The sequence below is a fragment of the Geotrypetes seraphini genome, chromosome 8, assembly GCF_902459505.1.
Source record: "Geotrypetes seraphini chromosome 8, aGeoSer1.1, whole genome shotgun sequence".
Taxonomy (NCBI): domain Eukaryota; kingdom Metazoa; phylum Chordata; class Amphibia; order Gymnophiona; family Dermophiidae; genus Geotrypetes; species Geotrypetes seraphini.
In genome coordinates this window covers 121,966,527-122,110,705 of record NC_047091.1, presented here as the reverse complement: position 1 = coordinate 122,110,705, position 144,179 = coordinate 121,966,527, and the positions used below count along the sequence as shown (strand labels likewise).

Genomic DNA, 144,179 nt, shown 5'->3' with positions numbered 1-144,179 from the left:
AAACAGGAAGTTTTCACTGAGGGCAGGCCACAGTGGAGAGAAGACACAAGGAGTGGTGGCAGGAGTGGATCGCTAAATAACTACCGCCACCGGCAACACGTCGTAACGTCAAAATAAAGGTAGATGGCGGGAGATGGAGATGGACTTGGGGGAGTTGGTGGACTGGAGGAGAGATGGGGAGAAGATGAACTTAGGTGAGATCATGAAGAGAGATGTGGAGGGATAGAAGAAATAATGGATCTAAAAACAGGAGAGGGAGAGAGATGGTGGACAATGGGATTTAGGGGGGGAAGGAACAGAAAGTGAGAGAAGTTGGACACAAGGGATGGTGTGTGTGGGGGGATAGAGATACTGGATAGGAGAGTAGTTAGAAAGAGAAAGGGAGAGCTGGTGGGGAAGGAGGGAGAGATGCTGCATGAAAGGGTAGTTGAGAAAAGGAGAGATGGTGGATCTGGGTATGGTGGGGTCCATTGTTGCAGCTACAGGAATAGAGGCGGAAAAAAGGAAAGATGCCAGACCTCCAAGGGAGGGGAGGGAAATGCAAGGGGAGGACAGAAATGGAAGAATGATGGTTACCACAGAGAAAGAAGAAAACAACAAATGGACAAGAGACCCTGGCAGGCAAGTTATCAGAAGACATTTGTTGTAGAGCCTGGGACTAACATGATTTGAAAAATGATCAGACAAGAAAAGGTAAAAAAAATAACTTCATTTTCTGTTTTGTGATTATAACGTGAAATTTGTATTCTGCCAGAGCTGGCATTAGACCGCGAACGTGAGTTAGGATTTAACAGAGAGGAAGTCTTTTTTGTTTTTTACACCATAGCACCAGTGTGAGTAGGAGAGGGCAAAAGGGGGGGGGGGGGTGAAGAGGCTATAGAATAAACTCACCAGGATGTTTAGCAAAAAACCCAATTGGGCAGGAAAATTGAATCGAAAAATCGATTCAATAGTCTGAATCGAATCAAAATATTTTTTCCTGAATCGGGCAACACTAGTGCGGAGTGGACTACCTTACCTCTGGGACTCCACCTCTCAGGTGTCAGTTATGTCACTAACTTATAAAAATACAAGAGGGGCTGGCAATTATGGCTGCATTCCCCTGCTGTCTACAGAGAACATCTGTTACAGGTAAGCAACTTTGCTCTCCTGGAGACAAACAAGGGTAATGTAAGCATACTTGCTGGTGAATCCCTAGCTTAAAACTGAGATGGGAAAGACCTCAAAATTCAAATAAATTTTGGAGGACTGACTGTCCAAACTGGGTATCTTGTGCTGAACTGTGATCCAGACAGTAGTGCTTTGTGAAAGCATGAACAGATGACCAAGTTGCTGCTCTGCAGATATCTGGAATTGATCTTAAGTTTGCAACAGAGAAAGCTATAGCTCATACTCGATGTGCTCCAATTTGAGCTGGAGGTGATAAGTGAACCCTAGCATAGCAAAAGGAGATGCAATGAGCAATCCTTGAAGATATAGTCCGTTTAGATACTGCATGTCCTTGAGTAGCTGAATTGCAAGAGACAAAAAGCTGATTAGTACTGTAGTCCAAATAGTTGGACAAGTAACACAGCAGTGCCCTCCTGCAATCCATTGTGTGAAGAGTTTGTTCCACAGATAGTGAGGAGGGGAAAAAAAACCGATGGTAATACTATAGACTGATTGCAACTTTTGGAAGAAGCTGGGATGAGTGCTCATAAGCACTTTACTAGGAAAAAACTGAAGCATGGAGTATAGATGACCAACGCTTGCAACTTGTCTTGCTGAAGTAAGCTGTTTTCCATGTAAGGAAGGTAGGCAGGCTCTGGTCAAAACCGTGTCTAGTCAAGCCAAGCCTCAATATATGTGAGACAGTGCGTTGGTTGGATTTGTTGAAATTATATCCAGCACTTGTAGAGTGTGCACTATGGCTTGAATGGTAAGAAGCAACTGCTCCCTGGTGTGTGCTACAAAGAGCTAATCGTCCAGGTAAGAAAATACCATGTGATGGTGCTTACTGAGATCAGCTGCTACCACCGCCACTTTCTGAACACATGCAGTGCAGAGGACAAACCGAAGGGTAGAACTTTGTATTGGTAATGTCTGTCGAGGAATTGAAATCTGAGAAATCTTCAATGGTAAGGATGAATAGGGATGCGAGTGTAAGCATCTTTGAGATCTAAGGCGGCTAACCAGTCATGTTGTCTGATAAGAGGAAGAATTACTGGAAGTGAAATCATGCAAAATTTTTCCCTCGAGGTAAGCATTTAAAGGAAGAAGGTCCAGAATAGGACGGAGATTGTGAGTTTTCTTGGGAATGAGGAAAAATCTTGAATAGAATCCCTGGAAGCGTTGCTGCTCGGGAACCTCCTCTATGGCATTGTTTTGTAGCAACAGGAAAATTTCCTTTGTTAATTGAGGGATATGATGATTTTGAATGTTGGATGGAGGCGGAAGATAAGATTAAGCTTAGGTTGGAAGAAAATTGAGGGAGTAGCTCTGAGAAATTATCCTGAGAACCCAAGAATCTGTTGTGATGCTTTTCCATGCTGGGAAAAAACTGGTTAGCTGCCCCCCCCATCCCCCACAGTAGTGGATCAAAATGTAGGAGTTTGAGCGGAGGAAGTTGGGTAGCTGCTGGCTGCTCATGCTCCCTTGGATGTTGTTTTAGAGCAAAGGTAGATCCCTGGGTCCTCATAGGAACTAACCTGAGATAAGGAGTGAAGCGTCTGCGAGGATAGCACTGTTGAAAAAATTGTTGATGATATGATCTGCGATGACGTATTAACTGATCTACGATAAGGTTGGGATTGGTCTACCAGATGTGTAGAGAGCTCTCGCATGGCTGTAAAGTCTTCAGTGAGCTGTAACACCGTAGTCTTCACTTTTTCTCCAAACAGGCTATCTTCCAGACAGGGGGCATCAGCTAACCTGTCATGAAGATCTACCCTAAGGTGTAAGGCTTTGAGCCAAGCTGTGCGATGTGCTGCAATAGCCACTGCAGAAATTCAAGAGGTCATATCATAAGCATCATAATTAGTTTTTATGAGATGAAACGTAGACTCTTGCAATGTCTCTTAGAAATGTCCTCTGGAGAAGCCGACTCCAATTGTAAGAAGGAATGCTGGAAATGTAAAATTTGCAGTTGATGAGCCATGATTTTTGATGTCAGCATGGATCTCTGGTACACCTTCCATCCAATGGAATCTAGGAAGTGACCATCTTTTCCAGGAGGTGAGTTGTATTGAGCCTTTGATGATTTTGATTTATGAATGGCAGACTCTGAAACCATCGAATGATGCGGTAGCTGCTGCACATCATGCCCTGCGCTTTCTCAACCTGATATTTTACTTCTAGTCTTCTGGAAGCTGTGGAAACTGATTGTGGTTTTTGCCAGTTAGCTAACTGCAAATCCTGTAGCACTTGATGGCAGAAGGCAGTCTATTTGAGAAAGCAGGGGTAGAACAAAGAGCACAGCAAACGAATATATGGAGCAAAAAGAAATTTGATCTAACATGTGCCTGACATAGCCACCTTTTTCCAGAGGGCTCTGTCAATGCTCCTTCAACCACTTCCTGCAAATCCTGCTGCTGAATTTTTGTACCAATGAGAAGTGTATTCTTTGTGTTTAAATACTCTGGATTGTTTGGCAAGTTGTTAAACCAAAGAAAACCTTCCTGTCCGTTTTTCCTCTCTAGTTTTTCCTCTGATGCAGTCCTCTGGTGAAACATGTTCACGTCAGGCCCATATTACATTAAATTTCTTTTTTCTCCATATACTCGTTTGGTCTGCTCTTTGTTCTATCCCTGAATCATCTGCCTCTCTTACAGATATCTGTGCTGCATTCATAAAACACAAACACAAGAGATTTATATATAGGACAGCATTAACCTTTTCCTATCGTGTGTCCTGGATGACGGGACATTCCAAAAATGACATAGACAGTGGATAAACAGTCTGTATGGACTAATAAAGAGCCAGAAACACAAAATATTTGAATTTACAGACTTATGACTTATTTACATTATGTTTACAAAAGCTGTAAATGATAACGGTGAATAATACAAAACTTTGCTAAAATAATTACAATTGGAATCAGCGTAACGTAAAATTTATTACGATAGGAAAAGGTTAATATAGAACGCAAAGACCAACTGTCACCAAAAGCTTCACTATTTTATATGAAAAGAAGGGACCTGCAGAGTAAGCCCACAGCATCCAGCACTTTATCAATTTTGCTTGATAGATGTAGATTTTCATACGTTCGATTGATTAAGCATTTAACATATATACATTTGAATATCTGCTGAAACAACACCTGGTGCAGGCAAATTGCCAAACACAATCCATGTAGGGTATTTCAATAAATTTGCTCCTCCATGAGGCCCATTATGCTTTCTTTTGCTGTGCTTTGTTCAATTTGATTTTTGTTCCCTCTCTTCTGTCGAGATATGAAAAGAAGCAACCATTTAATATTAGAAGCTATATTCCGACAGCAGTCAGTAAAGCTCAGAGGCTTCTGTGTGCACTTTATAGAATCTTCAAAAGTTGATGACTGTACCATTTAGCCTCTGTGGTACCAAAACATGAATTTTACCAACTACTTTCTATACAGTTTATCCATTTCATATAAAATAGTTCAGTTTTTTTGGTGACAGTTGGTTTTTGCCTTAAAACAGGTACATTTTTTGAGCTTACCACATGGACATCCTATGGCCTTTCGTGCCTGCTGTAAGGTTAGAACCTAGGTGTGGAAGGTTGAACCTAAGCTTGATGACATGAAATACCACACTTTTCTGAAACTATATGGGAGAATGACAATACATTTTTATCTTTGAATGGATGGATTATGCCACAGAGTCAGCTAACGACCCCTGGCAACACACACAGTGAGGAATCCACCCTGTGATGTTTCACGGCTGAGTACAGGAGTGGTTTGACATTGCCTTCTCCCGCAGTGTGTGGCTCCACTATGCCACTGCTGCCCAGCATAGGGCCCCTCAGCCTACGGGTGGTCTCCCATCCAGGTACTGGCAAGGTCTGACCCTTCTTATCTTCTGATAGTAAAAGCGGGCCTACCCAGGACAGCCAGAGTGTAGGCTATTTTTATCTTTATTTATATCCTAATTTTGCATTATTACTCTTTTGGATGTTGCATAAACCTTTTATATGTTCATGGTACTAGTTATTTCGTACTTGTACAAGAAAGAAGTTGGGGTTGAGGCAGATCAGAAAGCCTGAAACCCTCTCTTACAGTTATGAAAGTGAACCGATAAACACACACAATTGCACTTATCTTGAAAGTTATGTGTCTGGGAATGGGTGGAATTGCTTCTTGGTGCAGGGAGGAGGTGACAGGAAAAAGCCACTTTAAAGCCAAAAAGCACCAGTTCTCCAGAATCAGAAAAGTGATGAATGATGCGCACTCTACATTTCAACAGCACAAACAAGGTCATTTCTTGGAGAAAAACATCACCTATCATTGTTGTAAACTATTTACTAATGTCACAAGTTCAATCTTTAGTCAGCAGGAAATCTGGAAATAGCTATGGTATCTGCATGTGCACATTAATCAATGCTGACTGCACTCTGAAGCTGGGACTGACTCCTAATCCCTCATGCTTGCCTCACTTAAAGAGCTCTGGTCTTGATATAATATAGTGCTATAGTTTCTAAATTCTTCCTGGAAACAGCTACTGAAAGCAGGAAGAAAAGAACAAGTTTGAACCTTTCCTGAAAAACAAAGGCAAAGATTTTGGTTGAAGGAGAGTTGCTGTTTAATAATAAATAAAGGTCCCATCTGCAGGAAAGCTTTCCCATTTCTAGTACAATCCAAACTCAATGGCGCTTATTTATTCTGAGTCAGAGTACATGTAATTAAATTAAGAGGACAAGGACTGGGCTTTCTCACCTCATCTTTGTGGCATTTTTCCAAGATGCTGCACTTTCATAACAGTACCAATGGAAACTGTCCAAGAAGAGAGGATGGAATAGAGAGAAAAGGGGAGTGGAAATATAGATGTAAACAGACTGACATAGCTGCTGGTGTGTGACTTCAGCTTTAGTCCAGATTGCACTGTAGGGATGGAATAAAGGGAGTACAGCCCAACATCTGTCCTAACCCACATACATTTTCTTAATGGATCATGCCTGTGACCACAAGAACAAAGTAGTGGCAAGGGAGAAGTGTGGCTGTAGCCATGCAGAACTGGGTAGGTGAGGGGGCAACCTACTCAACTACCATGACCAGGCCACATGAGGGTGGGAGGAATGCTTGTGGCATTGGCAGATGGGTGCATTTCTGTCACTATATGATCCTACATCTATTCTGCTCAAATGTGGCTACAATAGGCTCTTACATGATAATATCTTTTCCAGTACCAAGGAATGGTATGCTGAACCGTAGGGTTGTCAATGCCCGCTCACAAGCATTCTGTAAAAGATGTTAATAATAACTTTCCAGCTTCTCCTTCTCCCCAGTCTCTGCTGTCCTCTTCAGTTTGTACCAAAGCCAGCGAAAGCTCTATAGAAGAGATAGGAGAAGGAGGGGTACGGGGAACTCCCCGAAACCAAGCATTTGATCTGCTCAGATAAATGTAAAACAATCGCTGAACAAACAGTAATGCAAGTAAAACATTAACAAGCCTCTGAGAGGAAACATGTTAAACAAGTTCAAACATAGATCTTCCCCCTTTTAAGTATATACAAAGATACTTCATAATCCCATAGTCTGACTAACAGGAAAATCTTAACTTCAAAGCTGACCACAGAGCTTAAGACAGAAAGCAGGTGCATCAGATAATTGCTGGGTTGGGGGGGGGTAAAACTGGAGCTGTGTAAAACCCATAAGCAACTGAAAGGACAGCAAAAAAAAACCCACCACCAAAATAAAGAAATAAAAGGAGAACAGAACTTCCTGCTTACTTACAGAAGGAAGAACTGAAGAGGGCAGTGGAGATCGGGAAGAAGGAGTAGGAGCTAAAGAGCTGCGATTGCCATCTTCTGCAGAATGCTTGCAAGTAGGCATGGACAACCCTATGGTTCAGCGTACTATTCCTACTGCACTGGAAATGAGGCTTATGCAGTAGGATTCTCCATTCTATTTGCATCCCACATGTACTGATTTTGTTATTTATATATATCCATTCATAAGATATGCACATAGTTACCATGGTAGAAGTGCACAAACATTTAACATGACCAAACTGCAAACATGAAGGTAGAAACAGACAGTTATTTTCCATGGCTCCAATGTCTCTAACATTTGACCTTCCACTGTCTGTGCACCCCTCCTGACTCAAAACTGCTCTTCCCCCATGCTGCACTCTCATCTTAGATCCTTTGGCGCATGTTAGGGAAGTCATAGTGGGAATCGGGGGGGGGGGGGGCACTTTATTTTCTTTAAGAGCTGTAAAAGACACCTTGTGATTTATTTAGGAATTGCAGGTATTTAAAAGAATGTAAAGAGGTCTGCATTTCCTTATAACAAAAAGATTTGGTGTTTTATACCATGAAGTTCACAGTACAGAGGAAATTTTCTGATTAAACCTAACCCCCACCCCCTTCATACAACAGCATTTCATCCCTCCCCTCAGTTCTCTAGATGATGCTATCCACACTCCTTTTCCTTCTCTGCATGATACCATCTAAGCCCCTCTTCAGGCCTATATGATCCAACTCTGCTTTAAGAAAATGGCTCAGTCAGGAGCAGGTTGTACCCCTCCAATTTATGAATGGCTTGGAGTTAAAAGGTGCCCATCACACCGTACTATCCTCCAGAAGGGGCTCCTTGCCATCCGAGTTCCTGACCTGTGAGCAATGGGCATGGCTCTGGGCTCCATTGCTGTGCTTCTTGTGACTGCCTGACCGTGTGGCCAGGTTACCATGTTCTGGAATGAACAAGGCTACAAGAAGAGACAGCAGCACTGAGCATGCCCCGAAAAGGAAGGGAGGTCCAGGGATGATGCTGCTCTAGAAAACAAAAGAGAACAATGTCTTAGAAACTGTCTAAGACAGAAAAGAGCAGAGATAAATCATGAAGAAAGGAGCAAAAAAAGGAGGAAAAATGGTCTGAATCAAAATTACCTCATCGGAGGGATTAGCCATGTTGAGTTTTGAGGTTTTGTCCAGTGTTTCTACCTCACTCAGTTCTACGTGAAACAGATAGAAGATGAATCCATAGAATGCTGGCCCCAGACCATTACAGAGGCCACGAATGCCAGTAATCATACCCTGAACGACTCCTGTGATGAGAAGAGAATATTTTACATATGGTAGTAATGACCTGCTCTCCGCTACAGACTTGTTCCTGTTTTGCCTGCACATACCTTGTTGGTCTGGATCTGCATTTCTGGATACCATGGCACTGATGGCTGGAAAGGTGATACTGGACATAGCAGCTACAGCTCCTGCTGCCCACATCATCCTGACAGAGGGTAGGGGGGGGGGAAAGAGAAAGAGAGAATGAATACAGGAAGGGTGCTTATTATATACAGTACTGAGCTGTGCTATGGATACAATGTGGGGAGGAAAGAGGGATGTCAGACACAGAGCAGAGGAAAGAAGGCATATAATCAGCATTTAACATCTGTAAACAATGGTGGTTTCTGCACTCTAAGGACATTACTAAGCCGTGTTCATTTGACAAATTACTGGCAGGAAATTATATAGCCCAACATTGGAGATAAAGACTGCCCTCTTGTGGTTGTATGACAACACTGCACCTAAAGCAAAGACAGGGACTAAAAGTAGGAAAAAACCCCCAAAAGCTCCCAAGCACTCACCAAGGCTGGGAGCCAAAGCCATACCAGGCCAGCTGCAGGATCTGGAAGCCCAGGCCTAGCAGAATGGTGTTCTTATTCCCAATAGAGCGCATCAGAATCCCGAGTACTACTGTCTGTAAGGAGGAAGCATAACAGTAATCAGACAGAGGAGAGAAGGAATGTGACCCATGCAAGGAGAAAGCAAACACCTGCAGCAGATCCTGGGCTGAGAGTCTTACCTGAGCTAAAATGGAAAGGATCCCTACCACTCCAATAAAAGCAGCAACCGTCTCAGAAGAAAAGCCGATTACCTGCAGAGAAATCACAAAGACAGAGGTTCAAATGGGTGTCCCCCTCTTCCTTCCTGCATCATAGAAGGTACAGAGGCTTTCGCTCCCTCCTTATACAATATGAAGGAAAGCTCTGGAAAAGGGTGTCTCCTTCACTAGAGGGCCGATGCAGAAAGCCACCTGGCTTCTACCACTAAATTAACAAGCTATTCAGAATGCAATGAGCAAACAGATTACTGCCACCTTTTTAAACACAGCAGTAATCTGCAGCTTATTGCAGAATATCATCCTGCCTCAGGCACTGACACAAAGAGTGACATTGTAAGAATAAAACAAAAGTTGATGGTGGACTGCATCAGCCCCTATCTGCCCCCTCCTCCCGCTCCAATATTAATAAAACAACAAACATAGTAACATAGTAGATGACGGCAGATAAAGACCCGAATGGTCCATCCAGTCTGCCCAACCTGATTCAATTTAAATTTTTTTTAAATTTTTTCTTCTTAGCTATTTCTGGGCAAGAATCCAAAGCTTTACTCATTACTGTGCTTGGGTTCCAACTGCCGAAATCTCTGTTAAGACTTACTCCAGCCCATCTACACCCTCCCAGCCATTGAAGCCCTCCCCTGCCCATCCTCCACCAAAAGGCCATACACAGACACAGACCGTGCAAGTCTGCCCAGTAACTGGCCTAGTTCAATATTTAATATTATTTTCTGATTCTAAATCTTCTGTGTTCATCCCACGCTTCTTTGAACTCAGTCACAGTTTTACTCTCCACCACCTCTCTCGGGAGCGCATTCCAGGCATCCACTACCCTCTCCGTAAAGTAGAATTTCCTAACATTGCCCTTGAATCTACCACCCCTCAACCTCAAATTATTAAAAGAAATATAATTTCCCTAATGTTTAACAGCACCACCCCCACCACTGGAATGGAAACGAAGATCAGCATCTACTACCGACCCCCAGGGCAGTCCGAAGAAATTGATGGAGAAATGACGGACGAGATTAAACGCAACAGCAAGGGAGGCAACACAGTTATCATGGGTGACTTCAATTATCCGGGGATAGACTGGAACCTAGGCACCTCTGGCTGCAGTAGGGAGACCAAGTTCCTGGATGCTGTAGGCGATTGCTTCCTGGAACAACTAGTCAAGGAAAATACGAGAGGAAATGCAATTCTTGATTTAATTCTAAATGGACTACGAGGACCGGCGCAATGTGTAGAAGTAGAAGGGATGCTGGGAAGCAGTGATCACAATATGATCCGCTTCAACATGGAAACGGGGGCAAAACATCGATCCAGAACGATGGCCACGGCACTGAACTTCCGAAAAGGGAATTACAAAGGGATGAGACTCATGGTGGGGAAGAAGATTAAGAAACAGAGAGTGGGGGTAAATGGACAATACTTGGACAAGAAGAGCGTCACCAGTGGGGTGCCGCAGGGCTCGTTGCTTGGACCTGTGCTCTTCAACATCTTTATAAACGATCTGGAAATTGGTATGACGAGTGAGGTGTTTAAATTTGCAGACGATATAAAGTTATTCAGAGTAGTGAAGACGCAGGAGGATTGCGAAGACCTGCAATGGGACATAAACACGCTCGAAAAAATGGGCTGCGACATGGCAAATGAGGTTTAACGTGGTAAGTGAAAGGTGATGCATGTCAGTAACAAAAATCTTATACACGAATACAGAATGTCCGGTGCAGTACTTGGAGAAACCCCCAGGAAAGAGACTTGGGAGTACTAGGTGACGAGTCAATGAAGCCGTCCGCGCAATGCTTGGCGGTGGAGAAAAGGGCGAACAGAATGCTATGAATGATTAAGAAGGGGATCCCGAACAGATTAGAGAAGGTTATCATGTTGCTGTACTGGGCCATGGTATGCCCTCACCTGGAATACTGCGTCCAGCACTGGTCGCCGTACATGAAGAAGGACATGGCACTACTCGAAAGGGTCCAGAGAAGAGTGACTAAAATGGTTAAGGGGCTGGAGGAGTTGCCGTACAGTGAGAGATTAGAGAAACTGGGCCTCTTCTCCCTTGAAAAGAGGAGACTGAGAGGGGACATGATCGAAACATTCAAGACACTGAAGGGAATAGACTTAGTAGATAAAGACAGGTTGTTCACCCTCTCCAAGGTAGGGAGAATGAGAGGGCACTCTCTAAAGTTAAAAGGGGATAGATTCCGTAGAAACGTAAGGAAGTTCTTCTTCACCCAGAGTGACAGAAAACTGGAATGCTCTTCTGGAGGCTATTAAAGGGAAAACACCCTCCAGGGATTCAAGACAAAGTTAGACTTCCTGCTGAACCAGAACGTACGCAGGTAAGGCTAGTCTCAGTTAGGGCACTGGTCTTTGACCTAAGGGCCACAGTGGGAGCGGACTGCTGGACACGATGAACCACTGGTCTGACCCAGCAGCGGCAATTCTTATGTTTTTATGTAAAAATGCCTTGATGTCTAATGGCAGTCTCCCGAACCCTCCTCCAGATCCCTCCATGTGTATCTTAACAAGAAGTAGATGTGATGCCCACTAGACACTAGGGATTTGAATTTTTTTATGGCAGGGAAGATGGTGTTGGGTGAAAAGGAAGGAAGGGGGGGGGGGCCCACTAGATCAGCAGATATTTTCATTTTAATTTCGAGATCAGGGGTTTGAGTCAGGAGTACTAGACACCAAGGAACATGCAGAAAACTATCAGGGAAGGTGGGCTGGGGAGGGAGGGGGTGCTTCTGCTAGACACCCCCAATCAACCCTTCTATTTTACCTCAGATTTTACAGAAAATATCCCGCATCGTCCATGTGTCAAAACTCACTGTTACCTTCCGTGCACTGCAGTGGAGTATTTAATGGCTTCATTAGCATTGATTTAATAGTCTTCATCGCTCAACTCCTCTCTACATTGCATTGAAGGTAATGTGGGCATATAACCCATGGCAACCTCACAATTATGCTTGCAGTAAGTTTTTGCATCAGCCCCTATGTGACATAGGTAACTGGATAGACTTGATCTGAGGCAGGATAACTTAACACCCATAAACTCCTCCAGCACACTGTTCACCTGTCTCAGGTACAAGAAGAAGCTGGAATACTGGCCCGCTTCAGGAAGATACGAGAGGAACACAGTGATACAGATGAGCAGCACTGTTGGATCCTGGCCTACTTTCCGCAGAGACTGGAAAAGAAAACAAGCCAAAATAAGTCAAGTTTCAGAGAGCAAGACTCCTTTGCCTGGAGTCTCCTTCCTCCCCGAAAGGGGAGAGAAAGAAAGCCTTACTGTAGCAGACATTGATGTCATCTCTCAACCTACATACAGTGGCACCAATTAGCTAAATACTACCACTAACTGGTTCTTTAATACACCTCCTTAGATCTTGAATTCTCAAACTCTGAGTGATGACTTCTTATTTATATATTTCACCGAAGCTCCTCAGAGAGCCACACTCTCAACAGGAGAGTCTGTGTGGTGACTATCCTCATCAGAGCTTGAAAAACGGTGTTTTATCTGTATTTAATTTATTTTTATAAAGTTTATTTTATGCAATCTTTTAATTACTTAAAGTGCCTATTCTTAAAATCAGTTTTATAAATATATTCATAAATTTAAACTTAGCCTAAGAATCATTGCTGTTTCATTCCCCACATAGGGGCTGACATGTCTGATTTAAAAGTACAGGGGGTGTGTGTGTGGTTATATTCGCTCCATAAGATGCACCCTCATTCCCACCCACTTTTTTGGGGGAAAATGTCTTATAGAGCAAAAAATACAGTATATATATATATCCTGGATGTATCTCTTCCACCCCCTCTACTGTCACATCCAACATTTCTAACAACTGACTTTCTACCAATTCTTGCATCATACCAATTGTCTTCCTACCAATATAACCATGGCTGCCACATTTTGGATTACCTGTAGTGGGTCAATGAACTTCTTTGGTAAACCTCCCAGAAGAGTAAAGCCTGCAACTCTGATAATGCACTAATCCATGCCAGAAGAAACAGCAATCACTCTTTCTGAAGCAAGAAGCAGCATCCCCAGCCTTCCTAGACAATTGCAGACAAGTGTTCCGCTTGTACTGTGCAACTGCTTCTCTAAAGTGATGGGACAGTGTGGCAAGGATCTAGGAGTGCTGGGATAGCCATTTGAAAGGCTACCAGTAAAAGACAGAGCATCACATGCACATGCAAGGGGAAGCCCACAGCTTCTTACCGCAAAGGGATCTGCCTGCTCCCAGGAGATGGGGGCTCCCCAGGACACAGGTCGCATTTCCTCGGGCAATGACTCAGGCACAACCAATAGAATGAAACCAATATCTAGCAGTGCCACCCCTGATGCCAGCACTACAACTAGGGTATCACTGTAGGCCCATGCCAGGTACGCACCGATGGCTGGACTTGTGACCAAGCTGGCAGCAAATGTGGCAGACACCTGTGAGAAACAGAAAACCAGATGTTAAGTAGGTGCTATCAATTATTGGCATTAAAGTTGATTGGCACTTAATTGACAGTAATAAGGAGCTATGTGTGCATCTGCCCTTTACACTATTCTATAATGTGCATGCCTAAGTTTCATATCACACAACTAAGGAATTAGGCATGATTTTACAGAATACTTGGGTTTATATGCCCAACTTCTACCATTTGGCATTAGGATTTACACCGTGTTTTAGCAGGCATAAATCCTTAGTGCCTAGCGCTATTCTAAAAAAGATTCCTCAGTGCTAAGTGATCTTTACAGAATCTTAACGGTGCCTAATTTTAGGTGCCATTTTCTGAATCTGGCCCCAAATCCTTCTGTAATGGTTATGTCCTGAACTGTCCCCAAATCCTTTGGATAACATCATGCAGTTTGTTTGGGGTTTTTTTGGGTTTTTTTAACGTTCTTTATTCATTTTCAAATTGAACAGCAAGTGCACAAAAGAATATTCTATACAAGTTATTTCACAATCGCACATTAATCTCTTCCACATAATATTCTAGTGATATAATAACCCTCCCAACCACCCACCCTTTATCACATTTTCAGTAAGAATAAACACACATATTATATAGCATATTTTAACATATTATGTATAAATTATTCCCAACTCCCTCCCCCCTTTAGTGTGCTAACAAGAAAAAGAAAAGGAAAAGAGAAGAATCGATGACTATTCACCACAATATGTTGCCAATGGCCCCCATATTTTTATAAAGTTAGTATATGTCCCTCTTTGTACTGCTATTGCTCGTTCCATTTTAAATATATGGCATAATGAATTCCACCAAAATATATAACTAAGGTTTCTGTGATTTTTCCAATTATTGGTTATATGTTGGATGGCAACCCCTGTCGTAACTAATAAAAGCTTGTTGTTATATGATGATATTTGACTCTTTTTCCTCATCATCATGCCAAATAACACTGTATTGTAAGAAAGTGCAACATGATTTTCCAATACTAAGTTCACTTGAGACCAGATTGAATTCCAAAATATCTTAATATAGGGACAATAATAAAGTAGATGATCTAATGTCCCAGGTTCCAGATTACAGTTGCCAGCATTTATTGGATTTAGAACTATCTATTTTTTGTAAACGAACAGGGGTCCAAAACGCTCATGCAGTTTGAATGGAAACCAGCACCCCTGATCTCCCTCAGCTTCTCACCAGGCCATATGCTGTACTGCGCTCATGCTCCTGCGTGATGTCTGCAACATATGCGAAAATAACAGAGAATGTGACCGCAAACACTCCAGACATGGATATGACAGCAAAATACCACCTGCAGGGGCAAGAAGTGGGCGGTTAGAACCAGCTATAAGGCACTGACTCCACTCCCTACCACCCATCCCAACCTCTTCCTTACCCTCCTCTCCCCTGACTCCCAAACACCTCAACCTCCATTCTACTAGCAAGTCCTGCTCACCCCCACTTCACCCGCCTCTTCTTTACCTTCCTCTATATTTTCCTTTCTGAAGATTCCTTTGTGCCTCTTCCAATTTTATCCATCTGTCCTCTTAAACGCCCTTATATCCTTGCATAGATGAGCTCCAATAGAACACTTACCAGGGGCTGAGTATCATAAGTGGGATGGGTGCACAGGTGAAAAACACTGTAAGAAGCAGAAAAGACTTCCTGCCCCAGACATCAGAAAGTGCACCAATAAGAGGAGCACTGAGGAATGACAGCAGACCCTAAAGAGACAGAAAATGTGCTGTCCAGGATTTATTAATATCAATAAACTCAAATCCTGAAGCAGGCATCAGTTGCCTACTACAAGACAGCTATAGACATTCTGCAAAGACATATGCAACACTACATATGCAGGTACAGGCAGTCCCTGGGTTAAGAATGAGTTACATTTTTAAAGCTGTTCGTAAGTCAGATTTGTATGAAACTTGGAACTTGTAGATTTTAAGAATCTTGCTGCTTACCTCTGCTTCCAGCTGACAAAAGGGCCAACTGTCCCTTTCAGTGTTCCCTCTAAGGTGCAGTATGCACAACCGCTCCCCATTCTTAAATGTGGCCATGCATCATTCCTTAATCTACTTCAGGAGAAATGTAGGAGTCTATGCCACTGGAAATACTGCTCAGTGAAATCAAATGAAGCTGCATCCATGTTCTTAAATACAAGTTGTACTTAAATTGGGCGTCTGTAACTTGGGGACTGCCTGTACTATAGCGCGTGTTAGCAGTAAATTTGAGACACTGAGAACAGTAGCACAATGTGTCCTAATACCATACCTGGACTATTGCAACTCATTATTTTGTGGTATTACAGAAAAAGAATGCAAGAGGCTACAATTGCTACAAAACACAGCCACTAGGCAACTTCTCAAAAGGAACCGATACAAGGGGGCAAGTCCACTATAAGAGAAACTATACTGGCTGCTGATGAAAAAAAGAATCCACTTTAAGATAGCCTGCATGGCTCAAAAAGAAATCTATGGAGAGAACTTGGAGGGACTAACTTCTGATATTAAAGTCCCACATTCCTTCTTCAATTCATGAACTATGCAATGCTACAAATTATTCTTCCTATCACCTCAACAAGTATGGCAAAAGAAAATATTTGTAACTACATTTGACTATCAGGGACCTCTCATTTGGAACAAACTGCCAATACAACCCATCAACTACCTTGATTTCTGGAAGAAATTAAAGATGCACCTTCTCACTATAGTCACTTTCCTACGCATCAGCCCTTTCTTCTAAACCAACACACCTAACAATGTAACTCAAGAGCTTGATCTAAATTTTATTGCAAACCACATACATTCCTTGTAGAAAACTGTGGTATTGTATCGTACTCCACGTCAGTGGCGTACCAAGGGGGGAGAGGGGGCAGTCCGCCCCGGGTGCATGGCTTGGGAGGGTGCACAGCCGGCCAGGTCCGGGTCCTCCTGCCCTTCCTTTCCCCCGGCCCGTGCCGCTGCAATCTTACCTCCCCCCTGCCGACAAGAAGTCTTTCTGACGTCAATTCTGACGTCGGAGAGGACATTCCGGGCCAGCCAGGCAGTGATTGGCAGGCCTGGAACGTCCTCTCCGACGTCAGAATTGATGTCGGAAAGACTTCTTTTCGGAGGGGGGAGGTAAGATTGCAGGCGCAGACCGGGGGAAAGAAAGGGGAGAGGCGCTTTTTTTTTTCCCCGTGGCAGGGAGGGCAGGATGTAGGTAGGCAAGCTGGCTGGCTTTAGCGCAGCAGGGAGGGAGGGAGATAGGTAGGCAGACAGGCAGGCTGGCTTTGGAGGTGGACAAAATCTGAAAGGCAGTGGGGGGGACATAAGGAGGCACTGGGGGCACCATGAATACAGGAAGGAGGCAGTGGGGGCACCATGGACACGGGAAGGAGGCACTGGGGGCACCATGGACACGGGAAGGAGGCACTGGGGCTATGGACACAGGAAGGAGGTACTGGAGACACTATGGATACGGGAAGGAAGCACTGGGGGCACCATGGACACGGGAAGGAGGCACTGGAGGTACCATGGACACGGGAAGGAGGCACTGGGGGCACCTTGGACACGGGAAGGAGGCACTGGGGGCACCATAGACACGGGAAGGAGGCACTGGGGGCACCATGGACACGGGAAGGAGGCACTGGGGGCACCATGGACACGGGAAGGAGGCACTGGGGGCACCATGGACACGGGAAGGAGGCACTGGGGGCACCATGGACACGGGAAGGAGACACTGGGGGCACCAAGGACACGGGAAGGAGACACTGGGGGCACCAAGGACACGGGAAGGAGGCACTGGGGGCACCAAGGACACGGGAAGGAGGCACTGGGGGCACCAAGGACACGGGAAGGAGGCACTGGGGGCACCATGGACACGGGAAGGAGGCACTGGGGGCACCATGGACAAAGGAAGGAGGCACTGGGGGCACCAAGGACACGGGAAGGAGGCACTGGGGCACCAAGGACACGGGAAGGAGGCACTGGGGGCACCATGGACACGGAAAGGAGGCACTGGGGGCACCAAGGACATGGGAGGGAATAGAAAGGGACAATTGTTGGGCCTGAGTGCAGAAAGAAAGAAATGAAAGAAAGGATACACAGTCAATTAATAGATGTCCCCTTTTGATGAAAAAAATAAATGGTCACGTTACCTCTGACTTACTTTCTCTGCAGCAGAGTCGGCAGCCTGCGCTGAGGTGCAGGAAGGTCCCGCGATGACTCGTCTGCCGGCTCTGCTCCGGAAGAAGTAAGTTACATCGGAGGAGGTGGACTCGGCAGACGCAGTCATTGCGAGACTTTGCCATAACTCCCTGCGTCTGCCGGAGCAGAGCCAGCAGACGAGTCATCGCGGGACTTTCCAGCATGCGGCTGCTGAGTCCGCGCCAGAAAAAGTATGTCAGAGTGGGTGGACTGGCAGCCGGCAGCTACAATCATCATGGGACCTTGCTGCATGAAGGGAGAGAAAGGAGCAGGACTGCTGGAATGGAAGAGTGGTGGAGGGAAAGAAAGGGGGCAGGGTGATATGGAAGGGTGGTGCTGATGGAACTGATGTACAGAGAAAGGGGAGAGACATAGGGGGGAAGGATATTGGAGGGAAAGAAAGGGGGCAGATGCTGATTGAAGAGGGGTGGATGGCAAGAGAAAGGGCAGACATTGGATGGTAGTGGGGAGCCTATGCTGGATGGAAGTGCAGATGGGAGAGATAAGGGAGCAAATGCAGGAAGGAAATGGGAGGAGAGAAAGAGGGGAGCAGACGCTGGATGGAAGTGGACAGAGAGAGGCGAAGGTACTAGATGGAAGGAGGGGATAAATAAAAGGAGGGCACATGATGGGGAGAAAAGGATTGAGTAGGGAAACACTGGAGAGGTAAGGGAAAGGTGGCAAGCTTTAGGTAGACAGTAAAAAAGGACATTGATGAGAGAGTAGTAAGAACGTAATCTAGACAGATGCAGAAAATAAATTGAAAAGGAAAATGAGGGAAAAAAGGGAAAGGGATTGCAGAAGAGAGGTGTGGGAGAGGGAAGGAGAGGAGAGAGATGCCAGACCAATGGGGGTGAAAGAAGAGATGGAAGGGGGAGGCATACAGTTTCTGGAAGGGGCATAGAAGGAGAGAAGATGCCATATAGGGGAAGAGAGACGGCAGACAGTAGATGGAAGGAAGAGAGTTACAAGAAGATGAGGAAAGCAGAAACCACAGAAGACAAAGGTAGAAAACATTTTCTATTTATTTATTGCTTTAGGAGACATGTGTCACTGTTTCTGTGGTGCACTGTATGCAGAGTCCAGCTTCTTACTGGTTCAATTTAACCTCTGTCTATGTATTTCTATTTATCCCCCCTTTTACAAAACTGTGGAGCGTTTTTTAGCGCCAGCCGTGGTGGTAGCAGCTCTGATGCTCAGAATTCTATAAGGGTCAGAGCTGTTACCACTGTGGCTAAAATCCACACTACAGTTTTGTAAAAGAGGGAGGGGTTAGTTTGTGATTACATATTCCATACTAGGCAAAGGTGTTTTCTGTGTGTTTGAAATACATGTTTTTTGATAGAATTGACTGCAGGATTGATCTGTACTAGTTTGACTTGTTTAGTTTTACAATGGGTGTATTGATGTTGTACTGCTCACTACAGTATGTAAGATGCTGCCTTTTCCTAGGTACTGTGTGACGTGTGGCTTGTTACTAAAAATCATGTTGTTCATTCAGATGGGGGGAGGGTGTCAAAAAATGATGGGCCCCGGGTGTCACATATGCTAGGTACGCCACTGCTCCATGTACCCTATCTTAGGAGGGAGGTTCATTCCTGTCATAGTATGTGCAAAACTAACCCATTTAGAGAAATTGCCTGAGAGAAGCCACATACTGTATCCTCACCACATCTAATCCACTAGGATACAAAGGAGGAGAGAATGTGATGGCATTTTAGGGACCAAGTTTCCAAACAGATTTCCTGGTGCAAGGCCAGAACCCCATTGATCTCTGACTTTCCCCTCACTTCTTCAAACTAAATAATCCCTGAGGCTTAATCTAAGCTTCCTGCAATTCTCTTGCTACTTTTGTCTCCAATGGAGGGCCATTGCGTGCAAAGAAACAACCAATACATGAGCAGAAGCTGTGATCTCAGACAAACCCCCATATAGCACAGTTACTTACCGTAACAGGTGTTATCCAGGGACAGCAGGCAGATATTCTCTACATGTGGGTGACATCATCCACGGAGCCCCGACGCGGACAGCTTTTCAAGCAAACTTGATTGAAGATTTCAAGTTTGCTGGTGCTGCACCACGCACCAGTGTGCCTTCCTGCTCCACTAGAGGGCGCGTCCCCTCCTCATGGTCTTCAGTTCAGATAGCTAGCAAAGAAGCCAACTCCAGGGAGGTGGGAGGGTTGCGAGAATATCTGCCTGCTGTCCCTGGATAACACCTGTTACGGTAAGTAACTGTGCTTTATCCCAGGACAAGCAGGCAGCATATTCTCTACATGTGGGTGACCTCCAAGCTAACCAAAAAAGGGACGGAGGGAAGTTGGCAATTTAGGAAAACAGATTACGCAAAACCGACTGGCCAAACCGGCCGTCACTCCTGGACAAAGTATCCAGACAGTAGTGTGAGGTGAAGGTATGAACCGAAGACCAAGTGGCAGCCTTGCAAATCTTCTGAATTGGCATGGACCTGAGGAAAGCGACAGAAGACGCCATCGCTCGGACTTTATGTCTCTTGATCCGACCATGCAGCGAGAGACCAACCTGAGCGTAGCAGAAGGAAATACAAGCAGCCAACCAGTTGGACAAGGTGCGCTTGGAAACAGGACGCCCCAACCAATTAGGATCAAAAGACAAAAATAATTGAGGAACCTTCCGATGAGACTGGGTGCGTTGGAGAAAGAAAGCCAACGCCCTCTTACAGTCAAGAGTATGAAGCACCACTTCACCAGGATGAGAATGGGCCTTAGGAAAAAACACCAGAAGAACGATAGACTGATTAAGGTGACAATCTGACACCACCTTAGGCAAGAACTTGGGATGAGTGCGGAGAATCACCTTGTCATGATGGAAAACAGTAAAAGGAGGGTCCGCAACCAAAGCCTGCAGCTCATTAACCCTGCGAGCAGAGGTGAGGGCAAGCAGGAAGATCACCTTCCAAGTAAGGAACTTCAGAGGAAAAACAGGCCGCAGCCGATCAAGGCCCAGCGGCCACGGCAACCCGGGAGCCCTCGGATGCCGGATCCGAACGGATGTTAATTTTTTTTTATGAACGAAGGCAAAAAGGCGCACAGCGACTCCCAGTACAAAACAAAGAAGATGCGGTGCTAGAAAGGCACAGAACACACGGAGAGAAAAATGACAGGGCTTTCTGGCTCCACAGAAAACTAAAAACTGAAGACCACGAGGAGGGGATGCGCCCTCTAGTGGAGCAGGAAGGCACACACATGCGTGGTGCAGCACTAGCAAACTTGAAATCTTCAATCAAGTTTATTTGAAAAGCTGTCCGCGCGGGGCTCCGTGGATGACGTCACCCACATGTAGAGAATATGCTGCCTGCTTGTCCTGGGATAAATTAAACTAACAAATGTTTAAGATGAATATTACATTTCAGAACACAGTGCATCAAAACATTGCACAAGACATTTATCTGCTGACTGTATATTATGTATGTTTAACCTGTAACCCATTCTGAGCTCTTTGGGCAAAACAGGATAGAAAATAAAATAAATAAATAACTGTTCATTTCTCTTTGGTTTAGAAGCTTCACTATTCTTGAATGTTTCTCTTATTTGAGGTTGTAAGAATTTGATATTTAATTATATTTGCTTACTCAATAAATGCTTTTTTACCCTACACATCTGGAAGTGACTCCCTATTAAGTCTATTTATTTAGTTTGGGTGACGCTGAGGTGGCATCTTACCTTGACTCCATGGATCAGGCCATTCATCAGGAAGGTATGTTGAGAAAATGTCTGATGTAGCACCTGAAGAAAGACACTTTATTAGTCATGTGGAAAGAGCCCTATGTGGCAGGAGCCTTCAGTGGTATGCTGAGCCACATGGGAAGAGAAACACTGGTTCTTACCTACAGAGCTGAGAACCTTAAAGCCTTATTTACTTGTTCAACTTTCCTTAAAGACATTCTTATTTAACAGTTTTTTTAAATTGATTTTAATGCCTTATAGATAAAAACAATTCATTTTACAAAGCTGTGCTAGGCTTTTTTTTTTTTTTTTAAATCGCCGGCCGTGGCAATATTAACTCAGACACTCATAGAATTCCTGAGCGTTGGAGCTAATTCTGCCGCAGTTGGCAATAAAAAAGTTTAACACAGCTTTATAAAATGGGTATGTGTATTTTTAAAATTATTATTGAAACCTGCTTTGGACCTATGGAGAGTCATCAGAATAAATTACATTAGATTCTTGTGAGTTCGGGTCTCCACAGTAATATTTATCGGCATACAGTCAATATGAGTCCAATCCATTTATGTTTTGGTTATCAAACACCTGAGTTCTGTGTGGATCTCAGGGATTTCCAGCTTTCTAACTCTGCGTTCCTTTGTATTCTTCAGTTCCTGAACTTACCGTTAACATTGGAGTTGTTAGTAAACCCCAGGCAAAAAATTCCAGGAAAATAACCACAACTGCATGGTACACGCTGGGGTCTCCAATCCCTTGGCGCTGAAAAAGGAGAAGCAATGTTCTGTTACTGCTAAGCCAAACTAGGAAAGAGTGCAGAGGCAAGAGCTACAGCCTTTAATGCCAGAGCATTAGTCAGGGAATAGAATCTGTGACACCAGATTTAGGAATTCCAACTCCACAACCAGCCATTAACTCCACTGCTTTTTGCTGTGTACATGTGAGAAATAGGGGTCCTGTAATACAGTTTGGAGCTATTGTGCTCAAGACTTACCCATGCTAACATTCAGCACAAAACATCAAGCAGCAAGCAAGAGCCCACTTAAACTTTTGACTTTCAGACTTAAATTTTCATAAGTATAACCAATGAAAGTTTTCCAAGGGAAAGCTTACAAGAGATGCTGTGACAAGATCAAGTCACATGTGCTAAATGCTGAAATAGTCTCACACTTTTAAAGTTACAAAGCTGTTTTTAAATGTAGAAACAAGGTCAAGGGAAAAGCTGTAGCTGATACTTTTTACTGAAATAAGTAATCCATCTGTGACTGGCTTTTGAAAATTAACTTCTCTTCACTGGATTGGCGAATGGGTTCCAAGAGATATCACTGATCCAGTGAAGAGAAGTTAATTTTCAAAAGCTAATCACAGCTATATCACTTATTTCAGTAAAAAGTATCAGCTACAGGCTTGTATTTGACCTTACTGTATTGCTACATTTTTGGGGAATCTGATCGTCCCATAGTTTCAGTTTTGCCACATCTTTGACAGACATTTTGGAAGCACGGTAAAGGGAAAATTCTCAACAGGCCACCTAAAGTTAGGTGTTAGGTTGATGCATACTAATAGTGAATTCTATATCGGCAATTATGCAGGTAACTGCTTTTATAGACCACTAGTGTATGTGCACTTACGCTAGCTCAATGGCTGGAGTAAATATTTGAAGAACAGTGTGTAGTAGCTGGATGAGTAAAAGGAAAGGCAAAAAACCCAAACCTCTTTAATAAAAATATCTGACGCAAAAGCAATGTAATCAGGAAGACCCAACATGCTGTCTCCTTTAATTAATTCTTGTTAAATTTTATATTTTAGATTCTAATTTGTTTACATACATTATTGTGTGCAATCTTTGGTTTCTTTTCTCTGTTTGTCTAGATTATTTATCAATATGTTGTCTTAGCTGACTCATAAGTATATTTGAGTATATTTATTTTGCTGATTCAACAATCCACAGGATTTCAGCTATTAATATTCATAGCCATTACTATTATTCTGTTCATATGTAGTCTATAAACATTATGGGGCCTATAATCAAAAAACATAGGCATCCAAAAAACAATCGCCAGGACGTCCAAGTGCAGATAATCAAAACCGTCTTTCTGTACGTCTAGCGAGGTGTTCCAGCCTCTTTACATTCAGAGCATGAGATGGGCGTGGTGGAGACGTGTTATGGGCGAGCTTTGGGCAGTCTCAAGGACGGGTTAGATATGGACGTTTTGCAGCAATAATCAAACATTTTGCAAGACATCCTGGACAGAACTTATATGTTTGGAACTAGACCTATTTTAGAAGGGTCTAAGTGCCACAAAGGTGCCCAAACCGACCAGATGACCACTGAATGAATCAAGGTAAGACACCCCCACACTCTGCCAGTGCTCACAGTCTCCCTCACACCCACAAAGATCAGAATACAAAATACATACCTGTCTCCAGAACATCAGCTAAGAAACAAAAATATTGTGGGGTGGTCTATGCCCTGGGGGTGGTCCTACTGCCCCCACCAAAGGACCTTGGTTCTACGGGAGTCAATATATGAAGAAAGAAAAAAATGGAACCAGGTTCTGGACTTTCAGGAGTTTAAAACGTCAAAATTTACTGGTGTTGCAAAACAGATTAATAACCCATTGTCATAAAAATCAGGCAGATGCCAACAGTTACAGAACATAAAAATTGTGCTATGTGTAAAAAGTGAACATCAGCACCTGGTACAGGAAAGCCTAGTAGAGCTGTACACAGGTGTCTTAAGTAGCTTGGTGGGTGGGATAGTGAACCAAAGAGAGCCATACAGAGGAGTAGCAAATCCCATAAGCCACTCTAACCACTACATTTTTAGAATTAGGGAGAAAGCCAATACAGAGGCAGACTTACAACTTTGGCATTATGTGATTACTGTATTTGGTTCTGAGGTTCTTTGGATATTTCTAGCATCCTTTACTGCAACACCAAGATTTTCTTTCCTTACCTTTACAGTACCAGACAACAATCTCTTCCCCAAAATACAATAGGGAAAGGTCTTTGGGACCAAATCCTGATACCTTTTTTTTTTTTTTTTGCCTGCCTCAACACCAAGGAGAGCTAACTTAGGAACAAATACTACAAAATATAAGATGAGATAATTTCCAAGAAGTATACCAGTGACAAAGTAAATTGTACCTTATGTACATATTTACTGCTATCACATGAGAAGACAAGTGTTTACTTTCTGGGATTCTAGCATGGAAGTCTCCATTCCAGGCCCTATCTGGAAGGTTTTGGAGTGGGTTCCAACAAAATCTGCTCAACACAGCAAACACCCCTGGCCAGAGAGGTAGCTGCTCTACACATCCTACATCCAGGGTCCCCAAAAAGTGTGGGTGTATCCTAAGGACAATAGGCATTAGCCCCTACACTAGGGGTGCCCAAATGGTCAATCGCTATCGACCAGAAGATCGCAAAGGCAACGCAAGTCGCTGCCTGGCTGGCCTGGAACTTCCTCTCCAACGTCAGAATTGACGTAGGGAGGGGGGGGAAGGCTTGTGGGCCCGGTGCTTGAACAAGCCAGGCCTGGCTTGGGGGAGCAGGGAGAAATCAGCGTGGTGGCTTGGGGGTGCGGGGGGGGGGGCAGGGAGAGAGAAAGAATCGGGGAAGTGGAGAAATCGGCACGATGGCTTGGGGGAGCAGGGGGGAGAGAGAAAGAAAGACAGGCAGACAGAGGGAGAGAGAAAGAGGGGGCAGGGGAAAGAGAAAAAAAGAGGGGGGCAGGGGGGAGAGAGAAAGAAAGAGAGACAGAAAGAAAAGTGGAGGGGGCAGAAAGAAATATTGGATTTCCAGAAGAAGGAAGTGCAACCAGAGGCTCATGAAATCACCAGACAAAAAGGTAGGAAAAATGATTTTATTTTCAATTTAGTGATGAAAATGTGTCCGTTTTGAGAATTTATATCTGCTGTCTATATTTTGTACTATGGCCCCCTTTCACTAAACCATGATAGTGATTTTTAGCGCAGGGAGCCTATGAGCATTGGGAGCTGCGAGGGGCATTCAGGGGGTATATTATATATTTTTGTACAGTTGTTACTGAGGTGACATTACGTATTTTAAAGTCATCTGCTTTGACCTCTGAAACCCCCCCCCCCCCGAATACAAATGATAATTAACATTTTCTTTGCATACAGTGTGCTTTATGGTTTTTTTTATTTTTTATTTTATTGTTGGTAGACCATTTTGACTTGGTCATTTTAAAAGTAGCTCGCAAGCCAGAAAAGTGTGGGCACCCCTGCCCTACACCTACAAGCTCACAGTCTTCGCTAGAAGCTGCTCCCCAGCAAAAGGGGATCCTGATTAGAGTGCTTCACAAGCCAGCTCTTGATAACATTTTAGGCAAACTGGTTTCAGGATATTTATAATGAGTATGCATGCAATTGATTTGCTAACACTGAAACTCTAGTGAATACAATCTCTCATACATATTTACTTTGCATATACTGTACTAAAAACCAGGCTGCCTAAATTCAGGACTGTGCCAGAAACCCCTGGGGGGTTGACCCAAAGCAAAGCCAAGCCCAGCCAAGCCAGTGGGCTACTGGGTGTCCTCCCCCAACCCTTGGCCCCGCGCCTCTCCTCGCTTCTCCCCTCCCCCACTCTAGGCCCCCTCCCCGCAAATCCCTCCAGCCCGTACTCACGCTGCCTCCATCCTTGATGATAATTTTCTTGACTAGCAGGATGCTGCGGTTCAGCCTCTTCTTTTTCTTCTTCTTCTCCCTGGTCATGGTTAGCGGACAGCCATCCTCGGCGGCCGCACCAGCCGCTCACACAGATGAGACCCGATTCGGGGCTCCAGCAGCCGGCGGCCCCCGTGCCGCTTCCGGTCGTAGCCCGCCTCCTGTCATTTAGCCCCGCCCCCGCACTCTACCTCTTCCGGTTGCAACCCCGCCTCCCCGCTCTCGTTGGCTCTTTGGTTCTCTGCCGATTCTGAGAACGGAATGCAGAGACTGAAAAAGAGCGGCCCGGCACCTTCTGCACTATTCCCGCCCCGGGAAAACCCGTTCCTGTCTGAGGCTCCGTCTATTGGTTGGATTAGGGACAGTTTTCTGCGTCGCATTTTCTGATTGATCAGTTTAACTGTCAGTTACAGCCCAGGTGTTTGCATTGGAGGGGGGTGGGGTGCTGTAGTGCTGACACCTGTTAATGCGGCCATCTGAATTAGTGGTGTGTGCGTGTAGCTATGGAAACTACATTTATGGCTGCAGTTCGTCCAGGTTGAAGCCCACCTGATTCCTCCCCATAACACATCTCCCAACACGCCCCTTTGATCTCTGGATGCACAGCAGCTTAGAAGTGCTGCTGCACGTCCAGAAAGTTGTTTTTGATTATCGGCACTTGGACGTCCAAGTACTGACTTAAGCTGGTTTTTGGACGTTTTAAAGTTTTGATTATGAGCTCCATAGTGTTCAGAAGGGGGTGACTCACAAGAAATAGACAACAGATAAGCATGCATCAGGACACTCTGAGGAGAGTGGCCCCTTGGGGGATCATTTTGCAGATTTCCCCAAAGATGAGGACTTCCCCATCAAGGAAGGCTTCAGCGAGGCCGAGGCTGCAAATCCCGCAGAAGACTTTGGTATATTCGAGCATGCATCAGGGATCCCAAAAACCGTTCATAGTCAAATGCGCGAAAGACAACAGCGCACGGACAAGTGAGCGCAAGGCATCTGAGCACCAGCAAGTGAGCGCGAGACATCTGAGCATGAGACAACTGAGCGAGAGACATCTGAGCGCCGGCAAGTGAGCGCAAGACATCTGAGCGCGAGACATCTGAGTGCCAGCAAGTGAGTGCAAGACATTTGAGTGTGAGACAACTGAGCGAGAGACATCTGAGCACCGGCAAATGAGCGCAAGACATCTGAGCGCGAGACAACTGAGCGCCGGCAAGTGAGCGCAAGATATCTGAGCGCATTTGACCTGTCACCCCCAAAACAGTGACTTGCCACTCTTTCTTATGGGTTTCAGAAGTAATGCCTTTCTTGTGACCTTGTTACAAAGAAAGGGGTATATATCAATTTACACTGGCAGGGTAAATGCAATAAACACTCTTGTATTAGTACCCAACTCCTGTAGAAATGATAAATTTCTCAAACAACAAATATTACCAACAATAATAATTTTTTAAAAACCCTATAAAAAAGCGTGTTAGCATTTTTAGTGCCAGCTGCAGCGGTAACAGCGCCAACGCTCATAGAATTCCTATGAGCGTTGGAGCTGTTACTGTTGCGGCCGCTGCCAAAAATGCACACTTTTGTAAAAGTGGGGGAAAGTGTGATGGTTTGTTTAAATATGCTCAGAGACTCTATGAGATATTTATCTCAAACTGCAGTCTCACTGACCAATTATTGCAGGGTTTTTTTGTGAAAAATCACGCAGTTGCAAAATTGAAAGTTTAAAATAAGTTTGTTTTGCACCTTTTGAGTTTTGTGACTGCATGATTTTTCACAAAAAACCTGCAATGATTGGTCAGTGAGACTGCAGTTTGAGATAAATATCTCATAGAGTCTCCGGGTCTCTGAGCATATATTGAAACAAACCATCACACTCCCCCTCCCCCCCCCATTTACAAAACCGTGAAAACGTTTTTTAGCACCGTCAGGTGCACTGAATGCTCTGTGCTACTCCTGACACTCATAAAGTTCCTACGAGCGTTGGGAGCAATGCAGAGCATGCTGGCCTGCGCTAAAAACCACTTTCGCAGTTTTGTAAAGTGTGTGTGGGGGGCTTATTATTGTTGGTAATATTTGCTGTTTGAGCAATTTATCATTTTACAGGAGTTGGGTAGTAATACAAGAGTGTTGCTTGTGACCTCTACAGCTTACTGTTTTTTCAAGATACCCCCATTGAATATACATGAAGTACCTTGAAGATCTGGTATATGCAAATTTATTCATGCATATTTGGTTTAGCAGGATATTCAAAGCATATAGGTATGATTTCCCACAGATGGGGAGGGCAACTTTCATTGCCCGTTGTTCTGCAGATAAACAGCTGCTTACCTGTGGGAAAAGCTTTCATAATTTCCCTCCCTGTCTTTATATGTGTTTTTGCTTATAACGATTTATTATTACATTGTGCGTTTATTGATGTTCTGTTGTATTGTTTTCCCCCATGCTCTGGACTAGTGTAGGGAAGGGTTAAGCTGATCTTAGTTTTACTCAGAACTAGTGTTAAGGGGCTGCAACAGGACAATTGCCCTAGGCCTTCATTCTATAGCATGTTTAATACCGGCCCTGGTTTCTTTGAATGCAATTTGGCAAATCAGTTTTATTTCAGTACCTTAAGAAATAATACCTATAAGTCAGTGTATGCATCAAGTGAAAAACCTGGTATGGCTCAGCCTGTCCCTACATTTGTGGAGCTGTGTGGTCACCCCAGAGCTGAATATGTGTCTACAGTAGGAAGGATCTAAGAGCACATAAGAAGATAAGAATTTGCCGCTGCTGGGTCAGACCAGTGGTCCATCGTGCCCAGCAGTCCGCTCTCGTGGTGGCCCACAGGTCAAGACCAGTGCCCTGGCTGAGACCAGCCCTACATGCTTACGTTTTGGTTCAACAGGAACCCGTCCAACTTTGTCTTAAATCCCTGGAGGTATACAAGCTGCAGCTTGGAGTGCAGAGCTGCCAAGTTACTCATTACAGGACCGGTCCTGGATTTCTGATAACCTTATCCTGGTGCATTGGGGGACCTGCAGCCAATGGGTAGAATTATGGATTATAATGGGGAGAATTATGGATTACAAAAATGACACTGCTTTGGGATGTAAGTTTAAAACCAGAACTGTCAGAAAACCATCCATCCTGGAATGGGTTACTTGGCAGCCCTGGGAGTGTGAGGATACAGCACACATGGACAGAGATCTTCCTGTAGAACAGAATGATTTTGTTTCTAGCTCTTTGTTACTCTGTCTGTGTTCAGCCTTTCTGTGCTGCTGGTAGAAAAGTAGTGGAAATAACTCTCTGTCCTAAATAAAAACATACTTCTGCCACTATATGCCCTGATTCTAATTAAATATAGATATATCGTAATTATCATTAGTATTTGCAGAGCAGAGAGAGCCATACAAGGAAATTCAATTTACAAAACCCCTGCCCCAGAGAGCTTAGAATCAAAGTTTGAGAGTATGCATAATATATGGCAGCAACAGCAAGGTTCTATTCCAGGCCAATCCTTCTTCATTTCCTGCATGTTCCTTACCTTAATGTCTCCTTCCTTCTTATCTAGGGTTACCATATGGCTCCAGATAAAGGTGGACAGATTGCTGTCAATAGAAGTAAAACCCAGATGTTTCAATCTGTCCTTTTTCTGAAGCCAAAGAAGGAGACAAACACCTCTGCACGACTAACCACAAGTCCAAAAGAAGAGAGCAGAATGTGCCTGGTCTTCAAACCTACTTTATTAGCAACCAATCATAAAATCCATGTGGACACATGTAGTAGATTATAAACACGGACACACGTAGTGGATCATGGACTCATAAAACATAAAATCAATTTCTAGACCACATAACCTTGCAGTTCTATGCAGTTTACAAAAGACTAATAAAGTGTGACAATTAGGAAATGAAGATGAAATTAATTGCCTAAGATCCTAGAAAACAAGTAGGTTTTCCAGTGTCTCCTAAATAGGAAAATGAAATAGTAAACAGCTGCTTAAAATCTTTGTCCCAAATGGCAGCCTGATATGAGAGCATATGTTCGTGATATCTTTTAAACCTGCAACCCTTCACTGATGGATAAACAAATAAAGCATAAGTTTTATGAGAGTACTTTTGAGTGGAAGCTGAAAATAAATCTCGATTCCTTTTTCTGGAGCCATATGGTAACCCTATTCTTATCCCTTCTCAAGAGTGTATATCAGAATTCTTCCCTCCCTCCCTCCCTTCTGAATGGGCCCAGAACAAAGGCATCTCCTACATGAGTATAGTGGATGCCCTTGACCGTAACCTTGCATGTTGCTAGGTGGACAGCCTTTGTGTTTCTCTTAGAGGAGATAGCATATCGGGTAAGTTGACACTGCTTTTATTGTCTCAGCATTACTATAGATAAGTCAGTGCCTGTTACAGAGTAAGCTAAAGATGTTCTTCAGCAGGACCAAAGAACCTGTGCTCCCTTGAGTCCGGCCGGTGCAGACTGGGGGTATTCTTTGGTAAAGTGCAGTCTTCATCCATCTGCCAGGCGCTGAGCAGATAGCTGCAACTTATATCTCAGCTGAGGGTGACTTTATCTAGGATGGGGGAGACAGGAGAGAAGAAGCATCCCATGATTTCTGCCCGTGATACAGGTAGGTAGCCGCATTTTCTGTACAGTGGCAGAGAAGGTCCCATTGAAGACTGCACATGGCCTCAAAGCCCCAGGCAAATAATTATTTAGACTAGCTTCAGAGTTCTCTTGCAAGCATGACAGCAGATAAGAACTTTACAGTCCATCTAATTTGCCCAATTTCTTGTTCTGGTGCAGCATCTTAGATGTTAGTTGAGTTTTGGCTTTCCCTTCATTTCAACAGTTAGGAGCTCTCTAAACCCATCTCTCGCCCCCTGTACTCCAACAATTGCACTTATTTTCTTACAGATCATCATAGGGTAATAGTTCAGCTTTCTATTTTATCAATGTTAGACTATGGAAACATTCTGTATCTAGGAATAGCTTCTAAATTAATAGACAAGATTCAACTGCTTCAAAATATATCCACCAGACTGATATTTGTAAATCTTGCTTTGATTCAGTCACTCCTTTATTGGCTAGTTATTGGCTTCCAGTATGGTTTCATATAAAATTTAAAACAGCCTGTCTGATTTTCAAAAGTCACTATTCAGAGAGACACATCACTGAATACTCAAGGTCCCAGTGTGCTCAGCTAGTGGCATAGTATGGGAGGCGGCAGAGAGGGGGGGTGGGCCACCCCTGGCGCCATCATGATGGGGGTGCCAGCACATCTCTATCATGCCCCGCTCATGACATACCTCCCCCCATCCCATACCTCTGTAGATCTTTGCCAGTGTGAGCAACTTCTCCTGCCTGTTGCTCGCGCCGACCTGATTCCCCTCTGAATCACTTCCAGGTCACGGGGCCAGTAAGTGATATCAGAGGGAAACCCAGTGCTGGCATGAATGGCATGCTGGAGAAGCTACTCACACTGGTGAAAATTTACAGAGGTACATGGGGGGGGGGAAGGGAGAACGTGAGTAGAGGTAGGGGGAAGGAGTGGGGGAGAGAAGAGGGCACAGAAGGGGGAGAGGATGGTGCGGGGAGGGGGGGTGTTTGCCACCATCCCAGGCTTCTCCTACCCTCGCTACGTCACTATGCTCAGCCCCCTCTTTTAAACTCTTCTTGTAGGTGCTTGCAGCCACAGTGAAGTTTATGGAGTTCTGTGCTGATCTGAGCTTCACTCACAGTTCAAGAAAGTGTGGGACAAGCACATGGGATCTCTTAGGGAGAGGAGGAGATAGTGGATGCTACAGATGGGCAGACTGAATGGGCAACTTGGCCTTTACCTGCCGTCATGTTTTTATGTTTCTATAAATAAACTGCAGTATTGGGCATAGATTAAACAACTAAGAGTTGAACTGGATACTAGGTCCAGTGTGAAGTTTTGGTCGATTCTTTTCAGAAGAAGGTGACTATTATTATACAGCAGTTAGGAGATGAAGAAGAATCAGGTATTTATGAGTGCTTAGGATTCTCAGAGAATACATTTGTTATGCCTTCAATACATTTCTAAGATAATTTGGTTAGTTTAAGGTCAAAGGTGAAGAGGACCTCCACATCCTGCTAGATTACGTGAAGAAGGATATTCAGTGGTTTTGTAGCATATTGGAAGACTGACAGCCTCTTGTATGGCAGGGGTGTTTCCAGAGACACTCAAGAGGACAGTTGTTAGACCTAGATTAAAGGAGGATTTAGATAGACAATCCTGGCCAGTTTTTGACCACAATCTTTCTAGGAAAAATTTTGGAGAAGGTGGTATGGTGGTAATTGACAATGTTTCTAGATGAGAATATGATTTTAGATATAAATCAATCGCAGTTTGGGAGGGCTCATGGAACTAAATCAGTTCTGATAAACAGTCCCTGATAAACTGTTGTGGAGTAAGGATGAGGGAGATTATACAATTTTGGTCATGCTAGACCTTACTGCTGCTTTTGATATTATGAGTCAGCTCTTATTACGTCAATTAGCAGCAATGGGAGTTAGAGGAATGGCATGGAAGTGGTTGGAAAATAAACTACAAAAAGTAGTGATGGGATCAAGTAACTCAAAATCTTGATGTGTGGATAGCAGGATACCTCAAGGGTCAGTTTCATCCTCGTGTCACTTTTCACATCTATGTGTGCTTTCTGTGTGGTATGCTAAATCTTGAAGGAATTTCATACCATATTTATGCTTATGACATACAAATCTTGTGTCCAGTACTGAGAAATGTAGAGGATGACCTTTCAGTACCCAATCATGTTTTAGCATGAGTAGCATGGTAGCTTAAGATCCATAACTTTCAGCTGAATGTGTCAAAGTCAAATGTGGTATTTGGTGGGCAAGGAAAATGTAAGACCAGTTGGTAAAGTGATGTTACAGGGAATATTTGTATTATTGCCACGGGTTTAAGAAGTACATGATTAAGGGATGGAGACTGACAATTGATAAATGGCATCAGATTTCTTCTCTGACTCAGTCCTTTTTGCAACTTAAAATGATTCAACTATGTTCTATCTGGCACTGGGAGATTTGCAAATGGCAATGCTGACTTTAGTATTGTCATGCTGAGATTACTGTACTGTAGTGTTGTCTATTTTGGGTTATCTATACAGAGTATGCATTGCATGCAGTTAATACAGAACACAGCAACATGGTTAATTGGGAGTTTAAGGAAGTATAATCATAGAAACATAGAGTATGACGGCAGAAAAGGGCTGGTAGCCCAACAAGTCTGCCCACTCAAGAACCCTCCCTCCTTTGAGAATCCATCTTTTAAGTATAACTCTGCAGCAACCCCACCTGTTTGTCCCATTGTCTCTTGAAGTCGAGCAGGTTACTGGCCTCGACTACCTGGCGTGGAAGACCATTCCATCGATCAATCATTCTTTCGGTGAAGAAGTATTTCCTGGTGTCACAATGAAATCTTCCCCCCTTAAGTTTTAGCGGTTGCCCTCTTGTTGCTGTGGGACCCGTAAGAAAAAAGATTTCTTCCTCCACCTCAATGCGGCCCATGATATATTTGAATGTTCTATCATGTCCCCCCTTTCTCTGCGCTCTTCGAGAGAGTACAAGCGCAGTCTGCTCAGACGTTCTTCATATGGGAGATCTTTAAGTCCCGAGACCATCCTAGTGACTCCTTGGGTTACAGACCTTATGTTGGTTTTCGGTCACATTTCAACTACAGTTTAGAACGTCAACATTGGTGTATAAAGAACTCTAGCAGCAGCCAACATTTAATATCTGGGTCTAACTTAGCCTGCAAAGGTCAGCATTTAAAAACACACTGACCACTGCCAACTGAATATTGACTAGATAGGTTTTGGCTATTTGGGGTTTTCATCTTATTAATGAGGGCTGGTAAGTTTACTTAGGTGGGCAGATTATGAGTTGTTAAGTATATGGACTGAACTACCTTATGTTAGAAGGTGGGGGCGATCTTAATTTTGTATTGAGGTGTGATCCTTAATTCTATTTATGTTTGCTGTAAATTGCTTCAGGTCTTTTTGATAAAGGCAAGTAATAAGTGGAAACAAATTATTGTCTTTTATCTGAAAGGTCCTGGACCAGGGCGATACTGTTTGCCACCAACTGTGGGATTCATTAGCCATGACTACACCAGATTCACTAGTCCAGCCTATTCCTTCCATGGGAAACTCAGTGATAACAGTAAGTCTCAGACATCTGGAAAAAAGTAGGCAGTAAGGTTATACTCTGATCACCATGTGCCAGGAGTAAATCCTCCTGGGAAAAGCAGCTACCGGATACAGGATGGAAGAGACCTGCAGGGTAACATTACACCTCCAGTCAGAGTATATAAATGTGAATAAATGAAATGAGGATACAAAATCTGCCTATCTCTCTGAATATGAAGTGGCTCTTCCAGATACACCAAGTTCCAGTCCAAATTTCTTTTTTGTGCTTTCTCTTCCAGCAGCACTAAATTCCCAAATACCCATTACCGGATGCACCAATACCACCACTTTGGTGAAAAACACTTTTTCCAAATTGAAATTGGTAAGAAGATCTAGGGATCTGCTTTTGATGGATAATTTTTGTAGGATTGTCATGCATTAATTACTCCACATTTCAATGACTGTAATTCATTGTTTTGGGGTTTATCAAATAATGTTTTAAAAGTTTGCAAGTCGCCCAGAATGCAGCAGCTAGGCTTATCTTAGAGATTTCAAGATTAGAGCAATGTATTACCAATTTTAAGTAAATTCAGTTTAAGGCATTAATTCTTATCTTTAAAGTTTTAAACAATGATGTACAACAATAGAACACTTCTGAAGCTCAAGTATGGGTAACCATCACTGAAACACTCTAACTCTGTACTAAAGCTCATATCTTTTTATTGTACTAAAGCTCATATCATGTATTGTAACACCATCACTGAAGCTCATGTATCGTAACATCATTATAAAAGCTCTTAAATTGTAGCTCAAGTATTGTAACATCATTACCAAAGCTCATATATTGTAAAACCATTATAGAAGCTTATAAATCATAGCCTTTACTGAAGCTCATGTATTGTAACATCACTTTCTCGTGTATTGTAACACCACTTCTGAAGCTCAGGTATTGAAGCATCATTATAGAAGCTCATACATTGTACCTCAGGTACAGTAACACCATTAATGAAGCTCTTGTATCATTACACTTTTATAGAAGCTAATGTAAACCGCTATCAATTGACTATCCAGTCATTAGTAGTGGTATAGAAGCTTTCAATAAACAATAAAATAATACCTCTGGCCACTACTCTGACAATTTATTGTCTGCCACATTCTTTGTGGTCTTCTATCAAATTGATGCTGAATGTGCCCTCTTTTCATCACACAACTGGAAGAGTATAACTACAATGTTCTCTGTGGAAGGGGCTAAATTATGGAATTCGCTGCTTAAAGCTTTTCTATTTCAGGGTGCTGTCAAATAGTCTGGTGAATCTGATGTGTTCTACGTGATTGGTTATTTTATTATAAGTGTTTTATTATCTGTATGTTTGTCAGTGTTAAGATTGTAAACTGCCTAGAACTTTGGATAGTGTGGTCTAGCATTTGTGGAAATAAATAAATAAAACTCTCCCTGTACCCATCCCCTACTGCACCAACAGCACCAGATTCTCCCATCACCTCTCACTTAATGCATAAACAAAACTCTCGGTATCTATTAATGGCTCCACCACAACTCCAAAGTACCCATTAGCACCAAAACTCTCCCTGTACCCATCACCTACTACACTAACAGTACCAGACTCTCCCATTACCTCTCAACTCAAGCATAAACATAAACACCAAAACCCCCCAATGCCTATCAATGGGTAGACCAGGAGCAACAAAATTCTCTCAGTACCCTTCAGTGGCAGCACTAGTACTCCTCGATGCCCATCAGTGGCTACATCAAAACTTCCCTCTTCCCCAGTGTCTTGTATGCTAACTTTAGTAATCAGTCTAGAGTTGTAGGGATATGACTATAGGGTTGAGTATTGCTCCCATGATTTCTGAGATAATATTGCATTTTCTTTACGATCAATGAGGTCTGGTGTGTCCTCTGCTCTGTATGAAAAGAAAATCCTATGGTTTTTGTCCAGGTGTGGTTGGGAGGAAGGCTGTAGCTGATAGTTGTACAAAGAAACTGTGCTCCCTGTGCTGTAGGTGGCTGACATGGCTTCTCTGTGTTACAGTGTTCTTTAAAGACTCCAGCCCAGGACCCTGCTACTATGTGGATCCAAAGCTTACCCGCTTTGGTCGACATGAAGGTCCTTCCTATTCCATGCTGTCTCGAGCCAAACCTGCAGGTAATTGACACTTTGCAAGGGCCAAAAGTGTAAATGAAGGCACATCTCACACTGAGAAATCACCCAGTTTCATTCGCAGACATCATTGAAGACAGTGAGGAGGAGATGATGTTGAATAGTTGGGGCTGTAACACTTTTGACAGCTTCTCACTCTGAGCTGTGACCTGCTGGCTTCAGGGCTGGACGCACAGAGCTCTGGCAGCTCGGGGGGAAAACACCAGGTTGGAAGTCATTTTCATTTTCCAGGCAATGCTCAGCACAAATAGCATGCAAATTATATACACACTATTTGTGCTGAGTACTGTGGTGAAAGGAGGATCTGGGCCTGGCACCTGCGCACAAGAGCCGCTTGTTAGGAACAGCTGTTGTGCACAGGCCCAATACAGGGCAGGTCTGTGATTGCGAAGCTCCAGTAAGCAGCAAGAGTGAAAAAGAATAAAACTTTTCAGCTGCAACTGAAGCCTCTTACGCTGCGGCAAGTTTGGAAGTAGAAAATGACACGGGGACAAATATTTCCCCCGTCCCTGCAGGAACTCATTTTCCCGTCCCATCCCGGTGAGTTCTTTTCCTGTCCCTGTCTCAAGTTCTGTCCTCATCTGCACAAGCCTCAAACACTTTAAAATCATAAGAATTCGAGGCTTGTGCAGTTAAGGCAGAGCTTACAGAAATGGGGCAGGGACAGGGACAAAATGTGCAGGGATGGGATGGGGAAATTGAGTTCCTGCAGGGACGGGGAAAAATTTAGCCCCGTGTCATTCTCTATTCGGAAGTCTTTGAATTGCATGTCTGTTTTAGACGTAGCTGTTATTTATTTTATTTATTTATTTATTCAATTTTCTATACCAGGGGTGTCCAATGTCGGTCCTCGAGGGCCGCAATCCAGTCGGATTTTCAGGATTTCCCCAATGAATATGCATGAGATCTGTGTGCATGCACTGCTTTCAATGCATATTCATTGGGGAAATCCTGAAAACCCGACTGGATTGCGGCCCTCGAGGACCGACATTGGACACCCCTGTTCTATACCATTCTCCCAGGGGAGCTCAGAATGGTTTACATTAATTTATTCAGGTATTCAAACATTTTTCCCTGCCTGTCCCGGTGGGCTCACAAATCTATCTAATATACCTGGGGCATTGGGGACATGCAAACTGCTCCTATCAGGGAAGTCACAGACAGCTCCAGACCTGCTGGAAATGTTTGCATGGTAGGAGGTAGACATTCCTTGCTGTGCATTACATAGAGTGCTAATTTTAATACCAATGAGCTCTTTGTAATGCAATTGGATAGGATTCTCAGTGGCTGCTACCGCGATTGGTGAATGCCCCTGAGAACATTTTTGTGCATCGGAGGCTGAACTAGGGTTACCAGACGTCTGGAAAAACCCGGACAAGTCCTCTTTTTCGAGGGCTGTCCAGGTTTCCAGATTGACTTTCCAAAACCCAGCATTTGTCCAGGTTTTGGAAAGCCCGGATGCGTTCTACCACATCTGGAGGGCCTCTGAGCATGCGCGGATGATGTCACACACATCCACGCATGTTCCATGCCTTCCAGACGCGGCTAGAGCTCATCCAGAAGAAGAGAGGAGGCTTTGTGGGGGCAGGGCTTGGAGTGGAGCTGGGGTGGAAAGGAGTGGGGCTTGAGGCGGAATGGGGCCGGGTCATGTGTCTGATGTTTCTCGGAGAAAAATATGGTAACCCTAGGCTGAACTAACTTGCAAGTAAGACTGAATACAACCAGTCTTACTTGCAGGGCAAGCTTTTAGGACATCAGGGTCTAAGTGTCTCAAAGTTGCTTCTTGAAGGAGGTCATAGATTACCATCTGAGAGGAACCCCCTTAGAATAGGATAACCATACAAACAAGAAGGAGCTGGTTACCAAAGATCCTTTGTTATGGGAGCCTTTCTTCTTGTTGTGTTTTGTTATTTTGTTTGAGCCTACCTCAAGTTCCACTACACCTGAGTGTTCGTCCACCAGAATTTGTCCTAACTCTACACTCTGTTATTTATGATGGAGGTTTGGAGCTGGAGTTCATGGGTCTTCATTCATAATCACCAGGGCGTTTTCTTTGCTAATTCCATCTTTTTTAATCCTTCCATCACTGTGACATCCTTTAGTAAAGAGCTGTGAGTCCCTTTAGCAACCTATGCATGAGTACTCTGAATCCCACCTACAGTGAAAATGGTAGGAGGGATGCCCACTCAGTCAAGCCAATCAGAGCCTTAGGCTCCTCCCTCTGTATCCTGGGCGGGGCCTTAGGCATCTGAGCCAATCAGGCCTTAAGCCCCTCATTTTATATCACATGATGCACCGGGGAGGGGAAAGCCTGCCATTTTGGACTGGCAGTCCTCGGAGCACTAGATATCAAGCATCCCTCCTGTTCTCAACTTCTCACAAAAGTACGGAGGGGAGTTCAAGAGGCGTGGATGGTTCAGGGGGAGCATTCAGTAGCAGGAGGGAGTAGACATCTCTCCTGCCTTTTTGGGGGGAGGGATGAAAGGGGGGATTTTATGGGATGATTCTTAGGGGGGCTCCGTTGGCAGGAAGGAGTAGGCATCCCTCTTGACATTTTCATTGCCTTGGGGGCGACTTCACCTGGAAGGAAGGAGTGAGCATCCGTCCTGACAGTTTTCACTGTCATGAGGGGTGTCACCTGGTGCCAGTTCATGGGGGGAGGTGTTTGGGGATGGCCATCATCGGTGGGGGGGGGGGGTCGGCAAGGCATTTTTTTAAAAAATGAGACAGATATTGCACGTGTGTAACACGTTTACATCTGTGCCATTAAAGAAAGAAAAAAGCCCCAACAGCTGAGGGGCTCTCCCAACTCTGTGCATGTGATAGTCGCTTTCAGAGTGACTGATTGGATGGGGATTACCATGAAACTCCATGCAAATAATATGCATGGAGGTTTGTTGGTGCATCAATTGCTGTTCCAGAGTGGACCAAAAAATCAGCCAACAGCAATTCACACAGTCTTAATGACCGTGTTTTGTGCATCTAGCCTTTAGAGGTGTGAGGTGATTAGAGGTGTGAGGTGTGATGGGATTGTCTGCACAAAGCTAGCAAATGTCCACATAATTCTGAATGTGGCACTCCATCACAGACAAATGCAGAATTGGTTCACAGTTTGTATATTTTGGAAAGAAATAAAGCATTAATTTAGTTTTCTTTAACTCTATGCCAGCAAGAAATGCCTTCAGTAGTTCTGGTTTTGTGGCTGCTATTCCAGTGCTCCCAAATGCTGAAGGATGGAGGCCAGAAAGCTAGCAATGGATTGTAACATCTTAGTAATTATGGAGGGGGTTTATGAAGAGCTGTGCAACAGCCTATTGTGGAAATCTATTGCTTTCAGTGACTTCTGGGGCCTTTTGCCTCTGCAGATCGATTGCAAGTCTCTGGACCTGGACCTGGCCTTTACAGTCTAGAAAATGCACCTCTTCCTCATCACAAAAGACCACCTTCCTACAGCATGGGAATCCGCACCAAGTACCGAAGCTTAGACTCTGTGCCGGCCCCTAATAGGTACACTCTCCCTTGTCTGTTGGGGCCCCGCATCCCCATCAAGCCCTCATCTGCCAGCTTCAGCATCTCTGGGCATATCAAATCTGGTGGCTTCTCTGAAGCCCTGGCCCGGACTCCTGGGCCAGGGCAATACAAAAGCACAGATCCTGGCATCTACCTGCGAAGGGGTCCTGCTTTTTCCATGCTGGGGCGTTCCAGCACAGCAACCAAATCATTCCAGACACCAGGACCCGGAGCATACAGTCCTGAAAAAGTGATAACCCACAAGGCCAGAGCTCCATCCTACACACTGGGAATTCGCCATTCTGATTTCCTTACACCTCTAATTGTGGACACATCAGAGTGAGACACTTGGGAGCATGCATTTTAAAGCATGCTATTTTTATTTATTTATTTTAAATATTTCTAGGCTTCTCTATCCTCTGGTTCCAGGTGGGGTACAAATGTAAAATATTAAAAAAAACAATATTGAATACATAAACTCAGTGGCCTAGCAAGGGTAGGAGGCACCTGGGGTGGTGGCACCCCTGCATCCTCCTCTCCACCCCCCTGCTCCTTCCCTGTCCCCTACACCACACTCATGTCTTCCCTTCCCCATCGTACCTCTTTAATTCTTCGCTAGAGCAAGCAGCTGGCATTGGCTTTCCCTCTGATGTCACTTCCTGGCCCCAGGCCAGAGAAGTTTCTCGTACTAGCGAAGATTTAAAGAGGTATGGGGGGAAAGGAAGGGTGTGGGCAAGGTGTGTGTGTGTGGGGAGGGGTGTCCACCTCCCTGCCCCCCCTTACTATGCCACTGCATAAACTCAATACAAGTACAACAAAATAACATTATCTGAAATAAGACACCTAGGGCTCCTTTTACTAAGGTGCGCTAGCGTTTTTAGCGCACGCAGGATATTACCGTGTGCTACACCACACGCTACGTGGCTAGAACTAACGCCAGCTCAATGCTGGTGTTAAGGTCTAGCATGCGCGGCAACTTACCACGCTATTCTGCGCGTTAATGCCCTAACGCAGCTTAGTAAAAGGAGCCCCTAGTGATCAAAAGCCTGAATAAATAAATTAAAAAAAAATATCTTCAGCTGCTTTCTAAACTGTAAAATTGAGGTGCTAAACAGCATTGAATTTAGTGCATCCTATTAGCATAGGTCCACACTAATGACTCCTGTGTGTGGAAAACAACCAGGGCACTAAAATTCCATATTAATTGCTTAGCATGACATAAGTTGGGGATTGGGCAGAGATTAGGCAGGTACTGCATATTGCAGTTGCCACACAATAGTTGGCATATGCTAATTGTCACTTGTACAGTCGGTGAGGATGCAATTAATATCTCAATCACCTAATTGCAAATGAACTTAACATGCAGTAAGGGCTTTTCTATGAGATAACTGCAGGGTAGAGAATGACATGGGGACAAACTTTGTCCCCGCCCCCAACCCTGCAAACTCTGATCCCATCCGCACAAGCTTCTAACCGGACCCCCCTCAATGCAACTCCCCCCCTCCTCCCCCCTTCACCAGCTCCCTTCTCTTTAGCCTCAAGCATGTTAACTGCTTCCCTAACGGTATATATACTGGACCTGCACTATTTCCTATTTGTACAGCATCTTGTAGCTCTTGAAATATACAGCTCCATTATTCTTGTAACTTTTCCTGGAAATGACCAGAATTCTCTCTGTAATTATCCGGAAATGTCCAGTTGTCTCTTTTGTAATCCGCCCAGAACTGCAAGGTTGAGGCGGAATAGAAATCAGTAATGTAATGTAATAGTTATGATTTTATATTGAAATCATTTTATTAAAGTATAAAAAGAAACAATTGTCAATTTTACAATTGTCATTTTATAAATCACAAATAATACAGAACAAGGATCAACAAAACCCTATCTCCCCTCCCCTTCACAAATATTTATTTAATTCATTTTCTATCCCTTTCTTCCGAAAGAGCTCAGAACAGGTTACAGGTTAACATACATAATATACAATTAACAGGTTACAATCTACCATAGTACAGCACTAGTTTTTTATTATTCAAGTTTTATCCTAATTTGACATATACTAGGGATCTACTGTGTTTCCCCGAAAATAAGCCTTAGCATGATTTTTGAGGTAGGTCTTAATATAAGCCCTACCCTTGAAAATAAGCCCTAGTCACAGGCAGCAGAAGCAGCAGCAGTGCTTCCCCCCCATCACCCTCCCGCCGACCCATCTCTCCCTCCCATCCGAACCGCGAGACAGAAATAAATGTACCTTATAACAAACTGGCAGCGTCGGCAGCAATTTAGACAGACTGCTTCGCGGCCTGGGCCATTCCTCTGCTGTGTTGCTGATGACATCATCAGTGATGCGGCAGAGGAATAGCCCAGGCCCAGGCCACAAAGTATTAAGAAAACTGAACAAGTCAAATTACTGCAGAATGCTACATAGGAAAATCATGCTAACAGAATACCTCAGTCAGACATGGGGGAATGCAACTAGGGCAACTATCCTGCTGGAAGCTGAATAAGGCATAGCCTGGTAGTGGGCTTTGTGGTCCTCAGCTATATCTAACACCAGCTCTGACAGGATACATATTTCAAATCTGATATATTTTAATCATAACATAGAAAATAAAAGTTTTTTTCTACCTTTTGTTGTCTGGTCATTTTATTTTTCAACTTATGTTGGTCTCAGGTTCTGGTTTGTTTCTTTCTGTCTTCTCTTCTTAACTCACTCACCAGGTTCTCCTGCCCATTTGACATTTCTTCTTTCTCCAAGCTCACCATCCATATTCCATCTATATGTATGCATTTTTCCCCATTTTCAGCGTCTCCCTTCTCCATGTCTTCTATATGTCCCTTTCTAGTATTTCCCCTGTGCCCATCTCCCTGCCTTCATCATAATTATCATCATTATCATAATCACTCCTCTGTGTCCCTATGCCTCCAAGTCCAGCATCTCCCTTCTGTGTTCCTGTTCTCCCCTATGTCTAGTCATCTCCCTGTGTCCATATACCCCCCATGTCTGGCATTGCCCCTCTGTGTCCATTTACCACTCGCATTCAGTGTTCCCCTTTGTGTCCCTATGCTCCCATCCATGCCCAACATCTCCCCCTTTTTTTGTATTTCTCCCTGTGCCAGCTCTTCCCTCTCTTACACCCTTACACCAATGTGTCTCTTGTACCCTCTCTTTCCTCCTTCCCTTGGTTCAACATTTATATTTCCCTTCTCTTCTATCTCCTCTCTGCAGGTCCAAAATCTCTCCCCTTTCCTCCAGCTCCAGTCACCCCGCCCCCAAATGGATCCAATACTTCTCTCCCTTCCTTTCCCTCCAGCTCCAGCCTCCCCCATGGGTCTAGCACCCTGCAGGTCCAGCCCCTCTGTCCCTTCCCTCCAGCCCCCACACACATAGGTCCAACACCTCTCTCAATTCCTTCTAGCTCCAGTCATCCCCTCTTGCAGGTCCAGCACCCTCTTCCCTCCAGCTTCAGTTAGCCTCTATCTCCATTCCCCCCAAACCAGGTCCAGCACCTCTTTCTTCCCCTGGTCAGAGAGAGTCCTAATACAGCTGGGAGATATATAAGCACAACCTGGGCTTTGCAGTCTCCAGTTATGTCTAACACCAGCTCTAGTAGTGGGCTTTGTGGTCCTCAGCTATATCTAACACCAGCTCTGACAGGATACATATTTCAAATCTGATATGTTCTAATCACAAAATAGAAAATAATTCTTTTTCTACCTTTTGTTGTTCCCTCCTGCTCCACTCCACCTACTACATGGGCCCAGCACTTGCTTTTCTTCCCTCCCCCCAATCCCCAGACCAGATCCAGCAACTGTCTTCCTTCCCTTCAGGTCCAGCAGCTCAAGCAACTCCCCCTTCACAGGTGCAGCAGCAGCCCCACCTCATGAGTCCAGCAGCCCCCTCCCTCTCTATCGTGGGTCCAACAGCCCCCCACCCTCGCACTCTCCCTCTCTCCTGATCTCCGGTGGCAAAAAATCCCAACAAACCTGTGACTCTCCTGGGGTCAGCTCCATCATATCTCCTGGGGGCGGACCTACCAACCTCTTCTTAGAAGCTTCCTGCATGCAGGGCTGCTTTGCCCAGAACCTTCTTGCCGCCAAATCCTTCCTTCCGATGTAACTTCCAGCAACAAGAAGGTTCCAGTCGGAGCAGCCCTGCATGCAGGAAGCTTCTAAGAAGAAGCTGGAAGGCCCACCCTGGGAGGCACGATGGGGTCAACTCAGGAAAGTCACAGGTTTGGGGTGTTTCTTTGTCATCGGCGATCAGGAGGGAGGGTTCGAGGGTATGGGGCTATTGGATCTGTGATAGGGAGGGAGGGGGGCAGCTAGACTCATGAGTGGAAGGGCTGCTGCTGCACCTGCGATTGCGAGGAGAGCTGCTGACCGGGAGGGGTGGGAAGGGAGGCAACTTGCAGCAGATACTTTACTGCAGGGACAAGGCCATTCACTGCTCCACAAGGTGGTGAATGGCCTTGTCCCTGGTACCCACGGCAACCGGTCTTTTTTTCCCCCGTTCCTGTAGCTAGGCATGGGTAAAAGTCACCTTGTCATGCTCTACTTTGGGGATTCCCCTGCCGGCTCTGCGCATGTGTGAAAGTTGCTTTTCCAATGACTGATGGGGTGGGATTACAGCCAACATCTGCAAAACTAATTTGCATGCAGAGTCAGTTAAACATTGATCGCCATTTTAAAATCAGACAATTAATCGGCCCACAGCAACCTACAAGGTGTTAATAACAATTTTTTTGTGCACCTGGGCCTGAGAAGGGTGACATTTGGTACAGTGCTCTACTGACAGATGAAGGCGTTGCTACACCTACATGGGGGGGGGGGGGGTTTGGGCTGGATTAAAATCACTGCTACACCTACGGCGGGGCTGAATTAAAACCAACTGATGCCCTAAGCATAACCCAACTCTGGTACCACTCAGCCCTCCCATTTCTTAACTGAAAAGACATTAAGGGGCTCATAGTCAAAAGAAAATACGTCGAAAAACCCGCCTAAATCGGCACTTGAACGATCAAAAAGAAAGGTTGTCCAAGTGCCGATAATCGAAATGGGTTTTAGACGTATCTAAAAACAGCTTAGGTCTTTTCAGTGCTGCTGTACGCCCAGAACTGAAAGGGGCATTTTAGGAGGAGTGGTGAGGGCAGGACGTGGGCTGACCTAAACTTAGTCGTACTGCAAGTATAACTGAAAGTTTAACGAGATTGCTTAGACGGAACTTGTACTGTAGTGACTTAGGCGATCTAAAATCATGTCTAAGTGCCCAGAAGGTATCCAAAGTGACCAGATAACCATTGCAGACACAAATATAGACCCCACCCCCACACACAATATCATAAAAATCGGAATAATAACGTACATACCAGCCTCCAGAACATCAGCACCTGGCATAGGAAAGCCTAGTAGAGCTGTACAGAGGTGGCTTAAGTAGTTTGGGGAGTAGGCTAGTGAACCATAGAGAGGAAGACCCAGGCCCATAAGTCACTCTAACCACTGCATTCTTGGTGAAACGTGCACCCCCAAAACCTCCCCAAACCCTATTGTACTGCGATATAGGTGATACCTGCAGCCATAAGGGCTATTGGAGTGGTAGACATGTGGGCCTAGTAGGTTTTGAGGGGCTCACCATGACCTATAAGGGAGTTGTAGTGAGTTGTTTATGTGGCACCCTTTTTGTGAAGTTCACAGCAGTTCCCTGTAAGGTGCCCCACTACTCTGTTGCCATGTCTAGGTGGCTAGTCCATCACTTTGCTGGCCCCTCCCATGTCCAAAAGGTCTTGTTCTAGGTATTTTTGATTTAGACAAATTTTTGGATGGGAATGGGGTATAAAGATAGACAACATAGCGGTCTGGATGATCAAATGGCTGGACGTAGAAGTAGATGATTCTCAAAAAAAGAAATATTTTTGACGTATTTTTCTAGAATGGACTTTTGACATGCCGACTCTGGGCGACTAGCTACATAGGCCCAAAATGGATTTAGACGTATTTTTTGATTATGCACCTCTAAGACTCAATAAATGATAAGATATATTATTGTATGAAACAAAACATCATATATTTATAATTGATTAGAAAAGCACTGAAATTCATGTTTCATAATGGGAGTGGCTGAGGACAGTTAAAGAGTTAAGGCATCCTTATCATCCAAGCATCTAGGGTCTAGTGAGGCTTCCTAACTCCTCAGAGATGAGAAGGTACTAGGTATTCTTTACCTAGATCAATCACCAGCTCTCCCAAATGGAGAAATCAAGGATTTTCTCAAGAATAGACCAGAAAATTCTCTTTCAAAGGCAGAACAACTATACATGCCTCTTTTTTTCCCTCTAAGACAGGGGTGTCAAGGTCCCTCCTCTAGGGCCGCAGTCCAGTCGGGTTTTCAGGATTTCCTCAATGAATATGCATGTATTAGCATACAATGAAAGCAGTGCATGCAAATAGATCTCATGCATATTCATTGGAGAAATCCTGAAAACCCAACTGGATTGTAGCCCTCGAGGAGGGACTTTGACACCCCAGCTGGTAAATAAAGTAAAACATTCAAAGAAAAAAAATGTTAAACTGATTTTCTCTCTTTCTTAGCATCTAGCTTCCATCTAAAACAGGTATTCAGCACCTTACTTTAAATATCCTCACAGCTTGCAAAGCCTTCCTCAGGCAGCCTTTCCCAGCAAGTTTTCTTCCATGGTTAACAATATGACATAGGCAGTTCCATCTCAGTTCAAACAGAAGAGCAAAAAAACTCAAAATAGGTAAATCCCATATCCCAATTTCCTTTGTGGTCGGTCTCCCACAGACTTTCCAAAATGGAGATGGTCATAACATGCAGCCGTTTTTACTTAATGGGAAGTTTTTCCTTATTACTTCCTTAGGGGACCATGCCCCAGCCCAAACCAGCCTTTTCCTTTGAGATGCAGAAGACACCCTTCTCCAGGCCCTCACACTTAGGGTTACTAGGTGTCCTAGAAAACCCAGACATGTCCTCTTTTTAAAGGATTGTCTGGGTGCCCAGACAGATTTCCAAACCCTAGCAGTTTGTCTGGGTTTTGAAAGGCTCCGAGCTTGGGGCCGCGACTGGAGAGCCACCAAGCATGCGTGGATGTGATGTAATGTAATGCGCACATGCATGTGATGTCATTGCCTTGTATCCGCGCATGCTTGGAGGCCCCCTACCTGTCAACCTTAAAAGGACACAACCATTTCCTATAGTCTTTCGACCCTAAGCTGTACTCAGGGAGTTAGAACAACCTCCAATGTTCTACTGATAAGGCAACACCTTTTCTAGTATAAAAGAACCTTGATCTGTCACAGGTGCCACAATGTTGAAGGGGGCCTAAGCCCAAAGTGGGGGTGAGGGCCTAGGTCTTCGAGCCCCCCCCCCCCCCATTGGATGGTGTATGGCATGAGAAGCAGGAGAGCTGTAGCGAGGTGGATAATGTGTATATGTGTCATAGGGTAGAGGGTAATAAAGAGGTGGTTGGGCGATGTATGTGCATTGGAGAAAAGTCAGCCCTTATAATGGGTGAATTCTGCATTAAAAGTTAAAAATTCAGCACACTTCATTTGTAATTTTCTTTTGCAGAATTCCCAAGGAATATAGTTAGTATAAAGCAAGGGATCTCAACCCAGTCCTCAGGACATACCAGCTAGATCTGAAGGGTATTCACAATGAATTTGCATGAAATAGATTTGCATACAATGGAGTTTGTGCATGTAAATTTATCTTATACATAGTCATTGTGGGTGTCCTGGAAACCTGACTTATTAGATGTGTCCCAAGAACCAGTGGTGTAAGGGCTGTCAAAAACGACAGGAAGGAGAAACATGTGGGTGCACACATTCAGTTCCCATGCAGCTGCCCATAGAAGAACATGTGCTGAATCAGGGTACAGATGTCTCCAGTGGGTGGGCAGTTAGAAGCATGCCATAGAAATGAACAGAAAAACTCGTGTGAAATGGCAGAAACTCAGTGTTTTTGCTTCCCACTAGAAAATATATATATATATATTTTTTAATTCTTTATTCATTTTTATTACATCACGTGTACAAATAATAAAACATTTGAAATTAAATACATCAATTGAATCTCTTTCTAATATGACATCAAATATATAAATCTATTCTCTTCCCACCCCCCCCTTTCCTTTAACATTTAATCAAAAATATACAATATAATTTTCATTTTCAGTTTATTTGTTTATTTTAAATTTCAAGTTACCTCTATCAAGAGACCTTCCGTTAAAGGTATACTGAGATGGGTTTATTTTTTGATAGAGTACCCTAGTAAAGTAGACCCTAAGGAGATAAAAATCAATCAGTGTCCTGAAAAAGGTAACACATGTGGGTTTTTGAGCAGGATAGACAAAGTGAGCAACACATGGAGGGAGAAAGAGAAAATTAAGTCCCTGAGGGGACATGACATGAAATGGAGTAAGCTGATTGTGAGTGATAAGTCCCCAGTGTTGTGCTAGTTACTCTTCCAAAAGTAATTAATTACAGTTACTAGTTACCTCTCAGCCTAAAATAATTGGTTATAGTAATTAAATTACTCATTTAGGAAAGTAATTGATTACTGATTGCAGTTACCTAATTGCTTTTCCTTTACCAATGCCACATCCAAGAATATTTATGGCAAAAGCCTTATGGTACCTGAAGAGGCAAAATATCCATCTTATATCAAATCACACCTTATGAAATTATCTTGTTGGGCAGACTTGATGGATCATACAGGCCTTTATCTGCCGTCAACTACTATGTAGCATTTTTTTCAAAGCACTTAGACACACAGGGGCTCATAATCGAAAATGAAAAACGTCCAAAAAACAGCCTAAGTCGACACTTGGATAAACATTGTCAAAATATATCCAAGTGCCGATAATAAAACCAGGTTTTGGACATACAGTATTTAAAAATGACCTAGGCCTTCACAGTGCTGCTGAACGACCAGAGTTAAATGGGGCATTTCAGGAGGAGTGTTGAGGGCGGGATGTGGGCTGGCTTAGACTTAGTCGTACTGCAGGTATAACCAAACGTTTTACAACACAGCATAGATGAAACTTGGACATTGTGACTTAGATCATTTAAAGCATGGTCTAAGTCACAAAAACCAATCTAAAGTGACCAGATAAGCACTGCAAACACATAGTACAGACTGCCAAACACTACCCCAGCGATCACCGACCCCCCCCCCCCATAAAAACCGAAATCACAACTTTTAAATTCTTCCTCCAGAACATCAGCACCTGGCAGCCTGGTATAGGAAAGCCTAGTCGCGCTGCACAGAGGTTTTGGGGGTGGGTTAGGGACCCATGGAGAGGAGGACCCATGCCCATAAGCCACTGTAATGACAGCATTGATGGTGAAACATGTGCACTCCCCTAAACCCCCCAAACCCTTTTGTACTGCCCTATAAGTGGCTCCTGCAGCCATAAGGGCTATTGGGGTGGTAGATAGGTGGGTCTAGGAGATTCTGGAGGTGGTTTGGGGGGGCTCACCATTACCTATAAGGGAGCTGTAGTTAGATGATTACATGGCACCCTTTTTGTGAAGTTCACAGCAGTGTCCTGTAAGGTAGCCCACTGTTTAGGTGCCCTGTGTGGGTGTCCTGTCCATCACTTTGCAGACCCCTCCCATTTCCAAAAGGTCTGTTTCTAGGTATTTTGGACTTGGACGAAAAGTTGAACAAAAATGTGGTATAAAAATGGATGATTTAGCGATCTGGACGATCAGGCAGTTGGATGTATAGATAGACGATTTTCGAAAACAAATATTTTTTGGATGTATTTTTCAAAAATGTGTCCTACGCTGTTTTTTACTTTGGATGACTTGCGACTTAGACGAAAACGGACTTAGACGTTTCTTTCGATTATGCCCCTCATAGTGTCTAAGTGCTTTGAAAATGAGCCTCCTATGTTATACAACCCCAGTGTGAATATTGCATAACTTCATTTCTTGATGCTTATTTCAAGCATGTCATGTCTTAGTTACTATTCAGAAGTAAATAATTACAGTTACTGGAATAGTAAAAAAAGTGGTCAACTACTTTATTGATTATTGCAAGAAAGAAATTAACTACAGTAACTGATTACTAGTCCTCAATATCAGATGACATTATGTCCCTGAGGAGAGTGTGAGGTACTCTGCCTTGATTCATAGAGATGGAAACCCTTCTAAAAAAAAATCTTTAGTCATATCTGGGATTAAATACCTTCTGGCATCTGACTCCTTCAGACACTGTCAACTGCTTCAGAAGATACACAATACAGCTGCCAGCAAAAAAAAAGATTAAAGAACAGGAATCCAACAGTCAAAGCCTGTAATTCTGCCTCCCCTATTACATTAGATTGTTTGTGCCATACTCCCCTCCAGAACATAGCACTACGTCTGTGCTGCATGTCACTTCACAGAGGACTGCATGTTGCATATCACGTGAACATCTGTGTGATTCCATCAGACTTTCACAAAAAAAAGGCCAGAAAATGTGCTGGTGAATTTCAGCTAGCAACACCAAAAAAATCTCTTTATGAGGCGAGTTCAATTCAACACAAATTACCTCAGTGAGGGGGAGGGGGTTCAGAGATCCAGTGCACTCCCTTAGAAACATGATGGCAGATAAAGGCCAAATGGCCCATCCAGTCTGCCCATCCGCAGTAACCATTATCTCTTCATCTCTCTCTAAGAGATCCCACGTGCCTATCCCAAGCCTTCTTGAAATCAGACACAGTCTCTGTCTCCACCACCTCTTCCGGGAGACTGTTCCATACATCTACCACCCTTTTTCTAAAAACATATTTCCTTAGATTACTACATAGCCTATCACCTCTTAACTTCATCCTATGCCCTCTCATTGCAGAGATTCCTTTCAAATGAAAGAGACTCGACTCATGCGTACTTACGCTACGTAGGTATTTAAACGTCTCTATCATATCTCCCCTCTCCCACCTTTCCTATAAAGTATACATATTGAGATCTTTAAGTCTGTCCCCATACGCCTTATGATGAAGACCACGTACCATTTTAGTAGACTTCCTCTGGACCGACTCCATCCTTTTTATATCTTTTTGAAAATGTGGTCTCTAGAATTATACACAATATTCTAAATGAGATTTCACCAGAGTCTTATACAAGGGCATCAATACCTCCTTTTTTCTACAGCCATACCTCTCCCTATGCACTCTAGCATCCTTCTAGCTTTCGCCATCACCTTATCAACCTGTTTGGCCACCTTAAGATCATCACATACAATCACACCCAAGTTGTGCTTTTCTGTTGTGCACATAAGATCTTCACCCCCTAAACTGTACCGTTCCCTTGGGTTTTTGAAGCCCAATGCATAACCTTGCATTTCTTAGCATTAAATTTTAGCTGCCAAATTTCAGACCATTCTTCAAGCTTCGCTAGGTCTTTCTTCATGTTATTCACAACATCTGGGGTGTCTACTCTATTGAAGATTTTGGTATCATCCACAAAGAGGCAAATCCCGACAGCCCTTCAGCAATATCGCTTATAAAAGTGTTAAAAAGAACAGGCCCAAGAACAGAACCTTGAGGCACACCATCCATTTCCTCAGAACGATTTTTATTGACCACTACCCTCTGTCGCCTTCTACTCAACCAGTTCCTAGCCCAGCCTGTCACTTTGGGGCCCATCCCGAGGGCGCTCAGTTTGTTTATTAGACGCCTGTGTCGAACACTGTCAAAGGCTTTACTAAAATCTAAATACAGTGTTCCCCCGGTCATTCGCAGTCAGCGGTTCACGGTCCCAGTGATTCGCAGTATTTCAGACCGTGAACTGCCGACCAGGAGAGGTCAGCTGGAGAGGCAGGAGAGAGCAGCTGGAACGCCGGCGAGTGAAGGAAATCACTCGCTATATGCTCTGACCACCTCTTCCTGCACTAAAGTCAGACTTCACCAATCAGGAGCTGCATGTCAAAGCATCTCCTGATTGGTGAGGCCCGACTTTAGTGCAGGAAAAGGCAGTCGGAGCATACCGTGAATGATTTCCTTCACTCACCGGTGCTCCAGCTGCTCTCTCCTGCTTCTCCCGCTGCCCTCGCCAGTCCCCCCCCCGAAAAACCGTATTCGCGTTTTTTCAAGATTCGCGTGGGTTCCTGGAACAGAACCCCCGTGAATATCGGGGGAGGACTGTACACCACATCTAGTACACTCCCTCTATTTAATTCTCTGGTCACCCAGTTAACGAAATTGATCAGATTTGTCTGACAAGACCTACCTCTAGTGAATCTATGTTGCCTCCGGTCCTGTAATCCACCAGTTTCCAGATGACAAGCAGGTCAGGGCTGCTACATTACACTAAGATCTGTCCAATTTACTTTTGAAATAATAGTGTTTGACAAACTGGTCCATAATTTTACCACTGGGTAAGAATGGCCTTAGCAGTCTGCCTGAATTCATGATCTAGGACAGCACTCTTCATTGCAAGGCCCAGGATAACTCTGGGTCAGCCCTCATCATCTTTCTGGCTTTTTTTTTTTTCCTGCTACTCTCTGCCTCTCAACCTAAGCTCATGGCAGAAAGGAGATGGGAGGAAAAGCTGCATGCTTGAAGGACAAGGCATTTCTCAGTAGGTAAAGAAAATGCATTTGGAAATGCCATCTTCTTGAGGATACCCTCATTAAAAAGTTTGAAGGCAGGCTGGTGGGGTGGATGGATCATTGACCCATACTGATCAGTAGTGTTGTGATCCTCACAGGGGAAGATATTTGGTTGCTCTCCTTCAGCTCATGTGGATCTAAAGTGGCCCCAACTTAAAAATTAGTGGACAAGAGGCTTTAAACATCGACTCTTTCTCCCTCTCTTTTTGGGTTCACATTCATCTTCGCTCCTGCACTCCCTCTAGTCCCTATTTATTTTTTTTCATAATTTCATAGTTTATTTAAATTTTGATTAAACGCTTATCCAAAGTTACAAAGCGTTGTACATAGTAATTTAAACTGGAAGACGAACATTTTAAAATTATTAGACATACACCAACTAAACAAACATGCTTATGACCTGAAAACATTGGGAAAAAAAGGGAAGAATCACAATTTTTTTAGAAAGAATACATAAAAGGAAAATACAATAGGAGAGGGGGAAAAGTTAAAAAATACAGAAGTAAATAAGTGTGTAAAAATCAGTTATAGGCATCTTTAAAAAGCAAGCATTTTAGGCTGCTTTTGAATTTCTGCAAGTTTTGTTCAGCTCTAAGATATAGAGGGAGAGAGTTCTAAATTAAAGGGGCCTCTTCAGAAGATTTCATTAGATTTCTACCACTGACATTGTGTGTAGCTTAGTCTTCTATCTTTTTACTCTCATTTTGCTTTTACAAACTATCATGCTCCTATTTACAAAGGTAGATGAACATAAAACAATCAGAGACTAATTTATTCACATTGTTGTTCCTACTAGACAGATTGTGTTATCTAGATTGTAGGAAGTGTCTTATTTCTATAATTGCCATGTAGACTTTATTTTTCTTTATCTAATGGTTATGCTCTCTCTCCTTCCTTCCTTTTCTTTGGTTTTGTCTCTACTTGCCTGCTCATCCCTTCCCCCTCTTATTTGGTTCACTTGGGGAAGCCTGCCAGAGCACTCAGTGAGGATCAATAAATCACAGCAATAGAATTACATCCCTGGACTATCTTATCGTCTTGCTGTTCTCATTTGAAAGCTCCATTTTCAGAGCCCACCTGATATATTCTGCCTGGCCAGTCTATGGGGAAGAGAGCCTAGGAATCCTCAAATATACTGTTCAAGCCTGGTGTTTGCACAACTGTATATCCTCATCTAGAGTAAACAGACTCATTAAACTTTGGAAGTGATCCTAGTTTAACAGAAAGACAAGGAAGCTAATATGGGAGAGTAAGAATCTTTTCCATCCTAAGCTCACTCATAGTAGCTAGTAGTATAATTCTGGAGACCGCACCTTCTAAAAGATATAAAAAGGAAATGGTAACGGAGCCCACTAGGGCCCAGGCGATCCTCGACCTGGTACTCACCAACAAGGAAAGCGTCTCAGAGGTCTCAGTAGGAGATATGCTAGCCTCCAGCGACCACAACATAGTATGGTTCAACCTTAGGAAAGGCTTCCCTAGATCAAACACGAAAACAAAGGTACTCAATTTCCGGGGCACAGACTTCGCACGCATGGGAGATTTCGTCCATCAGACGCTGCAGGACCAAGCAGAGACCGATGATGTAGAAGCTAAGTGGTTAACACTGAAATCAACCATACATGAAGCAACTAGCTGCTTCATAAAATCAGTAAATAAACGACAAAGAAACAATAAACCCCAATGGTTCACCGCGGAGATCTCGCACCTCATTAAGGAGAAGAAAAAAGCGTTTCTCTCCTACAAGCGCACGGAGAAAAGAGAGGCAAAGGTAAAATATAGGACCAGGTCTACAGCGGTCAAAACGGCAGTTAGGGAGGCAAAACTTCGAGTGGAAGAAATTCTGGCAAAAAGCATTAAAAAGGGGGACAAATCCTTCTTCAGGTATATTAGTGACAGAAAAAGGAACACAGGCGGGATAGTACGCCTTAGAAGACCGGACGGAAGTTACGTGGAAGCAGATTCCGATAAAGCTGAACTACTGAATGAATACTTCTGCTTAGTCTTCACCTGTGAGGCACCGGGACACGGTCCGCAGTTGAAGGCAACACAAAGCACAGAAGACCCGATTCAGAATTTTGAGTTCACACCAGGTGAAGTTTACAGTGAACTGGCAAGACTCAAGGTGAACAAAGCCATGGGACCAGACAATTTGCACCCAAGAGTGCTCAGAGAATTGAGCGAAACCGTTGGCTGAGCTATTCAATCTCTCCCTAAGTAAGGGGAAAGTTCCCCTGGACTGGAAATTAGCTAATGTCATTCCTCTGCATAAAAAGGGTTGCAGGGCAGAGGCTGTGAATTATAGACCGGTGAATCTCAATCAATAGTGTGCAAACTCATGGAAACACTAATTAAAAGCAAATTGGACACGATCTTGAATGAAGGGAATCTTCGGGATCCCAGTCAGCATGGATTCACCAAGGGTAGGTCCTACCAATCCAATCTCATCAGCTTCTTTGACTGGGTAACAAGAAAGTTGGACTTGGGAGAGTCTTTGGACGTCGTGCACCTGGACTTCAGTAAAGCTTTTGACAGTGTCCCACACCGCAGGCTGCTAAGCAAGATGGAATCGATGGGGTTAGGAGAGACACTAACTGCATGGGTCAATGATTGGCTGAGTGACAGACTTCAGAGGGTGATGGTTAATGGTACCCTCTCTAAAACATCGGAGGTGACCAGTGGAATGCCGCAGGGCTCGGTCCTGGGTCCACTCCTTTTCAACATATTCATAGGGGATCTGACTCAAGGGCTTCAAGGTAAAATAACACTATTCGCCGATGACGCCAAACTATGTAATATAGTAAGTGAATGCAGTTTACAGAATTATATGGCGCAGGACCTGCTTACATTGGAAAGTTGGTCCTCAACCTGGCAGCTAGGCTTCAATGCTAGGAAATGTAAGGTCATGCACCTCGGAAGAGGAAATCCGTGCAGGACGTACTTCTTGACGGAGAAACTTTAACTAGGACTTCAGCAGAACGAGATTTAGGAGTAATCATCAGTGCAGACATGAAAACTGCCAATCAAGTGGAGAAGGCTTCATCTAAGGCAAGGCAGATATTGGGTTGTATCAATAGAAGTTTCATCAGCCGAAAGCCTGAAGTCATAATGCCGTTGTACAGGGCCATGGTGAGACCTCATCTGGAGTACTGTGTGCAATTCTGGAGGCCGCATTACAGTAAAGATGTGCGCAGAATTGAATCGGTTCAGCGGACGGCCACCATCACCAGGATGATCTCGGGGCTCAAGGGTCTCTCGTACGAAGAGAGACTGACCAAATTGCAGCTCTACACTCTCGAGGAATGTAGGGAGAGGGGAGACATGATCGAAACATTTAAGTACCTCATGGGACGTGTCGAAGTGGAAGATGATATTTTCTTTCTCAAGGGACCCTCGGCCACAAGAGGGCACCCGCTCAAACTCAGGGGCGGAAAATTTCATGGCGATATCAGAAAGTATTTCTTCACAGAGAGAGTGGTTGATCATTGGAACAAGCTTCCAGTGCAGGTGATCGAGGCAGACAGCGTACCAGACTTTAAGAATAAATGGGATACCCATGTGGGATCCCTACGAGGGTCAAGATATGGAAATTGGGTCATTAGGGCATAGACACGGGGTGGGTAAGCAGAGTGGGCAGACTTGATGGGCTGTAGCCCTTTTCTGCCATCATCTTCTATGTTTCTATGGTACAGAGGAAGGCTACTAAAATGGTGCATGGTCTTCTCATAAATGCCCAACAAAGATGCCAAGTCTTACTCATTAGAGTATGTCACACTCATTTGAATGTTTTCTCTCACACTCTTTCAGCCCCTTCTCGTACTCATCAGAGCATCAGTGTTAGTACTTTGATCCTGATGGTTGCTTTCATGAAAGATAAGCCTCTGAGAAGAAAAGCCAAGTGGCCCAGCCAGAAGGAATTAATCAAAGTATATCTTTTTGTATACTGCCTCACCCTGCCCCATCCCTTTTTCTTGTACTGCCAAGTACATGTGTTCTGAAAATCTATGTGCATACTGTTAGCCACTGAAAAAACGGCGGCATGTTCAGAATCGAGGCCTGTGTCAATAGTAGGCATCATAAATATAGGCCAGGGTTTTACTGGCCTACATTCGACATAGAATCACGCTTACTGGTACCAAACTTCAACTCCTCCCATAATCACACCTCTTTTGATGTTCGGTGCTGCTAAGCATCTGGGTAGACATGATTCTGGTGCCATGTTTTGTAGGCGCCTCATGACATATACTATTTTTTCTTTAATTTGGTTTTTAAGGCCCGGTCCATTGCTGCACTGTTACTAGCCAATTAAAACAATGAACTTAGGCGCCTGTTGAGCACTTACCAGCGTCTCCCTATCAGCATCACTTTCAGAATCTGGGCCTGAGTATGTGTGTGTGTGTGTGTGTGTGTGTGGGGGGAGGGGGGGTAGTTTCCAGCCCACAGAATTTACCCATATTGTCTCCACGCTGTCTTTATCCTTTCAGATACTTTTTTCCCCCATTTCCAAAGCAATATTACACTTGAATCTTTCTCAATTTATACCCTGAAAAATCTCAGGGGTCATTATTCAGACGGTGGTGCTCAGCATTTTGCTGACCACCCCCAATGTTATTCTGGATATTGAATGCCAGGTTCTGTCCAGGCTTCAGCATGCATAGCTCATTAAATCCGATATTCAGCACTTAATTGGCTATGGGCTACTGCATAAAAATAAGACTGACTTTTGTGTAGTTCCATTTATGCATTAAATATTTGGTTAAGTTACCGGTTAAATTCTGAATATCATCACTTAACTGGCCAATTGCTGACTCTGTCCCTGAACATCCCTCCAAAAGGCTGATTTTGTCTTATGCATTAACTCCTAATTTTCAGAGGTAATAACCGGTTAAGTGTCACTGAAAATTAGCAGCTAGCCCTGACCCCTGAACAGGCAATTTAACTGGCCAAGAACTGTTTCTGGCTGATTAAATTGCTTGGACTTTGACTATTGACCCCTCAATCTTAAATCTGTTTGCAAGGTTAATCTCACTCTTTGGGAGGCTCACCCTTGGCATCAGTGGTGTAGTAAGGGGGGAATCAGGGGGGTACAGTCTGCCCTGGGCACTGTCTTGGTGGGGGCGCCAGAACCCTTCCTCCCCTCCACCCCCCCCGCTCCTTCCCAAACCCCCCTGCCATGCGAGTGTGCCCCTTCCCTTCCCCCTTCCCCCCTACCCCCTACCCCTTTCATTTTCCCAGCACGAGCAGCATCACAAACTTGCTGCCCGCACTGGTGTTGGCTCCCTCTGATGTCACTTCCTGGTCCCGCGCCTAGGAAGTGACATCAGAGGGAGAGCTGATCCGACACAGGCTGCAAGCTTGTGATGCTGCTCGTGCCGGGAAAATTAAAGAGGTACAGGGGTGGAGAAGAGGGCGGGGGAGGGGGCGCCCCTGCCCCGGGCGCCACTCGCCATCACTACGCTACTGCTTGGCATTTCTGATTTGGGGATTTTCATTCTTTCTTGGAGTATCCCAGAGAGCTGTTAGGCAGCCAGGAAAATGGTGGAGCAAACAACCTCAAATTTTGTTCTGACCTCAACCAGCATTTTAAAAGGATAGAAGGACACTTGCAACCATACTGGAAAAAGAAGGGGGGCTTATTAGAATAACCAAAGAGGCATGCCAAGGTTCTCTTCTTAGGAAAGGAACAGGGCCTGTTCTTACTGGGGCTAACACTTTGCCTCTTAGAAATATTTGTGGGTGCAGAGAAAGGAGTCTTGGCCTGCTCTGGTGTGCCTTCCAGGGATGCACCCAGGGGAAGCTGCTGCTTGCCCTCAGTTACTTGTTTTCTTCTCTAGTTGAGTCCTGCACAGGCTGCAGTCTGCTGGCAGATGAGCAATAATAGCATGACATCATTGAGAGAGCTGAGCCTCCCAGGAGGGGGGGATGGGGCAGGAGAGTGAACGAGAAAGAGAATGCACTAAAAGCCCTCAGCCAGACACACAGCAGCAGGGCATGCTGACAGAACTCAAGTACGATCGCTTTCGGAATGACTCTGTGACTTCGTGCGAGGGCCTAGCACAGGGCAGCAACATGAGCAGCAAAGTGTCCTCTTCCCCGCTCACCTCCTCGGCTCCCACCACCACCCATCCCTGCCCCCCACTCAGCGAGTCCCACCTGCTTGATGACCAGGAACCTGCCACCACCTTCTGCATCCTCATCCCTAAGATGCCTCAGTGGAAATTCTCCAGTCCCTCGGGGTTCCTGAGTCGTAGCCCTTCCAGCAGCAGCAAAGAGCTGCCCCCTGCTAAAGGAGGAGGCCCGGGCTCCAGCCTTGCTGCCATGTTAAGCGCTTGTGAACCTGTCTGCTCCACTCCTTGTTCTCTGCAGGTGATGAGCCGGTTCCGTGCGGGAGGGGGAGGGACAGGGAGCAGGAAGGCAGCACGTTTGGAGGGCATCAAATTGTCAGGGGAAGAGTGGAACCGGAAGGGCAGCTTCATCAACAAACCGGCACAAGGCTGGCTGCACCCAGAAGAGAGGGTCCTGGGTCCTGGGATCTCCTACATTGTGCGGGTAAGTTCACTCTTCCTTCTGCTTTGTTTGGGACTAGAAAATGACACAGGGACAAAGTTCTTCCCCATCCCCACCCCATCCCTGCAAACTATGACCCTAATCCATCCCCATCCCCGCAAATTCAAACTCCACCAAAATAAATCCATCGTTTTCAATAAAAGACAATTGCTTGCTTTTTGTATGAATGAAATGTTCTGTCATGAGGATGGGTGGGGATGGAGTTTGATTTGCTGGGACAGGGTGGTGATTGGGATGGGAATGGGGACCAACTTTGTCCCTCTAGGTTCTCTATTTGGGACCCAGGAACTGAGAGGAGAGGATTCCCTTCCCAGGGTAAAAGCTCACCCAGATAAATCTGCAGAGGCTAAGTTGGACCTTATATATGAAGTTCTTCCTTATCTTAAGGAAATCAAAATGACATCTCCATACATGGAATGAAACAAAAGAAGCAAAGACCATAAGAGGGAATTATCCCACTTCTAATACAGTGAAACAGTACAAAAGTGAGGTAAAGAAAGAGAACCAATAAAGTCTTTCAGTCACTGGTGGTTATTTCTTCACCTCATCAAAGTATATGTATAGCACAAAAAATGAAAACTCGACATGGCTGCGTTTCGGCAAAAAAATGCCTGCATCAGGAGTCTAAACTCTCTATAATTCATATAATACAAAAATAATTAATTGAAATGATATAATTGGGATAAACAATAAAAATAATTTTATACAAAGGAATATTACATAAATAATATCTAAAAAAGACAAGAAATCAAACATCATTAAAAAAAATCAATTTATAATATCTACATAATCTTAAAAACAGGTAAACCAAATGATTAACAATAAATAAATAACCACCCTTCTCCCATTTTGCAAAAGCGCGAAAGAGGTTTTTTAGTATCGGCCGGCACGCTGAATGCTCTGCGCTGCTCTGATGGTCATAGAGTTCTATGAACGTTTGAGCAGCGCAAAGCATTTATCGTACTGGATGGTGCTAAAAACCTCTTCTACGCTTTTGTAAAATTGAGGGGTAAATAAGGAACAACTACTGAATATACCCCTCTTTTAAAAAGCTGTGGGAGCATCTGCCGCGCGACAAATAAGAGCATAAGAATAGCCTTACTGGGTCAGACCAATGGTCCGTCAAGCCCAGTAGCCCGTTCTCAAGGTGGCCAATCCAGGTCACTAATACCTAGCCAAACCCCAAAGAGTAGCACTATTCCATGCTACCAATCCAGGGCAAGTAGTGGCTTCCCCCATGTCTTTCTCAATAACAGACTATGGACTTTTCCTCCTGGAACTTGTTCAAACCTTTCTTAAAACCAGCTACGCTATCCGCTCTTACCACAACCTCTGGCAATGCGTTCCAGAGCTTAACTATTCTCTGAGTGAAAAAAAATTTCCTCCAATTGTTTTTTATGTTTAAGTGTTTTTTTTAAATTAAATTTTCCATATAGTGCTAGAAAAAACATTCAGAAAGGTAGAACAAATTCTTTTACATGTGCACAAACCAATCCTTACCCCCCCCCATATCTATAGGGTTTGAGTCTAGTAACATATCTTGCAATATGCGGCCATCTTCACATATTCAATAATCTACCCCGAGCATGGGGCGTGAGGTCCATCCAAAAGTGCTCCCAAATCTGACAAAAGTGACGCCCTCGACCCCAGTCAAAGGCACCAACCTGTCTCCTCTCCTCCTCCAATTGTTTTTAAAAGTATTTCCCTAATCTTTGTAATTTTTGACAGAGTGAAAAATCGATCCACTTATACCCATTCTACTCCACTCAAGATTTTGTAGACTTCAATCATATCTCCCATTAGCCGTCTCTTTTCCAAGTTGAAGAGCCCTAATAGTTTTAGTCTTTCCTCGTAGGAGAGGAGTTCCATCCCCTTTATCATCTTTGAACCTTTTCTAGCGCCACTATATCCTATATCCCTATGGGCGTCGGAGTGATTACCGCAGCAGCAGCCACTACCACAGCTTTATAAAAGTGGAGGATAATTAATATAAAGAGCAGACAATGAAAGAAAATTTCTTTATACAATAATAACTGTGAAGCTACATCTATAAAACTGGAACAAACACCAAGACTGGTTTTTAGAGAGTATGCATTGCTAACATATTCAGAGGTGACACGGACAAGAGGTCATAGCCTGAAACTGTGTGGCAGCAGGTTCAGGACAAATGTCAGGAAGTTCTGCTTCACACAGCGAGTGGTGGGTGCTTGGAATGCACTCCCGGAGGAGGTATTGGCAGAGACTACTGTACTGGGATTCAAGCGCAAGTTGGATGCACACCTTCTTGCATATCATATTGAGGGATACGGTAAAGTTGGGTCTCCAAAAAAGAGTACCTAAATGGGCCGGCCGTGTGTGCGGAGCACCGGACTGGATGGACCTCGGTCTGATCCGGTGGAGGCGTTTCTTATGTTCTTATGATGCAAGAATTGCCAGGCCAATTAGGTTTATGAAAAAAATGTTGAGCAATTTAGACGGCTGCTTTGTTAAGGAGTTTTGTTGCTGAGTTCGGTATAAAAGAAAAAAGGGGTAATATGTGCAACTGTGTATAGTCATTGTCTTCTCTGTGTAAATGAATTGTGCATGTGTAGTTGTGACCCGCCTAGGTGTTAGGCGGAAAGAAAATTTTAAAATAAATAAATGGAAAGGACTGGGAGGGCAGTATACCATCAGTCTGAGCAGGTAGTTCAAGGATGGGGGGGAAGGGGGGGTCAGTGTAACATTAGTCTAAGCAGGTAATCCAGGCAAAGGGGGGGGGGAGATGCCAGTGTGTAGTGAAGCATTAAATCTGGGCAGTTAACCCAAGGACAGAGGATTTAGTGAATGCAGTGACAATCTCTGTGGGTGCCCTGGAGGAGGGGGAGGGGGGGGGTCAATGTACCATTAATCTGAGTAGCTAATCCTGGGATAGGGATGGGGCGTATAGTACAGCACTAAATCTGGACAGTTAACTGAGGGACAGGGGATTCAGTGTGTGGCGTGACATTAATCTCTGTGGGTACCCCAGGGAAAGGGGAACAATGGGGAGAAGCGGGGAGAGAGGGGGAGGCTGGGGTCAGTGTATAGAATTATATTAAGCTGTCTAGTGACATACATAGGTGCTGTATGCCTAAACGATGTGTGTGTGCTTGAGTTTTTAAGTTCCTGTGATGTACATCTGAGTGTAAATCTATACTGAAAAAGCATTCAGACGGTATGTACTAAAGTGCAAAGGTTTGGCAGTTACCAAAACCTCCGAGTTCAGTGTTGGGGGCATTTTACGGAGGGCTGTCGTACCTTTAACATAGAGGAAAAGTTGCCATCACGTGTTAATGATATGGCCACCACTGTGCAAAGCTGTCATCCACACCTTTGGAGGTGGCATTAACTGCCGTGTTAACAGAATGCGCAGTAGTGATCTCTGTGTTAACCATACAATGCAGTCCCTGCCCTTAGATGGTGTTAAAAGCCCCATCAAACGTGCAGCTTAGTAAACAGGCCCTTTGGTCTCTTCCTCATTCTGCTGAGTATAATTTGAACACTTCTCCACATACTGCAGTATCTCCCCCCTCCACACACACTTTTATCAAGCTGTGCTAGAGGTTTTATAGTGTGGGCCGGCGAGGTAACTACTCCGACGCTCATAGGAATTCTCTGAGCATTAGAGCATTTACCATGCTAGCTCACGCTACAAACCTCAAGCGCAGCTTGATCAAAGGGGCCCTATGTCTCTCCACTACAAGTGGCCTAATGGTTAGAGCAGTGGGTGAGAACCAGGGAATCCAAGGGTAGGGTTACCATACTTTGAGATGCAAAAACCTGGACACATGGCCCCGCCCTGGTCTGCCCCAGCCCTGCCCCCAGGAAGCCTCGTCTCTTCTTCCCCGACCTCCAGGCCGCGTCTGGAGGGCTTTGAGCATGTGGTGTGATGTGATTTGTACATGCTCAGAGGCCCTCCAAATGTGGCCAGAGCTCGTCGGGGCTTCCCAAAACCCAGACAAACTGCCAGGGTTTGGAAAGTCCATCCGAGCACCTGGACAGTCTAAAAAGAGGACATGTCCGGGTTTTCCCGAACTTCTGGTAACCCTAGCCCCTGACAAGCCTCGTCTCAGGTAGAACCCTGCACGACAAGGAAATACCCAGTGTACCTGAATATAAGTCACCTTGAGAGCTACTGCTGAAGCAGGCGTGATCTAATCCCAGTGCAGTTTTTCTAGCAAAAAAGGTGTCAGTACTCAGATTCCAGGCCATTCTTCAGGAGTGAGGTGATTACTGAGGAACCTACCCCAGAGTAGTCAGGCCCTTGGCAACCAGCCACAGAATCCATGGAAAGGCAGAACCTGAGCACTTTTATTAATATTTGGGGACCATGGGTCATTGTTTATCAAGCAATAGAAAAGGTGCTGGTACTCAGTACCCCTGAGTACCCTCTCCAAAAACGTCCTGCCTAATTCAAAATGTGTTCACTTCCAGAAAGAAAGGGATCACAAAAGTGCAAACTAAACAGAACACACAAGCAAAACAACACAAATGGGACAAAGATGAATTTAATTGATGCAACCAGACACAGCCTGTCAAATTACTACCGAATGCTACATAGAAAACTCAAACTAACAGAATACTTCAGTCATACATGGCAGAAATAGTGTTAGGGGAGTGCAACTAGGGCAACTGACCTCTGGTCAGAGAGAATCCTAAAACAACAACAAAAAAAGGGGATCCAAAAAAGATCTGCAGAAAAAATCAGCCAGGAGCAACCAAAACAAAACTGCAGACTGTGTACAAGATGCAGGCAAATTTTAATATGACAAGAACACAATATATAAAACCCTTTTACCAATAAAGGGACCCAACACGGTCCATGTTTCGGACAAATCTTCGTCAGGGGTCCATGGTAAAATAGGGGGGGCTAAAAAATGCCACAAAAAAATGAAGAATCTCGACGGGATGCCTGTGTGTATCAAGTTCGCCAAAAAAGCCAACAGCAGTAAAGCGTATCAAAAAGTTCTTGTCATATTAAAATTTGCCTACATCTTGTACACAGTTTTGTTTTGGTTGCTCCAGAGAGAGTCCTAAGCCAGCTGGAAGCTAAAGAAGCACAGCCTGGGCTTTGCAGTTCCCCTGTTATGACTAATACCAGCTCTAGCAGGATACTTATTTCAAACCTGATATATTCTAATCACAAAATAGAAAATATTTTTGTGATTAGAATATATCCTTTTTGTTGTCTGGTCATTTTATTCTTCACACCACATTGGTCTCAGGCTCAGGTTTGTTTTTCTGTCTACTCATAACTCACTTGCCAGGGTCTCCTGACCATTTGACATTTCTTCTTTCTCCATGCTCACCATCTATCTTCCATCTCTGTGTATGCATTGCTCCCCATGTTCAGCATCTCCCTTCTCTATGTCTCCTATATGTCCCTTTCTAGTATTTCTCCTGTGCCCATCTCTCTACCTTCATCATCTCACCATTCTATGATCCTCTCCCCCTGTGGATAGTATCACTCCTCTATATCCCTATGCCCCCCTCCCCTAACTCCAGCATATTCCTTCTGCCTTCTTAATCTCCCCCATGTCTATCCATCTTCTCTCTGTGTCCTTATACCCTTCCTTGTATGACATTGACCCTCTGTGTTCATATACACCCCCATTTAGAATTCTACTTTTAGTCCCTGTTCTTATGCTCCCATCCATGCTTACTATCTCCCCTCTTTCTGTATATCTCCCTGTGTCCAGCTTCTCCCCTCTCTTACTCCATTACATCAATGTGTCTCTCAATTTTTCCTCCCCCGTCTGCTATGGTCAATATTTAATTCACTCTTCTTTTATCCCCTTGGTTCAGCTTTTCTATTTCCCGTCCCTTCTCTCTCCTCCTCTCTGCAGGACCTACATCTCTCTCCCTTCCCTCTAGCCCCCTTCCCATGGGTCAATTACCTCTATCCCCTCCCTTTGGCATGGAGGTATGGGTCTGGCACCTCTCCCTTCCCTCCAGCTCCAGTCCCCCCACCACATTTCCCCAGCACCTCTTTCTCTTTCCCCCAATCCCCAGACCAGATCCAGCATCTGTCTCCCTTCCCTTCATCTCCAGTCGGTAAAGTAGCCCAAGCAACCTCCTCCCCCCTTTACTGGAAGTGGTGACCCGTCAAAAGCTTGCCGGACTTTGGTGCCCTGACAAAGATGAGCTGACAATTGCGCGCAAGATGTATGCGCACCACCAGTCCTGCCACTTTAAAGCCTTACTGTTACCGCTGTGAGGGGGGGGTGTTTGTGGGGGGAACCCCACACTACACTGAAAAACTGCCGACCACCGAAAACTGAAAGGAAAATGGATGTTTTCAGTGTACTTGGGGGGTTCCCCCCAAACCTCCCCCAACAGGAGCGCGAGGACTTGTACATGTACTGGGAAAGTTCTCCCATACTCCTTGCAATTGTTGGCACGCTTCTGCACTCAATTGTTATGGTACCCTGGAAGTTACATTGAAAGGACTCAGATGGAAGAAGGTCCCGTAGAAGGCCTGCGATGTTGCCGCTTCATCGATGAAGCTTATAAAAGGCTGATAGGCTTGGGACAGGAGGCACAAAGGGGCTGGTAGGGGAGTCGCATGGGATTTTTTGCCATATGGCCCAAGTTCGGGAGGAAGAGAGGGAGTGAGGGGGGCGGTTAGACCCGTGATAGGGAGGGAGGGAGTGGGGCAGGCTGCTGGACCCGTGATCTTGAAGGGGGAGCTGCAGGCCAGGAGGGGAGGGGACTCACGGAGGTTATCCTTTACTGCAGGAACAAGGCCCTTTACCATTTCTGCGGGGCAGAGAAAAGCCTTGTTCCTGAACCCGTGACAAACGGCCACATTTTTTCCCCATTCCTGCGGGTTTGCCGCGGGAAACAGTCACCATGTCATTCTCTAATACATTTGTGTATATATTTTTAGACCCCTGCCGCAGGCTTCATGCTGAAACACGGGCCGTGTTGGGTCACATCAGTTAAAGTCTTCTTTGTCCTTTTTCTTCAGGTCGTTTGTGCTATTTGGTTTGCATGCACTTTCACTGTCCTAACGTTCTTTGTCTTTCCCGTGTGTGGTTCTCTATTGGTTATTAATGAAGTCTTGAAAGCACCTCTCCTCTGTGTCCCAGAGGCAGAAATAGACACTTACAAAGCAGCTCAGGAGATTATTAATAAGATAAATCCTCTCATTGATAGTTGGATAGATTATATTGTCTGCCACTAACATATAGTACGAAAAACCCTCTGATTATCCAGCTACAATATAAGAAAACAAAGATAAGTTCTGAGAACCCAGGGTTAGAGATGCTCCCTGACAACCCAGGGTTAGAGATGCTCCCTATCCATCATGAGATGCCAAGCTATCCAGGCTGGAGATTTTGGGACAGTCCTGGATTTCTTTCTATCCCACCCTGGTGCATTATGGGACTTGCAGCTCTGCATTCAATGGGAAGGATCAGGCACTACAAATCCCACACTGCTTTGGAATGTAAGTTCAAAACTAGGATTGTGCCCAAATCTCCAGCCTGAAACTGGGTAATTTGGCATCTCTGTGTCTCACCATCTTTCTGTATGTCTGCATGCTTCCATGGATTTAATTACACTTACTGAATGATCGCTTTTATTTCTACAACCAAAATCCGTTTCTAGCTCTTTGACTCCTTACTCCAACTATTCAACTTCTAACCCCACTCCAATACAAGAACACACAGCTAACTAACCTTTCTGCTCACACTCTCCCTTGCTTCATTCCTGCACATTTCCACTTCATTAGCACTGCCATAACAGTAAAGGAATCAGAGCAGAAGATGCGGCAAGGAGCAAGATGACTGGGATTCTGGGGTGTAGGAGGGATGGGGGGTAGAAAAGACAGGTGTTTCCTTGAGCCTAGGACCATGACTAAGCCACAAGTCAAGTGTGTGTCGGGAACTGGAAGGAATCCTGTGTCTAAATCAGTGTTTCTCATTTTATCATAGTATATGGGCTGTATAGAAGTGCTCAAATCCATGAGGTCCCTGGATTTTAATACTCGTACTCAGGTCACCAGGTAAGTGTCATTTTTTTCTTCCTTTCTAAATTTATTAGGTTTTCATACTTACTGTCACCTAGCACAAACTTGACTCTCTCTTTCTGCCTATGTGGGAAGGATCTTTAAGCCCAAATAGAGACCAGCAAAAACTAGGGGAGAAAGAAATGCCAGAGAGAGCCATCAGAAGACTTGAAATATAGAGAGAGGCCAGAATGAGCCTGAAAAAACCCCAACAACCCCCAAAACAGTGGGGAACATGGGAACCATCTTTACAATACGGTTGGAGGGAGCTATCCTAAACACAAATTATCCCTCTCTGGAAACAGAGAAGGAGTTTGCTCAGTAATAGGGTGTTTACTCAAGCAACCACAGAACTCGTTACCAATGACAGAGAGAAAGATGGGAGGAGGTAGAGAAAGGGAACACCTCCACTTGGGAGCTAGATTCCCAAGAACTAAGGCGTGGAGGGGCATTTTCAATAATAACGTCTAACTCCAAGGTTAGACGTTTTCATAAGTGCGTCCAGAAATCGAGAAGAGAAAGTGGCAGTTTTCGAATATGCAGTATGTCTATTTGTTTTTTTTTAATGACCATTTTTTTCTCTGTACATTGTTTTGCTGTGCATTTTTCCAATGTGCATTTTTCTTTAAAAAAAAAAATCCAAATGAAAAACGCACATAACACCATCATTGGGATGTGGGAGGGGCCAGCATTCATAGCAGACTGGCCACACTGACATCCCAGCAGAGCTGTGGGGCATCTTAGGGGGCACTGCAGGAACCTTCATAGAAGGGGTCCCAGGTACATGTCACCAGAGCCCCCTTACATTTTATGGAGGGCCCTTCAAAATGCCCCCACAACCTACTGAACCCAACTGTATACCACCCCATTAGCCCTTATGCCTGCAGGTGTCACCTATATATCAGTAGAGTGGTTGGGGGGCTCACACCGTCCACCACAGATGTAATGTTAGGGTGACATATGGGCCTGGGACCCCTCTCTGGAGTCCACTGTACTGACTACCAGGTTACTCCAGAGACCTGTTTGCTGCTCTCATATGACTAGCCATTGCATCTGAAGCTGTCATGCAGGCTGGCATGTACTGTCACTGTCACATTTTATTTTGGGGGGGGTGAGAAGGGGGGTCATCTGATGAGTCTGGGCACTTTTTGCCTTCTTTTTACTGTTGCCTTAGGTATATAAGCAGATTTAAAAATTTTTAAATAAAAATAAATAAATAATGAAATAGGTCTAGTCCCAAATGTCCAAATTGTGCCTTGGTCGTTTTCTAAAATGTTTGATTTATCAGAGAATAATGTCTAAATCATAAATCTGCCCTAGTCCCTCCCAAACCGTGCCTCTAACACGCCCCCCTTGAAATATAGATAAACTACTGAGAAATGATGTAGATAGTTGTCTAGAAAATTCTGAATTGGAGGGTTTTGGTGAGAAAAACGTCCATCTACCCCTTTATGTCATCTTCTGGATGTTTTTCTCTTTTGAAAATGAGCCCTTTAGTGTCTCACACTGTCTAGCAAGCTGTAAATAATTCCAAAGAATTAGATTATCCATCAGCTGTGTGGGCTCTCAAGAGAATAAGGCCAATTTATATATTTCCAAGGCACCAGCCACCTCCAGTTCTAGAGCAACTTACAAGGATTAGGCAAGCTTAAGAATGCAAAAAACGGAACCTCAGAACATGCACAACACTGAAAGACCAGAGGCCAAGCTAACGATGATGGCTGTGAGATATTAAGAGTGACTGGTACAAAAAGAGCAATTTACTCAGCACTGGCCTACCACTTGGTCTTGGGCCCTTTTCCCACCATAGACCTGATCTTTTCCCCTTCCTCCACCCCTCTGACCAGCTAATAAGTATTAATGCACAATGTCCCTAATTACCAGAGCAGTGGATCTTAAAACTGTCCTAGGGGACCCCCAACCAGTCGGGTTTTCAAGATATCCCTAAAGAATATGCATGACGATTTGCGTATAAAGTACAGAAGATAGTAGGCCTGTAAAATTGTCTCATGCATATTCAATAGGGATATCTTGTAAACCTGACTGGCTGGGGGTCCCCCAAGATAGGTTTAATAACCAATGTACTAGAGCATTATCTTTATCCCCATGTTAAGAGACTGAGACACCTTCCCCCACTCTTTGAATCTGGAGGGAGCAGAAAAATCATGTTCCCTATAGTCCCTTCAAACCAGTCAATGATGGAAGGAGTGGTACATGTCTCAAGCTACCCTGATCCTTTGCCTTGTACACCCTGTGAGATCAGACCCTCAGGCTCTACCAGTCCTTTCACCTTGTACACTTGGTGAGAGCAGACTCCCAGTCTCTCCCAGTCCCTCTGCCTCATAACATTGTAAGGTTAGACCCCCAGACTCTCCTGGCCACTGAACTCCCTGTGAGGGCAGACCTCCCAGACCCTCACTTCCCCCTTGTAGATCCTGTGAGATTAGAGCCCTGCATTCCCCCTGACCCTCTTCCTTTGCACCTCACACCCTAGGAGGGAAGAGCCCTGAACTTCCTCACCCATCTAACAAATTCAGCTTATGTTCAGGAAGAAGAATGGAGTGATGATGAATTATTAAACCTTTTCTGTCTGCAAACCTTTCTCCAGCATGACTGTCAGGGTCTGAAGCATGGTGATCCCCAACACACTCTTTGCTTCTTCCTCCTACACTTGAATGTCTGCACTGGCGGAGACCCTTCTACACCTGGGCTTTCATGATTTAAGGTTTATAGCCCTTGATTTTTCTTACAGGGAAGCCATCAACAGACTGTACGAGGCAGTTCCTGGAGTGAAGGGGACATGGAAAAAAAAGGTAAGCAGAGAGATTACACCCTTTCCAATAGAGCCACTGTAGTGCAGAAGGAAGGGGGATGATGAGCTCTATCTCCCCACTGTTCATCCTCCTCTTCCTTAAAGCCATCACTGTAGATAAGTCTGGGATGGCAGGGCAGGCACAAGGCTGATTTGCTTAGGTTTCCCAGTATCCTAGTTAACTGTACCATATGGTTATTACAGATACTGCATATGATCCATCTACTAACGACTTGCTCTTAAACTACAGCTAAAAATTTTCTTGTTTTTAGCATGTACACATTTACCCACCCCCAGTGGCGTACCTAGGGTATGTGGCACCCGGGGCCCATCATTTTTTGACACCCCCCCCCCCCCCTCATGTAAAATTTTTTTTTTTTTTTTTTTTTTTTGCAATAACCATGAAATGGAATAAATGGTCAGAATAGAAACAGGCAGTGAAAATTTTCTTTTTTTTTTTTTTTTTTTTTTCCAAAGTATTTTTATTGAGAATGGCAAAAGGTCCAGACAAGCAACCATGGTCTGTACAGAAACTTATACATTATCAAAAAGAACACAGAATGAGAGTAACAGCAACAACAAGCATGAACAAGCCTCTCCCAAGAGAAAATTGCCAATGAGAGGCATAGCAATACACAACAAAAGGCCAAAACTTGGGGCAAGCAAACAAATCCCACCCCAGAACCCACAAGAATAATAAGCCGGACTAGACCCTCAGCCATATTTTATAATGAAAAAAACCCCCACAAGCAACAACACCCAGACCGCTCACCAGACACACCAATCCGCACAACAAGCACCCAAGAAACACCCAGCCACCACCCAGACAAAACTACCAGACACACCTACCCCACCAAGCCCAGACCCAACCCCCCCTCCCCAGAGAGTGCAAGCGCAAAGTGGACCGTGAAAAGGGCAGCTGCAGAAGTGGAAAGCCCCAGATAAGTAGGTTAGCTAAAGAAAGCCCACAGATAGAAGAAATCAGGATAACAGAAGTTCCAACAAATGCTCCCACAGAAAATTTTCTTTTATTGAACCTCATTTATGTAACCATTATTCCAAACATAACATAACATAAATTATGTCTGAATTGTCATGACATCAGAAGTACATATGGAGTAGTTGCAGGTGATGCTTGGGACAGTTCTGATTATGTTAGTTTGGTTTTATGTGTTTTTTTAATAGAAGGGTTTTTATTTCTTTTTTTAAGGTTTTGTAGTTTGTGGTCGAGGTCAATAGGTTGTAGAGTTGGGGGTCAAGTGTTGCAGCTCGAATGGCTAGGAGGTTGTCGAACAGTTTTTTTCTTTTGACGTTTTTGGTTGGAGGGTGTGTGAATGGTGCGTGAGTTCTCCTATGTCTGTTTGAAGTGGATTGAATTATTTAGCTGAAGAAATTAGTTACCCCCCCCCATTCCACACACATTAATTCTCTTCCATTTTTGTTCCCATTATAAAAAAACACTGATAAGTTCCCAGGAAAAAAATACATTAAAATAAGAAGTGAAAACAAAGGCCCCTACAGATGAGAACATAACATAAGAATAGCCTAACTGGGTCACACCAATGGTCCATCATGCCCAGTAGCCCATTCTCATGGTAGCCAATAGTGCTGCCCGATTCAGAGAAAAATATTTCATTCGATTCGATTCACCCTGTTGAATCGATTTTTCGATTAGATTCACTGTTAATGACACCGCTTTTTAAGTTTAAACAAAGTATAACAATAAATTTCACAACAACAATAAATTTCACAAAGTACTTTAAAAAAAAAAAATCACATTTTTCCATTAAAGCAGTTCTGGAGACATTTGCTTGAACAGTCTTTTTTCCCAGTCCATAAGCAAGCAATATGAAAAAGATTTCCTTAATTATCTACTCAAACATTTTTGCTATTTACTTTCATTGTACCTATACTATTATTCAGTAGAAAAAATGGACTTAACTGTGCAGGAAATGAATCTCCTCATACACCCACCATATAGTGCAAAAATGTGCAAAGGTCTGTTTTTTTCTTTCGATCACTACATAGCCTAATGCCACACAAGCAGCGCTGTTACAAACATATTCTGAAGGTCAATGCTAAGGTTGACAAAGTTTCCTTCCTTGGACCAGAAGGAGATACTGACAAACCACTGGAAGAGATTTTAAAACAACTACCCAGAAATAACACCCAAAGACCCACTCAGTGTGTGAACCAGTTGAGTGGAGTGGACTAACTGGGGGTGGAAATGGGCCCAGAGTTTGCTCAGCAGAATTTCCCAGACTACCTCTTCCTCTCAACACACTGACATGCTACCACCACCACCAACACTAGGAACACCTCACCGAGTATGCCAGCAATGCTTATAAACTTTATAAAACACATTATTATATTTTCTTATAAAGCATATATTTTAACTGAACTCAGCCTTGCCATTCACAAAAATAGAAAAGTTCCCATTTCAAGCTGTCTCATGTACACTTTTCAAATCTAACATATTGTAATCACAAAACAGAAAATAAAATTATTTTTTCTACCTTTTGTTCTCTGATCAATATTCAAATCTTGTTGGTCCCAGGCTCTTGTTGTCTTGCTTGCCAGGGTCTCCTTTCTCCGTGCTAACCATCCGTCTGCCATCTCTGTTCTCCCCTTCCGTTTCCCTTCCCTCTCCCGGAGATCTGGCATCTTTCCTTTTTTTTGTCTCCATCCACAGATTCACCTTTTCTCAACTCCCCACCACCCCAGGATCCACCATCTCTCCCTTTCTGTTCCCAACTATCCTCCTATCCAGTATCTCTATCCCCCCTCCACACCATCCCCTGTTTCCAAGTTCTCTCCCTTTCTGTTCCTTCCCTCCCTAAATCCCATTATGCACCATCTCTCTCCCACTCCTCTGTTTTTAGACCCATTATTTCTAACCCCCAAAGTCTGGCATATGCATGTATCTTTGAACCCCCCCTTCCCTCTCTCCCTCTGTGTACTTTTACACCAGGACCCCCCTCCCCCGAAGGTCTGTCCCCCCTCCGAAGGGCTACACCCCACCCCTGAAGACCTGCACCCCCCGAAGGACTTTACCTCCCACCCGAAGGTCTGTCCCCCTCTGAAGGCCTAAACCCCACCCCTGAAGGACTGCATCCCCCCCCCGAAGGCCTGCACTCCCTTGAAGGTCTGCACCCCCCCGAAGGCCTGTCCCCCCCTTGAAGGCCTGTCCCACCCCCTTGTAGGCCTGTCCCCCCTTTAAGGCCTGCCTGCCTGCCTTTCCCCCCCTTGAAGGCCTGTCTCCCCCTTGAAGGCCTGCACCCCCCTTGAAGGCCTACACCCCCCCTTGAAGGCCTGCACCCCCCCTTGAAGGCCTGCACCCCCCCTTGAAGGCCTGCACCCCCCCTTGAAGGCCTGTCCCCCCCCTTGTAGGCCTGTCCCCCCCCTTGTAGGCCTGTCCCCCCCCCCTTGTAGGCCTGTCCCCCCCTTGAAGGCCTGCCTGCCTTTCCCCCCTTGAAGGCCTGCACCCCCCCTTGAAGGCCTGCACCCCCCCTTGAAGGCCTGTCCCCCCCCTTGTAGGCCTGTCCCCCCCCTTGTAGGCCTGTCCCCCCCCCCTTGTAGGCCTGTCCCCCCCTTGAAGGCCTGCCTGCCTTTCCCCCCTTGAAGGCCTGCACCCCCTTGAAGGTCTGCACCCCCCCAAAGGCCTACCCCCCCCCCCGAAGGTCTGCCCCCCCCTGAAGGCCTGCCTGCCCCCCTTGAAGGCCTGCACCCCTTGAATGTCTGCACCCTCCCCGAAGGCCTGTCCCCCCTTGAAGGCCTGCCTGCCTGCCTGTCACCCCCTCCCCCTTGAAAGCCTGCTTGCCTGCCCGCCCGCCCCACCCTGAAGGCCTGATGCCCCGACCCACCCCGAAGGACCGCTCGCCCCCCTGGCCTCCCCGCACCACCTATGAACAGCCGCAGCAGGATCGCGAAGTCAGCGTCGGGTACCAGCCCTAAGGGGGTGTTCCCGGCCTTGCCGTTCAGTCCCCCGCCACCCCCGAAGGACCGCTCGCCCCCCTGGCCTCCCCGCACCACCTATGAACAGCCGCAGCAGGATCGCGAAGTCAGCGTCAGCGATCCCTGCTGCTTCCTGCGCCACGGTCCCGCCCCTCCTCTGACGTCAGAGGAGGGGCGGGATCGCGTCGTAGGAAGCAGCGCAGGGATGCTGACGCTGACTTCGCGATCCTGCTGCGGCTGTTCATAGGTGGTGCGGGGAGGCCAGGGGGGCGAGCGGTCCTTCGGGGGTGGCGGGGGACTGAACGGCAAGGCCGGGAACACCCCCTTAGGGCTGGTACCCGGGGCGGCCCGCCCCCCCCCCCCCGCCCCCCCCTAGGTACGCCACTGCCCACCCCCACTTCTACCCCACCTCTTTAAATCTTCGCCAGCGAGAACAACTTTTCCAGTCTGCTGCTTGTGCCAGCCTGCCTCCCCTCTGAAATCACTTCTGGGTCGTGGTGCCAGGAAGTGATGTCAGAGGGAAAGCTAACACCTGTGTGAGCAGCAGGCCAGAGAAGCTGCTCCTGCTGGCGAAGATATAAAGACTTACGGGGAGAAGGGAGGGTGTGAGTGTGGTGTAGGGGGCATGGAAGGAGCGAGATGCGGAAAGGAGGGCGTGGGGAGCTCCACTGCCTCAGGTGCCTCCTACCCTTGCTATGCCACTGGTCCTACATAACTAGGGTTGCCAGATTTTACTATAGTAAAATCTGGACCCCCTAGACCCGCCCCCAGGCCAACCCAGTTTGACCCATCCCTGCCCCATTACACCCCAGTCCCACCCCCACCCCAATCCCACCCTATCCCCACCCACTACTGCCTGCTCTCATTGGGCAGGAGGAAATCCACACAAGCGTGTATGCCACAGGTGGCCTTATTGTGTAGCATCCACACATGCGTGGATTTCCTCCTGCCCGATGCAATTTAGAGGAGGCTTTTCAAAACCTGGACGAAGTGCTGGGATTTGAAAAACCGTTCGGACCCCGGACATTTCCTCATAAGAAGGACATGTCCAGGGAAATCCAGACATCTAGTAACCCTACACATAACTAAATGCCCAGCTCCCAGTTGATGACAATTTAATTGTCTTTAAAGATGGAAGTTGCAGCAAGCAACACTATGAAGATAATAGAGATCGCACGTTTACTTGAAGAATCAACTTTACAGAAAGATACTGTGGAACACTCAACCAAAAAGCCTTAAAAACCAAGCATAAAAGTTTAAAAGATATTCTAGCTGGGATGGCAAGCCAGTGTAGTTCTTTCAGTATAGGCGTAATGTGATCAAACTTGCAGCTCTATTCTGAGTTAACTGCATTCTATCTATCTGAACGTGTCCTTCAGGCTAACAGTTGTAGAATTATTTCTCAAGTGGTTGTTGCAAAGAAAGGAGTTCTCCAGGAATTAACACTTAATGATCCTTTTTAACAAATATGTATCCTCTTTGGGTTCGTTGTTTGATTACTTGGGTGTTCTGTATCAATTTTATGCATTTGATGTTCAGATCTTTTTCCTGGTAAAGACTGACTGATGAGTTGCGTCGTGGATTCAGTGAAAGGTCGGTTGAAAGAGAATAGGACGATACTGAATGTACAAAGAACTGAAATGATGGTGAAGAGAGTAGAAGACTAACAGTTAGGGCTCTTCATAAGAACATAAGAATTGCCGCTGCTGGGTCAGACCAGTGGTTCATCGTGCCCAGCAGTCTGCTCCTGCAGCGGCCCTTAGGTCAAAGACCAGTGCCCTAACTGAGACCAGACTCACCTGCGTATATTCTTGTTCAGCACGAACTTGTCTAACTTTGGCTTGCATCCCTGGAGTGTATTTTCCCCTATAACAGCCTCTGGAAGAGCATTCCAGGTTTCCACCACTCTCTGGGTGAAGAAGAACTTCCTTATGTTTATACGGAATCTAACCCCTTTCAACTTTAGAGAGTGCCCTCTCGTTCTCTCTACCTTGGAGAGGGTAAACAACTTGTCTCTATCTACTAAGTCTATTCCCTTCATTATCTTGAATGTTTCGGTCATGCCCCCTCTGTCTCCTCTTTTCAATGGAGAAGAGGCCCAGTTTCTCTAATCTCTCACTGTACGGCAACTCCTCCAGCCCCTTAACCATTTTAGTCGCTCTTCTCTGGACCCTTTCGAGTAGTACCATGTCCTTCTTCATGTACGGCGACCAGTGCTGGACGCAGTATTCCAGGTGAGGGGGTATCATGGCCCAGTACAGCAGTATGATAACGTTCTCCGATCTGTTCATGATCCCCTTCTTAATCATTCCTAGCATTCTGTTTGCCCTTTTTGCAGCCGCTGCGCATTGCGCGGATGGCTTCATTGACTTGTCGACCAGTATTCTCAAGTCTCTTTCCTGGGGGGTCTCTCCGAGTACCGCACTGGACATCCTGTATTCGTGTATAAGATTTTTGTTACCGACATGCATCAGCTTACACTTATCCAGATTAAACCTCATTTGTCATATCGCGGCACATTTCTCGAGCGTGTTTATGTCACATTGCAGGTCTTCACAATCCTTCTGTGTCTTCACTACTCTGAATAACTTCGTATCATCCACAAATTTAATCACCTCACTCGTTGTACCAATTTCCAGGTCGTATATAAATATGTTGAGGAGCACGGGTCCAAGCACTGAACCCTGCGGCTCTCCACTCGTGACTCTTTTCCAGTTCGAGTATTGTCCATTTACTCCCATTGTCTGTTTCCTATCCGCCAACCAGTTTTTAATCCACATGAGTATTTCACCCTCGATTACATTGCTCGCAATTTTTTTGAAGTAGTCGTTCAGCTTGGAAAAGAGACGGCTGAGTGGAGATATGATAGAAGTCTACAAAATCCTGAGTGGAGTAGAACGGGTACAAGTGGATCAATTTTTCACTTCGTCAAAAATTACAAAGACTAGGGGACACTCGATGAAGTTACAGGGAAATACTTTTAAAACCAATTGGAGGAATTTTTTTTCACTCAGAGAATAATTAAGCTCTGGAACGTGTTGCCAGAGGATGTGGTAAGAGCGGCTAGCGTAGCTGGTTTTAAGAAAGGTTTAGACAAGTTCCTAGAGGAAAAGTCCATAGTCTGTTATTGAGAAAGACACGGGGGAAGCCACTGCTGCCCTGTATGGGTAGCATGGAATATTGCTACACCTTGGGTTTTGGCCAGGTACTAGTGACATGGATTGGCCACCATTGGTCTGACCCAGTAAGGCTATTTTTATGTTCTTATGAGTTTGCGAAGGATGGTGATGTAGTGTTACCAGTGAAACATCAGTTAAGGTCATCGGGGTGATTTTTGACTTCCATTTGACTATGCAATATCAGGTTTTCCAGGTTGGGCGCTTCCTTTTCTTCCTTTTATTGAGTAAATTGAAATCTATGTTATAAGACTGAGAATTTAGAATGGTAGTTCAGAGCTTGGTTTTGTCAAGGGTGGACTATTGCAATGCCTTGTACCTGGGGGCTATGGCCACCAGGTACAGGGCCTTGCAGATTGTCCAAAATACAACTGCTAGGACAACTATAGGAGTGTCAAAAAATGTTCGTATTATTCCTGTGTTGAAGGAGCTGCATTGACTGCCTCTTCAGTTTCGGGTGTAGATTAAAGTACTTTGTCTTATTCATCAGATCCTATTTTCAGTTGCCCTAGGTTTTGCTATTTTACCAGCTAGGCCAATTACAATCTGAGTCACTTTTACACTTGTCTGTTCAGGATATATATGAGCGTCATTATGATGATACCAGCCGAGGACGTGGAGGAAACAGCAGGCTACTACCCACTTGGAACATGAAAGGGTGAACTCACAAATAATACAAAAAAAGATGAATATATGATATACAGAAGCTATAATAATAGGATATGTACATTGATGGTATAAATAGATAAGATACACATATATTTAACTCATGTATTGTAACACCTTTACTAAGCCTCATGCAAGCCGCTCAGAATTGATTCCCCAGTCATTATTAACAGTATAAAAGCTTCCAATAGACATAAACAGTCTTCTCTGTAGCAGGGATCCTGCTATGGATCGCACTTTCAGGAGTATTATGGTTATGTGGCAGTGATGAAAACTTTGAGAAAAACTTGAAAACATACTTGTTTGCAAGCATTCCATGCAGTATAGAGGTGCTTATTCAAGATACTACCACAATTTATTATTTCTATAACGCTACCAGATACACACAGCGCTGTACATTAAACACACAAGAGATGGTCTCTGCTTGAAAGAGCTTACACTCTAATTAAGACAGACACACAGGACAAAGGATGAATCAAGATGGTTGTGTTTGGGGGATACATTTTACTGAGATTTGTTTTTAGTTTGTTTTTATGTGTGTTTGCTGTAATCCGTCTAGGTTATAGGCACACTATACGTTTTTAAAAATAAAATACATAAATCATTAAATCCAGTGTTAGTTCAGTCCACAGTCAGAATCGGCTTACCAGCTGCTTATTGCCATGGGCTGAATATCAACCCAATTTCTTTAAAGATGGTATATGGGAAGGAGACATCCACAGCAAAAACACAATCCCCTAGACTGAAGCATAAGGGCCCTGATTCTGTATAGGACGCCCGGGAGGGGTGTCCTATACAGAATCGGGCCTACACTAACCCCGATTCTGTAACTGGCGTCCATGTTACTGACGCCGGTTAGAAAATCGGGTTAGAGTAGACGCAGTCGCTACACTTATCGCGGCAATGGATTTCCCTGCCGCGATAAGTATAGCAGCCGCCTGTCCGATCGCCAGCAGCAGGGTGCCAAACCCCTCCTGCTGGAAGGACCGCCCCCCCCCCGACACTCCCGATCGCTGGCAGGAGGGTGCCCAACCCCTCCTGCCGGAAAGCCGCACCTCCTCAGGACCCCCTATGCTAACGACCCCACCCGCGCTACCACCCCCCGATGACCCCACCTAACCTCTCCCCTCAACTAACCTCTAAATTGTTGGACGGACGGACGGGTCTTGCTGCCGTCTACTCTAACCCGATTCTGTAAACCGGCGTCTGTAACATGGACGCCGATTACAGAATCGGGGTTAGTGTAGGCCCGATTCTGTATAGGATGCCCCTCCTGGGCGTCCTATACAGAATCCGGGCCTTTATGCTTTAGTCTATGGGATTGTGTTTTTCCTCTGAATATCAACCCCCCATAATTTTTTTTTTTTCAAACTAGACGCAATTTTACTGATAGCAACCTAGATTATACCACAAGCTCGGCTACATTAACCTGCATGCCTTCTCTTCAAACATGCATTACAACTGGGAGGGACCTTACTTTACTTACTCATCCTGGCATGCACCTCTCCACACTCATCACTCTATGACAGTGTATCGCAAACTGTGTGCCATGGCAAGATTTCGGGTGTGCTGCGAGAGGCACGTCATGTAGGCGAATCAGCTGGCACCTACATCTCTCCTCCACTCAGGTGCCTCTCCAGCTCTCCGTACCTCCCTGCCAGTATAGTATTTTCAGGGTTAACAAGCTCAGAGCCCCGTCTGGAGGGCCTCTGCTCATGCGCGGATGTCAATGTGATGATGTCACATATGTGCATGATGTCATTGAGATGACATTTGTGCATGTGTGGAGACCCTCCAGCCATGGCCCCGAGTTTAGTGTGCCACGGCTTGGAAATGTTTGCGAGACACTGCTCTATGTCCAGTCAAGCCACACAAAGTCGCAGCAAACCAAATAGATAAGTCTATCCTTTGTGGGAAAGAGAAGAAAATACATATTAGTCAGCTGAGGGTAACAAGCTCCACCCTTGTGTTTAGTGAATATGGAAAGGGGTGGAAACAAGCTCTACAGTGCTTGGCAGAGGCAGGTTAAGTGCATGCTAACCTGCTGGGAGGAAAGAGTGGAGATGAGGGGGCAGGAATGGTGTGTGTATGGAGGCTGAGAAAGCTTCTGTGAGGGCTAGACCGGAGATGGCCGATTACTGCTCCAAACTCTTTATCCCCTTCATAATCTTTACAGGGCTTAGTTACATTCATACTCATTCCAATACAAACCCTTTATAAAGGAACAGTATGTTTTGTGAAGGGTGCAAAATGTGTAGGCACATAGGAGCCAACTTTTCAGAATTGGTGTGTGTGTGTGTGCAAAATCCAAGGTGTTTGCTCAAGCGCCCTCAACATCCACAGAGCTGGATCCTATGAGGTGATTATGTTATTTGAAATAGTCTGTGATTTGGTCCCTGTCCCCCTGGCTTCCCAAGCTAAGAAGTAGGAAATTTGGCATCAGAGATGATGTAATAAGTGAATGTCTTCTCCTCATCCTTTACATTGTCATTGTATTTGATTCTGGATGGTGTTATAAGAAATTCTTCCATTATACCTTAAATGAATAGCCAAAAATGTTAGTGATCATTGGGTTCCTGAGGCAGTACAGAGAGGAGCAGTTGGACCTTTAAGTCCACATCTTCCATAATTTTCTCTTTCAATGAATATTTCATGTTCTGTGACAATAGAGGAGGGTTGCTTTTTGTTTTGGGGTTTTTTTTTGTGGGGGGGAGACCTAAGGCAGAGGATCCTTCTATATAACACAGATTCCCAAACCTGTCCTGGGGATTCCACAGACAATTGGGTTCCAGGTTTTCCATAATAAATATGAATTAGATAAATCCCAAATTTCCAGTGAATGAAAAATTATATCATGTTGGTCGGGGTACATAATTTGACCCCAATTGCCTGTGGGATCACCAAGAGTAGTTTGGGAAGCCCTGCTAAAGAATCACAAATATAAAACTGGAAGAGGTCATCAGGTCTACCATATATACTCATATATACCATAGACTACCATATATACTCATATATAAGCCTATCTCATATATACATTGAGAATAGTATTATGACTAAAAATGGTCAAAAATCGCTATAACCCATATATAAGTTGAGGCTGCCTTCCAGCCCTTCCTTCCCCACCTGGTCCAGCACCTGTTTCTCCCCTCCGACCCCAAACTTCAGCATATTCCTCTCTCTCAGATCTCCAATCTACCTTAGAATGTATTTTCTTCCCTCTTTAGAGGTTGACAATGGCAGCAACAGTGATACATATATGCTGCATGTGGCCAGACCCCGAAGCCTTTTATTTTATGTATCCCACCCCCTCTGATGCAACTTCATATTTCTGTGTGGGTGGGATGCATCAGAAGAAAGGTTCCAGGTCAGGCCACAGGCAGCATATGTATATTGCTGCTATTGTCACCAGCAACCCCTAAAGAGAGAGAGAAATACATTTTAAAGTAGACCAGGGAATGGGGGATAATTCTGGACTTTGACTAGAGAGTGGGAATGCCAGACAGTAGGGGGGATAGAGGGGGTAGAAGGAGAGAGATACCTGCCCATGAAAAATGACATGGATAAGAAGACTCTGTTTTAATGAAGTCATTTGAATGACTAAATTTAATTCTAGATATACAGTATATATGAAGGTACTACAGATGGCTTTCTCCTGGACTTCTCGATATTAAGGATATGACCATTGGTGTATTAAACTCTAAGGTTTAGTTACAGCCCTTTTCTCTCTTTTTTCAGTCTCCAAACAAAGCCCTGTTGTCTATTCTGGGGAAGAGCAACCTGTGTTTCGCAGGAATGAACATTGATGTGAACATCTCCATCGAAGGAGTCAACCTCATGATACCCACCAGCCAACAGGTGAGTCAGACATGAGTTTCAAGTTTATTCATAGCTTGATATACCGACCATCACATGTATCTAGGCGGTTTACAATATCCCAAATTAAAAAAATTAATATGAATAGATAAAATAAAATAATATGGGGTAAACCTAAAACTATGACAATTGAGACTGATTGGAAACAAGAGGGTTTGGGGGGATAGGAAAGTAATTAATTACAATAATAACTAAAAATAAAGGGGGGGGATAGAGGGGAGGGAGGAAACATAAGGAAAGTAGGGATATCGCTTCGTGAAAGCGTGTTGTTGTTGTTGTTATCTCATTCACTGATTTCCTAATTATTGGTAGGCATCTTTAAAGGAAGTTCTGTTTCACACAGCGAGTGGTGAGCGCTTGGAATGCTCTCCCAGAGGAGCTTGTGGCGGAGACTAGTGTTCAGGGTTTCAAGCGCAAGTTGGATGCACACCTTCTTGCAAATCATATCGGGGGATACGGGAAATCCGGGTCTCCAACAGGGAGCACCTAATTGGGCCTCCGCGTGTGCGGATCGCTGGACAAGATGGACCTAGGTCTGATCCGGTGAAGGCGTTTCTTATGTTCTTATGAAAGGTTTTAAGATCTGATTAGGGAGTCATTGAATTTGGACCTGGTAATTATAGATTAAGAAAATAGCAAATACTGATCCACATGAGGGCAATGATTCAAATTCCTTATGACTCCATGAGCACTTATACCCGTAGAGGGCCATTTTCAAAAAGGATGTCTGGACATTCAAATTTGGAGGCTCAGAAATGTCCATTTTTGAAAGGTGAACCGCTAGATGTCCAAAAAATTGTTTTTTGAAAATCATCTACTTGGATGTCTTGGCCGACCCCATTTTCAACCACAGTAATGTCCAAGTCCAAAATGTCCAAACACAGACCATTTGGATGTGGGAGGGGCCAGCATTGTAATGGACTGGCCACATAGACATCCCAAAAGAACAGTGGGACACCTTAGAGGACACTGCTATGAACTTCACATAAAAGGTGCCAGATATACATGTCACAATAACCCCCTTATAATTTATGGTGAGCCCCCCCCAACCTAATATTTATTTATTTAATTCATTTTCTATCCCATTCTCCCCAAAGAGCTCAGTACAGGTTAACACACATAGAGGGGCATAATCAAAAATGTGCCTAAGTCTGAGGGTGGACGTTTTGTGCAAGACGTCCACAAACCCAGCAGGAAAAATATCCATTTTCAAAGCTGACAAATGTCTATTGTGTATTTTTGAAAATGAGCTAGGTATAAATTTTAGTCCTTAGGACATCTACCTTTTTAGCCCATTTTCAAAAATAAAAACGGCCACGCAAAAATGTACGAAAGCAAGTTTTGTAGATGCACCCACCAGCTACCTTGTCTGATTGTGGCAGAAGGAATCCCCATCAGCTGAGCTGGTGTCGGGGATTCCTGGCGGCTCAGCTGATGGGGATTCCCCCTGCCAGGATCAGCTAAGCCAGGGAGCACTATATCCATCCCCCCAACATCCCCTGACATCCCAGACCTTCCCCTGACATCCCTGATATTCTGCTGACATCCCCCACATCCTCCTGGCATCCCCAATATCCCGCTGATATTCCTGGGCCCTCCCTCCCATTTCCCCAGAACCCCCCATACCTTCAGAAGAGCAAACAGCAGGAAGGAAGCTCACTCTCTCTTGCCTACAGGGCCACATGCTGCAAATAAGAACATAAGATTTGCCACTGCTGGGTCAGATCAGTAGTCCATCGTGCCCAGCAGTCCACTCATGCGGCGGCCCTTAGGTCAAAGACCAGTGTCCTATTTGAGTCTAGCCTTACCTGCGTATGTTCTGTTCCAGTAGGAACTTATCCAACCTTGTCTTGAATCCCTGAAGGGTGCTTTCCCCTATAACAGCCTCCAGAAGAGCGTTCCAGATTTCTACCACTCTCTGGGTGAAGAACTTCCTTATGATTCCAGTTTTATTACAGCATTTTTCTATGATCCAGTTTTATCATAGTGTCTTTCTACGATCGTGTTTGTTTACCCATATTGTGTCAGGCGGCAGGAACTTTGTAAGACTCTATACAAGTAACCTCAGTTGTGCTTGATTTTATGTCAGTTGGCGCCATCTACTGGGCTACATTTTACAACCCCTGAGGAAAGCCTCTGTGGCCGAAACACAGACCATGTTGGGGTTTAGCATATGTCTTATTGCAAAGGACTTTACATGCCTGCCTTGTTTTGTTTAATTCATGTGTATACTTGTGCAAATTTTAACTGAAATTTAATTTTTTAAATAAACATATTTGTCCACACAGTGGTTAGTCGAGTGTCCCTTCCCCACTTCCTTCTCTGTTCTCATGGTTTGTCCGTGGGGTTGTGTTTTTTTCCTTTGTACTGTACGATATAAATTAAACAGCCAGGACCTGCCAGAGTGCTGGGGTCAGTGGCGTAGTAAGGGGGGTGGGATGGTCCATCCTGGGTGCCATCTTGGGGAGTGCAGGTACCTATCCTCCTCTCTGCCCCCTGATCCTTCCCACTTCTCCCCCCCCGCTGCACACCTTCACTTCCTCCCCCCCACTGTACCTTTAGCTCTTCATTGAAGTGAGCAGCAACTCCAACCTGCTGCTCGCGCCTGCTTCGGCTCTCCCTCTGACATCACTTCTGGGTCCCGTGCCTAGGAAATGATGTCAGAGGGAGAGCCAACGCGGGCTTGCGCTGGGAAAGTTAAAGAGGTAGGAGGGAAGGTAAGGGGCGCGCATGCACAGCAGGGGGAACGGGGGCAGAGAAGAGGGCAGGGGAGGAATGCCACCGCCCCGGGCACCTCGCACTCTCGCTACGCCACTGGCTGAGGTTCTTTATCCAGAGAAAGATAATACTCAGCCAGGGCTGGTTGTTTTCCTGCCAGCAATATATCTGCTAGAGTCACTGGTGCTGGTAGACAAGCAGGATTTCCATGCCAGTGGATACTTCTGGCACTTAAATTATCTCAGGGCTTTTCAGCAGTTTGCACAAAACAAATGCCTTTAACTTTCCCATGCTCTGAAAGATTTTTGCATGTAAAATCACTAGACCAGGGGTTCTCAGTCCAGTCTTCAGGGCACACCCAGCCAGTCAGGCTTTCAGGATATTCACAGTGGATATTCATGAGATAAAACTGCAGCACTGCCTCCTTCTATCTCGTGCATATTCATTGTGGATATCCTAAATTTATGCATCCAGTTGTTCAGTGCAGTGATCCAAGCAGCATGGCTTTACCACAGGCAGGCTGCATTAATGCATCTGATTGCTTTATTGGATTTGATGACTAATGAATTGAATCAAGGACATGTGCTGAATATAGTCTACTTAGAGTTCAGCAAAGCTTCTGATACTGTCTCGCACAGAAGGCTCATAAATAAACTCTGTAGCCTGGGTGTGGATCCCAGTGTGGTGGATTGGTTTAGAAACTGGTTCAGCGATAGAGCAGCGGTAAATCGAATTCACTCAAAAGAGAGAAGGGTAAGTAGTGGAGCGTGTCAGGGATCAGTTTTATTCAATGTTTGTAAGAGAGGTAGCAGAAGAGTCGGAGGGAAAAGATTTGCAAAAGAGTGGACACCTCTGAGGAAGTGGACAGAATGGGGATCCACAGTGGTGTGACTCTGTCAAATGTATGGAAAAACATGAGAGTAACTTGCAGCAGAAACATCCCCAAAAGGCTGTGGTATTATTTTGAAAGGTTAAGTGAAGGACACAGTAGAAGGGAGAATGGGTGGTAGGTTCCATATGGGAATTTGTTTGTGTATCTACCCAAAGTTGACAAATCACTGCTGGTCAGATTGTATAGATTACTGTTCTTCAACTGCCGGTCCGCGGTCCAGTGCCGGTCTGCAGAATATTTCTGCCGGTCCGCGCAGGGCCAGCGAGATCTACAAATTAAATTTCCTGTCGGGCATCTGTTCCCCTTTCCCTTTCAGGGCCGGTGCTAGGATCGGCTGCGGTACTGCTACAAATGGACGGCGAAAAGAAAGACAGAAGCCGTGGGACTTTTCCTCTTGCCTGCATCGCTATAGGCTTTGCCAATCTTGATCCCGTGGACTTTCATCGTTGGATTGATTTTACTGTGGATCATTGGGTCTCCATTTCTTTTTGGCAGATTGTATAGATCAAATATTATTTCTATAGTACTAAATGGACACACAGACAGTCCCTGCTTCTTGAAGCCTGCAATTTAAGAAAAACAGGCAGACAAGAAACACAACTAAACATAAGGGAAAGAAAGTCTTTCAGTTAAAACAGAAGGGGGTCAGCTGCAAGGTTACGGTTGTTTTTTAATCTGTACTCATTTTCTTCTCAGGCTTTTTCTTACTTATTTTTGCAGCTGAGCAAGCGGTCCTAATGCCTTTCATTCTCTTTCTGGTCCAGGTCATTGCGAACCATCACATGCAATCCATTTCCTTTGCATCTGGAGGAGACACGGTAAGAAATGGAAGGGCTGAAAGAGTTGTACACAAGTGATGAGTCATACACCAATCAGATGGTTCCAAGAGGAAGATGCACAAAGCTCTGGGCAACGAAAGCCGGGCTGGGAGCAATTTTCTTTTGCTGGGCTACACTCAGCACAATAGCATGCAAATCATATGCATGCTAATTGTGCTGAGTAGGCCAGTAAAAGAGGAGAGGAACTGTGCCTGGTGCCTGCTCAGAAGAGCAAAGCAGTAAGCACAGCTCCTCTCCCCCCCATCCCTTTATCACAACAAGCTCCCTCTGCTCCTTCCTTCCCTTCTTCCCACTGTTCTCCTGGTGCTGTTCAGCTGTTCAGGGCTTCCCCTGCCAGTTCAGCTGATCGCAGCTCCAGAGCCGTGATCAATTGAACCGGCAGGGGAAGCCCCGATCAGCTGAGCTGGTTCTGCTCTCCAGTGCCACTCAGTGCTGCTCTCTGGTGCCGCTCAGCTGATCAGAGCTGGCTTTATTTTTAACATCTGCTGTTGTGCGTGCTTTGTGTGAGTGTATGTCCCATGCCCAAGGGCTAACGGCAGCGCTAGACTTTTCCTAAAAAATAAAAATTCCCCATTGAGTGGTGGGCGTTCCCTTCTTTTCTCTTCTGTGCATTACAAAGAATGCTCATTTAAATACTAATGAGCTCCTTGTAATGCATTCGCTTAAGGTTCTTGGTGGCTGCTACTGGGATCGGATCAGTAAAAGCTCCTGAGAACCCTTTTGTGCATAGGAGGCAGAGCTTCCTTGCAAGTCACACTGGTTTTAACAAGTTTTACTTTCAAGCAGTGGCGTAGCGAGGGTAAGTGGACCCGGGGGGGGGGGGGGGGCGCTGCTCCCCTCCCTCTTCTCCCCCCTCCCCCCGCCGCATGCCTGGAAGTGACATCAGAGAGAGGCAACACTGATGTGGCCAATAAGTTTGTAATGCTGCTCATGCAGGAAAAATTAAAGAGGTACAAGGGAAGGGGGCACACATGCGCGGCAGGGGAAGTCAGGAAGGAGGTGCCTGTGCCCTTTACAAATACCGCACCTGGGTTGGAACCCCCCCCTTACTACACCAGTGCTTTCAAGGAAAGCTTCTGAGCGTCTGGGCCCAAATCTCTTCAAATGTGAGGGGTTTTAATAAGACAAGGGTGTGGCCAAATGCGCAATGCTCTGTGAACCTGGTAAAAATTTAAGATCTTGATATTGGCACATAGAGTATTATTTCAGCTACAGCCCTCATATCTCTCGAACTTGGTGTTATTTTATGCCCCCAAGATGTTTATTACGATCTCTGAATGACAACAGGGTAGTTGTTCCCCATATTTCGAAGGCACATCTTGTGTCAACTAGAGATTGTGCGTTTTTCTATTTAGTACCTGATTATCTTGCCTCCCAGTTTTCCATGAATAGTTCCTACAGGAGTACTCGTAGAATAAATCTATTTAGTTATCCTTCTCTTAAATCATGCCAATACAAGAAGTTCTTTGACCAAATTTTATCATTCCAAGCCGCCAAACTGAACACATTGCTTGGAAGATTAATACTTGAGGCTACTTCCTATCTTGACTTTAGAAAATCACTAAAAACACGTCTGTTTAATTTATTTTCCTCTTAGTCATTTTATTATTAAATCTATTATGATCCTTATCAGTTTTTTATTCGCTAATTAAGCTATTGTCTTAACTTTATCGATTTTACCTGGTGTATCCTTTTTATTGATTGTATCTTGTATTAGATACTAATTGTTTATCCTATATTTTAAATATTGACTGTATGTTATCCTTTGTTGTGAACCGCTTCGAACTCTTTGGTATAGCGATATACAAGAAATAAATTATTATTATGGAATAATCTGCCCATAGATTTGAGAAAAGACGAATCATATAAATTTTAAAAGACATCTAAAAGCGCATTTTTTTTTTCAATTAGCTTTCTCAAATTGAATAATTGAGTTTGGGACTGTAATCTGTACTAATATAATGATTAATTTTTGATATGGATAAATTTTTTTTAATTGTATGTATTAATTATAGTTTATTAAGATTTACTGTTTTTATTAGAATTATTATTTACTTTTGCTTTTATTTTATTCTTCCCTATTTTAAATGGAGTTCCTTTCTTATTGAATATGTATTATATTGTACACCGCTTGGATCCTTTTTTAGGCTGTTATGCGGTATAGAAAATTTTTAATAAACATAAACATAAAAAGTACCGTGTTGGGAGCGATTTTATTTTACAGGGCTATGCACACACAAATAGCATGCAAATCATATACATGTTATTTGTGCTGAGTAGCCCCATAAAACAGGAGAGGAAGTGTGCTTGGCTCCTGCTCAGAAGAGCAATTGCTAGGCATGGCTCCCTCCCCCCCATCCTTCCTGTCGGCTCCATTTTCAAAGTCCTGCTGCTGCTGCTCTCCCTGCCAGCTCATATGATTGCAGCTCTGAAGCCGCGATCAGCTGAGCCGCCAGGGGAAGTCCCGAACAGCTGAGAAGCAGGGGAAGACTCGAAGCCGCCAGCAGCTTCGGGGAGTCCTGCGGCTCATTTGATTGGGGTTCCCCTGCCGGCTCAGCTGATTGCAACTCTGGAGCTGGCAGAGAGAGCAGGGGCTGCAGGCTGAGCTGGGGACTTTTTTTTTTTTTTAATGGGCGCGGCTGTTGTGCATGTGTTGTGTCCTGCTGGAAATTTTTGCCCCATAATAATGGGGCATTCCCTTTTGTACATCACAAGGAGAGCTCATTTAAATACTAATGAGCTCTCCTTGTGCTGCATTTTCATAGGGTTCTCGGTAGCTGCTATGAAGATCAGTAGCCGCCCCACCCTCCCCCCGAGAATTCTTTTGAATATCAGCAGGAGAGCTTCTGTGCCAGTAAGACTGCTTTAATGAGTCTTACTGGCATGGTAAGCTTTTGAGCATCAGGGTCCAGGGGAGCAGTCATCCAATGGAATATCTCCATTGGTTGATTTAGCTTCTGCCGTTGCTCAATTTGAAACCAGCATTTAAACCACATTGTTAGTGAAAGTGATGAAATTGAATGACTGTCCAAAGGAGGATGCATTCTTACTTTTCATTGTATTTTCAGTTAAAATTCCAGTATAGCACTGCAATGTCATGAAGTTTTGTTGGCACAGCCTTTTCCCATTGGTTGGCTTCTCCTTGGTTGCATCCTGAAAGAAGCTTATCGGTCTTTTCATGATCAAAGCTAAAATGCACACTCAAAATTCAGTTTTAGAGCTTTCATTATTTCTATCTTCAGGATACCACAGACTATGTTGCCTATGTGGCTAAGGATCCAATTAACCAAAGAGGTAAGACAAAGTCCTTGGTTTATCACCTGGCTCCAAGGAGCCATTTTGAAGGAGAAAAGGGAAGATAGTTAAGTGTAAAAATGCCTATGATCAGAGTCATCTTTTCACTGGAACAAATGCCTGGGGTGAAGTAAAGGGGTCTGGGGTAGGGAGTTTCTAGAAGAGAATGATAAGCCACAGGAATGGGATGAGAAAGAGGAGAGGAACCGTAGGGCTAATGGCCGATGAAGATAATAGTGGATGAGAGCAGTGTTGATACTTTTTAAATTTTAGTGCTGGTAAACAGTACAAGTTGAGGAAGATACTACAAGTGATGATTAATTGTGAAAATGACTTTTTGACAGCTAAAATGTAATGCTAAAAATATAGGGTAATGCATTTGGGCTGCAAAAACCCAAGGGAATGGTGTAATATAAGGGATGAAATAGTTCTTGCACAAAAGATGAGTGGGTTCTAGAGGTGATCAAATCTGATTGCCCTAAGGGACTTGTATACCACTCAAAGTGGTTTACAAACAGGAACTTCAAGCATTTTCCCTGTCTGTCCTGATGGGCTCAGTTTATGTAATGTACCTGGGGCAGTGGAGGATTAAGTGACTATGGCGCAGGGTTTGAACCCACAACCCCAGGATGCTGAGGCTTTAGCTCTAACCACTGTGCCACACACTGGTCAGATAGAAAGAAAAGGCAATGGCAAAAGCCAGAAGGATGCTTGAGTGCATAGGGATAGGAACAGAGATGATAATGCCTTTCTATGTCCCTGGTGAGACCCTGCATCGTTCTAGAGATTGCACCATCAAAAGGATATACACCAAATGAATTAGTCTTGGGCCAGTTGGTGCTTTAGGCTCCTCCCCGGTGTATTCCAGAATCCTCCAAGAAGGGGAAGGCCCACCATTTTGAAGAAGCAGGCTTGCTGGAGGGAGTAGGCATTTCTCCTGCTGGCCTTCGTCTTAAAGATGTGGAGGGTTGTTGGGGGGGTGGGGTGTTTGGGGGGGGGCAGGGAACCCTGGTGACAGGAGGGAGTGGGCATCCCTCCTGCTGTCCTTCATCTTAAAGCAAAAGGGGGGGTTGTCAGGAGGTTGTTGGGGGGGGGGGGGATGAATCCCCAGCGGCAGGAGGGAGTGGGCATCCATCTTGCTGATATTGTACAGGGTGTGGGGGTACCGGGCAGCAGCAGAGGAGAGGGGGTATTGGCGGGAGGGGGAACATTTCCCTCACTGCTCTCCCTGCCGGTCAATCAGCTGAGCCAGCAGAACTCGGGGAGACCTGCGGCTAAGTTGATCGGGGCATGGAGAGCAGCTTTGACAGAAGGGAGAAGCTGTACACTTCTGAGCAAGCACCAGGCATAGTTTCTCCCACTCAATACCGGCAATTCTTTGCACAAATGGCATGCATATAATTTGCATGTTATTATGCTGAGAATCGCCCATAAAATAAAAATCACGCTCACTACATTGCCTCGCTGGATTTTACCAGCAAGTTTTGAGAATCCAGCTCCTAGTCCTTAGTTTGGAGAATGAAGTGAGTTGCCTAAAGTGAGAAGGAGCCTTGGCGAGATTTCAACCCTGATCGTGGTCCTCAATAGCTGCAAAGTGTGAATGAGTGGTTGTCTGTAAGTTTGCCTCTCTTTATTCAGGAGAATAAGGTTTGGGCAGGAGTTTACCAATAAAGACACGACATCTTCCCTTTCTTCCAGCTTGTCATATCCTGGAGTGCTGTGATGGGCTGGCCCAGAGCATCATCAGTACCATTGGCCAAGCCTTTGAGCTCCGATTCAAACAATACCTCCACAGCCCCCCCAAAATGGTGGTACCACATGACAGGTAAGGTGCAAAGAGATCAGAATGGCATTATCTTTTCCCACTGTTGGTAGTCCAATGAAACATCCTCAAAGAGCTTTCCAAGCACTGTTAGAAGCGTTCAGTAACGTGTAGAGGAAACTAGCTTATGCATACCTTTCCTTGTCTGTCAGGTGATGACAGTGTTGGAGACATGGAAATGGTGATCCCGTAAAGAGTGTTAATAAAAACCTTTCAGATTGTAACTTATAGATGAGATCCACGTGTCCAACACTATGATCCTGAATCACTCAGTGGACTTTGCAAGCAAAGATCATTAGAAAGCTGTAAGTGAGAGCTGCACCGGGATCTTGTTCTAAAGCACAAATTAATTAGAAGCCTATTTGAGCTGTTCTAGATCTCTGAGCTAGAGAATGACATGGGGACAAATTTTTCCCCGTCCCTGTGGGAACTCATTTTCCCATCCCATCTCCATGTGTTTTGTCGCTGTCTCTATCCCATTCCTGTAAACTCTGCCTTAACTGCACAAGCCTCGAACACTTATGATTTTAAAGTGTTTGAGGCTTGTGCAGACAAAGCCTCAAACACTTTAAAATCATAAGTGTTCGAGGCTTGCAGGAATGGAGCAGGGACAGGAAAAGAACTTGGGGGGACGGGATGGGAAAATAAGTTCCCGCAGAGATGGGGAAAAATTTCTCCCCTTGTCACTCTCTACTTGGGAGAACAGTATAGAAAATTGAATAAATAAATAGTGTGAAAAGTTTCAGTCTCTGATAACCAGACCAGAGCTGGTATTGTGACATCATAATGCCTCATTCCACCAATAAGAGCCAACCTCATCAGTGATGTCACAATGGCTTGATTGTCCTTTACTTGGCTCACTTTTACTACATTTTGATTTCTAGAGTAGTGCAGTGTAGAGAATGACATGGGGACAAATTTTTCTCCATCCCCACAGGAGCTCAATTTTCCCGTCCCATTCCTGCGAGTCTTGTCGCTGTCTCTGCCCCATTTCTATAAGCTCTACCTTAATCACAAAAGCCTCGAGCACTTATGATTTTAAAGTGTTTGAGGCTTGTACAGATGAGGACAGAGCTTGCAGGAATTGGGCCGGGACAGAAAAAGAACTCACCGGGATGGGAAAATTGAGTTCCTGTGGGGACAGGGAAAATGTTGTACCCCGTGTCTCTAACTCAGATATCTTAGAACAGCTCAAATAGGCTTCTAATCAATTTGTGCTTTAGAAAAAGATTCCGGTGCAGCTCTCAATACAGCTTTCTGATGATATTTGATTGCAAAGTCTACTGAGTCATTCAGGATCATAGTGTTGGACATGTGGACCTCATCTATAAGTTACAATCTGACAGGTTTTTATTAACACTCTTTACTGGATCACCATTTCCATGTCTCCAAATTTGTCCCCGTGTCATTCTCGAATCTGAACCCCTATCACTAGCTCTGATTGAACTTGTCTTTTCAATGTTACATTAGTCCACCCGAGCTTTATAAGAACCTCCAGACCAAGGGGAAACGATTACAGGCTTGGTTTATACTCAGTCTTGTACTCCACCCTGCTCTTTCTGTTAGTAAAAGAGGAGAACATTAAGCATCGATATTTCATGAAAATAAAGACACAGAATGGGGGAATACCTCCTTACTTAGGGTTTCATTTACTAAGGCTGAGTTTTTGCATGGAAAGTTTGTTGAGCCAAGGCAGCAATAAAGACTTTACATTGTTAGAGAGGCTTCCTGTATCTCAGGAGGCCACCAAACAGTCAGCATGAGTGGGACCTGGGACAGGAAAGTCCATGGGACCCTGGGGAGGTAATAGGAGAGGCTATTGCATTGTACTTATTGCTGAATAATGTACCCAACCTCAAGCGCATTATAGAAGAGGACTATAAATATAATGATGCATGTTGGCCCCACTAGGCCACCAATCCCTTAGTAATCATTCAGACTGATACTTGTATTTTGCTCAGAATGACATCATGTGAACAATCTGCTTGGGGAGAGGAGGAAGAGGAGGCATCCGGGCATGATTATTATAACAGTATCCCAGGCAAGGAGCCTCCCCTGGGGGGATTGATTGACTCCAGGACCAGGGTGAACCATATTCATACCCAGCCTTCCAGCACCAATCACTTCAGTCAGGTTAGTAAATGCACTAGGCCAAGAGGGCTGAAAAGAGCAGAGATGTTCCTAGAAAGTTGTAGAGAAGGGACTACTGATTAGACAATGACACAGGGACAAATTTTTCTCCGTCCCCGCAGTAACTCAAGTTCCCTGTCCCGTCCCCGTGAGTTTTGTCGCTGTCCCTGCCTCATTCCTGTAAGCTCTGCCTTAACCATATATGCTTTGAACACATGTGATTTTAAAGTGTTTGAGGCTTGTGCAGATGAGGGCAGAGCTTGCAGGGATGGGCGGGGGCAGGGACAGGAAAAGAACTTGCGGGGACAGGACTGGAAAATGAGTTCCCGCGGGGACGGGGGAAAATTTGTCCCCATGTCAATCTCTACTGCTGACCTCTACTGAAGGCGTCATTCATAAGAGGGTGTTTTGGGTCCAGATGGCAAAATAAATTGCCGAATGTTTTGGGACTGTTGTCCTCTGTTGAGAGCAACATTCATGGAGGATTTGGGGGTCTAGACAGCAAAATAGATTGCTGAATGTTTACCAGTGTAATAACTCTCTCCTCTTGGACTTTTGTAAGCGGGTGCAATGTAATGTGAGTAGGGATATGAGTATTGATGCTTACAGCACTAGTCATTCAGGGTCTACGAAGAGGAGAAATTCTGCTGCTGCTGACACAAGTTCTGTCTCTTGCCTCCTTCCTAGGTTGGATCTCCAGCCCGGAGAGACCAAGCCGTTTTCCCGGGAACTCACTGGGATAATAATAGCCAAGGTACAGAGAGAAAATACTGGGGATAGCCTGACTGACTACTTTTTATCTATTTATGTATTAATTACATGTCCGACGGGTATTATGCAGCCCAGAGCAAGTTGCAAAAGAATCCTTCAAATGAAGAATATTGCATAACATAAATTATACAGTAAACACTTCTAAATAGGAACAAATTTTATAGCTGCCTAATAATACTTGTGGTGGAACTGATAGATGCCTACTGTGCTCAAGATCCTGCCTTAGAGTTCTGTTAGGTCACAAGGAGCTGCAGTGGGAATTTTATATATTTATTTATTCTGGACTTGCCTATATCACCTTTAACTATGAGAATAGAGCAGGCAGTGCACAATCTACAATTAAAAATCAATAACACAAAGGAACTACAAATCATGATAGTAAAGAATCAGCCATACTTAGATAAACACACATTCCGACTTATTTCTGAGTGAAATGGTGTGGTGGTTGTGTTAGTCCACTCTTCAATATGTAGAAATAAAACAAAATCATAAAGGGAGGAAAACCCCCCCCACCTTTTTTTTATTGGACTAACTTAATGTCATTTATGATTAGCTTTCGAAGGTAACCCCTTCTTCCTCAGATCAGACTTCTTTCTGGAAACATGACAATCAAACCTCAAGAAGCCTTGTTATCAAATTGGAAAAGCTTGCTCAAATAACCATGTTTTAACCGAGGTTTTAAACTTTTTGTAAGGAGAGTTCTCCACAAATTGCCAAAGCTAAAGAATTCCATAAAACTGGTGCTAAAAAGAAAAAAAAGGACTTGCCGTTAGGCTACTAAAAGTCTTGAGTTCTATCAAACCATAACCAGTGAGCTCTAGCTTATGTTTAGAGATAGGATTAATATGGAAATAGCTAAGCTTTAGCCTTCATTCCTTTACTTATCATTTAATAGGAAATATAGTGCCAGCACCTCCAGTTGTGTGGCATCTTCCCTAGTCCTGTCCTGCAGTATCAGTACAGAAAGACAGCAAGTGCAGGGCAGGATTAATTCATCGAGGGCCCCTAGGCACACAAGTACACTGGGCCCCCTGCCCCGCCCCACCCCACCATGTGCCCAGGCGGAAACAAGAAGCTGCATCAGAGGGAAGCTTTGGGCAAGCAGCACCGCTTGCACAATTACAGTTCCCGTTGCCTTTCTTACCCGCGTTGCTTGCTTGTCTTACTTTCCGTCGATGGGGTAGGGCCCGCGTTGCCGATCGTGGAGGGGGTCCACGTTGCCGATTGATGCTGGAGAGGCCCATCACCGTTTGGATAAAACAACGTTGATGCCTTCCTTCATCGGGCCCCCCTGACCATTTTGGACCCTAGGCACGTGCCTATTTGGCCTATTGGTTAATTCTGCCCTGAGCAAGTGAGCTGATAGACTAGTTCTGTTTAAATCTGTAAGTACCAAAATGTTCTTGTGCTTTTAAGGATCATCTAAAGATGGCTACCTCCAAGCGATCAACCAGCCCTCTGGGTGCCGGGACTATGAAGAGCACATGTATGTGAACACGCAGAGCCTGGATAGTTGGGACATCGAGAATGAAGCTCTTCAAGCAGCAGAAGAGAGCCCCATGAAGGATCTCTTTGACATGAGTAGAATATTCAGCTGTCTTCTGGGATAAGAATGTCAGTGAAAGGCAGAAGACAGAAAATGGGAGAGAGCAAGGGGGCGAGGGAAAGGGAGGAGATGAAAGTGAGATGGGAAGACATTTGAAGTAGTGAGCAGAAGCATGTGGGGTAAGAAGGGGATAGATGGAGAAAAGAAGGTTGTGGATGGTGCTAGTATCTGGTGGAGATAATGCAAGCTCCAGAGGGATGATCAGACTTGCCTCACTTTTGCAGGGCCTTTTGAGGATGCCTTGAAGCTTCATGAATCCACAGACATGATTAGCTCCTCCATTGAGGACCAGTGGCCGAGTCCTCCCACCAGGAGGGCACCAATAGCACCTACTGAAGAACAACTGAGACAGGAGCCCTGGTACCATGGGAAGATGAGCCGGCAGGATGCCGAGAAGCTCTTATGCATGGATGGAGATTTCTTGGTGAGGGACAGTATCACAAATCCAGGACAGTATGTTCTAACGGGCATGCAGAGCGGGCAGCCGAGGCATCTCCTCCTCGTGGATCCAGAGGGAGTGGTAAGGGTCCTAGATTACTACTTCTCAAATGCTTTGCTAGCAAAATAATGAGTGAAGGAGTGTCTAAGGAAGTGTGAGGTATGGGTAAGAGTGAAGGACTGTGTAATTTAGTATTTATACACTGCTTATAACCTAATCAGTTTACATTCAGGTTTACATTCAAATATTTCTCCCTATCTGCCTGGTGGTCTCTTAATCTGGCTAATGTACCTGGGGCAATGGAGTGTTAAGTGACTTGCTCAGGGTCACAAGGAACAATACTGGGCTTGAACCTTCAACCTCAGGGTGCCGAGGCTACAGCCCTAAGCACTAGGCCACTCATCCACTCCATTCCTTTTCAGTAGTAGCTCTAGGTGAACTAGGAAACATTACTACTACTAATTATTATTATTTCTAGAACACTACCAGATGTATTCAGCGCCATATACAGTCACAAAGGAGACAGTCCCTGCTTGAATGAGCTTACAATCCAAATAATCAAGGCAGACAGGATGTCAGAGTAGGGGTTACAGTTAGAGGGGATGGTTAAACTGCTGTTTAGGGTGGTGAGCAGAGGGCAGAGGGGAATAGGGTTACGAGTTGAAGGCTGTGGGATCTCTTAGAGAGAGGAAGAGATAATGTTTACTATAGATGGGCAGACTGGATGGGCCATTTGACCTTTATCTACCATCATGTTTCTTTGTTTAAAAAGGTGGGTTTGCAGCCTACTTTTGAACAAGGGAAGGGGCGTGGTGGACGGACTCGGGTAGTTTATTCCAGTAATACGGGATGGTGAGATGAAAAGAACGAAGTCTGTAATTGGAAGTGGAGGAGAAGGGAACAGCTAAAAGCAATCTGTCACGGAGTTTTCGGGGACTTGTATATGGAGAAAGAAGAGAGGAGAGATACTGAGGGGCTGCAGAACAAACACACTTGTAGGTTAGTAATAGGAGTTTGAACTGTATGCCAAGGCAGATAGAGAGCCAGTGAAGTGATTTGAGAAGAGTGGTGAGGTGAGTGTAGCGAGGTTGGCAGAAGTTAAGTCGTGAAGCAGAATTTTGCACAGATGGCAGGGAGGGGGGGGGGGGAGAGGCGGTTCAGCGGAAGGCCTGTTAAAAGTAGATTGCAGTAGTCTAAGCGTGAGGTTATGAGAGTGTGGACAAGGGTCCAGGTAGTGTGCTAAGAGAGGAAGGGGCGAATTTTGGTGATGTTATAGAGATAGAAGCAACAGGCTTTAGCAGTCTGTTGGATGTGGTAACAAATGAAAGGTCGGAGTCATGTATTATAGGTGTTTCCCTGTCTCTGGAGGGCTTACAATCTGTAAGGTCAGTTCTATAAGAGGCTCCATTTATGCACACCTATGCATGTAAATGATGTCAGTAATTGGCATTAAGGGTGTTGATACTAGGCACTAGTTCATAAACAGTGTGCCTAAGTTACACAGTGCACAACTGCAAGGGGATGTAAATGTGGGAGGAGCATGGGAGTGCCTTGGGCATGTTCCCTAGTGATGTGCGCAACTTATAGAATACTATCAGTTGTGCTCATTTAGGCGTATGCCTACCATTAGGCGTGTCACAGTAGACTTACGATACTATTCTATAACAGCTCAGGTGTGCCCTGAAGCCATTATAGAATTGGTGCCACTTTACTGAATTTGCCACCTAAATTCATACCAGAGGCAACTGGAGGGTTAAGTGTCGTGCTCAAGGTCACAAAAGAGCCACAGTAGGATTTAAATCCTGGCTTTCCCGGTTCTCACTCACTGCACTAAACCCTAGGCTACTCCTCCAATCACATTTATGCCCACGAAGCAGCAGCGTGACAGGGAGAGTATTTATACAAATGTGAAGAAGGCTATATGGGAGAGGGAGTGTGTGGGTGTGCTTAAGGAAGCATGCATTCAATTTAGGGATTTGATATAACTGGACAGTGGAATTTCCTGCTCAATGAGGTAAAAACATTTTCATAGATTCATTATTAAATGGCACGAAACCTCCCATGAGACAGTGATGAGTAGATAACTGTCATCTTCTTTGGTTTCTGTGTTTGCATGGCTGTGATGTGTGACAGTTGTGCAATGGATTGGGAGGGGGAGGTTACTGAGTTTCTAGTCATAAAGCCCCTGACTCCCAGCCATGGTGCCGCTTATCCAATCTTTTGTGTATGTACATTAACCAGCAACTTCTCTCACATCATTCCAGGTGAGGACAAAGGACGTTCTGTTCGGGAGCATCAGTCACCTGATCACCTATCACTTACAGAGTGAGCAGCCGATCATGGCAGCAGACAGTGAACTCCACCTACGACAGGTGGTGAAGAGGAAGGCGTGACTGCTGGGTATGTACCTCAGTCCGGGAGAGGGCGGGGTGCCCTGTATTCAGGCTGTTAATATCTGCAACCATTTTTCCGCAGTATTGTTTCTTACTCTACCTCCCTCCACCTCTTGCCACCTTTCCCCCTGCTCCCTGGAGACACTGTCCTCATTCCAATCCTCTAATTAATCAAGAAATTAGTGATGGGATGCTGGGACCTACTGATTTTGTGTTTGACCTGCAGAATCTGAAGAATGACAGGGAAGGTTTGGGGGAGCCTGGGTGTAAAATCTGCAAGTAGGGGAAGTGATAAAGTGTAGGGTCCAGGGAAAGACGTAAATAAAATCCCCAATCAATAAATAAAAGGAAAGACAGAATGGTGACACCATGAAAAAAGGGCAGGCAAACAAAGTGAGGAGAATGAGCTATCTCTCCTCTGGCCTGCGGTGTGTGCCCTGGCAGTGTCTGCTGTTCTAATACGGCCAGTGTGCACTAGTTCCTTCTAGTTTGTGTCATCGGGGTGTGTACAGCGTCTGCCACAGCTTTGTGTGCCACCGTGATGTGCAATGTCTGTCCTGTCACTGTGGTCTCCAGTGTCGGCTATGCGCACAGCGTCCTGTTGGCGGCGTGCTGCCGTGATCTGCAGTGTCTGCCATGGCATTGTATGCTGATCTGGTCGGTAGTGTCTGTTCTGTTGGTGTACCACTGCGGTGTACAGTGTTTGCCCTGATATAGACTTTTTGCCCTGATATGCACTTTCATGTGTGCAGCGTCCTCTCAGTGCACGCTGCTGTGGTTTATGACACTGTGTGCTGATAGCAGCTTCTGTGGCCAGATTCTCTCATGTTTTTGGTTTTCTCTGCAAACAGACTTTTCATGGATCTGAGTTTGAAGCCACTGAAATCCTTCTAGAGGAAGAAACAGGAGCAGCTCACCTCAGAGGAAGAGAAAATGAGGATTCCTTGAGGGCACCAGAGACTGTTCCATATCCCTAACTCTCTCTCCATCTTCTCTCTCCAGCAGCTGATGATTTGTTTGTCTGCCTCTTTTTCTGCACTCCCTCTGGCATGATTCCATCTGTGAGCCGATCTGTCTGCAAGACATTATCCTGTATACACTTTCATAGCATGTGCTGGGAGCCAAGAGTGTCCCTGGGCCTGAGGCCCAGACTCTATACTGAGCTGGGGATGAGAGGAGGAGAGGAAGAGCAGGACCTGGACCTGGGAAAATTCCAATATTTTTCAATAGACTGCAAAAAATGGCAAGGATGACTGCCCCCACAACCCTTTTGTGATTTTCCTAATAAATGAATTGAGTATGGTTGGTTCCAAGATGTATCTGTAGTCTTTCCCACACTCCTGAATCATGCAGTCACCAGTAGGCCACACTCCAAGCACTGAAGTTACATTGGGATGTCAGCTTCCACACCGGCCCCTTCTTTTCAACGATTTGACAGCATTCACAGTTACTGCAGCCCCAACTTCTCCCAGCAGGAGGTACTGTAGGGAATGGGGCATAGATTCTGGCAGTGGGGAGCCCACAGCTCCTGGAGTCTAAGCCTCTTTGAGTAGGTGCTGTGAGGAGTTCACAGATTCTGCAGTGACAATCTCTCCCCACAGGAGGCACTGTGGGGAATAGTATGGATACATAATCTATGGTGTAATAACACTTAGATGAGTAAATATACGAGATGTATTACAACAAATAGTAGTAGTTATTAGGAGAATGGGATGATTCAGCACAGACCTTTCAGAGCGGTCCTTTCAGCATGGGACAGTTCATTGCAGCCGTTTCATCATGCCCCTTTCAGCGCGGGCTGTTTCATCTCTTAATATTACAACACCCTCTTAAGGTCAATCTTGTACTCCACTAGTCTTCCCTCTAGACAACTTTCTTTTTCAATATATTGTAAAGGGAAACCTTATGATGCGCCCAATTGACCTGTGATTTTGCACCCCCCCCTTTCAAACCTTGAAGTCACCAAATGATATGGAGGCAGGAGAAGAAGACCGCAGGTGGGTTAAGGGAAAGGAAAGAAGCACCAGTGGGGGGGCAAAGGGGGTTATGCCTCCCCCCTCTTTCATACTTGAAGTCACCAGATGATGCGTAGGCAGGGGTATAAAAGGCCATGAGTGGGTGAAGGGAAGGGAAAGAAGCACCAGGGAGAAATGGCCATGCTGAACTGGGCTGGCTGAACTGGCCGCGCTGAATCGTCCTAGACCTATTAAAATGATATATTTAATGCCTTGAAGCTTTGGACTCTGAGAACTAAAGAGCTTGGAGCATGAATCTAGTTAAATGCAAAACAGTGAAATAATCTCTGCTAGGAGTTGAAGTAGCTGCTGAGATTCTGTCACAGATGCCAAATGAAAGAAGCAGCAGGAGGGCAGTCACTACAGGGCTTATTGACACTCACTGGTACTGAAAGCAGAGCACGACTTGCTTAGTAGCGGTGATGTGCCCTGCCATACAGGAAACCAGGCTTCTGCTCTCCAGAGTGTTTCAGAAGCGTGATAACAACCCCCAGGGGAAAGGGAGTTCAACTGTTACTCAACAGTGACACCTAGTGACTGGCTGAAGAGTGTACATGTGGAAGGCTCCCAAGTAAACTGTAGTGCCTGCATTAGAAAATGCTACGTCAGCTTTCACTATCAGGCAGAAACTGTCATGCAAAAAAGGACCGAGGAAGCAGAAGGTGGTGTTTCAGGACAGTGACTGCACAAATAGTTCCAGGAATTTCCTCACGGAGTACTGGTTTCAACTGAGAACATATTGTTCCCTGACTGTATTTAGAAAGGCAGAGGAGAACAGTGCTTGTGTTTAATTAAGCTAATAGATCGCTTTTCAGTAACACCAATCAAAGTGGTTTAATAAATTCATAAAATAATTGGAAAGAAGAAAGGCACACAATTTTTATGATACAATAGGGTACAGTTGGAGGGACAGAACAGATTTGTTGAGAAATTAAACATATTATATGGAAGAAGACTGTAACAGAAGGCAAAGAATTGACAGAAGGATAGTGCACAGAGAATCCAGATTTCTAGGCCTCACTGTCTTTGTTAAGAAAACTAATGACCTTCCTTCATCTTTAAATGTGAAATATTTGAGTATTCCAAGGAAAAGGAATGCTCTTCAAAATAATTACAGTTCAGTCTAAAGAGTGAGTTGAGTGATACAGAGCCTGTCGCCTCTAAAACTGGAGGTCTCAGGGGATAAACAAAGGGATACAGAGCTTGATGCCTCCAAATCTGGAGGACTCAGGATAGACAAAGGAATACAGAGCTTGTCACCTGTAAACCTGGAGGACTTAGGGGATAGATGAAGGGATACAGAGCTTGTCGCCTCTAAACCTGGAGGACTCATGGGATAGATAAAGGGATACAGAGCTTGTCACCTCTAAACCTGGAGGACTTAGGGGATAGATAAAGGGATACAGAGCTTGTTGCCTCTAAACCTGGAGGACTCATGGGATAGATAAAGGGATACAGAGGTTGTTGCCTCTAAACCTGGAGGACTCATGGGATAGATAAAGGGATACAGAGCTTGTCGCCTCTAAACATGGAGGACTTAGTGAATGGGCACAGGGATACAGAGCCTGTCATCTCTTGGGGATAGACAGGGATAGAGTCATCACTTCTAAAACTAGAGGACTCAGGATGGAGTACAGAAATACAGAGCCTCTCATCTCTAGGACTTGAGGACTCAGGAATGCAGAACATGCCATCTCTAGGACTGAAGAGATCAGGAGATGGGTAAAGGGTAGAACCTGTCATTTCTAGGAGGATGGGTAGAGAAAGAGTCTGTCACCTCTAGGACTGGAGGGCTTAGGAAATGGGCACGGATGGACACGGTGATACAGAGCCTGTCACTTTTAGGTCTGGAGGGCTCAGGGATACAGATCCTTCCACCGTTAATGGAGATGTTGTACAGTGAAACAGAACCTTTTACTCGTGATCTGAAATATGATTGCTTCCCAAATACCTGTGAGCCACAGAATAAAATAAAGAAATGTAGAGAAGCAAGGAACAGAAGGGAGTCTAAGGCTGATGCTGCGGTATTAATTAGTGTTTAGCTTCAAACTCTTACCGCCGTGTTCCCTGATCCCTGATCTGTAGTTCCGTGGTCGGCAGAGTGTGCATGCGCGCTTAGGGGTCTATTCTAACGACCGGCGACAGGTAACACACCGCGACTCTCCCCTCCCCCAGCGCCGAACCTACCCGGCACACCCGAAACCCCCGTTGACCCTCCCAGCCGACCCTCCCATCACTAGATGGCCGACAAACCTCCCGGCTCTAGCAGCATCCGAGGCACAGTAAACATGCTGCTTCGCGGCCTTCTACTGGCCTGATTTCCTCTGCCGCGTCCCTGATGACATCATCAGAGATGCGGCAGAGGAAATTAGGGCAGTAGAAGGACGCGAGCAGCGTGTTTACTGTGCCTCGGATGCTGCTGGAGCCGGGAGGTTTGTCGGCCATCTAGCGATGGGAGGGTCGGCTGGGAGGGTCAACGGGGGTTTCAGGTGTGCCGGCTAGAGTTGCGCCGGGGGGAGGGGGGGGGGGAAAAGGAAACATGCAGCTCAGGGGGATGGGAGGCAGGCTGTCATCAGGTGGGGAGGTTAAATGGAAACATGCTGCTCAGGGGGATAGAAGGCAGGCAGGTAGGCTGGCATCAGGGGTGGGGGGGGGTTAAATGGAAACATGCTCAGGGGGATGGGAGGCAGGCAGGCTGGCATTGGGGGGGGGGTAAATGGAAACATGCTGCTCAGGGGAATGGGAGGCAGGCTGGCATCGGGGGGGGGGGGACAAAGTCTGGAAGATAGTGATGGGGACATAGGAAGGATGCACTGATTGCACTAAGGACATAGAAAGGGGCACTGAGGGCACTAAGGACATAGGATGCACTGAGGGCACTAAGCAGGACAGAGGCACTAAGGACACGGGAAGGAGGCACTGGGGGCACCATGGACATAAGGAGGCACTGGGCCACTAAGGACACAGTAAGGAGACACTGGGGGCACTGAGGACATGGGAAGAGGCACTGGGGGCACTAAGGACATGGGAAGGAGGCACTGGGGGCATTATGGACAAGGAAGGAGGTACTGGGGGCACTAAGGATGTAGGAAGGGGTACTAAGGACATGGGAAGGAGGCACTGAGGGCACTAAGGACATAGGGAGAGACACAGACAGAAAAAATGACAGACAGACAGGCAGCGTCCAAGGAGAGAGCTCAAAGGAAAGAAAAAAAAAAAAGACAGACAGACATCTACTCTAGCACCTGTTAATGTAACGGGCTTAAACACTAGTATATAGATATAAAACAAAAAGCAAAGGAAACAAGGTGATACATTTTTTATTGGACTAACGCAGTGCATTTTATGATGAGCTTTCAAAGGTAACCCTTCTTCTTCAAATCAGAAATAAGCAAATGTTGAAAAATATCAGTATATATAAGGAAAATATGAAAGCTTTTCAGTGATAGTTTCACAGGAAGAAAGAGGGATGGGTGGGTAAGTAGGAGACAGAGAGATGACAAAGCAGTTTTAAATTTCTTTGTAGCGTGAAAGAAAGCTCAGATTTTTGTTAAGCCCTGTCTGGTAGGTGTCAACATATTTCATCATTTTAATTTCAAAGGTCTTGCGTTCTTGGATTGTCTTAAAATTTCCTTTTTGTATTCTCACCACAAAATCATTGGTGCAGTGATAACATGACCATTTATTTTTTCCCACAAAACGGGACTGGATCCTTCCTCAGACCCTTTCCCCAGATCCCAGAACAACCCCTCCCCCCCCCGGAACCCATTAGATATAGTGCAAAATCTAGACAGCAGATATAAATTCTCAAAACTGACACATTTTGATTATTAAATTGAAAATAAAATAATTTTTCCTACCTTTGTTGTCTGGTAATTTCATGAGTCTCTGGTTGCACTTCCTTCTGACTGTGCATCCTTTCTTTCTTCCTTTCTTTCTGTCTTTCTTTTTCTCTCTCTGCCCCCCCTTCTTTCTGTCTTTCTCCCAGATCCCCCCTTTCTGTCTTTCTTTCTCTCTCCCGCCCCCCTCCTTCTGTCTTTCATTCTCTCTCCAAGCCCGGCCCGGCCCCCACCCAAGCCACCGCTGCACTAACATCATCTTCGTGCAGTGACTGCACAAGCCTTCCTCCCCCCTCCTGACATCAATTCTGACATTGGAGAGGAAGTTCTGGGCCAGCCAGGCAGCGCTTGGCTGGCCTGGAATTTCCTCTCCTATGTCAGAACTGACGTCGGGGGGGGGGGGGGGAGAACCTTGTGCAGTTGCTGCATGAAGATGATGTTACTGCGGCGGTGGCTTGGACAAATAGGCGGCAGCGGCCCGTTTTTAGCTTGCCTGTCCCGCTCCATCTGAAAATGGGACATTTCGGCGTCCCTAAGCTGTGTGTGGGGACAATGGGACAGGTGAGCTAAAAACGGGACGTATGGTCACTTTACATATGAGTGACCATGGGATCCTTTGAGATGTGCTTGCACAGTTTGCAGCTTACCACATTGCAAGGATTTGTGTCATTCTCTTCTTTGTAGGTTTGTGTGGGGAGCTTGCTTTTCACCAATTTCTGATTCAGATTAGGTGGATGACGGAAGGCAAGCACAGGTGGTGCTGGGAATATTTATTTTAGTAATTCTTGGTCCTGGAGTACTGGTTGTAGATCTTGTATAATTTTTCTTAGTTTTTATAGCTCTGGATTGTATGTCACTACCAAGGGAGTCCTGTCTGTAGTTTTCTTGTTCTTGTAGTGTAATACGTTTTCTCTGAGTGTTTTAAGGGAAGAGGCAATATTCTTGTAGACTATTTTAGGGCTGTATCCTTTTTGTTTAAAGGATTCAGTCCGTGCAGATACGGTGGTATGTGGCATGACTGTGTATAATGGATTTTTTTTTTAATATGTGAAGGGTGATAGCTGGAATTGTGGAAGTAGCTACATTTGTCTTTAGGTTTCTTGTATATAGATGTTTGTAGTAACCATTGTTGATAAGGACTGTAGTGTCTAAAAAATTGACTTTTTCTGGGGAAAAGTCAATTTTGAATTTGATTGTGGGATGGTTTGTATTGAAAGAATTGTAAAATTGTTTGAGTCTTTTCTCCCTCAGTCCAAATTATAAAAATGTCATCAATATACCGGTGGTAGTTCAGGGGCTTGTCTGATATGTATTTAGAAATGTCTCTTCTAGTTCAGCCATGAAGAAATTTGCCATCCTGGTGCCCATAGCCATGCCCATGATTTGCAGATAGATATCATTATTAAAGATAAAAGAAAAGCAAACAGGGTCATGGAAGGCTAATCAGACTGTCTATGTGAGAACTTGTGGTTATTTCTTTCTTTATTTAAAAAGTTTCTACTCTGCACCTTCTACTATTCTGGGTGGCTTACAATCAACTTACTGTATATGATATATCCACTCATAGGCAGAGGAATGCTGCTTTGTTTGGGGGGAGGGACCAGGAGCTCCACCCTAGTGCATGACCTCTCAGAAGCTCCTGAGTCCCTCACCCACCTCTTCCCGGTGCATCCACAAGCAGGCTTGCCCCCGGAAGTAGAATGAAGGGTTCTGGGGCAGGCCTGCTGTTTGACGCTGCGCGGTGGCTACCCGAAGATTTAAAACCATAACACCAGGAGATGGGAGGGCGGGCAACAATCGGTAACTGAAAATTTTGGGGGAGGCTATGGCCGCTGTGGCCTCCCGCCTTCCGATGCCTATGCATTCACTCACATCAATAAAATCATGCATATAATATACAAAAATATGCAAAACAGGCTGCAACCTCACCACCAACCATGCTAAAGGCTAAAATCATCTAATGAAAATGGTATCTTCAGTAATATGCTTGCATGAATAGAAAGGCCTTCACTTGCTTTCTAAAAATAGAAATTACATCAGTCTGTCTTAAATACTGTGGCATTGAATTCCAGAACACTGGACCAGCAATCATAAATGTTTTGTCTCTCAATATATACAACCTCACTTGTCTGAAAGAAAGCACATCCAATAAGCCCTTATGAGCAGATCTTAAATTTTTTATAGGTCTACTAGTATTTTAGCCCATTACATTAACGGGTGCTAGAAGTCTGGTCGGCTCTCGTAATCCCTTGCCGCCGCCCCCCCCTTCCCTTCCCGCGGTCCCAACTCCAATCCTGCCGACTCCAGCAGCGTCTGCAGCACTGTACACACGCTGCTTTGGGGCCGTAAAAGGCCCCAAAGCAGCGTGTGTACAGTGCTGCAGATGCTGCTGGAGTCGGCTGGTTTGGAGTCGGGACCGCGGGAAGGGAAGGGAAGGGGGGGGAGGCAAGGCGAAGAATTTACTTTTACCAGAGCAGGGAGTCCAGCGCTGGCGGCCAGTCCTGCCGGCGAGTGTAGTTAGGTGCTGTACGGCTGGGGACCCGCGTATGCGCACTCCTGCCACCATGGACCTACATCTCATGGAACAGGGAAAATGGAACACGCAGGTAGGAGTGCGCATGCGCGGCTAGGGTTTTATTATATAGGATGTATACTTAAAGAAGAGGTCAAACATAGTGGAAAAAGTTCATGCAATGCCTTAAACAATAAAATTGCCAACTTAAAGGAGATCCTCAAATGTACAGGACGGTCCTTGTGGGAGGATCCCAAAATCAGATGTGCTGCGGCATTCTGAGCCACTTGGGTGACTCTACTCAACTCAGTAATCCCCAAAGCAAAACAATCGAATGTTATACGTTTGCTACACCACTTGAACAGAAGACAAACACTTCCAGTCTCATGAAAGCCATTTCTGTCTGGATTATACACTTCCAGGTACACTGCAAGATGGGTGCCATGGAATGGGGGGCATAGCCAGGGTTCAAATGGTTTATGCTTTAAGGTTTAAATTTATTTAATACAGTATACTGCCCTTCCTTAGGCACCTCCCACTTATGGCCCTTGTGACCTTGGGCAAGTCATTTCATCCTCTGGAGTCAGGGGAACTTGAGCCTGGACTCAGATTTGGAAAAGGACTGTAATGAAATCAAAATTCCTGCTTCGATTTCCAATCCACTGGTTCTTTGTGGATGGAGCATCGCCTTCACTCCCACAACTCTGTACTTTGGATACTCACTTTACATGTGATTAAACCTAAGATCTTCTACCGCATCACAACTTTCAGTTCCTTTGGTCTTAATGGCAAGACTTTCTCCAATTGACATTCCACATTCTTTGCTACTGTTCCTACTTTAGGGAATTCCTTTTCTTCTGAAATCCGCGTAGAATTCTCTTACGTTAAATTTTGTTTTCTTATAAAATCTCATCTCTTTAAACAAGCTATTCTGGAAGAGGAGTGGTAGTATTTGGGGTTCAGAGACTTCAGGTCAGCAGGACTGGAATATGCATTCTTAATTGGATGAATTCTTTTAAATGAATGCCTTGTCTATTGTCTTATCGTTCCTATTGAATTTGGAGTTCCTTTCTATATATGTTTTTATTTGTAAACCACTTTGATGGTCAAGTGAAGGACAGTATATAAATTTATAATAAACCATAAATCATAAAAGCAAGTTAATTTAAATAACTATGGCTGCATGATAAAAGATTCCACTTTAGGAGTCACTATGTGGCATCATTGTGGACAACATGTTGAAATCCTCTGCCCAGTGTGTGGCAGTGACCCCCCCAAAAATCAAACAATATTGAGAAGCATTAGGAAAGAAATGGGAAAGGAAACAGAGAATGTCCTGAAGCCAGGACCAGTAATAGGGGTCTACTTTACAAATTTTTACCCTGGGCCTCAGCATGTTTAAAACCAGCCTCGTCTAATGCCTTCACAGTCCTTGAGTATTTTCTGCAATTATGGTTACCTCATCTCAAAAAAGATATAGAGGAATTAGAAAAGTTATAGAATTTTTTTTTTTAATTAAAAAACTTTATATACCTTTATGCACAGCGGTTTCCATAAAAATAAACATACATAATTGCAGAGTACAAAACAAAATTACATTTCTAAAATTAAAACTAACGGCCTCTTTTACAAAGCTGCACTAGTGGCTGCCGCACAGCAACAGCACCGAAGCCCTTTAAATCTCTATGGGCTTCGGAGTCGTTAGCGCAGCGCAGCCGCTAGCGTGGCTTTGTAAAAGAGGCCGTAAATTACAATATCATAAAATACATTTTCTTTTTTAAAAAAAACAAACATTTGCACCCAAGGCAATTAATAACAAAGGGGGTCTGCTAAATGCTAGGATATAATGGACGCATTAGCATTTAGCGCGCGCTAAATAGGCTACTGCACCTTAGTAAAAGGGCCCCAAAGGTACTTAAGAATCCACATATTGACTCAAACACAGAATCAAGACAGAAGTTGCATCTATCAGAAAATCCTATATAATAAAACCCTAGAGCTCGCATGTGCTCTTGAAATTTCATGATCCCTGCCGCTGTGATTTCTGATCCATGGCCGCGTTCCATTTTAGAACGCGGAGGCAGGGATCACTCTAGCCACTCCCCTCCTCCCGCCTCACCAACCTCTGGAGGAAGCGCAGGCAAGCTTGGTCCCGATTGGTGCTGGTGGCGGCTGCCGGGAGGAGGGCTTCGTGGAGCGCCGCCGCATGCCAACACCTCACAGTCTCCTGAGCCGTGTCCTCGCTACCCCGATTGTCGGCATTCAGTCTTCACGCTTCCGTGACGCAGGGTAAGGGTAAGGGAGCCGAGTCAGCGGGGGTTGGGCTGGGAGGGAAGAGAAGCGGTCTGCCTCGGGTTTTTCAAGGCCTGGCTTCTTCGGGCAGCAGCAGCATTTACAATTCGCTGCTGTTGACAGCTTCAGGCCTTCCTCTCTGGCAGGTCCTGCCTACTTTCTGTTTCAGGAAGACGACCCGACAGAGAGGAAGACCTGAAGCCGGCAACAGCAATGAATTGTGAATGCTGCTGCTGCTGCCCAATGAAGTTCAAGGAGGAAAGGGAGCAGAGGGGGAGAGAATGGCTTGGAGGGAAGAAGAGATGGCAGGGCATGGAGGGAAGGAGGAATGTATGCCAGACCAAAGGAAAAGGAAGGAGGAGATGCCATATGGAACAGAGACAGAGAGAGGGCGGACACTGAATGGAAAGAGAAGAGAGGGCAGTGAATGGAAGGGGCAAGACAGAGGGTGAACAGTAGATAGAAGGGGTAGAGAGAGGGAGACAGACACTGAATGGAAGTCTGAGGGACAGGAGGAGCAGACGTTGGAAGGAAGTGGGGAAGAGAAAGAAAAAAGGGCACATGCAGGATTGAGGGAAGAGGATAGAGTTAGAAATAAAGATAGACAGACAGGGGGCCAGGAAGAGACAGACAGAAAGAATGACAGACAGACAGCATCCAAGGAGAGAGAGACAAATAAAAAAAACCAAACAGACAGACATGTACTCTAGCACCCGTTAATGTAACGGGCTTAAACACTAGTATGTTAATAAGAAGGCTGAGTAGCTCTACAAATAGGTGTCCACAAATAGCTTGGTTTTCAACAGCTTTCTGAAACTAAAACGGTCCGTGCTTAATCTTAGATGTCCCGACTAGTGCTACCCGATTCAGGAAAAAATATTTTGATTCGATTCGATTTTCCTGCCCAAATGGGTATTTTTTTTTCAAACATCCTGGTGGGTTTATTTTATAGCCTCTTCACCCCCTTTGCCCTCTCATAACCACACTGGCGCTGTGGTGTAAACAAAATAAACAAAAAAGACTTTTCCTCTCTGTTAAAATCTAGCTCACGTTCGTGATCTAACACCACCTCGGCAGGATACACATTTCAAATCTGACATATTGTAATCACAAAATAGAAAACAAAATTATTTTTCTACCTTTTGTTGTCTGGTCATTATTCAGATCTTGTTGGTCCCAGGCTCTGGTTGTCTTCTGATAACTCACTTGCCAGGATCTCCTTCTTTCTTCGTGCTAACCACCCATCTTCTATCTCTGTACTCCCCTTCTGTTTCCCTTCCCTCTCCCGGAGGTCTGGCATCTTTCCTTTTTTTCATCTCCATCCCCAGATCCACCTTTTCTCAAATATCCTTTCATCCAGCATATCTCCCTCCTTCCCCACCACCCCAGGTTCCACCAGCTCTCCCTTTCTCTTCCCAACTAACCTCCTATCCAGTATCTCTACCCCCCCTGTGTACTTCTCTCTCTTTCTGTTCCTTCCCTCCCTAAATCCCATTATCCACCATCTCTCTCCCTCTTCTGTTTTTAGATCCATTATTTCTTCTATCCCTCCCCCCATTTCCCCTCTCCCTCCCCTAACTCCCCTCTCCCCCAAGTTTATCTCTCCCTCCCCCAAGTCCATCCATCTTCCCCCTCCATCTTCTCACCATCTCTCCTTCTCCGGTCCACCAACTCCAAGTCCATATCCCCTCTCCCCCCAGCTCTGACTCCCAACACAGAAGCCCAGTATTTGTTGGCAGAGGGCAACACTCGTGTATTGTGGCACCTACCAAGAGCTCCGGGCGCTTCACACAGCGGTCATACACTTTTCCTGTGAGCTGCAGAAGATGCGGGCCTTGCAAAAGCCGCATGAGAAGCGTCTCCGCACTGCAGCACTTCCCAATGCGCTCACACCGCTCCTTGGGAACCCCCGTGCGGCACCACGTCACCCAGTGCTCACAGGTGCGCGGGGCTCTGGCCGACATGTGGTTGATGAAAGGCTAGCCGCTGGCAGGACCCGGAAGAGCAGACGCGTGCCAATGAGCAGCAGCAGCAGCAAGAACGATGCATGCAGGTAGCGGATCGGGGGCGTTTGCTGGGCTCCGGGGGGAAGCATGAGCATGCATGCAGGAAGATGAGGCGCGGGCATCTGCTTCTAGCCATCCAATTAAAAATCACCTTGTTGCTGCTATTCTGCTCCCAGAGGTCCACTCGGCTTTCCCTCTGCCACTGGAGTCCATGCTTCTGGTGCTTGAACGGGTCTCTAGCAAGGGAGCAGATGAATCAGTGAGTTCGATTTTTTACAAAATCAAATCGATTTGAATCGATTCACCCGAAGTGAATCGGTGAATCGATTCGAATTGTGAATCGGGCAGCACTAGTCCCGACAGCTTATTCCAAAGTGACATTCCAGCTACAGAAAACATCATAGATTTTGTGGCTACATATCTCACACTTTCTTCAGTAGTCGACAATAGTTTCATGGCACCATCATAATGCAATGCTCTGCTTGGGCTTTAGACCTTCCAGAGGGATTGAAACCAGAAAGGGGCCAATTGGTAGCCAGTGGAGCCGTTTCAAGATCGGGGTAATGTGTGCTGTTCTAGAATCTGGCTGCAGAGTTCATAAGAACCTGCAAGGCTTTCAACTTAACCTTGGTTAAACCCAAAAAAAGAGAGTTAAAGTAATTTAATCTTGATAAAATCAAGCTTTGAACCACTGTTCCAAAGTCATATAGGACTAGATTCACTAAGCAAACTGATTGTGTACTGATCGGTTTGCGAGCCCTTTACGACCCGATTTTCCTCCAACCCAATTCACTAACCTCTGTGCCGATCATCCTCCGATCCGATCCCGATCCGCGCATGCAAATGAAGGGAAGGGCATCCAAAAGTGGGAAGGACGCGATTCACATAGAAAATTAAGGAACACCAACTGGGCTGCCCGATCAAAAAATAAGCGACTGCTGAGGACTACCGTATTTTCACGCAAATAACACGCACCCGTATAAAACGCGCACACGGATATAGCGCGCAGAAATCACGATGATTTGCACAAAAACTTTGATATACCGCGCTCACGGGTATACCGCGCATGCTGCCCGACGCTCCTTTCGCCCGCCCTGACTTTCCATGCGCTGTCCCGACTCTCCGTTCACCCCCCCTGACTTCCGTGCACTGTCCCCCCTTGAAGGTCTGTCCCCATCCTGAAAGCCTGATGCCCCCCCCCGACGTCCGATACATCCCTCCCCCCCCCCGAAGGACCGCCGACTCCCCAACAATATCGGGCCAGGAGGGAGCCCAAATCCTCCTGGCCACGGCGACCCCCTAACCCCACCCCGCACTACATTACGGGCAGGAGGGATCCCAGGCCCTCCTGCCCTCGACGCAAACCCCCCTCCCCCCCAAGAACCTCCGACCGCCCCCCAGCCGACCCGCGATCCCCCTGGCGACCCCCACGACCCCCCCACCCCCCTTCCCCGTACCTTTGGTAGTTGGGCCAGAAGGGAGCTCAAACCCTCCTGGCCACGGCGACCCCCTAACCCCACCCCGCACTACATTACGGGCAGGAGGGATCCCAGGCCCTCCTGCCCTCGACGCAAACCCCCCTCCCCCCCAAGAACCTCCGCCCGCCCCCCAGCCGACCCGCGATCCCCCTGGCGACCCCCACGACCCCCCCACCCCCCTTCCCCGTACCTTTAGTAGTTGGCCGGACAGACGGGAGCCAAACCCGCCTGTCCGGCAGGCAGCCAACGAAGGAATGAGGCCGGATTGGCCCATCCATCCTAAAGCTCCGCCTACTGGTGGGGCCTAAGGCGCGTGGGCCAATCAGAATAGGCCCTGGAGCCTTAGGTCCCACCTGGGGGCGCGGCCTGAGGCACATGGTCGGGTTGGGCCCATGTGCCTCAGGCCGCGCCCCCAGGTGGGACCTAAGGCTCCAGGGCCTATTCTGATTGGCCCACGCGCCTTAGGCCCCACCAGTAGGCGGAGCTTTAGGATGGATGGGCCAATCCGGCCTCATTCCTTCGTTGGCTGCCTGCCGGACAGGCGGGTTTGGCTCCCGTCTGTCCGGCCAACTACTAAAGGTACGGGGAAGGGGGGTGGGGGGGTCGTGGGGGTCGCCAGGGGGATCGCGGGTCGGCTGGGGGGCGGTCGGAGGTTCTTGGGGGGGAGGGGGGTTTGCGTCGAGGGCAGGAGGGCCTGGGATCCCTCCTGCCCGTAATGTAGTGCGGGGTGGGGTTAGGGGGTCGCCGTGGCCAGGAGGGTTTGGGCTCCCTTCTGGCCCAACTACCAAAGGTACGGGGAAGGGGGGTGGGGGGTCGTGGGGGTCGCCAGGGGGATCGCGGGTCGGCTGGGAGGCGGTCGGAGGTTCTTGGGGGGGAGGGGGGTTTGCGTCGAGGGCAGGAGGGCCTGGGATCCCTCCTGCCCGTAATGTAGTGCGGGGTGGGGTTAGGGGGTCGCCGTGGCCAGGAGGGTTTGGGCTCCCTTCTGGCCCGATATTGTCGGGAAGTCGGCGGTCGTTCGGGGTGGGGGTGCGAGTGGTCCTGCCGGGGGGGGGGGATGTATCGGACGTCGGGGAGTCGGCCGGGCAAGAGGGCTTGGGCTCCCTCTTGCTCCGATCGTGGATGCGGGTGCGGATGGGAGCGCGTGCGAGCGGTCGTTCGGGGTGGGGGTGCGAGCGGTCCTGCTGGGGGGGTGAATCGGGCGTCGGGCGGGGTGGGAACTATGTTTTAAAACTTTGGTATACCGCGCTCACGCATATAACGCGCGAGGGGTATGCGCGGTAGGTAAAAACGCGTATAACGCGCGCGTTATATGCGTGAAAATACGGTAGTCGCTCAGGTCCTTTCCAACAGCCCTGCTCTCTGCCCCGACTAGCCTATCCTTCCCCGCAGTGCGAGCCCGTGGGTTTATAGCGGGTTAAAACCACGGGCTCGCAAAGTAAAAAAAACCACGTAAAGTAAAAGTGAAAAAAAAAGTGAAAAAGCTCTGCCAGGCACGAAGGGCCAGCGCATGCGTAGACAATCTACAGGCAAGGAAGATGGTCTGCGCATGCTCAAGGATTGCTCTCCAGCGATCTGTGCGGTCGGTGGGGGTCGTGCCAATGATCACCCCCATTTGCATGACATCGTGTTGAGAATTCATTGGCCTGCCACGAATCGCACACAGATTGGGCACGAACAGGCAAGTAAGTGAATCTGGCCCATAGTTTCAAAAGGGAAAAAGGGAATGAGGAAAGGCTAAAGAAGTGTAAGAAGAGATAACTGGGAGGAAATAGAATAGAGGTGTATAAAATAGTAAGAGTAGAACAGACACAAATCAGTTATTTACGCTTTCAAAAAGTATTAAGACCAGAGGGGCACACAATGAAGTTTCATGTTGTACATTTAAAACAATTTTAAGAAAATATTTTCACTCAATACATTGTTCAGCTTTGGAATTCATTATTGGAGGATGTGATAAAAGCTGTAATAAGTATTTATTATACTGTTCAGACCGGTACATATTTGTTTAAGTATGAACACTTCTAAATATGAACTTGGATTTTTTTTTTAAAGCTGATGAAGTTATTGCCCTTTCTAGCCAGTAAATTTTAACATATGTTTCGGAGGAGGTTCTAAGGCTTTTTTCCTTTTCTTCAATGAATCTGGGAGGTAGGTATACAAGGGTTATTTTTTGGGATTGATTTGGAATTTTTAAGTCTCCATATCATTGTGACATAATTAAATGTATAGGCTAATGTTCTGGTGTTCACAAGTTTTTTTTCTGGTTAAACATTCATTTATGATTCAGTACTTGCCATTCCATTAAGTTTTGAAATTTGAAAATTAAAAGTTTTAAAAAACAAAGTTATCAATTAAAAGGACTTTAATAGTGACAAGTGTTAGTATAAAAAGAAAGGCAGGTGAGACTAATGATAGTTCACAAGGGAACGCTTTGATATGACGTGTTCCAAAGGCTATGAACACTTGAGGTATTTTCACCTTTCAAAAAAAAAAAAAATAATTAAAAAAAATAAAATATATATATATATATAATGTATTTGGAATATGAATAAGGTATATAGGTTTTTAGAAAAGATTCCTTCATATATTCATCTTAATTGGAGGGTTTTTGATATTAGGGCGTCCAACACATTTATTTGTCTAAGGCTTACTCCTGCCCTAGTTCTTATTTCCAAACACAGTTTCGACAATGTCACACTGAAAATTCTGCCACTTTCACCTGTTCATAACTTACAAGTCTGAGGTCAGTTTTAAAAAAGGATTAGATTCATAAGTAACATTCCTTCATCCTAATTCCAGTGTAAAATCTGACTTGACAGAGCTGTTTATGAGCAGCAGATGGCGCCAAAGAAGAAAAAGGGTCTTTTAATTTAAATATGTGATGGTGAGACTGGGGACGATATAGGAACTGCTTGAACCGTTGCTACCAGTGGCTGTTCTGGGAGAGCTAATTGTGCTTTTAACCCCTTGCATTGTCAGTTCTGTAATGAGAAAGAAGGACTGCGCTACATTAATGCTAAAATAAAGCAACACAATGCCAATCTCAGGTTAAGCTTGTAGTTAGACTTGTTTTGTACCTATTGTGGAGCTAATAATCACTTGTCTAAATCCGAGTTAAGCACCTGAGTTTTGGGAGTACTTTTGTAAGGCATTGGTATGTGGGAAACAGTGCTTTATATGTCATAATGGCGACTTATCAAATTACATGAGATTTGGAGGCTCATTTCCGTATAAACCTATTCTACTTTTGTGTGTCTAAGTGCTTTGAAAATGAGCACCGTAGGCACCTTTTTGATCCGAGCAGAGGCGTTTCTGGGGCAGGGTTGAGACAAGGTTTGGACTTTAATAAAAATACAAACATATCGCCTAAAATAAACTGGGATAGCAGGTGTGTGTACTTCCGACTGGATGTTTTCAAAAGGGAAGATCCTATATACTCCTAAGCTGGAAAATTAGACACACACATTTTCATATAGTTTGGAACAGTGGTCTCCAACTCAAACCCTTTTCAGGGCCAGATTTTAGATTTATAGGTACTTGGAGGGCCTCAGAAAAAAAATAGTTAATGTCTTATTAAAGAAATGACAATTTTGCATGAGGTAAAACTCTTTATAGTTTATAAATCTTTCCTTTTTGGCTAAGTCTTAATAATAATATTGTAATTTATAGCTAAAGAGACATATAATCAAGAAACTGTTTTATTTTACTTTTGTGATTATGATAAATGTACCAAGGGCCTCAGAATAGTACCTGGCGGGCCGCAAGTGGCCCCCCGGGCCCCGAGTTTGAGACCACTGGTTTGGAAATATAGAGTCCACCTTTCAAATCACATTTCTTTTGTTTACTATAAATGTCCCAATGTCTTATTAGTATATAGAAAGAGGCTGACAGCCCACTTCAGTGCTTTTCCAGCCGTCAGGTTTCAAATATAGGGAGGGCGTTCTTACATACCCAGCGGCATCTTCTTATGATATTTTCCCCTGCTTTCGGCACTTCCCCCCCCCCCTCCCCTACAAATTGCAATACCCAAGTGAAAAATGTTCAAAGAAGGCTAACAATAGCCATTATTTATTTTGTTTATTATTTTTTTTTCTTTGTTGGGATTTATTGACCGTCTTAATGAAGAAATTCACCGAAGGCACACCCTTTTATTAGGAATATGAAAATGCAGCAACAGACTCAGGGAGAGGCGGCGAAGGAAGTGCTATGTTTGTTGGGCATCGAAGTGATGCATTTTGCTCCCTGTCCCCTCCCCCTCCTACGCCGTCCCGTTAACTCAACTAGGAAATTCAACGGTAAAAAGCAGAAACGAGCCAATGAAAAAGGGCCGTGCATGCCAGTGATCAGTTATTTAAAGCTTATTGTTGATAAGGCAGTGGCTACTTTGACACCTTGGAGCGTGCTATGAACCTGGGCCCAGAGGGAACGGGCCAGTAAATGGTTAACACGGAGGGTGGAGACCCAGGTAAACCCCCGTTAGTTCCATATAAGGTATTGATTAGAATAAAGAGAATAATTTACAGACCCTGGTCCTTAGGGGGGTGTGTGTGTGTAGTTCGATTCTCACCCCCAGCTGCCTCTGCATGGACAAGCGGCGCGAGTCAACCCTAGGGCCGTCGAATGACGTCACCCGCTGTCCACAGAGAACCACGTCTACAGGTAAGTAACCTCGCTCTCCGTGACCGTTGGATGAGGCGCATCAGCCTCCATTATTACCTCAGCTATAAGCCTAGATCGTAAACCCTGGAGGGGGAAGAAGTGACTTTTACTCCCCCCTGAACGGAATCCAGTTCCAAGATGGCACGGCCGTTTGGGGGGCTTCTTAGAGAGAAGAGGGCGGCGCCGGGACCGGGGAGGCTTCTCTTGCTCGCGATGAATGAAGTCTGACAGCCCAGCGGCCGCTATAAAAGGGACGGGGCTGGGCTGCAGCTCCTTAGTCTGAGCCTGGAACTGCCAAGTGGCGCTCAACCGCTGGAGTCTGCAGGTAAGGTCCCGGACTCGCGGCCAAGGCTCAGCCTTACCGATTTGCCCCCGGGGCTCTTCCTTTGGTTGGGTCGGTGTACATGTGTGCTGATCATGTGTGTGCTTGCATGTCCGTTTCACCTGCCTCAGGTGTCCTGGGAGGGTTTCCCAGACCGGCTCCGGTTGATCGCGGTGGGATTGAGCTGGATTAGAAGCAGAGAATCGAGATGTGCAGGATGACATCTGCCTAATGTCTATTGTACCGGATCGTCTGTACTTCTGTGTATTGCTAATGTACGCCTCTGTGTTACAATATATAAATGTATGTGTACAATCTCTGTTTGTATAATATGTGTCCCTCTGTGTGTATAAAGCATCCGATTGTAGGTCTGTGTGTATATCCGGGATCACAAGTCTTTCTGTATATTCATGGATTTCTGTGACTAACATACATGTCTCTCTGTGTATCAGCACTTCATAAATGTTGTCGCAACACTTTTTTCTGGGTTTATTAAAAATCCATTTATAAATATAAGGGTCTCCCTCTTTAGTGCTATGTGGTTTGTTTGTGTTTTTAAAAAAAATAATTTTTTTTTTAAAAATTCTTTATTCATTTTCAATATTTTCAATAAGTGCAATACAAATTAAATACATTTTATATTTAAGACATCACTTAATACTCTTTCAAAAAACAAATCAATCTATATCCCTCCCCCACCCTATCCCATAACTATTATAAATTTTCTTTTAAAACTATTTTTAAAAAAAAATCTTTATTCATTTTTAAACTTATAATAAGTGTGATAACATATCCATGCAAAACTATTTCAAATGCCAACACAGCAGTAGGGAATATAGCAGAGTATCACATACCTGAGGCAGGAGTGTATGCAGGTGAGAGATGTAACAGGATGTGGGGTCTGACTGTCTTCCTCTCCTCTTCTCCCCCCCCCCCCCCTCAGGGAAGCAGACCCTGCAGTCAGGCTCTGGGAGAAAGCATAGGTAAACTCACAATTAATCCGTCTCAGTGGTTCCCCCAAGGCACTGTGGAGCTGGCACGGACTTCACCTTTTTCAGTGGATCACTTCTGCTGCCAAAAATTAAACATTTTACAGTAAAGAGTTTCTAACTGCCTTGTCTGGCTTTGGGAGTGTTTCCTACCCTGTATAAACAGACTTTTTATTCCTGAGAAGCTACATTCAATCTCTCCTGCCAGGTGAAACGTTGCCTCCCAGCTATAAGCAGCCTCATTTCCTTTTTTAACTCTTTGGTGCCAAGGAGTTAGGATTTTCTAGTTAGCTTGCACCATTAGCACTAAAGGCAGGCTATTAAGACACCACAGGTCTATAAATCCTAGAATGCTCTGCTTGACAGTTTGAGCAAGAAGCAAAAGGCAGTTCAGTTAAATCTCTAGTCCTGTTACTAGAGAATGGCACGGTGTCAAAATTCATCACCATTCCCATCCCCGCGGGAAACCATCCCGTCTCATTCTTTAGCGTCTTATCTCAACCTCAGGCCTTCTACACCAGCATTTTTCAATGCAAGGCTTGAGGGTCAGTGGTTGTACCCATTCATACTTTGATTCTTCCTTCTCTCTTTAAAGAATGGCATGAGGATTATTTCCTGCAGTTATTGTGGGGATGGGAATGGTGATGAATTTTGTCACCGTGTCGTTCTCTACCTGTTACCTGGTGTCTAGACATGCACCCATTAAACAAGGAAATGACAAAAGCAGACACTAGCAATAACTGAGGGGGGGAGGGGAGGGTCTTAAATAATAAAAAAAAGAGCTTGCCTCCAATTAGACCAGGTAGAGCTGGGGATGTTACTGAAGGAGGAGCCAGCCATCCTACATCAGGGCCATTGCTTGTCTGGCTTGGACTCTGTCCTTTCCTGCAGGGAACCAGCCTCTCTTAGCCAGAAGACTGAACAGGAAGTATGGAGGAACTGTCACAGTTTACAGATGAAATCAAGCTCAAGAAATTAGGGCCTTGAAATGAGTTGGTAATTTGGGCCTAGTTGAAGGGTTCACAGCAGGGCTCCTGTCAGACTCCTGTGCACTTGTGGATTCTGCTTTATCTCTCCTCCCCAGTCCCTGCTGTAAGAGCCACAGAAACAAACAAGACTGGTGCAATGACTGGGCTAGACAGAAGGGTATTAAAGGATGGTGGGGGAGGGCTCCTGAGTCTAAAAGCTGAATTGCCAGTTCCAGGACTTAAATGCTGCAGTTAATAAACCAAGGTAAGTTAAATTGACACAAGGCAGATAGGTCACTGCCTCAGAGGGGCCTTACATTTGGGTCGATGGAGAACAACTTAACTGACCAGGGTTACAAGAGGTGTTTGGGGGATAAATAAGATTTGAACCCTGGCCTTCCTGATTCTGTACATTGCTCTAACTGCTAAGCCATGCCTCCAGCCTAAGCTGATAGGCTAAATATCCCAGTTCCCTTCTCCTGGCATTCCACAAATGAAAGAAGAGATTCTTCCCTTTCCACCTCCTAGATTAGGGGTGGGCAAACTTTTTGACTCGTGGGCCACAATGGGTTCTTAAATTAGACAGAGGGACCATAACTTTTTAAACCCCCAGTACCTTTTTAACCCCCCCCCCCCCCGTTGTACCTTTGTAAATCCCCCTTATAGCCTGGTGGTCTAGCGTGTATCCCTCCCTCCCTCCCATCCCTTGTGCAGCAGAACCCTTGCCCAGCTTCCATCCTTTCCTCCCATCCCTCGTGCAGCAGAACCCTTGAGCACCTGCCCCCGCTGTGCTGCTGAACCGCTGACCCTCCCATCTGAATCCTGCCTAGCCCTATATACCTCCCTCTAGAGCAGCGTTGGGCCGGAAGCACTCTTATCAGGCTGCTTCATGGCCTTCTCTCATCGGGACCTCCCTTGTGTTGTGTTACTGATGACATCATCAATGATGCAGCAGAGAGAATTCCCCGATAAGAGAAGGCCGCGAAACAGCCTATTTAGAGTGCTGCCGGCATGACGCTACTCTGGAGGGTTTGGATGGTTGGCAGGCCAGATTAAAAACCAAAATGGGCAAGATATGGCCCATGGGCCGTAGTTTGCCCATGTCTGTCCTAGATGCTATAGCATACTCAGGGACAGGGCCCTTCGTCTGTGACGAGATTCTTCCTTTGGGATAATGACTTCATTGGGTTACTTGTTTATTTTCCAGAGGGCAAGCTCTGGGTGTAAATTCTGCCCCCACGCCTTCCAGCTGCACCGGACCAGCATGTGGCTGCTGGAGAAAATTCGTGGATCTGTGGACAACAGTGGAGCCCGATCCAGTGATTCAGACAAGCAGTCGAAGGGGGCACCCTACAGCAATGTCCTGACTCCAGATAAAATTCCAGACTTCTTTATTCCACCCAAACTCACCTCTGGGGGACCTGAGGGTGAAGGGGCAGAAGGAAAAGCCAAGCCAAACCTGGGCACATCTGCCTCTGAACAGAACTTGTCAGCTAGGAAGCCCCAGCGTAGCCCACGACTGCCAAGCAAAACGGTTTCAGAGAGTAAGAATCTGTTAAAGGCAGCCAACCGGCACATCATCCAGATAGAAAGTGCAGATGAATGGGCATCAGAAGAGGACTTCAGCACCAATGCAGATCCTCAGTCCCAGACTGCCATGTCTCTTCCCTATGTACCCAAAGCACAGACCTCCTACGGTTTTGCCACCCTCATGGAGAGCCCGCACACCAGGAGGAAGGAATCCCTCTTTCACAGTGATCATGGCAGCCTATCCCAGCTCTCCTCCCAGTCCAACTCGCCAAGTTCTCAGCGCAAGCATGCAGACAGCAGCAGCAAGGTGAATGGAGAGAGCGCCCACCTGAACCCGTCTGACATTGGCATGTCCCTCATGAATCCTTATCGCTATTTCAGCGGAGGGGAGAGCGACACCTGCTCCTCGGCTGAGTCCTCCCCTTTCAGCTCCCCACTACTTTCCAGATCTGTATCCCTGCTCAAGATCTTCAGCCAGGATAGTCAGTCCAAAATGATCAAGCTGAAACACTCAGTAGCCCGGAACAGCTCGCTGTCTACAGATGAGTGCAGTTCGGCAGACACCAGTCCCAGCTTCCCCCGGCGGCTGAGGGGTGCTGTGCCCCCTGCTGGGGGCAGCTCTGCCCAGCAGAGCCTCCTGCCCTTAAATCTGCTTCAGGAGAGGGCTCAGAAGGAGCACACCATCCACCTGAGCAAAGGGGGCAAGCTGTACCTGTCGGCTGAGTATGATGCAGCTAACGCCCGCCTCCGGGTGCGTCTCCTCTCGGCCGAGAATATCTTTCACAAGCTGTGTGACGTGAAAAGCATTAACTGCTGCGTGGTACTCTACCTGAACCCAGGCAAGGTGCACAAGCAGAAAAGCACCATTATCAAGAATAGCCGAAACCCTGTCTTCAATGAGGACTTCTTCTTTGACGGGCTGGGCACCAGCAATGTCAAGAAGATGACGCTGAAGCTGAAAGTGCTGCATAAGGGCAGCAGTCTCAAGAGGGATACCCTACTGGGGGAGAAAGAGATGCCACTGGCCACCCTCTTACCTTTTCTATGAATTTCTTGTGATGCTGGGTGGGGGAGAGGCATCTAAGCACAGAGTGGTCCAGTCCTAAACATGTCGCTCACCACCCATCTAACCTTGTAGCACTTAGCTCCTCTTTGCTTTTATTTTTATTATCATTAACAGTTAAGGTTGAGTTAGGGCCATAGTTCAGATAGGACTGGCCCAGCCTAATTGTAGATATTTGGTACCAGGTAAGTTGCAGAGCACAAAGACTTGGTTAATGTACTGTATTCCCTAGCTCAGACAAGAGATGTGATAACATAACACTACATGATGGGGAGACCTAACACTTATATTCATTAGGTTGCTCTGAGAATATTGACTTGTATCTTACAGGATGATTTTTCTCTTCTGCACGAAGTCCTGTTTTTATGAGATAGCATTGCAATACACTAAGGGCTCCTTTTACGAAGGTGACTAGGGCCTTAACGCGCGCTAAAATGCTGCGCGTGCTATCCGCTACCACTTCCTCTTGAGCAGGCGGTAGTTTTTCGGCTAGCGCGTGCTAAAAACGCTAGCGCACCTTTGTAAAAGGAGCCCTAAGAGAAGTGTCTGAAATGTAACATCTCCCCGCAGAAACTGAGTGCCTGGGCATCCCTAGATCTAGTTTTCCAAAGCTAGTTTTTGCGCAGTTCAAGTTTCAAGTTTTATTAATATTTGATAAAAACGCTTATAAGGAATTTCTAAGTGATTTACAATGTAAAAATAGGCATCTAAAACATATAAACGACAGATATTACTCTTGACAAACTTTTTTGTTTTTTTTAAGGGGGGGGGATAAAAGGCAGAACTACAATTTTCTAGAAAAGCACATAAATGGGGAAAAACATTAGGGAAGGGATTAAGAGCTGTCTAAAATATGACTGGGTTTGTACACGGTAGGACAATGATTGTGAGGAAGAGAACTGCTCTGTCTAATTAATCCTGGTATTTTTCAAAAGCGTCTATATAGAGAAAGCTTTTGAGGGAGCCTTTAAATCTCTCCAGTATAGTTTCTTCTCTATGATAAAGTGGCAAATAATTCCATAATTGGGGAGCGGAAAACTTTACATAGTAATATAGTAGATGACGGAAGATAAAGACCTGAATGGTCCATCCAGTCTGCCCAACCTGATTCAATTTAAATTTTTTTCTTCTTCTTTTTAGCTATTTCTAGGCATGAATCCAAAGCTCTGCCACTGGGCATAGGTTCCAACTACTGAAGTCTCCGTCAAAGCTCACTCCAGCCCATCCTCAACCAAACGGCCATATACAGACACAGATCATGCAAGTCTGCCCAGTACTGGTCTTAGTTCTTCACCATTTACTATTATTTTCTGATTCTAAATCCTCTGTGTTCATCCCATGCTTTTTTGAACTCTGTCACTGTTTTCCTCTCTACCACCTCTCTCGGGAGCGCATTCTAGGCATCCACCACCCTCTCCGTAAGGAAGAATTTCCTTACATTGCTCTTGAGTCTACCACCCCTCAACCTCAAATTATGTCCTCTGGTTTTACCATTTTCCTTCTTCTGGAAAATATTTTGTTCTACGTTAATATCTTTCAAGTATTTGAACGTCTGAATCATATTTCCCCTGTCCCCCGTTCCTATTCAGGGCTTCCTGTCTCTCATACGTCTTTTGGCACAAACCTCCTATCATTTTTGTTACCCTCCTCTGGACCGCTTCAAGTTTTCATATGTCCTTCGACAGATATGGTCTCCAAAACTGAACACAATACTCCAAGTGGGGTCTCACCAACGACCTGTATAGGGGCATCAACACCTTCTTTCTTCTATTGGTTACGCCTTTCTTGCATATTTTCTGATTAGCAGTCTAGATGTTCTCGCTAAAATGCAAATCCACAGAATAGTTTGGCATGGAAATGACATACACTTTTCCCTCTGAATCTGCAAGTTTAGTATCCACAAACTCGGTTATTTGCAATATATATATTTTTTGCCCCTAGTTTAAAAAAATGCTGAATCACTGTGTCCCGGACCTCCCCAGACCTTACCTGGTGGTCTAGCGGTGACAAGGGGCAGGAACAATCTTCCTATGTGCCTGCCCCGTGCAGAGCCATCATCAAAGATGGCTACCGTGAGTTCCCATGGTTTCCCGAGACTACAAAGGGAACTCACAACTACAAATGGCTGCCATTTTTGATGACTGCTCTGCATGGGGCAGGAGCTTAGGAAGATTGTTCCTGCCCCGCGTCACCGCTAGACCACCAGATATGATCTGGGGAGGTCCGGGATTCTGGAGGGAGGCGGGGGTGGGTCAGAATTAGCCCTAATAGTTATCCGTGGGCCGGCTCTGCCCCTAACCCTCGTGGATTCGGAGAGAGAAGTGTATAGAAGAAACTAGGAATATCAAGGGTCTCTCGTACGAAGAGAGACTGAACAAATTGCAGCTCTACACTCTCGAGGAATGTAGGGAGAGGGGAGACATGATCGAAATATTTAAGTACCTCACGGGACGTGTCGAAGTGGAAGATGATATTTTCTTTCTCAAGGGACCCTCGGCCACAAGAGGGCACCCGCTCAAACTCAGGGGCGGAAAATTTCATGGTGACACCAGAAAGTATTTCTTCACAGAGAGAGTGGTTGATCATTGGAACAAGCTTCCAGTGCAGGTGATCGAGGCAGACAGCGTGCCAGACTTTAAGAATAAATGGGATACCCAGTGGGATCTCTACGAGGGTCAAGATAAGGAAATTGGGTCATTAGGGCATAGACAAGGGGTGGGTAAGCAGAGTGGGCAGACTTGATGGGCTGTAGCCCTTTTCTGCCGTCATCTTCTATGTTTCTAAGGCTAAAGGGTGTTTTCTGATTCCCAGACAGGTGATGTCTGTCTTTGCAGCCTTATTGCCAGTATAGCTAGTCTATCTGCAGTTCATGAGTGTGAGCCCGTCCTGTTGGTTTTAACACAATGCAGGGCAACCAGAACATGATTATAATGCCATTATAAAAGAAGTAGAGATCTGCGGTGGAGTCTGGCTGGCAACAATATGTGGTTCCTTGAGAGAGGTGATTTGGGCAGGTCACTAATCCTAAATGCTGACGCAGGAAGAAGCTTGTGTGAGCAAACACCTTGAGCAATGCCGGAGGATTTCACCTGGTCTGGCACCTCTTTTCTGACACGTAAAGGACTAAGAAATGCAGTTTCCAGATCAAATGTGGTGACAGCTCAAGTGCAGCTTCTTTGTGTGTGAAAGGATGGCTAGTATTTATGGGAAAAACCTAAAGAAGCTAGCCCAGGTGTGCCTGGAGGGGCAACTCCTGGCCAAGGTAAACTCAGCTCAGGAGCCGATCAGCAAACTCCTTCCTCCAGGAAAAATGGCCGTGTCTTGACTGGGATGGATCAGGAGCTTCAAGGAAAGCAATGATACAGCACAAGACAACTTGTGTGAGCATATGTCACACTTACGGGACTAGTTGGCAGGCAGCAAGTGGTGCCATCAGAGCATTATAAACAGACGTCAGCAACTGTGGGTGTAATATAGACAGTCCAGTCATCAACATGCCAGTCAGCTTGAGATGCAATTAATCTTAGAGGGTGTAAGTACTATAAGCTTAGGCAAGGTATCTGGCTTTAGCGTCTCTATCCTGGTTAAAATATTTTTCACTCTTTAAGTTCGGGCTCAGAGGAGCAGATGATGCATTCCTGATTTGTGCTCCCTGAGGCAAACATGCCAGCACATGGCACCTCTCATCCCCCTCTGTTCCCCATTTCTCTCACCCCCTACCTTTTTTTTTTATATATAACTCGGGCAAGTTTTACTTAAAGAAACAGCTGTTATTACCACAACTTTACAACAGTTGAGTAAATGGGCCATATCTAACAGAGTCTCATTTTCAAAATACATAGACTTACAAAGCTACTAGTATATACGCTTTGAAAATGAGCACCAAAACCATTTAAGCACAACAAAAACTGTACATAAGCAACAGCCACAGCCGAGGAGACATTCCCTTATTTCTTTATAATTATTCAGCATTTGCCCTTAATCCAGTTGAGCAGTGCTGGATGCCTGGGGGAATAGGTCAGCCATGTTGAGATGTTCCCACCAATCCCTTTTAAACTCATCCCAGCCACCTGTGTTCATGTTTCAAAGCGACCTTTTAACCTTAGTGCCACATGTGCACTTACAAACTCCCCCTCCCCCTTTTACGAAGCCACATTAGGCTTTTTTTTATCACCGGTCATGGCGGTATTAGCACCGACGTTTATAGAATGCCTATGAGCGTTGGAGCTAATTCCACTGTGACTGGCAATAAAAAAGCCTAACGTGGCTTCATAACAGGATGAGAGGGTAGGGGGTTGATACTCAGTGTTGTCCAGCTACCCCAATCTAATGGTACCTGTCATCCTTTTTGGACCGGTGATCTGCCATAGCTTGCTGTAACCATAATATTATCAGCAGCATGAAATTCCCTCCTTTCTGTAAAGATCAGTGGGTGGGTTCTTCACTGCTATCTTTTCCCTTTGCATCTTAGAACATAAGAATAGCCATACTGGGTCAGACCAATGGTCCATCTAGTCCAGAATCCAGTTTCCAAAAGTGGCCAATCCAGATCACAAGTACCTGGCAGAATCTCAATAGCAGCAACATTCCATGCTACCAATCCCAGGGTAAGCAGTGGCTTCCCCCATGTCTATCTCAATAGCAGACTATGGACGTTTCCTTCGGGAACTCGCCCAAACTTTTTTTTTAAAACCCAGCTATACTAACTGCTTTCCCTCTAGAATGAATGAGCTCTCCCGAGTCTCTTATTATCCGTTTCCTGTCTGTCTCTTCTCTCCCTTTACCTGCTTCAGTATTTTTTAAAAAACTAGCCAGCCTCTGTTTCTGTGGTCCTAGCCCCCACTCACCTTACATTGTTCTTCACCCCAGGGGTCTCAATGGCCTGTTGGCTATCGCAACCCCCCATCCCTTTACCTGGGGAGGTGACATGGTAAGCACTCTTGATCACCTAGGTGGCTGCCTGCATGGCTAATATCCTAGTGTTTGCACACTGAACCCTATTTAGTAATAGGGAGATGAAGTTGAGGCAGAAATGAAATTAAGCTGTGGGTGTTCTAAGACACCTACAGCAAGAGCAAGTTGATAGAACTAAGTATATTCTCAAATTACAAACCCTATTAATCATTTTAATACATAGTAACATAGTAGATGACGGCAGATAAAGACCTGCATCCATCCAGTCTGCCCAACCTGATTCAATTTAAAAAATTTTCTTCTTTTTAGCTATTTCTGGGCATGAATCCAAAGCTCTGCCTGGTACTGTGCATAGGTTCCAACTACTGAAGTCTCCGTCAAAGCTCACTCCAGCCCATCTACACCATCCCAGCCATTGAAGCCCTCCTCAGCCCATCCTCAACCAAACGGCCATATACAGACACAGACAGTGCAAGTCTGCCCAGTACTGGCCTTAGTTCTTTAATATTTACTATTCTTTTCTGATTCTAGATCCTCTGTGTTTATCCCACGCTTTTTAGCTTTAGTAATCACAAGTTCAAGTTCAACTTATTTGATATGCCGAATATATAAACAGAAGTTTAGTGTAAGTGGTTTGCAATAAAATCAGGGGAGGAAAAATGGTATATAATAATAAAAACAGGTTACAATAACAAAAGACACAGTATGACCAATGAAAGTACAAAAGGGTTAGAAAGTATGGCATGATTACAATATTTATCAAAGGGAAGGGAGAACACAAAAGGGTAGCGGGAAACAAAAATCTCTAAATAATGTCTAAGTGTTGTACAATCTAAAATTCTAGAGCCAATGAAAATAGGCTGTGATGTTTGTGATGCTGTCATAAATTCTGCTCTCACTGTGCTCCGGATCCTAACCCTTGTTTTTTGCATACTATTAGTCTATGCACTCCAGAGGGGTACCTTTAATTTTACAAAGAATAAAGAGCCTGACCACTTCATCTTCTAGCATTAGAGGATCCCGAGATACTGATCCCCAACACCTGACTGGGATCTGAAGATCTGATATTTTTGTATGAAATTTGCATGTGATTTGAGATGAAAGCATGCAGGGAAATCCTAGGACCCCCAGATTTTAAGGACCAAAACTGCAGATGCCCCTCCCCCCCAAGTTTCTGTTCGATTGACAAGACATGTTGGATCTCATCCTGGTTACGGTTGGCTCTGGATAATGAGAACACACAGAGCTGCAGCCTTCAGCTCCATCTGAAAGAGGGGGAACAGACAAGTCCCACCTGCCAGCAATCAGAGCAAAAAAAGGAGCCCAGACTAATTTCCACTTCCGTGACAATATAAAATACAGTGAAAATAGATCCCTGGGCTTCGGTCTTCCATGGTCGCTTGGAAGCACTGTCATTCCCATGATGCCTCCTTCTGTTGCAGATTTGTTGGGAAAAATCAAGAGAAGTTGGGGAACAGGACTGTGAATATGGGACATTCTTGCATCCTTTTGAATGTTTTTCTGTGGTTTGCCTTTAGTTGGATCATACTACATTAACTTGTGGCTTTTCTCCTTTGTGTTTATGCTTTGTCCCGTCTCCTGATGTTACATCTGATGGTGGCTATCAGGCTTCACCTTAGAAGTTCCTCTTTAGACTTCCCTCATTGCTGGCCTGTGTTTTCCTTATGGATGTAAATATGTTTTAGAATGTATTTGAGGCATGGTTTTTAATATTTCAATATCTGCATGGAGGGTCTCTTTCTAATATTCATATCAATTTTGGCTCTGTGATGACAAAGCTTTTGTGTGGTGGGGAGGGAACAGATAGTCTGTTACCTTGTGCTCCCAGAGATGGTGCCCACAGAGCTGGAGACTCAGATCAGATGAGATGTATAGACGTTTCCAGTAGGGGACCTAAAAAGTTTCCGAATCTGTTTGAGTGACTAGTAGAGTGTGTAGCAAGAAAATGTTCCAAGTTGGCGACATTTCCAAAAATGCTCATTTTTTCCAAGGTTTTCTTTCACTTTGTCATGGGAGCAATGTCATCTAGAGCACACATTCTTTTGAAGGATCATGCAACGTAGTATGTTACATGATCCTTCAAAAGACATTATGGCCTTCTAAACACTAAAGATGTCCGTAGGAATAGAATGGGCATCTTTAGCGTTTAGTGTGTACTAATCATGTGTACGCTAATGCGGTTAGTGCCCACTGATGAATTCCTTCCCCCCCCTCAAAGGCACTCAAAATTCAGTGCTGTAAAAAAAAAAATCAGTGTTAAGTGTGATTCTATAAGCATGTGGCACCCTTAGTGCTGATTTCCGCACCTAACATTAGGTACTAGACTTACGCCTGCTGAAACCTGGTGTAAATGCTGGCATCTTAGCATACTGAGGCAGTATTCTACAACTATGCGTACAACTTTTTGGAATGCCCAAGGCCACATGCCACCTTTTGAGTTACACACTAGTAGTTAGGAGCCATGCCTTATAGTGGTGTATCGCAAACTGTGTACTACGGCATACTAGTGTGCCCTGGAGGATTCCAGGTATGCCCTGAGATGCCAGCGAGGAGAAGAGATGTTGGCGCCAGCCGACTGTGAGAGGCACATCCTGTAGTCAGTCAGCTGGTGCCTTTGCCTCTCCTCCATCTCCTCACCTCCCACTCCCGCCCCCGGCATTAATAGGAGGCTCAGGTCCATAGCTGGAGGACATATGCGCATTTCCGGGTGACTTCTAGCCACAGCTCTGAGATTAGTGTGCCACAGCTTACAAAGTGTGCGACACACTGCCTTATAGAAAAGTGTGCAGCCAGATGCATGTGCAAATTTTAATAGTGCCAAGTAATATCAGATTGGTTGTTAGCACCCAGTTATCAGTGGTTAAGGGCTCATTACTCAAATTGTGGCAAACAAATCTGGGCATCATATGTAGAATCTGGGGGCAAGACAGCATTCTATTAGCAAAGAGTGTGCACTCCTTTTCTTGACAGGAGTATGCAGTTTTTACACAGTGCACACTGTCAGGAAAGAGAATTCACTGTTCACAAATAGGGTTCACTCAGTGGCATAGCAAGGGGAGTGGGGATGGGGGGTGGACTGCCCCAGATGCCATCTTGGTGGGGGTACCAGCACCTCTCCGCCCCCCTCAATGCCATACTAGCCCCCTCCCTTCTCCATCCCCCATTCCTCTAGCCTGTTGCTCGTGCCGGCCTGGCTCCTTCTAAAATCACTTCCGGGTTGCGGGGCCAGGAAGTGACGTCACAGGGAAAGCCAGCGCGAACAGCAGGCTGTAGAAGCTGCTTGCTCTGGTGAAGATTTGAAGAGGTACGGGGGTGGGAAGAGAGGGCGTGAGTATGGCGGGGTGGAGAGGAGGGCGCAGGGAGGCGCCACTGCTCCTGACACCTCCTACCCTCGCTACTCCACTGGGTGCACCCTTTGTGAAAATTTTCCCGAATAAGGTACTCCCTTTTCGAACAGTAGACACTCTTGTGGAAGAATGTGTGCTTTTAATGACACACAAAAATACATTTCGTGGGGTTTTTTTCCTTCTCATTTTTGTTTGCCAATGAAATGGAAAATGTTTAACTAATGACTCATAAGAGATCTAAAGCTGACTCTGGCTTCCTGAGATTCTGGAGGTACAGATGAGAAATGGGGGACAGGGTTGAGGAACTAATTCAACATGACACCACTCCAAAGCGCTGCAATCCATTCTAATTACTAAAGCTACTCCAGAGACACCTGTCCATCCACCCTATAGTGCCCCATTTGCCATCCCATATGCTTCTATCAAAAGATGGCTTTTAACATTGTTTCATCTGACAGCATTGCCCCAGGCAGCAGTGATCTGGCTGATTCAGTCCTACATGATTATCTACAGTCTTAATTATCTATGTGCCCTGTTCAGTTACTGACAGACCCATGGCTGCATTAATGGGCCATCCTCCGGAAATTTGAGGATTTGCTTTGAACAGTCTTTTTATAGTATCTAAGTAGATAACCTGGCCTCATTTTGCATAGTGGTCTGGAATATAGTAAATTTTAAATTACAATAATTTATTACTACTTTTTTTTTTTTTTTCTAAGTTTGTAGAGATAGTCAGCAACCTTTCAGTCTTCTCATGGCTGCTGTTGGAGGTGTGCAAACAGGGTAACTACCCTGCGTCCCCACACCATGGGAGTCCTCAAGCCTTTCTGAACCTGAAGGAGTCATAGCAGCTGCAATGATTGGTGCCCCTCTCAAAATTTCTGCCCTAAGCCCTCTAGGGAAGTGCAGGATGAGAGGGTATCATTGTTGCTAACTCTACCTAGCTGCTTTGCTGTTCCATGTCTGCTGAACGGCTCTGGCTCAAATCCCGTACTCATACTGACTTCATTTCAAATTCCTCCTGACCTCTTTCCAATCCGCTCTCACTTGCCAAACAAGATTACTACACCCGAATGACTGACTCTCTCAGCTCCAACCCTCACCACCTCTTTGCCACACTGAAATTCTTACTCAAGGTCCCCTCCCCAACCCTTCCGTCGCTCTCCCCCCTCCCCCCACCGACTATGGCTGAGTACTTCTACGACAAGGTTCACAAAATTAACCTTGAGCTCTCAACTGAACCATCTCCCCAGATCCACTCTTCCAACTTCTCCCCCCTTGTCCCTTACCCCCTTATCTTCCTTTCCTGAAATTACTGAGGAAGTAACTGCACATTCTTTCTTCCTCCAAACTCACCACCTGGTCCTCTGATCCCATCCCCACCCAAGTACTTACCACTATCTCTCCTATTGCCATCCCCTCTATCGCTATATCCTGAACCTATCACGCTCCACCGCAACTGTGACCAATGCCTTCAAACATGTCGTTGTTACATCACTCCTCAAAAAATCCCTTGCTGGACCCTACCTGCCCTTTTAAACTATTGTCCTGTCTCCCTCCTCCCCTTCTTATCCAAGCTATTTGAACGTGCTGTTCATTACCGTTGTGTTGACTTTCTTTCATCTCAAGCTAACCTTGAACTCCTTCAATCGAGCTTTTACCCTCTTCATTCTACAGAAACTGCTCTTACGAAAGTCTCCAATGACCTGCTCCTGGCCAAATCCAAAGGCCTCTACTTCATCCTCATACTTCTTGATCTTTCCACAGCTTTTGACATGGTAAATCACCACCTACTCATTGATACAATGTTTTCACTTGGATTTCAGGGCTCTGTTATCACTGGGTTTTCTTTCTCATTGCACCTTTAGCATATGCTGTGGTGGATCCTCCTCCACCACCATCCTACTGTCGGTTGGTTGGTGTACCTCAAGGCTCTGTCCTGGGACCACCTTTTTTTTCCATCTACATTTCTTCCCTTGGTGCTCTAATCTCTTCCCGTGGCTTTCAGTATCAGCTCTATGCCGACAACTCGCAGATCTGCTTGTCTGACATCACTATCTGGATGTCTCGCCACCATCTAAACTTAAACATGGACAAGACAGGGTTCCTTATCATTTCACCTAAATCTATCTCTCCTTTTTCCCCGTTCTCTATTTCTGTGAACAACACCCTCATCTTCCCCTGTCTTGTCGGCTCATAACCTTGGGATAATCTTTGACTCGTCGCTCCTCTTCACATATCCAATAGACTGCTCATACCCTTAAATTCTGGCCCTGGCCATAAGCAATCTAGTTTAGAGAAAATCTGCATAAAATGTCCCTATGTGGAAATAAACATTAGCATGTGCCCAGTTAAACAATTGTTTATTAATATATTGAAATATGAGGACACACAAAGTCTTAAAGGCAGACATAGTATGTTCTAAGTTCTGGACAAAAGCCAGCCCCTTATATAGGGAATTTGGCATCTAAAATACAAAGAGATCACCTGAATACATATAAATAGATTCATTATTATAGGTACATAGGTTAGTTTACTCTTCCATGATACTCTCCTTCACCCCTTTGACCATCTGGAGGTGTTAGTATTTATTAAGGTTATAAATTGGTCACAACCCAAGATACGAGTGACTTATTATGTTTGTCCAGAAAGGCAGTGAGATGCAGGTTCAACAAACAGGTCATACATTGAGATATATTAATAAGTATATTTCTAAGGTGGAATTTTTTTTCAGTTCCACACCTATACAAAGATTCCAAGACTATACAAATATATCTTTATTCAGTGTGGATATCCTGAAATTTCAAGCAGCTGTGGGGTCCCCAAGACAAGTTGGGAAAGCCTTGCACTAATTGATTTTTACTTAGCCTAATAGCACATTTATTAATTTAAAAAAATATTGTGATATAGGTGCTGTGTTGCTACATTCCAGGAAACCACCATGGATCTTCACTTTAACTCTGATACTTGGAGTGTTTTAATCCCCAGGGCTCTTGCTTGTTGTGCAAGCCCATGCACAATCCCCAAGCACTGAAATGTAGCATCTGACCAAGAATCCTGTGGGTCAAAGATCCAGAGGGGTCACAAGTTCTCAGTAACTTGTGTGAACTGTTGAACACAAAATTGCCTTTAGAAAACTCAGTAGCAGCATCTGAGCCTGGAAGAGGTGTCTCCCTTGTCTAGGTACCCATCTCCTTGTCCTGGGCTCTTCATTTCCAGATACCTCAGCTGCTTACTGCCAGCTGGAAATACTGCCCTGTGGAATACTCTTCAAAAGTACAGTACTGCTGAGTCTGCCTGTCTCACATCTGGGGGCTTTATGCTGCTCAAGAAGAACATCTGGGGACAAAGTAAAAGGGGAAGTTGCTGGACTTTCAGCAATAGTTTTCTTTTGGAACCTGGAAAACAGAGGGCAGCACCCCAGGTACCTCTGATTTTTGCCTTTCCCAGGTCATGTTCTGCCTCTGTACCAGCATTAAGTACCCCTGCAGTAAGAAAAACCCAGGCTCAAGGGGACTCTCTGCTGGTCCCATTGGGTAAGAAATCTTTCCTGTGTTATACCAGCGTCCCCAAGTAAAGCCTGTTACAAACAAAGAGGGCATTACACATGGTTTATGTTCTTGTATTCAGAGCTTCTGGTTAATCTAAATATTTTACATCTGAAAATATTTTATAACCTCCAAACTAGAGATATAGATTGAACAATGCAGTTGTCCTCCCTCCTTGTCAATATGGAGGTCTTGATATTATTTTGGTTTTTAAAGTAGGAAATTGCTTGCAATGTGGGATAGGTGGGATCTCTCAGCTTCCAGTCCTTAGAGACGAGTTTAACTAAAGTCCTTCACCTGAGCTGTAAGTGATTGGGAGCCCGGCTCCTCCCCCTGCATATTTTTCTATTCCTTATACACTTGTTTGATATATTGATGTGTCTGGATTTCAATGCATTTTTCAGTGAGAAATATACAATGGAATGTTTGTTTATAAATGCAAATTTTTGTGCAATAAAGATATTTGTAAAACATGTCATAGACTGTAGCACTACCTCTGTACATGGTGCCGAAGGAGCTCGCGTTCATTGCACACAGAAACTCCACCACTTCCATCCTGAATTAGATAATCAGAAAATCTGTAATTGCATTGGTTTTCTGGGAGCTGAAACAGATACACAGAAGAGGGCAGGAGTCCCTTTTAGTAGGCAGCTGTTCATCCTGACCCTAAGCAAACATCTGTAAGAGCCCTGCAGACTACTCTTCCTGCACCTAGCTGCTACTTTGTCTTTTCTGTGCATAACAGATGGGGGTAGGAAAGTGGCAGGATTTAGACTACTTCTGTAGTCTCCAGTGCACAGGTTCTGGGTATAGAATATGCTAATAGATACAAAAGACATGACACCTCCCATACTCTGCCAGTGGTTACAACCCCCTCCCACCACCCATAGATGGGGGGGGGGAACCCAGCACATTGAGGGTTTGCCATCAGCTGATCGCAGCAGAGGAATCCCCATCTGCTGAGCTGGATTCGGGGATTCCTGCCGGCTCAGTTGATGGGGGATTCCTCCTGCCAGGATCAGCTGAGCTGTGGAACCCTACACCTAGAGTTACCAGATTCTCCGTTTGGAAAATCTGGACCCCCTAGACCCACCCCCAATCCTGCTCCAGCCCCGCCCCGCTGCCTGCTCTCATTGGGCAGGAGGACATAGAAACATAGAAACATAGAAAATGACGGCAGAAAAGGGCTACAGCCCATCAAGTCTGCCCACTCTGCTTACCCACCCCCTATCTATGCCCTAATGACCCAATTTCCTTATCTTGACCCTCGTAGGGATCCCACATGAGTATCCCATTTATTCTTAAAGTCTGGCACGCTGTCTGCCTCGATCACCTGCACTGGAAGCTTGTTCCAATGATCAACCACTCTCTCTGTGAAGAAATACTTTCTGGTGTCGCCATGCGCAGATGTCCTCCTGCCTGACACGATGTGGAGGAAAGCTTTTCAAAACCCGGCCAAAGTGCCGGGTTTTGAAAAGCCGTCCAGATCCCAGGACATGTCCTCAAAAGAAGAACATGTCTGGGGAAATCCGGATGTCTGGTAACCCTACCTACACCCCTCCCCCTGACAACCCCACCATTTCTAGACCCCCCTCCCACATCACCAGACCCCCGTACCTTCCAGACAAATCAGAAGGAGGGAAGCCCACTCTCTCCTGCCTACAGACTGATAGGCCTTCCCCCCTCCCATTGCATCTTGGGATGCAATGGGAGGGGCCTAAGATCCTGATTGACCTAAAATTGCCAGGTGTCCTCTTTTATAGAGGAAATCTGGCAATCCTAGCCTAACTCTCCTTCCCCCAATGAACTTTCAGGCCCCACAACATCATGCTTTTAGGTTTTACAATTTGTTGTGCAAACTTGCAAATAATGAGGCAGTTTCCAAAAGTCATTTACCCAGGCAAATGGACTATTTGAAAACTGCGCACTTTTCCTGTAAGTTAAAGTGTGCACTGATAGATTTCTGAGCTTGTGTTGCTGCCAGGATCTATTGTTTTGCATTGACTGCAGCTGCTCTTTGCTTCCCCCAAGAAGCCGCTGTCCAAGGTGACAACCTAGACTCTTCTAATGGTTGGACTGGTCCTAGTCTGAGTCAGAGAACCCAAAGGTGTGGTGGGTTATGGGAGATGTGCCATAGAGCAGTGGTTCCTAACCCTGTCCTGGAGGACCACCAGCCAATCAGGTTTTCAGGATAGCCCTAATGAATATGCATGGACCAGATTTGCATGCCTTGTCACCTCTATTATATGCAAATCTCCCTCATGCATATTCATTATGGTTATCCCAAAAACCCAACTGGCTGGTGGTCCTCCAGGACAGGGTTGGGAACCACTGCCATAGAGCCCTAATGACTACTGCTGGATTGTCTTCCTGTTTTGCAGGACACAGCAATAAGAAACAGTAATTTTTTTAAAACTCAATAAAGACGTGACCCCCTTCCCAGCCACAGGATTATTGGTCCTCCACAGCCTTTATCTGCCATCATGTTTTGACCTTTATCTGCCATCATGTTTTTATGTTTCTATGAGGAAGAGATAATGGTTACTGCGGATTGGCAGACTGAATGGGCCATTTGGCCTTTATAGTTTATTCATTTATATCCCACTTTTATCAAAGTGGGTTACAGAAATACATACATATTAATCATTATAAACATTCATAAATAGCAGACAATTGCATTATCTGCCATCATGTTTCTATGTTACTATAGATATTTGCTCTGTGGATGTTGAGGCCCTCCCAAACAGTGGCGTAGTAAGGGGGGGGAGGGGCAAGGGGGGGCAGTCCGCCCTGGGTGCCATTTTTGCTCGGAGCGCTTGCACCCCTCCTCCTCTCTGCCCCCCTTCCCACTCCTCCCCCTGCTGCATGTGCGCCCCTTCCCCCGTGCCTTTTTAACTTAGGCGCGAGCAGCCACTAACTTGCTGTCCGCATCAGCTTTGGTAATCTCTCTGATGTCACTTCTGGGACCCGCGCTTAGGAAGTGATGTCAGAGAGAGCGCTGAAGCTGGCGCGGGCAGTAAGTTGGGGACTGCTTGTGTTGAAGTTATAAAGGTATGGGAACGGGGCGCGCGGGAGGCACTGGGTGGGGGAGAGACGCCGCTCACCCGAGCTACGCCACTGCTCCCAATTTTGAACAAATTCCTTCAATGTGTAAAGGAACGGGTAACTTTGCGTATAGCACCTCCCGTCATTTTGTGAAGCTGGCTCCTAGGACGCAGGGGCTGCTTATTATGCACCTGGCTGCTAGAGCAAAGCTATGCTAAGGGGATCGCAAATATCACATAGTACTGTTTCAGAAAATAACACAGGGCTCTGCAAACTGATCTCACTTATAAAGGAAAAAGCCGTAAGGAAAAATAACAAGTCTGAAAACATTAAAAGGATAGCCCCCCCCTCCCGCTCCCAGTGAAATATATAGCTGCTTTGTGGATTTTGAGCTGCTTAACTCCAGCCTCTCTTCTTGATCTGCTGTCTCCCTTTTTCTGCTAATTAACATCAGTACTCTGCTTTTTTCGGCATCAAGGTTAAACACGGCTGGATCTATATTTTTCTGCACCAGTCTCATGTGGAAGTGGGGATTAAGGCATAGGCTGGTCTCTGTCTCTCTAGCTCTTGGAGGCTGGGTCTGTCTATTTACTCAGAAGGGCCCATTTCTGCAATACGGACTGTGAGGTAAGCATTGCTATCTTCTGTGTGGTCAAGGGCTAGTAGTTAATATTCAGTGCAGAAATGGGAGGGGAAAGACGCAAAAAGGTGGTAAGAAAATGATGTGCACCCACCAATAGACTTTGGGATGGTCACAGTGGGATAAGGTACTGACCAGAGCCAGAGGGATGCTGGGGTGCACCTAACCAGCAGGAAAAAAAAAGGTGAAAATACCTCTACATATGTTCTTGTTGAGTCTTCATCCAGAGTATTACCATATGTCTAGTGCTTGAAGGGGTGGGGGAGTATAGTGATTAGAGCACAGGGTTGACAGCCAAGGAAACTTGATGTGCGGTTTGGACAAGTTCCTGGAAGAGAAGTCCATAGTTCGGAAAGAGACTTTAAATCTAAATTTAACTTCTTAATTATTTGTTTTAGTTGAAACCAATTAAATGCTATGGGGCTCATGATAAAAAAAAAAAGTCTAAAAAGTGGCCTAAATGGGTACTTGGACGATCAAAAAGCCTGATCGTCCAAGTACCCATAATCAAAGCTGGTTTTAGACGTATCTAAAACCAGCTTTGGCCTTTCCCCTGCCTCTAAACCAGTGGTCTCAAACTCAAATCCTTTGCAGGGCCACATTTTGGATTTGTAGGTACTTGGAGGGCCGCAGAAAAAATAGTTAATGTCTTATTAAAGAAATGACAATTTTGCATGAGGTTAAACTCTTTATAGTTTATAAAACTTTCCTTTAACAGTTAAAAGGAAAGATATATAAACTATAAAGAGTTTTACCTCATGCAAAATTGTCATTTCTTTAATAAGACATTAACTATTTTTTCTGCGGCCCTCCAAGTGCTCTATTTTTTCTGCAGCCCTCACATTTAAAGTTTAATATCTTTTCTTTCTCAAAACTGGCACATTTCAATCATTAAATTGAAAATAAAATCATTTTCCTACCTTTGTTTGGTAATTTCATCAGTCTCTGACTATGCATCCAATATTTCTTCTTTTCTTTCAGCCTCCTGTATGCTTCCTCTCCTCCAGACCTCATTCCCTCCCCCAACTTTTTCTTTCTTTCTCTATGTCTGTCTTTCTTTGATTCCATGTCCCATTTTTTGCTTTGTTTCTGGCTCCCTGTCCCCTCCTTCTTTCTTTCTTTCTTCCTTCCTTCCTGCCCTCCCCCACACTGCCGCCGGCGGGGAATAGGCTGCTGCCGCTGCCGCCATCGGGAACAGGCCGAGATCTCCCTCTTTCTCTTCTCCACGGGGCCGACCAACTCTCGCCGCCCGATGTCAATTCTAACGTCGGAAAGGACGTTCCGGGCAGCCAGGCAGCGATTGGCTAGCCAGAACGTCTTCTCGACGTCAGAATTGAGGTCGGGCAGCGAGAGTTGGTTGGCCCCGAAGAGAAGCAGGGAGATCAAATAACACGGTGCCAGCCTGAGAAGGGAAGGGAAGCAGTTGGGCACCACTGCTCTATACGAGCCACACTCTAGTGAGAACAGTGGACCGCCCCCCCTTGGTATGCCACTGGAGCAGCAGCATGTCTGGCCAGCTCTTCCGTGGATAGCGCAAGGAGCCGCCAACCCGCGGCTTTGAACGGAACGAGCCGGCCAGACATGCTGCTGCTCCAAAAGGAAGATAATGATCCAGTCCAGACCATGGGCCGCAAATAAAATCTGGAGAGCCACATGCGGCCCGCGGGCCACATGTTTGAGACCGTTGCTCTAAACGCATAGAGCAAAAAGTGTTTTTAGAGGAGGGGAAAGGGCGGGCAGTGGGCGGGAAGTGGGCTGACCTACACCTAGGCGTACAGCAGGTATAACCAAAACTTTAGGCAGGTTGCCTAGTCGGCACTTATATGTTTTGACTTAGACCAAGTCAAAATAGGTATAAGTGCCGAAAAGTGGCCGCTGAGCTGATCGCTACAGCTCAGCGGCCCCAGCAACCTGCCTACCCCCTACTGCAACGTTCGCTGTAGGACAGATGGCTCATCTCTCCTGCCAGCGATGGTGATCACCCACCCCCCTCCGAACAGATGGCTCATCTCCCCTGCCGGCGATCCTCACCCCAAAGTGCCACGGTTCGGAGGGGGATGGGCGATCACCATCGCTGGCTGGAGAGATGAGCCATCTCTCCTGCAGCAATCAGCCCTCCCCCAGCTATTACGATCGGGCAGGAGGGGGCCTAAGCTCTCTTGCCCCGCAATCCTCAACCCTCCCCCCCCCGCCGAGTCCGATGGGGCCAGGAGGGAGCCCAAGCCCTCCTGGCCCAGTGACACCCCCTAACCCCCATCCCCCATTAAAATACAGGCAGGAGGGATCCCAGGCCCTCCTGCCCTCATAGAAACATAGAAACATAGAAAGTGACGGCAGAAAAGGGTCAAGGCCCATCGAGTCTGCCCACTCCATTGACCCACCCCCCCTAGTTAATTGCTCTCTGATGACCTTTTCCCTCGAAGAGATCCGACATGAGCATCCCAAATGATCTTAAAAACTTGCACGCTGCTGGCCTCAACCACCTGTACTGGGAGCCTATTCCAGCTGTCCACCACTCTTTCAGTGAAGAAGTACTTCCTGGTGTCACCATGAAACTTCCCGCCCTTTATTTTCAGTGGGTGTCCTCTTGTGGCTGAGGGTCCCCTAAGAAGGAAAACATTATCTTCTACCTTGATGCGACCAGTGACATACTTAAACGTCTCAATCATGTCCCCTCTCTCTCTATGTTCCTCGAGAGAGTATAGCCGCAATTCGTTCAGCCTTTCTTCGTATGATAGATCTTTGAGCCCCGAGACCATCTTGGTGGCCATTCGCTGTACCGACTCGATTCTCAGCACATCTTTGCGGTAATGTGGCCTCCAGAATTGTACTCCAGATGAGGCCTCACCATGGTTCTGTACAAAGGGATTAGGACGTCGGGCTTCCGACTAACAAAACTTCTCCGGATACAACCCAGCATTTGCCTAGCCTTAGATGAAGCCTTCTCCACTTGTTTGGTCGTTTTCATGTCATCGCTGATGATCACCCCCAAATCCCGTTCTGCGGCAGACCTTGCTAAGGTTTCTCTATTCAATGTGTACGTTCTGCACGGATTATTGTTGCCAAGGTGCATGACCTTGCATTTGTTAGCGTTGAAGCTAAGCTGCCAGGTCGAAGACCACTGTTCCAACAAAAGCAGGTCTTGCGTCATGCTGTCGGACAGATTGCCGTTACTCACAATATTACATAGTTTGACATCATCAGCGAATAATGTTATTTTACCTTGAAGTCCTTGAGTCCTGTCTCTTACAAATATGTTGAACAGGATTGGGCCCAAGACCGAGCCCTGCGGCACCCCACAGGGCTCGGTCTTGGGCCCAATCCTGTTCAACATATTTGTAAGAGACAGGACTCAAGGACTTCAAGGTAAAATAACATTATTCGCTGATGATGCCAAACCATGTAATATTGTGAGTAACGGCAATCTGTCCGACAGCATGACGCAAGATCTGCTTTTGTTGGAACAGTGGTCCTCGACCTGGCAGCTTAGCTTCAACGCTAACAAATGCAAGGTCATGCACCTTGGCAACAATAATCCGTGCAGAACGTACACATTGAATGGAGAAACCTTAGCAAGGTCTGCCGCAGAACGGGATTTGGGGGTGATCATCAGCGATGACGCAACCCTCCGCACGACCGCCTCCTCGAACCCCCGATCACCCCCCCGCCGACCCGCAACCCCCCCGCCGACCTTACGACCCCCCTCCCCTTCCCCGTACCTTAAAAACTGTTGGTCGGCCGGACGGGTGCCAAGCCTGTCCGTTCGACAGGCCAACCATCTCCAGAATGGCTGGCCTTAGAGCCTGATTGGCCCAGGTGGTTCAAACCCCGCCCACAGGTGGGGCTTGAGGCGCCTGGGCCAACCAGAATTGGCCCAGTTGTCTTAGGCCCCTCCTATGGGCGGGGCCTTAGGCACATGGGCCGGTCGGCGGGGGGGGTGACTGGGGGTTCGGGGAGGGGCGGTCGTGGAGGGGGTTGCTTCGAGGGCAGGAGGGCCTGGGATCCCTCCTGCCCGTATTTTAGTGGGGAGTGAGGGTTATGGGGTGTCACCGGGCCAGGATGGCTTGGGCTCCCTCCTGACCGGATCGTGGGGGGGGAGGGGGGCTGGAGATCGCTGGGCTAGGAGGGCATGGGCTCCCTCCTGGCCCCCTGGCCCCATCGGACTTGGCAGGGGGGAGGGTGTTGGGGTTCACGGGGCAAGAGGGCTTGGGCTCCCTCTTGCCCCGATGCTGTCGGGGGTTCAGGGTGCCACGGGCCAGGAGGGCTTGGGCTCCCTCCTGCCCGGATCGTTGTAGGGGGGGGGGATTCTGTAACCAGTGTTGTTTTTGACAGACACCGGTTACAGAATCCAGCTTTTAGGCAAAGGACTGCTTCCTCCTTCGCCTAAAAGCCCTTGTTTTGGGCGTTTGGGACTTAGGCTTTTTGTAGGTTGATTATATGGTGTAAGTTTAGACATAGTGGTAGCCTGGGTGTTTAAAAAGCTGAACGCAGAGGCAGGCTATTATATTTAAAAAAAAACCTCCTTTTGGACGTTTTTTTTGATAATGGACATTTTCCCTGCTTCTACTTTCAACGTTTAAGATCTTAGGCCAAAAGGGGACTTAGACGTTTTTTTTTATTATGCCCCTCCACGCGTCTGTATGTATAATGCTAAGTCTGCCATGCCATGCTAGTATATATAATACTATATTTGCCATGCTATGCTAGCCATGCTTGTAATACTGTGTTTATCATGCTTTGCCAAGCTTATTATATATAAGACTGTTTGCCATGCTAAGCTGCCATCCTATGTTTTGTCATACAATGCTTGTCATGCTATGTCACACCCTGTTTGTCATGCTATGTTTTACCGTGGTTTGCTATGTATGTAAACTTGTAACCCATTCTGAGCACTCCTGGGAGGATGGGATATAAAACCAACTAAATAAATATTGAGAAAGACATGGGGGAAACCACTGCTTGCATTGGATCGGTAGCATAGAATGTTGGTACTATTTGGGTTTCTGCCAGATACTTGTGACTTGGATTGGCCACTTGTTGGAAACAGGATACCAGGCTAGATCGACCTTTGGTCTGACCTAGTGTGGCTAGTTTTATGTTCTTAATCCTGCTGCTGCTCCCTATGATCTTGAGCAAGTCGCTTAACCCTCTGTTGTCTCAGGGACAAAAATTAGATTGTAAACACTCTAGGAACAGGGAAATACTGAGCATCCCTGAACGTAATTCACTTTGAGCTACTAGTGAAAAAAATGTGTGGGCTAAATTCCAATAAATAAAAATATCTCTGAAAGGGAAGAGACAGGCTGAACTGCAACAGCCATATTGGATGAAGCTTAAGAACCTAAATACACCCCAGACAAGAGCTGACGGGGGTACAATACAGACATTCAGCTACCTCAAAATTCATAGGAAATAATGTTTTAGTTTAGAGCAAAAGGTCAGAGCATGAACTAGTAGTGTAGCCAGACCTGTTATTTTGGATGGGCCTACAGTTATGTTGGGTGGGCTTTCCCAAACTACCCCCACCATATATCTTATCCTGCATCTTGCACCCTCTCCTTCTGCCCCTGGATCTGGCATTTGCTATCACCTTCTCTCACCCGCAATCTACTGACTGCCTCTCCCCCCCCCCCCCCCCTCTGTGTACCTCAGATCCTGGGAGGTGGCAGCAGCAGCAACATGCATCTACTTTCTGTACTGACCCCACAGGCTTCCCTCTGCCGTGTCTCAACAGAGAGAAAACAGGAAGTGACATCAGTGAGGATGGGTCATGACAGAGGGAAATCTGTGGGGTCAGCTCATTAAGTGAACACATGTCACTGCTCCTGCCTGCAAAGGTGATGAGGTTCGGAAAGGGGGAGGTTTAGAGAGGGGGGAGTTGCCAGGCTGTAAGCTGGTGAGTAGGAGCAAATGCCAGATCCAGGTGTGGGACACAGGGAAGAAAGGTGGCTGAATTGTCTCAGATGGGCCTGAGCTAAGAATGGCTATGTCAGTGGCATGAACCTTCAAATGGGGAGACTCAGGAGGAATAAAAAAAAAATATTTCTTTATGGACAGGGTAATGGATGCATGGGTAGGGTTACCAGACATCCGGGAAAACCCGGATATGTCCTCTTTTTAGAGGACTGTCCAGGTGCCCGGTTGGATTTTCCAAAACCTAGTATAGTTTGTTTGGGTTTTGGGAAGTCCCGATGAGCTCCAGACACATCTGGAGGGCCTCTGAGCATGTGCGGACAAGATCACACACATCCACGGTAACTCCAGGCCCTCCAGATGTGGCCGGAGCTCTTGGGGAAGAGAGGCGGCTTTGTGGGGGTGGGGCTGGCGGGGCGGAACTTTGCAGGGATGGAGTGGAACTGGGCGGGGCCTTGTGTCCGGGGTTTCGCAGCCCAAAATATGGAAACCCTATGCATGGGAACTTTATAAGAGATTGATGAAACCTGGAATAGTCACAGAAAATACATTGTACTGAAGAACATGAGCT

At 45.4% G+C, this 144,179-nt stretch overlaps 4 protein-coding genes across 4 annotated transcripts; 3 read left to right on the top strand and 1 right to left on the bottom strand.

Annotated features, from left to right (window-relative positions):
- Positions 1-5,732: 5,732 nt before the first annotated feature.
- LOC117365733 (hippocampus abundant transcript 1 protein-like) lies at positions 5,733-26,261 on the bottom strand. Its single transcript, XM_033956500.1, has 12 exons — positions 26,035-26,261; positions 22,046-22,141; positions 21,380-21,442; positions 15,086-15,213; positions 14,687-14,801; positions 13,251-13,469; positions 12,099-12,212; positions 8,981-9,052; positions 8,763-8,875; positions 8,307-8,404; positions 8,065-8,222; positions 5,733-7,950 (listed from the first exon to the last, which is right to left on the bottom strand). The coding sequence occupies exons 1-12, from the start codon at positions 26,119-26,121 to the stop codon at positions 7,738-7,740; spliced, it is 1,476 nt and encodes a 491-aa protein (XP_033812391.1). The 5' UTR covers positions 26,122-26,261; the 3' UTR covers positions 5,733-7,737.
- A 4,366-nt stretch (positions 26,262-30,627) lies between these two features.
- Positions 30,628-40,490, top strand: ODF3L2 (outer dense fiber of sperm tails 3 like 2). Its single transcript, XM_033956501.1, has 4 exons — positions 30,628-30,679; positions 34,144-34,254; positions 36,272-36,385; positions 39,766-40,490. Exons 1-4 carry the CDS (start codon positions 30,628-30,630, stop codon positions 40,251-40,253), a joined length of 765 nt encoding a protein of 254 aa, XP_033812392.1. The 3' UTR covers positions 40,254-40,490.
- An 18,027-nt stretch (positions 40,491-58,517) lies between these two features.
- Positions 58,518-99,763, top strand: SHC2 (SHC adaptor protein 2). The gene is made up of 13 exons (XM_033956507.1): positions 58,518-59,075; positions 67,049-67,119; positions 69,875-69,935; positions 81,466-81,585; positions 85,978-86,031; positions 89,295-89,346; positions 91,045-91,171; positions 93,130-93,301; positions 93,986-94,052; positions 95,486-95,650; positions 95,900-96,195; positions 98,379-98,514; positions 99,359-99,763. The coding sequence occupies exons 1-12, from the start codon at positions 58,518-58,520 to the stop codon at positions 98,505-98,507; spliced, it is 1,872 nt and encodes a 623-aa protein (XP_033812398.1). The 3' UTR covers positions 98,508-98,514; positions 99,359-99,763.
- Positions 99,764-117,601: 17,838 nt separating this feature from the next.
- C2CD4C (C2 calcium dependent domain containing 4C) lies at positions 117,602-122,607 on the top strand. The gene is made up of 2 exons (XM_033957364.1): positions 117,602-117,633; positions 120,795-122,607. The coding sequence occupies exon 2, from the start codon at positions 120,852-120,854 to the stop codon at positions 122,163-122,165; it is 1,314 nt and encodes a 437-aa protein (XP_033813255.1). The 5' UTR covers positions 117,602-117,633; positions 120,795-120,851; the 3' UTR covers positions 122,166-122,607.
- Positions 122,608-144,179: the final 21,572 nt, after the last annotated feature.

Excerpts from the sequence above, each read along its gene's own strand:
- C2CD4C (XM_033957364.1), top strand. The coding sequence starts at position 120,852 with ATGTGGCTGCTGGAGAAAATTCGTGGATCTGTGGACAACAGTGGAGCC.
- LOC117365733 (XM_033956500.1), bottom strand. The coding sequence starts at position 26,121 with ATGACCAGGGAGAAGAAGAAGAAAAAGAAGAGGCTGAACCGCAGCATC. Across the intron at positions 9,053-12,098 it reads TCTTCTTGTACCTGAGACAG|GTAATCGGCTTTTCTTCTGA; the intron begins GTGAACAGTGTG and ends ATTTCTCTGCAG. Across the intron at positions 8,876-8,980 it reads TCCTTTCCATTTTAGCTCAG|ACAGTAGTACTCGGGATTCT; the intron begins GTAAGACTCTCA and ends TCCTCCTTACAG.
- ODF3L2 (XM_033956501.1), top strand. The coding sequence starts at position 30,628 with ATGGGGGAGACAGGAGAGAAGAAGCATCCCATGATTTCTGCCCGTGAT. Across the intron at positions 34,255-36,271 it reads TGGGAAACTCAGTGATAACA|TGTTCTTTAAAGACTCCAGC; the intron begins GTAAGTCTCAGA and ends TCTGTGTTACAG. Across the intron at positions 36,386-39,765 it reads GTCTCGAGCCAAACCTGCAG|ATCGATTGCAAGTCTCTGGA; the intron begins GTAATTGACACT and ends TTGCCTCTGCAG.
- SHC2 (XM_033956507.1), top strand. The coding sequence starts at position 58,518 with ATGCTGACAGAACTCAAGTACGATCGCTTTCGGAATGACTCTGTGACT. Across the intron at positions 91,172-93,129 it reads ATGGTGGTACCACATGACAG|AATGACATCATGTGAACAAT; the intron begins GTAAGGTGCAAA and ends TATTTTGCTCAG. Across the intron at positions 95,651-95,899 it reads GAAGGATCTCTTTGACATGA|GGCCTTTTGAGGATGCCTTG; the intron begins GTAGAATATTCA and ends TCACTTTTGCAG.